This window comes from Phalangium opilio, unplaced genomic scaffold, assembly GCF_054372755.1.
Source record: "Phalangium opilio isolate 3A_F unplaced genomic scaffold, DU_Popi_V2 ptg000060l_1, whole genome shotgun sequence".
Taxonomy (NCBI): domain Eukaryota; kingdom Metazoa; phylum Arthropoda; class Arachnida; order Opiliones; family Phalangiidae; genus Phalangium; species Phalangium opilio.
Window position 1 is genome coordinate 5,761,943 of NW_028324177.1, and position 118,214 is coordinate 5,880,156.

The following is a 118,214-nucleotide window of genomic DNA, read 5'->3' on the forward strand; positions in this document are numbered from 1 at the left end:
TAAACAAGTGCCTGCCTACGTTGGAGATTATGTTACGATTTACGTTTATTCACTAATGAAAATATTCAGGAATTTTATCATGAATGCTTGCAAAAATTTAATCATGAATATTTTTGAAAATTTAATCATGAATATTTTTGAAAATTTGATCATGAACATTTTTAAGAATCTCATCATGAATATTTTCAAGAATTTAATCTTCAAAATTTAGAAAAGTCAATCATGATAACTAAGAAAAAATGGGTCATGAATATTTCGAAAAATCCATCTTGAATATTTTAAAAAAAATTCTTCAAGAATATATAGAGAAAAAATACATCTTGAATATTTTCAAATTAAAACGAATGGTTTTATAGATGTTAAGCCTAAAACTGTCTGACCTCTCCTATACGTCCTTAAGATTTAAATTGAAATTCCCAATGTAAAAAAAAAACTCGATGTCTTAGATTAGTGGTGTCTTTGAAATTTGAGTAACAAATGGTATATAGGGCATAGAACATGGGTTTTTGATTTATTGGTCTTCTAGTACTAATTTCTGTATTGGTATACTTACGACGGTTTATTTACATATGCAAAAAACGCGATATAGGATTGATTGACGTATAAACAGCTGGTAGTGTGTTCAAAACCTGTTCACTATCTCGATTTACATATTAGAACTGAAAAATAGCTCTTAGGTTTTATCGATTCACATGGGTATACGGACTAAACCTTTCCAAGACAAAGAACCCCAGGCATAATCTCCCATTACTGAAATTGTACAAAATCCTCGGTTGTTAACTCTATCCGAGAAAAGTGAAAAATCCCCCGATAATTATCCCCATCATAGAAAAAATACAATATCAATATAATCCAAAACACTTCAGCAATCCGGTAGTGCAATAGATCAGGTATTGGACTATTTCTAATTAATTCGTTGACTTTCATTCATTTCAAGGGAAAAAATAAGTTCAACCACTGAAAGAACACTTGTGGGAGTTTTAGAATTACTCATACCATTCACGGGTTCTCAGGAAACTCTTTGCCAAATTTCAACCTTCTGTTTTGGATAAAGAATGCGCGCGAGGAAATTTGTTTTCACGCTATAGGATGAGCAACTCCCCTATCTCCGACAACAGCTTATTCTGTATATACTATATTTTCAGCTTCGGTTGTTAGCACGCGCAAAGCTAGGTCTCTATGTTATGTAGGTTTGTGCGTGCTGACAAGAGACGAAGAAAAAAAAGGATTATAAATATCCGCGAGATTTTTATCTCAAATGCACGAACCTGTAGGATTTAGTTTCAAATACGTGCATAGTCGTATGTAATCAATTGGTGGGTCCTTCAAACATTATCAAGGAACGTTGTGCTATTAAAAATAGCGAAAATTATTTCTTGAGATTCCCAAAAGATTTAGAAACGTAATAAATATTTATAATACTAACTCTAACATCCTTCTCTAATAGTCTAAATTAGTATTACTTGAAATTTTAAAAGTCACTGGCTCGACTATGAAGTCGACACTCTTAAGTTCTGGTTTTTAAGAGGATCCCATTCTCAGGCTTTTTATTTTATAACACTTTATTTCTAAATTAATTAAAATCAATTCTGGTTAAATTTTAAATTAAAATTAATTCTGGTTAAATTTTAAATTAAAATTAATTCTGGTTAAATTTTAAACTAAAATTAATTCTGGTTAAATTTTAAATTAATTAAAATCAATTCTGGTTAGATACGTAACACTATTTTTTATCAGAGCTAAAAATCAATGACACATATTTAATTGCTCTCATTTCGACACAACTGCAACCGTATAGATTCATTCATTGAATAAAATTTCTCATTTCTAATTATTTAAATTAAAAGGGCTGTTTAACATCTAAAGGTGAAAACCTTTACTTCTAACCTGACTTGTCGGCTTATAAGTAAACAAATACTGGGCTGCCAGGCTGTCTCTTACACATCAAAGTTGGCCATTTTCGCTTATGAGAAATGTATATTTGTCATATGCATCTATGTGTGGCTCAGACTTGTAATAGCACCACCCGATTAAACCTCAATTACTTCACTCGTTACTCTATCATCACCGTCGACTTTCAATTCAACAGTGCATTAAAACTTCGTAATTAAAACCATCGCAATTCAGTTTGCATTGAAACTTCGTAATGAAAACCATCGCAACGTAAACCTTAAACTTTCTCGAGTGCCGATAATTTTACCTAGATATGAATTACTCTAAAGGTAATATGAAACTATTCGTACATCACTGGCAGGACATGAAACCATCTGATACGTAGCATTAATTCTAGGGTTTACTACGGGTTGATTTTTTAGGAATCCGGGCGCTTAACAATCCCTTTAAAATGTCTATACTCTTTCCAAAAGCATAACTGTGACGTCAGTCAAGTTACTGATGAATCTCTCTCTTTTTCTAATCATATTATCGCTGACCTCGTACCAGCCGTTGTCTTTTCTCACAAAGTTTACATAATGTCCCTCGGCTAACGATTCACCTTCATGAATAATCACCCCTTTAGTTTTAAAAAGCATCTTGGTCATTGTGACTTTTTGATTTTCGAAACTTGATATTTTAGTCGAAATTTTAATTGGTCGCCCATCTTTGTAATCGCCACGAAGAAGACACAAAAATACGTACTTTCCGCTGGATATCAAGCACTTCTGTTAATCGCATCCTTTTTTCTAAAGATTTCCAATCAATTGTATCTGGGTTTTCAAGCGGAAGATGGAAAATATTGCTTTGAACAATATTTTCCGAATTTTGTTCAACTTGACATTTGGGGCGTTTTGTAACGTTTCGAGACTTTGACCAAAAAAGATCTTTTAGAGCCTAAGGGCTCGTTTTCATAGGCGCGAGTTGCGTGAAAATGTCGAGAGAAAGCGGAAACGTTCGAAAAAAATACATTACCGCGCGTATTCAAGCTCGCGAAGCGTGAGCGTTTTCGAATTTTCTAGCTTCTATGAAAACGAGCCTTTAGAGTAATTGGCTTCCATTTCTTGGCTTAGTGTAATAGAAGCTACACTCAAGTAGAAGATGATTAACGGCGTTGCCATGGAGACTGGACGTTTAAATGACTCTAAACTTGCTTGCTCGATAACAGCTAGTGTGATGTGTTTGAAGTGTTGCCATGGTTTTCAAAGTAATCAAGCAGTTGGGACAATCTTTGAAGTTTTAACCACTCGAAAGAGCGTGCTAAAAATCTCAACGTCTAACACTCATTCGTTTCATTGTGTTCAGGGTTCTTAGCATGTTTTGACAGAAAGTTTATATTAATGTCAAGAAATTTTGGAAGATGTATCGAAAAAATACAACCAAGTACCTTAGTTAAATAATCGTCAGTATATTATCTTTGAGAAATTTGTTCATTATAATATTCACCAATCCTAACTTTAAAGCAAAGTGTGGTTTCAGTAGATCCCCTACAAAGAGACTTTCCCTTTGAACTCCAGTTTTGACTTGGTGAAGGCAGGAGGCATTTGTATGCGGGATTAATAAGTGCACTTATAAATCCCGCCTACTAGCTTAATAGAATGAAAAGTCAACTTCTAGGGGAATCACTGGAGCCGCGCTACGCTTTAATGAACCCTGTCCTTGCAATATGCTGCTTCATTTAAACATTCATTATTACAACTTTGCACTATTAAACGACTATATCCTAGAAAAGTGATTATTCTTACATATATATATATGTAACTCAGTAAAAGTTATGGACTATTAAGTGACTACCTAATTACTTTAATACAGTGACAGGCGCTAAAGAGAATCAATAATGGCCAAGTGATACGCCGTGGAACGTTTTCGTATTTACGACTTGAGATTAGCCTCCTCTTGGGAGAGTTTTGCTCAAATCCTTGGAGTAGGAGGTACAAATATTCTCTCGATTAAACAAACATTTTAAAATTCCATAGTATATCGGTACTAAGGGAATTGAATGTTGTAAATTGTCTACATGAAATTGAACAACGTAACTAATTTTTGATTTATTTTGATGAAAAAGACCGAAATAGAAAAAAAAATTTCGTTTTTCAAAATTTACGAGGAACTCGTTAAGAATCAACACGTATAATACTAGAATAAGCATTTCGCTACTTCGGCCCAATGTGTACTCTATACCGATTTCAAGATACGACAAAGAAATATTTAAGCGGGCCATTTGTGTTTTAAACGAACTTAAGAGAGATTTATGAGAAGATTCTTTGAGCCCGAGTATTTAATTCTGAATTTTCGAGCGACGACTCTCAAAGCCGAAATGGCCAACTAAAGGAACCGAGTGGACTCTTCTAACAAATTTCACCGCTGTATGCACCGTTGTTATTGAAAATTTTGGCCCGTTAGTGGTATCGGAGTTAAATTATTGTTATGACAGATAATTATGGTTAATGGTGCGATACATCGCACACCAGACGCCACTGCCCTGTCAATAGCTAAAGCCCCAGTACAAGAGATAGTTTTGCAGCTCGTGTCCCATTGGGCATTGAATTAAAACAACGAAAGTGACACTTACTCAATATAAACTAGCAAAATCAAATCGAATGAGTGTATATCTTTACGATTACATTCTGGTAGTTTCACATAACCTTCACTCGTGACGAGATATCCCAGCCAATTCTGAATCTAACCAAATCTAAATATGCAATACAAAATATTGGTCCATAAATTTAAAAATTGCGACAGTAGCCAATTATTTTTTAAAACGTCTGTCGATAGCGCGGATTACATATACTTTGCAACGGTTTCGTCTAGAAATCGTTGCAGACGACAGAGGGACAGGCGTATTCTCCGGAATATGTCCGCTCCTCTGTCGTCTACGTCACCTCCTTCTACTTTCACTCCCCCCCTTTCTTTATGATTTTGACTATATAAGCCCGTGCAAAACCCACATCTCTCTCTCGTTCTTCAAGTCAACTCGTCGGAAGCCGTATCCCACGTCCCGCGATAGTTTTTGTTCTCGCGCAGTCGTCCCTCGGGAAACACTTGCGAAAGTTTTCTTTTCGTAAAATTTAAAAGTTATTAAATTCATTTTTGATTCTCAACATGAGCCGAAGGTATGAATAATTTCTTTTATTAAACTCCAACGGGAGGAAGTTATTTAATTAGGCCTATCTTAGAATCCCCGTATTTTAAAACTTAACGTTCTCACAAGGTCCCCCTAAATTAAATCAGGGCTACCTAACGTCCTGTATCGGAATTCCCCTCTTCACGACCGGCCAATTTAGTTTTTCCCTGGGGCATTCCGTTACAAATGGTGCCGTGCCCGTCTTTTTGAACCCTCGGTTATTGTTTTCCCCGTCCCGTCGCTTTTCTTCTCCGTCGGGGTGGTTGGGCCCGAGTCGCGTGTTCAGTGACAGGCTAGTTCTAGTTTGAGTTGGAATTTCTTCTCGAACATGCGAGGGCGTGCTTCCCGAGTTTAAGTTTAAATCGATTTGAATCTTAGAATTTATTTATTATATTATTTATTTATTATATTATTTATTTATTATATTATTTATTTATTATATTATTTATTTATTATATTATTTATTTATTATATTATTTATTTATTATATTATTTATTTATTATATTATTTATTTATTATATTATTTATTTAGATTAGTATTATTTAATTTTCGAATAAAACCTCGTGATAAATCAAATTATTTTTCGAATAGATAGATTTTTGGATTTAATTATTTTTGACAGTTTAAATGAATAAACCCGAATCGTGCCCAAAGCAACAATTATATCGCGAACGCAAGGATTCGGATATTTCTTCGGTCTCCTCCCGTGAATCGGAAAATTCGGGATACACGTGGCCGGAAGCTAAGCCTAACCTCGTGTTCGGAAATATCTGACGTCCCTCTCGGTTAACCGAAACGAATATGGCATACGCGTCTAACCCAAATGATGAACCCTTATGGGATAGTAATTATGATTTAAGCCGATTTTTATATAACCAAGAAGAAAGGATAGAAAATCCCTCGCATAATGAAACAATTCCCAAGTCAACTGAAGACGAGATGGATAAACGCGCTAGAAACCTAGCCTTATTCAAACACGCAAGCAAAATTTACAACCCCAAGGGAACCATGAAAAATCAATCTAGATATGGAGGGAGTACCCCTGACTTAGGCAATTTAACAGAACCCCTACAAAATAGTCAACCAAACCCTCGAGGCGAAACAGTTCCAGATAGTTCATAAACTAGGGCCAAGAGATTTATGAATAATTGGGCCCCAATTAACCAAATTAATCCCCCAATAATGTCTACTATACCAATCACAGTTCCTAATACCCCTCAGTGTGGAACCATACCACATAGTAGCTCGGTAACATACACAAATGCCCCTATTAGGCAAAACATAGCTAATCCAGTATCTGTCGGACAGACACAGAGACCCACTAGACAGGTACCAAATATCCCTCAAGGAGTGTCACAAACCCCTCCTGCTCAAGGCTATAGTCAGCCCCTGGGAATATTAAACCCTCAACCCCAACAAAGCAATCCGAATAGTGGGGGTGCGCAACAGGCAGCATTTTTAGCCTCAATTTTACAGTCCTTCTCAAATATGGCCATCGCTAGTCAAGGCGGCGTAAAAGGTTTAGATCCCCCGGAAAGACTAGCTTTTTACGGCAGGCAAAACGAAAGCGTACCGGAGTTTCTTAGGCAGTTTGAAGAGTACGCGACATTCCATAAAATCAGTGAGGATGATAGAATGCATGTTATTCCCCTCCTCTTGCGAGAAAATGCTCTATATTGGTTCCGATCCCTCCCTCAAGGAATGAAATGGCCCGAGCTTAAAGGGAGACTGAAACGTCACTATAAAATCGAGGATGAGGAAGCAAAGGTTAGAATAGATTTAAATAACAGGCTACAAAAACCCCATGAGTCAGTAGACGAATTTTTCGGTTATTTTGCAAGGGTAAACAAAAATCTTCATCCCCCAATACCGGATAATGAGTTACTTGTAATGAAAAAGCGGAATTTAAGAAATGAATTAAAAGGGCTCCTTATGTTTATCCCCCTGTACACTACCGCGGATTTACAAGATGCTTGTTTAAAAATCGAACAAACCTTAGGCTTAAATAAACCCAAATCTAGTCAAACCACAAGTAAGGCAAATCCAAATGAGGAAAAAGCTCAACAAACCCCTGAGACTCAAGTTAAAACATATCAGGAACCAATAATAATCAGAGAACAACCAGTATATCAGATACAGCCTCAAGTAGTCTCACAGTCACAAGTGATACCCCAACCCCAAATATTGCCTCCACAGCCAGTTATACAGCAGGTAGCTCCCCCAACAACGGTTTATACCCCAGTAACAACTCCATCCGGGTACATCCCGCATATGGGAACATATTACACAAACACGGACACAAACTTTGAGCGGTTCATCCCTCATGGGAACACAACCCTCCCTCTTCCGGAAGGATCTCCAAATCCCTTCCCTGTCCAATATGTTCCTCAAAGCTACCCAGCTCCAAATTATAGAACTCTTTTCCCGAGACCCAGCCCCCAAACAAGGCAATCCCACCTTGAGTCAAGAAATCAGCCAAGACGACAAAACCTACAACGAGAAGAATATCCTCGCCGAACTCGAGTCTTCGAATCAAGAAATCAAACTAGTGAAACCAGGAACGAGAACCTCGGAAGCTAGCCCTTCCTCCAGTTCCAAGACGTCAACAGGACCAGACCCAGGAAGGACAAATTCCTCCGGTAGTCAACCAGGGCGCCCGACAAATAACCTGTTTCAACTGCGGTGGCTTGGGTCACTACACAACCGAGTGCCCATCCGCCAGAATGGAAAGAAATCGAGGTCAGTTTCCGGGAAACGCCAACTCGGGGGGGAATACCAGAGGACGTTTCCCTCTCGCAACTCAATAGTCCCTGAAGAAGAAGACTGAATTGTGACCACACCACTTCACTTGGCCACAATTCAAAGAAGAGGACTCCCAAAGAGGAACCCTCACTTAATAAAAATAAAATTTGAACACACAGTCCTACATACAAGAATCGATAATGGTGCTGAAGTATCCATGATAAGCCTAGACCAATGGAGGGCCATACAAAGAAAATAGACTAGAACCTAAGTCAGAAAGATCAGAATGCATAGTCATGGGGAACGGACAGTACTCTTTTACTAAAGGATCAACAGTATTAGACTTTGAAATAAAATTTGAACAAGACATCATTAGGAATTTTAGTCAAGAGTTTCATATTGTCCCTTCACTCTTATGTGACTCAATATTAGGCCAAGATTTCCTAGAAGATTGGAATACCATTTTCGATTTTGGAACTTTAACATGCTCAATAAATGGACTAACACTTAAACTCTTAGAGGTGTCGGAGGACAAATTGCCCCCGTCAACTCAAATGGTAAATAACGTCAACGAAGCAAATGATTCAACCTCTCTCTCGTACAAGCAGAAAAGAGAGTTGAAGGAACTCCTTCTCAGGTTCCCTGAACTATTCAGCGACAAGTTAGAAAGGACCAGTCTGGTCGTCCATGAAATACACACAGGTAACTCTAAGCCTATACATAAAAGAGCATACCGAGTTAGCGACGAAAAGAAGAAGATCATCGAACAAAATATCTACGACATGCTAAAAGATGGCATCATAAAACCATCCACCTCACCATGGGCTTCACCAGTCGTAATCATGGAACAAGACGACGGATCCGGAACAGGAAAAAAGAAGTACCGCTTTTGCATCGACGTTCGGGAACTGAACGCAATCACCGCAAAGGATCCTTACCCTATTCCTCGTATCGACGAAACCTTAAGTAAGTTGGGGAAACCCAAATACATCACAGCGTTGGATCTGAAATCAGGCTACTGGCAAGTCGAGATGGAACCAGGAAGTTCACCGAAGACCGCCTTCATCACTCACGCGGGAAAATACGAATTCAACGTTCTCCCTTTTGGACTTTGCAATGCGCCAAGGACCTTCCAGCGTCTGATGGATGAAGTCTTCCGGGATGGAGAAAATTTCTCTATCGTATTATACCTAGATGACATCTTGATCGCATCCGAAACATGGAAGGAGCAGAAGAACGCTCTGGAGTACGTCATGACCAAATTGAAGAACGCCGGTCTCACACTTCAACTGAAGAAATGCCGATTTGCCCAGACAGAAGCAGTAGTCCTGGGACATGTCATCAACGAAACAGGAATCTACATAGATCCGTCCAAAGTGGAAGCCATCAAGGACTTTCCCCAGCCGAAGACGCTGAAACAACTTCATCGATTCCTTGGAATGGCTGGATGGCACCACAGATTTATACCACACTACTCGAAGATAGCCACTCCTCTAAACCAGTTAAAGAAGAAAGGAGTCAAATTCGAATGGGGTCCAGCACAAGAAGAAGCATTCCAGAAAATCAAGGAAGCCATTTGCAGTTCTCAACCTCTTGCAGCATACAAACTAGATGCACCAAGCATCCTAACTACGGACGCCTCAGATGCCGGCGTGGGAGCAATGCTATCTCAAATTCAAGACGGAATTGAAGTCCCGATCGCTTACGCCAGCAGAAATCTAAGAAATGCCGAAGCAAATTACAGCACATCCGAGAAGGAATGTCTCGCGATTTATTGGGCCATAGGACATTTCCGCCCGTACCTGGAAAGCAGACCTTTCACCGTCGTAACCGACCACAAAGCTCTACAATGGCTATTCGGACTCAAGGAGCCAAATTCAAAACTCGCCAGATGGGCGATGTATCTCCAAACTTTCGACTTTAAAGTCCAACACAAGAAAGGAGTCGAAAATATTGTCGCAGACGCCCTTTCAAGAGCTCCTCTTGGACTGTTTGCCATGTCAGTCGCCTCCACCGTGGAAGAAGAAAATCAAGAAGCGTCATCCGAAGACTCGAATGTCCCATCGGATCATTCTCACCATGCATATGTTCTTCCTCCATATCCGCATGCGAACTTTCACATTTTCGACCGCGATGACATCATTACAGCCCAAGGAGAAGATCCCGTTATTCGCGAAATAATTGAACTATTACGACAAGATAATCCGCCGGAACACCTTGATTTCGAGATGGTCAACAACTTGATATACAGAAAAGCGTCTGGAACCCGTCCAGCAAGAATCTATCTACCAAAATCTCTCCGAAGGGAAACCATGAGACTACTGCACGACCATCCTCTTTCCGCACACCGAGGAAATTACAAGACAAAAGAAAAAGTTGGACATAGATATTGGTGGCCCGATCTGGACAAGGACGTCAGGCAATACGTCACAGAATGCGTCCTCTGCCAGCAATACAAGATAAGCAACAGGAGAACTCCCGGACTCATGATATCAACAGTTCCGACTGGACCCTTCTACAAGATAGGAGTGGACATCATGGGACCATTTCCCGTCAGCAGAAGAGGATATAAATATCTACTCGTATTCACAGACTACATGACCAAGTTCGTCGAATTAATCCCATTAAAGAGAATAACAGCAGATGCCTGCGCTCTAGCCTTAAAGAACTTTGTTTGCCGATGGGGAGCACCAAAACAGATCCTAAGCGATAGAGGAACTCAATTCGTTTCCTCTTTATGGCACAACACCTGCAAGCTATTCAACATCGGACCAATCCACACTTCTCCTTATCATTCTCAGTCGAACATCACAGAACGAGTAAATCGAGTTCTCGGAGAAACAATTTCAATCTGCGTGGAAAACAATCACCGAACGTGGGACGAAACCTTGAACGCTCTCGCCTTCGCGATAAATTCAGCTCCACATGAGACGACAAGAAGATCTCCATTCTATCTCAATATGGGCAGAGAGCCAAGACTCCCATGGGACATTGACATCGGTATGCCCTTGGAAGAATTTGAAGACAGATCCGAAACATTAAAGATCCTAAAAGACCAATGGAAATTGACAAACAACTTCTCGAAATTGGCTCAAGCCAAACAGAAAAAGTACTACGATTTGAGAAGAGAAGATCTCGAATTCGACGTTGGAACGATAGTCTGGAAACTAACTCATCCTCTATCAAAAGCCCATCTTGGACGAATGGGAAAACTTTGCCCGAAATGGACTGGACCTTTCAAGATCGTAGAGAAAAGAAGTCCCCTTGCTTACATCTTCGAAGACATGATCTCTGAACAGAAAACGGGTCCCATAAACATAGCTCAACTCAAACTTTACCAAACTCCAGAAGTTCCCTTGGAAGAGGATGAAGACTCGGAAACTCCGAGAGAAGAAATCGTTGAGCCAGTCGAAGCCATCCCCGAGGAGAATATCCCGGAAGGCGAAATTACTCGACCAAAAGAAATCACCTCTCCACCCAGACCAAGACCAAGAGCTCAGGCTCCAGAAAGAACACCACCACAGGATGTACCGAAAGACAGACCTCCGAGTCTTTCGAGGAAGTAGAAGAAATGATCGGCCCATTCCGATTTGTTGACAGAGTACCGAAAAAGAAAACTCTAGAGCCAGAAATACGTCAACCGGAAAAAATCCAGCCGGAATTGGAATGTCAGGACAACATTGTCTATCAAGGAGAGATGCATCCTGGAACCGAGCCATTGCCTCAAGGACCTCTAACTCCTCCAGCGACAATTCAAGTGAATCCCCTTCAACTCCGATAGTCGAAAGACCAAAAAGCGATCACCCTACAACAACGACAACAGAGGGAATCAGACCTAGAAGAAAGACGCTGCGAAAACTAAGCACATCTACTGATGAGGATAGAATGTCCGAACTGGAACCGGAAAAACGAGGTCATCCCACTACCTCTTCCGCCGCTCCTGGATCTAAAAGACGACCGGTTAGAAAATCATTAAGTAGCAGCCTCTCCAGTCCCCGATCTCCGAAAGAGAAGTCACCCTACGACCACATCTTCTTCCATAGGACGAAAGAAGAAACAATTAAGAAAATTATCAAGTTAATTATTCCAAATCCACCTATTTAAAGAAAAGAAAGACGTCCACAAGCTCAGCTACGAGATCAACTACGTTCATCCTAAGACGAATTAGACCGAGTCGCCGTTAGAGAAAAAAGGAGAAAACGAGTCAGATTTCCGACAACAGGAAGTTCTTCGGCAAGACCAAGAAAAAAAGACACAAAAATTGCATACCTTATCGACAAGTGCGGAAGGAGAACCCCCACCTTCAACAATTCCAATCATAGAATATTCAGAATCCTCGGCTAGCGAAGATGACACTAAACCTCTCATAGCTCTCACCATTCAGGATTATCGGGCAACAAATTATGAGAAACCGTTTACAAAGGGCTGGGTTCGCGAATTATGCTATCGCCACACTGTCCAACCCGGAAAAGTGAATATGGACGTATACTACTACCCACCAGGAGTAGTACATAAATGCCGATCCCAAAACAGTACAGTGGAAGGCAGGGGAGGAGTGAGGAGTGAGGAGGAGGGTGAGGAGTGAGGAGGAGGGTGAGGAGTGAGGATTGGGGGATGGGAAAACAAGATGATGGGGGAGACTTTGTACGTAAGCCTTTTGATTGACTCACCCCTCTCTCAGTCCTACAAGAGGGCGTTTTTGATTGACAGGTCAATGAAGCGTGTTCGATTCTCGGATGTAGAAGTACGTACATTGGAGTATGAAGATAGGGTGAATTATGATTTAAGAAATAAACAGTATTTTAATATGTTAATTAGATTAAAATTTGAACCATTAATTTCTCCCGTATTAATCAAATGGTTAAGGGGGTATGAAACTCCAGATGACGTTGGGGGAAAATAAAGAATCCCCGTAAAAACCCAGCTCTACCGATTATTCTAGATCATTCTAGAAAAATTAAAATACCCCGTAAAACGCAGGCTAACGTTGTTTAAGGTCATGACGTAAAATGTACAAAGTTGTAGATTGTTCTAGAATAATCTTCCCTAAAAAACCCACGGTGTAAACACCATTAATGTACAGTCAAAGCTAGGATGATGATCTTATTAAATAGTATAAATAGCCAGGACCCTGAGTTAAACCACCATCACAATCTCTCTAAAGTCCGACGAGGAAGGAAGGACCATCCAACAAGTACAATGTAAGTATAACTTTTGTGGACTTTGTGTTTTTTAAAGTTAAAGTTTGAAACGTAAATATCAGTGTTAATGGGATATTTTTTTTACCCTCACCAAGGCTTAAGAAATCCGTGGTCGTTGACTTTGATTTTCTTACCGGGCGAATTGTTGGAGTTGAACGGGAACAAATCGCGAAGGAGGTGGCCGTTACCACCGTAGAGAAAACCCCGAGGGTTGGCTCATGGTCTTTCGCGCCCCCATACAGTGAAAAAGAACTTACATACGACACTGTGCGTCAGAACAGGTGGCTTCTAAACAACCTGCATGGTCTGGAATGGGATTATGGTGTAACCTCATACGAAAAACTCGGGGAGTGCCTCCGATCTGCAGTACAAAGCTGTGACCGCGTATTTTGTAAGGGAGAGGAAAAGTGTTTATTTTTGTTGAACATTATTAGTCGGGAAGTTATAGACTTGAATGGAGTGGGATGTCCCAAAGCCAACGAAATAGACGATGATGGACCCATGATTACATGTATGCTTAACCATAAAACTGTCCGTAATAATAAGAAGTATTTGTGTGCACTCTCAAAATGTATATTATTTTCCGAGTGGATTTATAACCACCAGGAAATTGTAAGTAATCATTTAGGAGACGAATAAAACAAAATATATTCAAATTAAGTGATACATATATTTATTTAGCTTTTATTTTATTTATTTTTTTTTATTTTTATATTTGAAATGCGATTTCAAAATTCTCCAGCATGCTAGAATTTATAGCAGCGCCAACTTGCTGTATAAGCGCCCGTTCCAACTGCGAGATCATCGCGCGTTCCTCCACGTCCATTTCGGCCATGTTGCGGCAATCCCGCCTCCTCACAAACAATGAATATAACGCGTTTTGTACGCTGTTAATAAATAAGAAGAAGAAAAAAAAATAAAAAGTTTTTTAGTGAAACTATGTACATTGTATATAACGTAAGTAGGATTGAAAGGGTTAATGAATCATACCCATATCCATCACAGTTAGGGGATGGTGATCCCCCGTCCGGGGTGGGAAAAACCCCGTTTTCGTCCCTTGCCGGACTAAGCGGAGGGGTAGAAAAATATATTAATAAATAAATGAAATACTAGTAATAATTAATAATAAATCAAAATATTTTCTATATCTTCAATACACACCTGGGACGAATATACCCCGCAATTAAATTTTCCAACGCGGTTAAAAGCTCCCGCACATCTTCCGAGCCCATACTCGGCAAGAGCAGCATTCTTACGGTGTCTAACACCCTAAACGAAATTAATTAGCACTACTTATGGTAGGGTGTATAAATTTGGATGTATTTACCGGTATCCATCACAGTTTATGTTTAACACTACTTCTTCGTTAAAATCATCGAAATCGCCGAGATCGGCGCTAATTATATAGAAGCTGACTTAATTATTGATACTAAAAAACAATAATGGGGAAAAAAATTCACTTACATATCCCCGGGTTGATTTATGGGGAACGTTACCATGGAGTCACCCCCATCATCATCATCACCATCGTTTTCGACAATGAAATTAACAATTTCATCTTCTATCTCATCCTCCATTTCAATTAAAACTGGTGGATTTTGATCATCCGGTGCGCATATCCACGACATGTCCCCCATAGGGACGCGACCCAGAACCATTTTTTTTTAATTTAATTTCAAAGTTTTTAAATATAATCTCACTCGACTTGCGTCTTGGACAGAAAAAATCGTTGTGACCAAATTTTCAAAAATGGCCCATGCCCCTGGGTCCAACATGTAGTATGAAAAACTCTAACCCTTCCACGGATTTTCACCAAATCACAATAGAACTTCAAACAGTTAGTATGAATTGTAGGATTAAAAACCATACACACACATGAATCACTGGTTTCATTCGGGATTCCCCCAAAAAACCCAAAAAGCGCGAAGAAATTACTGGGTGGTCGGTTACCAGTTTGAAATATACTGATAACTCAAAAGATATAGTGTATAGAATAAGATGTATCCGACCCCTCGTTTCGAACCATCTAGAAGGCGATAACACGTGCGTCTTAACCTAACATGTCAACTTGACGTCTCGACAAACCCCTCGTGTACGAATGTACCTGCTACTATAGTTTAAGATGCCGTTTGGTTTTTTCATCATAGGAGTAAATTTCTCAGACTCGAGGGAGTCTTCAAATCAAAGCGTCATTGTTGACTTTTCAATACCTACAATATAAGCCGAATTCGGATGTACAATGAAGTGTCGATCACCTCGGACCATCTAGAATATTCTTTCCGATTCCAGAACATTCCATTGTTTCTAGAAGGTTCTTTTTGGGTCTTCCATATTGCACCTTCTTAAACCAGGCGCAATTGGATTTCTGTACGTTGATGGGGAAACCCCGGAAAATCCAAGAAAAAGACACTGTTTAAGGCTGACAATATTTTTATCCAATGGTAATCACGGGAAAGGGTGAAACAATATATACGTAGGCCTAAAAATTGAATAAAAGGGAAGGGAAATGGGTTCTATGGTCACATTCGATTTCAAGATGTACTCCTGCTCTACTTGCGCCGATGTCTTCACGAACCAGCGGAACCTCAACCGTCTTATGCGGACCAAACATGGTAATATTTCTTTTGCGTGTCCAGTTTGCGATAGGTCATTTTCGCGTAGAGATAATTTAAACCGCCATCAACGGCAAATGCATCGCGGTCACCCCGTGGAAAATAATGTTGTGGAAAACCACGTCGCGGAAAACAATACGCGTCCATTATCCCCGCAACCAGGACCATCTCACCGCGTCACCCCTCCCAATTCACCCGTTAAGAGAAAGGCGGCACCGATTCCGACAAACGGAGGAAAGAAAAGAAAAGTTGAAAATGGTAAATATTTGGATTATTGATTTCCCCTGTAAAGTGTCTTACCCGCCGCAAATTGATTTACAGGGTGTAGGTACCCACCAGGGGTTTAGTTGCGCTAGTCGTAAAACTCGACATTTGAATTGGTGTGTGAATTAATTCCTAATTTATATGTAGAAAATGCGCCAATGCCAGATGAGACGTTATCTACCCAAGATATCGAAGGACTTGATGCGTTTATAAAGATGTGGGAGGATAGACAAAATCTAGATGGGAGGGGTAGGGAATATGAAGATGGTGATGTTTTGCTCTCGCAAGATGACGTCGGGTTAAATGAATTTTTGGACAATTGGGAGGCCGAACAAAACGCGGTAGAACAACCCGGGAGTCAACAACCGGACATTGAGGTGATTAACGCGCTCGATAACGCGATTTTCTCGGCCAGAATTACCGCCCCAGAAGGTGTGACGGACCCCGTTTTGTTCATAAACAAACACCGGGAAAAACTAGAAACTTACCTCAGAAACAAACTAAGCGTGAAAAAGGGGATTAAATGGTACTTGGTGGTACAAGCGCGGTACACTCGGGAGTTGGCTAATACTGCCACTGAGGCAGAAACATTACCATTCTTTCGAGGATTTATGCATGTAACAATGACACCGGAAGTTATTCCGGGGCAAATTAACTCGAGTCGGGATAAGATCGCCGAAAGTATGAGCACTTTCGAGGCTATGGGGAGCGGCTGGGTGTTGGATCGAATTATATATTTACAAATTAATATCATCCAATATTTACCCCTCGTTGGTGGTACGTACTTCGAATTGCCGCGTGTGATTGCGAATAAACGGGCTACGGTAAACGTTAACCTAGAAGACCCTCTGGATAATAAGTGCTTCCTGTGGTCTGTTTTAGCAAACACCCAACTTTAATGAACCCAAGTTGCATAGCGCATTATAAACAATAAGAGAATGAACTCGATTTATGTGGTATTAAGTTCCCCTTTGAACTAGACGCGTTTAAATTAAAACGATTCGAGGAGAAAAACAATTTATCAATTAATACTATCGCGTACGAAAAAGGATATTTCCCGCGACATGTAAGCGGAAATAAAGTGCACCAGTCTAGGGAAGTTGACCTACTTTTGGTGTCTAATGGACAGTCAAAACATTTCGTATTAATTCGTCACCTAAGTCGACTGTTTAGTGGTTTCACCAAGCACGGTCATGAATCGTATTACTGTCGGTATTGTTTAAAAAGAAACGCGTCAATTCATACCCACGAAGAACACGTGCGTGAGTGTAACGTGCACGACCCGCAGCGAGTTATAATGCCGCACGATGAGCCTATTTTGAAATTCAAAAATTACGGGTGGAATCAAATGGAAATTTATTAACAATATAATAGTTTGTTAGAATTCTATAATAGTAACACGTTTATTTATAGGTTCCATACATCATAATTGCTGATTTTGAATCGATGTTGACAAAGGTGACAACGTGTCTCCCGGAAGCATCATTATCTTCCACAACAACTTTGGCGCTTCATACAGCATGTGGGTTCTCATACACGATTATTGGTCCTACTGGTAAGTTAAAGCCTGTGTGTACAGATATTACAGTCATCTAACGATATACAATTTTCAGGAAAACTTGTTAAACACAAGACATATAGAGGGTGCGATGGTGGGATAAAATTTCTAAAAATGCTAATGGATAAATCCAAAACTATAATGGAAAAATTTAAGGAAAACATTCCAATGCAGTTAACGGCGGAAGAGGAGGCCTCCTTCCAATCCTCAAGTCGCTGCTACGTATGCGAAGAACCATTCCTTCTAACATCGGTCAAAACTCAAAACACGTGACCATGACTGGAGCGTATAGGGGAAGCGCTTGTCAAAGCTGTAATTTGAAGCTAAAAGCGCCAAAATTCATCCCAGTTGTGATGCATAATTTAAGCAGGTAATATAGATTATTCATCATTTACCATAAGGGGAGGTGTTTACCGAACATTTTAATCAACAGATACGATGCCCATCTCATTATGCAACTATCGCTACCGTGAAAAACACGAGGATAGACTGCATAGCGTCTAATAGCGAGACATATATTTCTTTCTCGCTGGGAAATCTCCGCTTTATAGATAGCATCCGTTTTCTTCCGGCGTCACTTGAAACATTGGTTTCAAATTTGGCTAAGGGGGTGCTCAAAAATTCCCTATATTGGGCTCGGTTTTTAAACCGGAGGAAGTAAAACTACTTCTACGGAAGGGTGTATACCCATATTCATACATGGATTCCGAGGAGCGATTTAAGGAGGCGCAATTACCACCAATCGAAAGCTTCCATAATGACTTAAAGGTTGAGCGGCTGAGCTCCGACGACTATACGCATGCCCAGAATGTGTGTGACTCGTTTAAAATTCGAAATTTAGGTAAATATATATATATATATAAATAAACATATTCAAATAGGTGAAATTAATTATTCCATATATTAGGCGGGTATCACGACTTGTACGTGCTATCAGACACACTCCTCCTACGGACGTGTTTCAAAACTTCCGCAAAATGTGCATGACGTATTACCGTCTAGATCCCGCCCATGCCTATACACTACCTGGTTACGCCTGGAACGCCGCTTTGTGTATGACCAAGGTGTGCTATTCCTAGACGAGGACATGCACCTTTTTATCGAAAAGGGAATTCGGGGTGGGGTGTCGATGATTAGTCATCGATTCGCAGAGGCTAATAACAAATATCTGGAGACGTACGACAACACAAAATCAGATAGCTACATATGTTATCTAGGTATGAATTTTGAGACAATTCTGTACATCATGGTATTAACGACTAGTATCAATAGATTGCAACAACCTCTACGGCACTGTAATGTGCGACGCCCTGCCAATGAAGCAATTTCGATGGGTTGAACCAAGCCTGAACTCAGAGCGGGAAATATTGGACTGTCCCGACACTGCACCGGAGGGTTTTATAGTTTAGGTTGATTTGGAGTACCTTGAGGACCTCCATGATAACCACAACTGCTACCCACAAGCCCCGGAATCAATGACAATAAAACCGGAATTCCTCTCCGAATATTCTAAACAACAGATGACGGCTCTTAACATCCCAATCAAGGAATCACTACCCAAACTTGTCCCCAACTATTTCAAAAAGGAACGATATGTGGTGCACTGAAATATTACGTAGCAAAAGGCTTAAAAATCACCCATATTCACCGGATATTGAAATTTGAACAAGGGGCGTGGTTAAAACGGAGAAGAGAACCAAGGCGACGGACGATTTTGAAAAGGATCTCTTTAAACTGATGAACAACGCTGTATTCGGTGTGTAGTAAAATTAATCACTACTATATTAAGCTCTCTTATAATATTTCCTCTCTCTCTCTTTTCCAGGCAAAACCATGGAGAACCTTAGAAATCGTCAAGATTTCAAATTCGTAACCACTCCCGAGAAGGCAGTTAAGAAAGTCAGCTCACCCGCCTTTGAAAAATTCACAATTTTTCATAATGAACTGGTCGGTATTCATTCCGCCAAGAAGAAGTTGGTGTTAAACCGTCCAATATACACGGGGTTTGCCATCTTGGATCTGTCAAAACTACTCATGTACGAAATTCATTATGACGTCATCCGGAGACAATATGGAGATAGGGCAAAACTCCTCTTTACCGATACCGGTATGTTTTAGGTCGAAATGCAAGGCTTACGTGTACTAACCTTTTGTAAAATTATAGACAGTCTCACCTACCACATCCAGACAGAGGATCTATACGCTGACTTCGCCGCTCAAGCGGACAAATATGATTTCTCGGGGTACCCACGTGACCATCCACTTCACAGTGACATTAACAAGAAAAGACTGGGGAAGTTTAAAGATGAGCTGGACGGCACCCCAATTCAAGAGTTCTGCGGGTTGAGACCCAAAATGTACAGCATAATATCGGCCAGGGGGGAGAAAAAGACGTGCAAGGGCGTGTGCAAGCGCGTCGTGAAGAAACGCGTCCGGCACGCGCATTACCGCGAGTGTCTTTTAAATCGCGAGCTGACCACCGCGGAGATGGTCCGAATAGTCAGTGACAAGCACATCTTAAAAACTGTTAAACAAACTAAACTGTGTTTAAACCCTTGCGATGATAAGAGACATATTTTAAATGATGGTTTTACCACACTAGCCCACGGGCATAAAAATGCAAAATAAAATCAAAAATTATGACAAATTTATTGAGTAATTCTTATACATATAATCCTCAATCATACGATCATTGACATTTTTATTTTTAGAAAATCGTTTTATTATATCAAACATTTTAACTCCCCTACACCGATACAATGAAAAGTAAACGCAATAACCGCCGCAGGTTTGACTTAATTCACCCTGCAGTTGACGCGAATTAAACGTAATAGTTAGTCTGTTTCGCTCTACAAAATCATTAAATTTAAATAAATCCGGAGGATTTCCATAGCTTTCAAAGAATTCAGTGTTCTTTTTCCTCGAAATGTATATAACCGTCCAATGTTTGCCTTTCCCTTTAGACGTATCAGTGTTCACAATAAATAGCGATGGAAATGTTTTAACAGTTAGTGGTAGTTTATCCGCCGGAATTATTCCCCGGAACAAATTCCTAGTGTATGGGTCACGCCTTAATATTCTCTCAAGTTGTCGAGAGTCCATTATGAGCTTTGATCGAATAAAACGGCTCGGTTTTTGTCAATTTCAATCAAAGATTGGAATTCGGAATAGTAAACGACGGCAATTGTAGCCGATAGCGCTTCGGCAAATATTAACTCCAATCGGACACTACCGTTCTTTACAAAGTTTGAAACTTTCAGTCGAACTACCATTCAGGTCGGGGGTCAAGTCGAATACGAAAAGAGCATTACCATTGGCGAACTCGTCACGGTCAATGAAATTACCCTCATCGATATTCCATAGTCCGGTTTGAAAGTTGGGGTTTAAGGGTCTATGGGGTACGCTAACCCCATCAACGGATAAGGTGATTTGTGTCACCGCTTCATTTTTAAAATTAAAAGGCGACATTTTATAATCACCCAAAAACGCGTTCTGGTGCACAAATCCAATTACAACTTTATTCGGTTGTTGACCGATAAATAAATTGTCTTTGACTGCCATCTTACTTCCTTGAGATTTGGAAAACGTATTACATTCCGTACGTGTTATGGGGTATTTCATCGTGGCCAATTCCAGGGTTTTGGCGTGTGATATCATAATCTTGGGGGTTAGTTTAACTCTTCTTATGAATAACGAAGCGTGGGTAAATATAACTTTCGCTTTAATTCCATCCGCATGTAAGCAGAATTCGTTGGGACTTTTGATAAATTTAAAATTCACATCGACCAGATTGGGGATGAAGCGATTTTGCTGACATATATCGGCTTGTACGACACCAATCAAGTCTATAACCCCATTTTGGGCGAATTTACTCCGTTTCTCAAACCCTTCATTTTCGGAAAAGTCGTCAAAATGTCCCGCCGTATCTTTGTAGAATAGTGCCCCGGTCAAAAAACTCTTTTTCGCTGGACCACCAAATGTCAATAGCGTTTGAATCATGCTCTTGAATGCGTATTGTTGAGGACATGATGTAACTGATCTATCATTCAATGATACGTGTAGTTCACTAAAAAGACCGGAGAGTAATAGGTTTTCCGGTCCAACTTTATCCGCCTGAGTAGTTATATCACCACTCGCATCGTACACAGCGGCTTTAGGTAGAGACCCATCCGCTTTAACCACTTTTACTTGTACTTGTAGGAGCGTGTTTTTCAAGTCCATGTATGTCTCGGAGTTTCCGGTGATGGGAAATATAATAGCCTGATTTTCATCTACGTTGGAGGTAGAGTTATACTCCACCCATTGACTTCCTATTATCCCAGTTGTGTATAGGGTACGTGAAAAACATTTAGTTCCGAGCTGACGCTGTTCATAGAGTTTGGGTGTGCCAGCGACATTATGAAAATATATCCGGGTGTAAAGATGACGACCTTCTCTTCTTCTTAGTTCGAACAGAACTGATGCGTTTCCTTTTACGTCCGATTCCAGTTAGCTTGGTCACTTCTTCGACCGCCCTTCTCAATGTTTCCTTACCCGCTTTCTTTACCCCTAGTTCTCAATGATTGTTTAATGGGTACACCGCTTGTATAATCCGTCGCAATTTTCGCACCAGTGTTTAAAAACTTCCGTCCTAGGAACGTGACACCCCTTTTAAGTAATGGCATGGCTGATCTGAACGCCGAGGAGATAATACTCCCCAGACCATAACCGAGTTGCACGGCCAAACCTCTATATACTGGGCTGGATCCATGTCCAATTTGATTTAGATAATAGTCCTCATAATCCTTAACCGAAACGTGACCCGTATTATATGGAGACATCCTTACACTTTGACAATCACGTCATAAATGGGGCGGAGATTGGATTCAACGTAGTCCTTATAGCAAGTGACAAGTTCTTCTGGGTCTGAAATGTAGAGTGACGTGAACTTTCCCACGTTCGAACTTAACTGGTTAACTCATAATGTTTATTTCAATTGTCTGGAACTTGTTTTTCGCTATGGGCATATAATGAGGTTTGGCAAACTCTTTTTCCACCGTGTCTCCATCCTTCCCGTTGATACTTATAATTTTTAAGAGAGGGACGTCAGAGTCTCCTACTGATCGAGACTGAATTATATCAGAGTATACGAATAAGGAGTGCATTCCAGCATCCATATCACAACTGAATGGGGCTGTCATGGAAATGACCACGGTAACATCTTTCTTCGGTTTCCTAGTGAACCCCAATATAACGGCAATTTCGCTTGGGATATAAAGTTGGTTCGTCCCTTTTAATTCAACCATCACCCGGCGATTTGGTTTGTATGAAAACTCAACCCTAGATTTTATTTTTTCAGTAGCACCAGCATCGTCGATTGACAATATTTCTAGTAATTCCTCTACGGAACCGTAATATCCGGGAGGTATAACTATATCCCGGTTTTCATTCACTCCGTTAATTATCTCTTCGGATTCACCTAAGCCGAAACCTTCCTCTGGGAATTCATCCATTGCATCCGAAGCAACACCTTCAAACGAATTATCCCAAATGCGAGCTATGCACTCCCTTTTACACTATTCCATGTTCTGGGATAGCTTATTTCAGCCAGAACAACCTCGTGAGATCCCTCTAGTATTATAGATTCTGAACTTGCTTATAGTATTTCCTTTGAAATATTACTTTGACGAATCGGAGGTTAGTGTGATGTAGAAACTCATTTTACGTCGATTTCTTTCACACAGGAATCAAATTCGGAACTATATAACTTATGAAGATTGAGTGGTTAGCTAAAATGAGCATTAATTCCATGTACTTTGTAAAATATTAAGCAAAATTTCTTGTTTACAAGATCTAAATATTTCTAAATCGAAGAAATCTACTTTTACAAAGCGATTTGCTAATATTTATTTTTAATTCATACGGATTAGGTAACACTGCATTGAAGTTTGAACATAGAATGAGTACCCAGAATAAATTTTCTAATGTATAGTGCCTATAAAAAACGACATTAGCTAATATTTTCTTTTTAAACGCTGGCAGCGATGAAAGTATGTAATTATTGAATATATGAATACATGCAGACGTCTACTATTAAGAGGTACAATGCTTATAATTTGGAACCGTAGGTCTCAAAGACACCTAAACTAACCTAAGCCTTTCCTAACCCTAACCTAACCTGACCTATAAAACATACATTATTCTACAAAAGGCATGTGTTTATTGTTTAGAAACTTTAATAAATAAAGCCTTTATTGTTCAAGGACCTTGAAAAAAATACAGCATTTATTGAAAAAGGCCCCGGGTTTATTATTCAATGACTAAATATTAATCTCGGTTCGTACAATAAAAATAACAAATCTTATGCTATGGAATATTTGCAAATGAGCAATAATGTATTGGTAAATTTTTTAAAAATTGTGCAAACAGGCTTCAGAAAGGTTTTAAAGTGGTTCGTTGAAAAGTAAAACATGCTCTTTGTTAACACAATCTGAATCGACCAATAGAGTTATTTTGGATAATTTGAACAGCATTAACTTGTAGTCTTATTCATTCGGGTTAGATATAATCGGAAAGCCTTTAAGGTGTACATACATAACAGGAAAGGTAGTGAAGTTCCACTAAACACGACTATAATATTCATGTAAATCAGGCATTATGGTCCTGAAATAGGATGAATAGCTTGAAACAGTGGAAAATAATGGGTTTGATATGAGATGAAATGGTAAATAGTAACTTGAAATGGCGTAAATACGAACTTGAAATGAGGGTAAACAGGCACTTCAAATGGGTAAATTGGGTTTGAAAAATGATAATTAGGAGTTTGAAATTGAGCAAATAGGAAATTTAATTGGGGTAAATAAGGATTTGAAATGGAGTAAATAAGGATTTTAAATGGGTTAAATAAAGGTTTGCAATGGTGTTTATATTTGTAAACGGAGTGAACCGATGCACTATTTAAATTTCATATAACAATTGGTGGCTTCTTTCCACCTTTTATTTAATCTAATGGCATTTAAAAATACAGCTTCATTTTCAAGTTAGTTTAGCACTTTTTATTGTGGTATTCGAAGGTGTTATTTTATTTAATTTAGATTTCATTTGCCCACCTTCTAACAAATAGAGTTTTTTGAGTCATTGTTCCACCTTATATGGAAGTGTATGGTTTTTTTAAAAATTAAACACCAACGGTGTTATTTAAAGACATTTAGGTATAATTTTAGCACCTTTTATCGAATGATGTTTGTGGAACCCTTTTTTAAAAAACTCATTTTAGCTAAAGGTGTTAATAAAATATCGCTCTATTTTCACTTCATTTCAACACTCTGTCAAGGTGCACAAACAGTGAAGACTAAATTTTACACCACTACAACACCATTTTTGGTACCATAATGTTTTAGAGTGCATGTTAATTGCCATCAACAATGTGCTAGTTCCATGTTATTATAAACACAGTTAAAAGTAGGATTTATATTTTGCTCCATGAGTAAGTGCAATTACATTACCCCAGATATATGGATTGCAAAAGCTGCTGTGGCCGCTGAAACACAACGTAAAATACATTTTAGAAAGTCGGTCTCTCAATATTCCTTGTATTTTATCTTTAACATGAATGCCTTGTTTTCGAGATTTTCAAAAGCGATTTATATTTTTGCAATTATTCCCACCACGAAAAATATGCATCATAACATTGTGAAATTAAACTATATCGACCGTTGTAACACAATTTAAACTGCTTTGAGGCAAAGGACAAGCGAACGCGTTCGATATTTCCTCCATCTTACTGACAACGGACGCAAGCTCATAGTTCAGCTCTACGAAAACTTCGAAAAACTTCCTCCGTCATTAAGGTAACATGAGAAGTAGTCTATAATGCACAGTCACAGATGTTGAATTTAACGTTTATTTTTCCAATATTTTGATAAAGAGTACCGTACCGCTAATCGCGAAAGAATATTAAGCTGATTCAAAGATGTAAATGTTAGTTAAACCGTTTCAAAACATCCATTTTGACGAAGCCAAAAAATTTCGTTCGCCAATACGATAAGTTCAAACACATCTTCAACTAAAACTTACTTTATTTGTCAATAATTGAAAATCGGAACATACTTCAAAAATTGCTAAGCTTTTTTTTCTTTTGCCATACGTTATCAAACGAAAGTTTTCACAATAACTGGGGGAAAACTCTTTAAGCACTAGCGCCGCATACCTGGTATTGATAAGTGGAATGTGAATTCGTAAAATAACGGTTCTTAAATGACAACTACAGCTATATTTTTCCTTGCGTTTTCATGCTCTATTATTTCTCTTATTAGACGCTGGCTGTCATATATAGCTTTTAGTGCTGATATGAAGTTATATTCAAATAGAATGTTCTTAAATTTACATTATACAATTAATAATGTCAATTAAAGATTAATAAACTTGATAACCAATTAAAAATTAATAAACTAGATTACAGATTAACAAGTTGGGAAACCCAAAATATCTCTCCGAGTGCAAGCAACTAAATATATTACCCTATCCTTCCATTTCTAACTTGTAACAGAATTCCTTTTCAATTTCCTCTTTTCCTACATTCAGGACTTCAGAAAAGAAGTTAGAATTAGATATTCCGAATTTAAGGGCTGTTTAACTAGACGCCTCAAGGAGATAAGCCGAAAGACGGCGAGGTAGAGGAAAAGTTGAAGGAAACGTGTTTTAACAGACGACGACCGTTAACCCATTTGCATCACCCTTCTAGATTTCATCTTCACTTAAAACCAGAACGCTTTGCAAAAGCCCTTCTATTAAGTTAGAAGAGTAACTGTTTAGAAGGTTTTAGGGTCTTTCTAAAGAGGATGTAGAATAATTACCAACCCCTAAAAATAAAAATAAAATTGTAAAGAAAACGGGTCAAAGGGCGAGCAAGACAAAATTCAATCTTATCTAAATAAAAAATCACCCCTTTCTACCTTGCTCGACCTTCCCAAAAATCACCGAAAGAAAAAACTACCCATGCTGGAAAAATTTAGAATCCCAGTGACGATGGACATTGAAAAAGCCCCAAAACTTAAAAATACTCCCCTTCATTGGTCACACAAAAGGATTGAAAAATTCATAAGAAGTTTCTTGTACAATAAATCGCCTGTAAGAAGTCGCTTGCTTTTGGATCTCAGAGGAGAAAACACCCAAAACTCGTCTTAAAAATAAAATTTAAACTTTTAAATAACTTAGAAGAATTAAGTCTTCATTTTAAAAAACTTAGAAGAATTTAAAACGTAATCTAAGAATTAGCTTAGGACTTTAACAATCAAATAGAAATCGATCAACTGAAAAACAAATTCTTTAAATACTTTCAAAAACGACAGATTTTTTCAGTCGGTTTCGCGTTTATAAAAAACAAACTGCACCACTCTCCCGAAAACCGAACTATTCCGCTTTTGAGGATTAACGTCAGCAAAACTCTACGATAAAACTTTGATTCAAAAACATTCACTGATTCTATCTTTACATTTATATCCATTTTAGTACAAGTATTCCCCGCATCCTCCATTTTTCTATCACTGCCTCGGTCAAAACAAAGATGACACCCCTTTAAATTAGTTGTTTTTTTCGGAGGACAGGAGTGACCGTCACGCGCTGTGTAACAATCTAAATATCATAATGAAAATTTAAGAGCATCAATCACGCAAAATTCTCAAAAACCCTTAAAATCATTGTCGCATTTACTTTAAATTTACTTCCCTTTTATATATTTCAATATTTCCCTAGAAAATGCCCAAAGATATTTCCCAAGAAAATACCAAAGATATTTCCCAAGAAAATACCAAAGATATTTCCCTAGAAAATTCCAGAGATTATTTCCCTAGAAAATTCCCAAGATATTTCCCAAGAGAATTCCAAAAGATTTTTCCCTAGAAAATTCCAAATATGTTTCCCGGGAAAATTCCAAAGATATTTCGCGAGGAAATTCCAAAGATATTGCCACTATTGAGAGACACTAGAGTTTTGCTCAAATCCTTGCAGTAATAGCTATCCATCACAAAAATCTTTAGAACTCTTTAAAAAATTCCTTGGGAAATTGGGGAATATTGGCATCTTTTTCTTTTAAATTGCTTTGGAAATATCTTTGTAATATCCTTGTAAAATAACTTTGGAGCTTTCTTGGGAAATATATAGGGAAAATTATGGGACGAATTAATTTAGCCCTCTAGCAACGAGGGTGAGACTACTTATTAGGTCAGACATTTAATCGACTTACAAACATCCGAAAACGGCACAAAGTTTTAACCTTGAGCAAATGTATGGGGTACTAAGTGGGGTATGGAGGCTTCAATTGCCAAGCCGTAGATATAGACGTTGTTGTTAAATTTAATTATGTATTTTCACTTTGAGTTTTACGAGTACCAGATAAGTGTTTTACCTAACATAATCTACAATATTTTTTAAAAAAATATTCTGTAATTGCGCTCGAAATAAGGATAAAACATGCCACAAGGGAATAACTTTTATGTTAATCTTACTTTTCAAAAGTGAAAGTTCGTAGATGATGAAAGTTCGTATAAGCAAAAGTTTCGACTGCCAGCTTATATTCCCTGTAAATCTAAACATAACGATTTTAATTACGCATATTTTACTTTTAATCTATTTTATTCTTTGCATAAACCCCTAACGGATTATTATAGGCAAAAAAGGTAAATATAATAAACCATTTCAGCACTTGCTGAGCCCTAGCTACGGGACAAGCCTTTGTGAAACGTTTTTAATTTTTTAACCATCAAGTCAATGTCGGTGTAGGAAATCTTTAGCTAAACCATTTGGGTAAAAATATTTTAGCTAGTTATTTTTAAAGCATATAATTGCAAATATATCTGTCCTTTTGAAATTCATCTCTAGCATTCCTAACGAATTTCATTCGGAGAAATGGATGAGAAGATTCTTTTGGCCAAAATATATTTTTCAAGTAACTAATTATGTTTTTTTTTTTAGCGCCGACTCTCAAAACCGAAAAGCCGCCCAATGAGACAGAGTGGACTCCTCTAACGAATTTCACCGCTTTACGCACCGTTGCAACGAATTGGAATTGATTATTTCGTAGTATCAGAAGGTGGAAACCGGTATATTATTGTTGGGATAGATTATTATAGTAAATGGGTGGGATTCCTGGCAACACCAGACGTCATTACCCTATTGGCAGGAAAAGCCCCATTCATAAATTTTCACAAACTTTTATAGGGGTAAAAAAAAATTGAACAAGACACTTAAACTTACATCTAAGGGAGGTTTGCAATTTATAACCTCTTTAAAATGGCTCCTCAATAGGATTACCTCCTATAGCCGTTAAGATTTTAAAAATTAAATTTAGAGGGTTTGTTAGGTTTAAAGCGTGCAATTATGCACTAAAAAAATAATGTTCAAAAATAGAAATATAAGATTTTTTTAAAATGAATCAATCCGTCAACCATAATCCAAGTTCTTTAACAATAGTTTCAAGTTTTTTAATTTCTTACGCCAAGTAGCTCCTCTTCCACATTCTTCATAGGGGTTCAGGATCTTTTTTTCTTCTTCCTCGATTTAAGGGTTACCAGGATAGTGACTCAAGGTCTTGTTGCTTGGTGGTCTAAATAAGCGTAGTATTTCTCTGGTTTCTTGGAAAAAGTTTTCGTTGCTAGGTGTTTCATTTTCCACTGTGGATACTGTGGTATAGGATAGATCTAGAAAGTTCGCTGTCAATTTTGATGGGCTATTTCCTCTTTCATTGCAGTTATTTTTGGAAACCGTGAATTTCTTTTCAGTTTGTTTTAAAGGGATAGGTTTAAGTTTAAAGGGCTAATATTATCTTTATAGCGTTAATTTAAGGTATTTCGTTATTAATTAATGATTAATTGTAAAATTAATTCGATTTTTGTGTCATGATGGTTATAGCCTTAGCAACGAAACTCGCGTGTTATAGGTTTATCGTGGTTTTAGGTGTTATGTTTTGGTATTTATTTTTATTAAGTTTGATGTTATCAAATATTTAGAGTATGGCAGATAAAAATCAACACCACTGTCACTAAAAAGACCAAAAAAAATTGAAAAAACCTAAAGAAACAAGACATTTTGGAGACGTCCTTGCAAGTATAAGAAGCATTTCAGAAGAAGATTTAAGCACAAATGTAAAAGTAAAGTTGATGGTGTAAAACCTCTACAATGGAACTTGTGCAGTTTGGACTTGGCCCTGAGGGTTCTGTTTCTTTCTCAACACTAGTCATTAAATTAAGGATGCTCTTCGAAAAACATTTTAAAGATGTTGGAGATGATATAATGGTTAATGACGATGATTAACATATGCAGATGGAAAAAACTATGGTTTACTTCTCTTGGATTAATCTGCCAAGGTTTGGTGATTAATATTGACAAATCATTGTGCCAAAATGAAATTGAAGAGACCATTACTGAGATACTGAAAATGCATTGGTTAGAAGTATCTGGCACCTCAAAAAGCGATATTATCTCTATTTTCCACTCTATTGCTTATGCTACTTTTGATACTTTGATGAGAAAAGTCATTGAAATAAAAACGAGAGATATATCTTCCATATCCGCGACTTCCTATTCATAGAGCACAAGCCCATCATGTTTTAGTGACGGAGAGCAAGAAGTAAGACTGATATCGCTAGCAGGTGGATGTCTGGGCCAAATTTTCAATAGTTTTAAAGAAGTCTGGAATGGAAGAAATAAGCCAAACAATAAAATTATCAACTTCATTACATCCATCACCATGAATCAAGAGGAAAGGAAGGAACTGCAAGAGGCCCTTAGAGAAAGACATCGTGGTGGAATGTTTTTCCCAAAAAACTATTTAAATCCTTTTCTTTTTAGGTTTGAAAATGAGCTCATGAAAATAACTCAGAAAGATACTATGAAAGCGTATGGATCAAATGCAGTTAAAGTTATTTGTTCTCACATGAAAAATATTGTTAATTTACAAGAATTATTTGAAAATTACATTAAGAACATGGAAAATGAAGATCGCCGCTTATTCGAGATTGATGATAGGGAAGCATTTTACAAAATGTTAATTAGAAAAATGGTACATGCAAGAGTAGAGGCCTTTTCACATCATATAACTAATTAAAGGTAGATGCAAGGAAAGGGCTTTCAAAAGGAGGAACAATGCTTCGAGATGATATTTATAGAATTGAACTCAGCCAGAAAAAGAAATCTGAAGACGCTTAAAAAAAAAACGCTTAAAACTAATAAGAGCGGTCCAAAGCCTAACAGTTCCTATCAAAACAAAAATTCCAAGAAGAAACTAGAAAACATGGAAGATTCTAAGTCAAAAACTGTGATCAAAAGTTCAAAAACAAAACGTTTAAATCCCAAATACAAACTTAACCAAAGTAAACCATGTGATACTATGGAATTTGCTCCCTCTAGTCCCATTCGTCCTAAATGGGTTATCAAACCAAGAAAGCTTTTAAGTTTATAAAAAGTTTAATTGTATTCAAAATTGTGATAGCTAGAACATGACACAATAAAATCTCATTTTAAATTTTAATTCAATTATTTTTCTGTAAAACCATGTCTGCAACCGCTAATGGAGCTGTTCGGTAATCACCATGAGAAAAATGTTTACCATGAACGTCATTTTTTAACAAAAATGCCCGTCTTGCCGTTGCAAAGTTAATTCCCGATAGCTTTCCGGCTGCACTAAACTTAATTTGGCTGAAAAGCGTCTCAACGGCACTGCCATTTATCCTACCAGGACACAAGAAATAACCTGGATTATCTGTCAAATAATCTGTACAGAGGTTTCGGAAGCCAAAGTACATAATGCGCAACAAATCCCACGTCTAAACAGTTAAATAATTACACGATTAATTAATTTTATCATAGACATGTTAAAAAACATTTAAATACCAAATCCTCTATCTGCCACGATAAGAAATTCGACTGTTTGAAGTCAGGGTCATCTAAAATGCACATTTTAGAAATAATTTTGATTAAGATCGTGGTGAGAACTAGGCTTACCTTCAATCCAGTCAAGCCAAGAAGAAAAGTTATTTAAGCCATGATCAATTCTTTCTAAAACAGGGTGGTCTAAACGCCATAAGCTAAACCTTTGAAGGATTCCTCTTTCGAATATTTCGTTGCAAGCTTTAAGATAATCGTGTACTGCTAAAACTTCCGGAGCATCAACAGGCGCCTTGATTAATATATTCTTGCCATCTGAATCTCTTTTGCTGCTAGTTGGTTTCGCATACAACGAAAGAGCCATTATCATTTCCTCTTGCTGGAACAATTTATATATTCCAAATTTAATTATCGATTGACCAATTTTGTTTAACGTTTGAATTTGCATACCTGCATTATCTTGGCAGGTTTAACGTTTAATTTCGTCCAGGAGTCCCTCTCAACAGGACTCTTTTGTAGACCCTTGACTAGCTTTGGCAAATTCTTTTTCATCCGTTCAACCTCCCTCTTATAGTGCTTTTCAATGACATTCCAGCCGAAACACACCTCAGATGCAGTTTTAAAAGTTCGCGCTCCTTCACGATAACGATCGGCCCTCTCCTTCTCCCGAAATTCAGGCCCTTGCCTTCGCTGCACCATACTGGTACTCCCCTTTTCCCTAAACCCCCTGATAGTTTTACAAGCGTATGCTCGTTCCACTGCCACCCCAAGCTCGCTAATGTTAACGTTATGAGGAGCAACGGCCTACCAGAAGTAACGCCATTTCGCTGGGAAGAAAAGGTCTTCCTCCTCCTCTAGTAATGGCGAAAAGTCCAACGCGACTGAGAAACCGGACGGGATCGATTTGTGGGCCTCCGCCATATTGGCCCTCTCTTTCTCCCGAAATTGAGAGTCTTTCCTTCGTTCCGCCATATTGGCCCTCTCTTTCTCCCGAAATTGAGATACTTCCCATCGTTCCGAAATATTGGCCCTGTTCACGACCATGTTTTTTAACTAATGTTTTTAGCAAGCTATGTAAAAAAGGCGATTTCCTTGTAATCTAATAATAGGCTAACATGTTTTTTACTATTGAAAATTTATTGTATAAATAAGCAAACCTTTGGAAGAAAAAGTCAGTTGTTATTGTTGTTTTATCGGAATTAGACGATGTAGTAAAATACGTGAATAAAACTGTTATTATATTTAAATTATTTAGTTAGAGTACTTCGTATGTCGTATTTCGGATTGTATGCGCGTTCATTTTCTGGTCCGTCGAGCCGGATCTCGTAAACATCAGTGAGCAGCTACAACTCATCTGGGAGAACTGGCCGCAATTCATGCGTATAGAAGCAGTCTGATTGGAACATAAGTACTGAACTCAAGCACGAGTCATGGACGTCTTATAGAATAAACGTCGGGCTATCAACGGGCAAATAACCAGGTTAGAAGGTATCCGCGTCACTCATACAACTCAACCGCTTGGGGATCTTGCTGTCAAGACATAGGACGGACAAGGTCTTAACCGAATTAGAAAACGTACAAGAGGTCGTCGTAGAAATATGTACAGTGATGCAAATGAAAAGGAATACAACGACCTTATTACACGGGCGGAAGAGCTAAGCATGTTCTTCACTGGACTACTTATCGCACATCAGAGAGTAGCTCCACAACCCATAACAGCACAAACAACAGCGGACATAAAAATTCCGAAAATGGAGCTTCCAGCATTCAGTGGTAATTATACAGAGTGGTTTACATTCCATGACCTCTTTACGGCCACAGTTCACAATTCATCGTTGTCGGGAGCTCAAAAACTACAATACTTGAAATCGTCCCTCCGTGGTGAGGCAGCCGTCCTCGTTCAATCATTTTTGACAACCGATGCCAATTACAACGAAGCATGGAGCATTTTATTGGGTCGATACAACAACACCAGAGAGATCATCGATGCACAGATCAAGAGACTGTTTCACCAACCCAGTATCAAGGACGAGTCGGCAACAGCGATTCGGGGTCTACTTGACACCACGACCGAGTGCATCCGCTCTCTACGAGTACTCAATGAGCTGGTCCAACATTGGGATGTCATACTTCTTCATATAGTCAAAGAGAAACTCGACTCAGAATCAAGGAAGCAGTGGAAATTGTCTCTTACAACTACCACAAGACCAACCTTCAATGAGCTTACAATTTTTCTCGAGCAACGAGCCCGGGCACTATTGGCCTCAGCCTCTACCCCTGCGCATAAGTCCAAGGCCGTCCCAATAAGCAACCAACGGAAGAGCACAATCACACATCATGGCGCAGTTAAAGATACTTGTATCATATGCGGAGGATCACATGCCATTTATAGATGTGAGTCATTGATCAAATCGACTATCGACGACAGATGGAAAATTGTTAAGGAGCATTCGTTGTGCTACAATTGCCTGCGAAACGATCATCAGTTCCAGAATTGTAAATCCGGAAATTGTCGAAAATGCCTGATGAAACACAACACGCTCCTGCATCGAACCATTAATTCGTCACAAGAATCTGAACGACCAACAACTGAAGTTAAAAGCCACACCTCTTTTGCTAGACTATCACACCCGAATTGGAACGTCTTCCTTCTTAAATCTGAAACCCAAACGTCACCAAGAAGAGAATCTCAAATGGAGGCATTTGAGAAAAAAGGGTCAGAGAGCACTTTTCTCATTTACATGCTGTAACTAGATGTGGTTATGATAAGGCGGCGTTTAAAGTAATTACAGAGAATCAACATCTTACAAATACGTTGAGAGTTTTTAAAGAAAATATTAAGTCACAAATAGCTGGGAAACGATTTAATCCCGAACAGTGGCGATGGGTTCACTATCGCTAAAGTGAAAGACCCATTCACACCACTTTGCTTTCCTTTTTTTCAGATTTTAGGATAGTAATCTTTCAGTGACCATTTTTAAAGATGGGGTCGATAACTTGGAAATAATTATTTTTATGGTGTTTAATACGTTCATGAAAATCTTTTACTCAGTAATGAAATATTGAAAAAATTTATATATCGGTAACATATTTGCATTTCACGCAGTTATTTCCCAAGATGGCGCCCAAACTATCAGCAGCACGTCTTCAATGTTCAAGTGTGATGTTTAGACGGTCTTCAACAATAAATTTACCAATTTTCATAATTTTTGAAAAGTATTCTGTATCTAAATGACATTCCCAGCGGCCATTTTCCAACATGGCGGCCAGACTATCTTATGATATTTTACTATGAGGTTCACACAGCGTTCATTATAATATCTATAATTTTCCAACAACGTGGTGAAATAAACTATACCTAGCATTCACGGCGGCCATTTACCAATATGACGACCAAACTATCAAACAAAGAGCTGTGAAATTTTACTATGATGTTCACGTGGTAACATTCATAATATGAACCAATTTTCGTAATTTTTGAAGAAGAATGTGGAATACATTGATGCTGGCATTCCTGGCGGCCATTTTCCAAGATGGCGGCGAAAGCTCGCGCTCTACAGCAGGGGACTTTTAGTATATTTTTTGTTGGGACAAATGTTCTAGGTCAAGCCTTTTTTAGCCTATCTGTCCTGGCCTATAAAAGGAAAGCACTATTTCAGTGACTAAGCTCGCCAGCCGGCTCGCGAGTCAGAGTGGCTCGATGCCTGTCGGCTCGTCTCGACAATAAAAACGCTCGCTCGTTAATTGATCGAGCCGCCAAATTGGTGGCTCGGCTTGAACTCGGCTCGCTCGTCACGAGCCCGAGCTGGCTCAAGCTCGTGAACAGTAAGATTGAAGCAATTTTTAGTAACGTAGGCTTGCGTGCAAGAGACATTTATCTCCAATATTTTCAGAAACTTTGACTTCTTTGAGAAGCCATAGTAGCAGAACAACTGAACAGTGTGCTATTTAACATAAACCAAAATTAATATCATTTAAAAAAAATCGTGTTATAAACACCTTTAAAAAACTCAGCCTCAATTTACAATTGCTACGTAGTCAAAAATTAAGAAAACATGTTATTGATCCAATGACTAGCAATGGGTTTCATCTTTCATATGGAATTTGAATTTAAAAAATGGAAATGTAAAATGATTTTGAATGAAAGAATCTATACAGTTCTGTTCGTTATTATTTCCCTTGAAAAGTTTTCGCTAACGTTAAATCAGCGGATGTTTCATCATTAACGTGTAAAAATTATCTCTACAGCTTAATGGTATGAACCAGCTAAAGATAACAATGTAGTATTTGATTGATCTACTAGTAAGATTATAATTAATTTGATTACAGAGATAGTTTATGGAGCAAAATAGGTGGCATGACTAAAATACAGGTGTAACAGAGAAAGTTTATTGAGCAAAATAGTTGGCATGACTAAAATACAGGTGTAACAGAGATAGTTTATGGAGCAAAATAGGTGGCATGACTAAAATACAGGTGTAACAGAGAAAGTTTATGGAGCAAAATAGGTGGCATGACTAAAATACAGGTGTAACAGAGATAGTTTATTGAACAAAATAGGTGGCATGACTAAAATACAGGTGTAACAGAGATAGTTTATTGAGCAAAATAGGTGGCATGACTAAAATACAGGTGTAACAGAGATAGTTTATTGAACAAAATAGGTGGCATGACTAAAATACAGGTGTAACAGAGATAGTTTATGGAGCAAAATAGGTGGCATGACTAAAATACAGGTGTAACAGAGAAAGTTTATGGAGCAAAATAGGTGGCATGACTAAAATACAGGTGTAACAGAGAAAGTTTATTGAGCAAAATAGGTGGCATGACTAAAATACAGGTGTAACAGAGATAGTTTATTGAGCAAAATAGGTGGCATGACTAAAATACAGGTGTAACAGAGAAAGTTTATGGAGCAAAATAGGTGGCATGACTAAAATACAGGTGTAACAGAGAAAGTTTATTGAGCAAAATAGGTGGCATGACTAAAATACAGGTGTAACAGAGATAGTTTATTGAGCAAAATAGGTGGCATGACTAAAATACAGGTGTAACAGAGAACGTTTATGGAGCAAAATAGGTGGCATGACTAAAATACAGTTGTAACAGAGATAGTTTATGGAGCAATATAGGTGGCATGACTAAAATACAGGTGTAAGTTGCAGATATAGTTCATGGAGCAAAATAGGTGGCATGACTAAAATTCAGGGGTAACAGAACTTATTTGACGTTCGGTAATTAATGTTTGGACGCTTGAGAATTGGATGTTGAGAAATGCTCTGAAAATAATATTGTGGGAAGACATATAGTTCAATTCAAAGTGGATATTTATATCCGATGAGAATGGTTTGAATTATAATAATATATATATACAGGTTAAATTAATCGCAAGTTCTTATGACATGAAAATATTTTACGACGTGGATAATTTTAACGTATTTCCCTCTTTCTCGGCTTTACACTGCAATAATAATTGGATTGATATTGGGAATGTACGGAAACTTATTTCGTTTTACTTTAATGTTATAAAAACACAATATATAAATTAACTAATAATAATAAACTAAATTAACTAATAATAATAAACTAAATAAACTAATAATAATAAACTAAATAAACTAATAATAATAAACTAAATAAACTAATAATAAACTAAATAAACTAATAATAAACTAAATACTTTGTTCCACGTGTTATTATGTTCGATATGATATTGAGTCTTACAGAAACTTTGTGAAAATACACATGTACACTATGCATTACGTGATATAGGGAATATTTACAAAAAAGGATTTTTAAATTACACGGGAACTGGGGGTAAAGTTTAAATTTATACGTTAAAAGTAATATTACAAGCGAGGGTATTTTAAGATTTTGAATTCAACGTCTGTTTCACCGAATATTAGGGGACGTTTAACGGCGTGGTAAATATTTTTAAATGTTTCTTTACAAATGGTTTCCGTAAAAATAGTGAATAAGGGGGTAGTGTAACAATTGTTACACCAATTGTTACCCTTATCCAGAACGATATTGTCGTAAATATCGTCCCTGTCTATAATTGAATGATATTTCACACGGGCCACTTGATCAAAGTCTTTCTCAATATTCATATCGATATCATAATAACACGTGGAACAAAGTTTTAATATACGTTTTGAATCGTTTTCGTGACACCTTAAACAATGTGGGTTTTTTTTGGGGCATGAAAAAACATTTTCTAATTTAAAATAGTCTTTTACAACGTGATTACCGTTACACCAATCGGGAATATTGTACGGTAATTGTGAGGGGCGCGTCATAACATAATTGTATTGTAGAAATGAAAGTTTATAATGTGCTTTAACTTGAGTATCGAAAACATCTTGTGCCGAAAGATAGTTTAAAATGTTTGAATCGAGACACTGACCGGCGGTAGCGAGTGAATCTTCAAGTGCTGTAGCGATATGACTGGGCAAACAACCCGAATAAAGATCATGCCGAGAAGCGAGTTCATACTCGTATAGTATATTAAAAGTTTCGCGCGACGCTACTTTAGCCAAGGTATACAGAGAAGGTACATTCGATAAAGACATGACTATTGTTATGGCGGGGAGAATTTAATAGTTTGTAGATCTGAATACAGTAACTTATTGCTAGTAGTGAACTTGGTTATCCAGCAGATATACTTTTCGTAACGGGGGAAAGAATCATATTATATTAATAAATCCACGGTACTATAGTCATCAACCGAATATACCGTCAAGTATCATTGGTTCGCTCGTTAACGTATCTGCCTTTAAACTCGTTGTTCTATGAAGTACGAGTTCGAATCCCCTTATCGAGAGTCCTTAACAAGCGAACCAACGTTACTTTTGTAAAGGATATATTTTGCTCCTTTATAACAGTTGTTTTTATAAAACAAGGACAAGGTTGGTTGATGTCAAAGATAATTCGAAATATACGTATAACGAATAGGTTGGTTCGCTATACCTCAAGGTGAATAATATAGCGCCTATACCTAGTTGAAAAATATATTTTGCTCCTTTATAACTAACAGTTGTTTTTATAAAGCAAAGACAAGGTTGTTTGGCGTTAAATATAACAATTTGCGATAACATATTTCTATAAAAAGGTGAGTATCTTATATTTTTAAAATGGACTAAAAAATTTAGTAAAAGGGAAATAGTTATTTTATACAGCGAATCAAAGTAAGAGACACGCTCTTGTGACCGAAATGGAAGAAGAAAATATAATAGAATCTCCGAGAAAAAAAAACAAAAAATAGAAGACGTTAAAGTAACGTCTTTACAAGATACCGCTATAAAAAATTTGATGCATGTTTTTAAATAATACACTACAATGGCGGTAATGGCTGGTAATGGACTATATTTTTCTTGGTGTTGTTGACTAAATTATTGTTTTAAATGCTGTTCGTTTACAAAATATAAGGGTATGCATTGTTATAATTTAAAAAATATGCCTTTGTTTTGTGGGAAAATGAAGTCGAACTGTGCCCGAAGTCGAAAAGGATTTACACCGAGGCTTATGACGAAGAAAGTCCTCTGTAGACTGTAGTAAGTAGTAAAGAAAGATTTTATTGTTTCTGTTATTTACTTATTGTTTGGTTCTGTAAGATAAGTATCAGGCAACAGAGGCACGCTAGTAAATGATTGGAACATGAAATGAGGCACCATCCCATAGCGAAGGTATTTCGTCATTCATTGGCCATGACCAAGATAATTGGGTTTTCATACAAATATGATTGCCTAATCCTTATGGGTCATGAAAGCCTGATTCGATATGCTTATAATATATATTCCATGACTGTCACAGCCATCTTCCCTGGCACTTGGTACCATGAACTGTAACTATTTTATAATCAAAGCACCAACAGCGAAATAAATACTTCTACCTTTTAATAAGCAACTATTGCATTAATGTTCAACTGGTAAATAATGTTGCACACATGTCTAACAAATAGAAATATTCATATGCTCTTCTTTTATTATAGATTTGTGGTAATGACAATGGAGAATTATCTAGGGTGGGCACTTCCTATAAGGATATCTGCCAACATTGAAGTGTTGTAATCAACTTGCATATTAAGGTATTAACACTTTTTTTAGTTGAGCATGCTTTACTCTAAGGCATCCCTTTAAAGAAAAGGCTGGCATAGTTGTTGCAAGTATAAACTACCAACGAGTATGTGATTTGCGCCTATACAAATATGAGGTGAGCTCTTTAAAGGTTTGGATAAGATAAACAAATCAAACTTAACTAATTATTATTATGGTAATAAAGAATCAATTATAGGAAAATAAGTAATGGAGAGGAACCAATGTCGAGACTGAACGATGAGCTGTTACTAAAAACAGTTTAGCAACATTATTTAAATAAAACTTGAGTTTATTTTGACTTTATCACATAGGATTCTCGATGTAAATTAGTTTCTTATTTTCAATATCTATAAGACCATTTTATTAGACGGCCACTAAATGCACATCTATGGTATTATTATCTGATGTAGGCAAATGTATGAGTCTGTTGGAATGGTATTTGGATGAAGGAGGACTGGCATTCATGTGCTTATTTTCTTGAGCATTATTGTTTATGAATTACCATTATAAGATTGTATTAATGGAAATCATGTATCGAACCTAAAATCCTATAAAAGGGAAAAAGGCTTATTGATCATCTTTGTTGCAGTTTTAAAAGAAGATTCTCCATATTTGTATTTCCAATTGCACATTTCAGCAATTCAAGAAGCATTACTGAAACAAATGATTTAAAATGACCTTCATTTTGCATATTCTATTCTAAAAACGTACGTGTTTCAAATTAAACTTTAATTATTGATTTATTCGCTACTACCCCTTTATTGTTAATTCACAATTAAACGTAGTAAAATGTGTTATGTCCACTGCGTCATTTAACGAAGAGTCAATTAAAACATGTGCCACTATAGGAACTAGTAAGCCTATTGGTGATTCTATGGCTATTTTTTTTATCTTTATTTGAAGTGATCCGTCTTTAATGTTTCGAGCACCCCTATGTATTTAAGGGAAGATGCCACGCAAAAATGAATTAAGACAATAAAACTGTAACATTTGAGTGGGTAGGAAACAGGGAGTCAACATATTCTTGTGTTTCATTATTATTTCTCCCACAGTTCCTTAAAAGTTGGACATTTACTAACTACATATTTACATACATTGCAGGAGAATATCCGAATTCGAGTATAAGATAGCTAACAATTTATGGCATGCTGACAAATGTCCAGTTTAAAACTGGGAATAAAGGTACATTTTAGGAGTTCATGGACGTAACTGTTTCGGCCTCCAGTTTTACCGCTCACCATTGTAGACGCAGTCTTCTTTCATATATCGCCTTTCAAGATGCTCAATATCTTCTTGATCTCTTCCAACCAACAATCTTCCTCATTGACATCATTTAAACTATCTGTGTTCCCTGATGTTTTATCCAGTTATCCTTCCTCTGCTGTGTGGTGTTTTGACAGTGAATGAAGTTATTAAAGTACATTGTCCCTGTATTGCTATCTTTAATTTGCTAAAATAAACCTGTTAGTAACAGAAGAAAATGAAGAGAAATTCTTACTATAGAGGTCAAAAATAGTTCCCATTCGGGTTAATGTCAAACACGTCATTACCACAAATCTATAATAAAAGAATAGCATATGAATATTTCTATTTGTTAGACATGTGTGCAACATTATTTACCAGTTGAACATTACATGCAATAGTTGCTTTCTAAAAGGTACAAGAATTGCTTTCGCTGTTGGTGATTTGGTTATAAAATAGGTACGGTTGCCAAGTGCAAGGGAAGATGGCTGTGACAGTCATGGAATATATACTATAAGTATAACGAATCAGGCTTTCATGACCCATAAGGATTAGGCAATCATATTTGTATAAAAACACAATTATCTTGGTCAATGACGAAATACCTTCGCTATGGGATGGTGCCTCATTTCATGTTCCAATCGTTTACTAGCGTGTCTCTGTTGCTTGAGACTTATCTAACAGAACCAAACAATAAGTAAATAACAGAAACAATAAAATCTTTCTTTACTACTTACTAAAGTCTACAGAGGACTTTCTTCGTCATAAGCCTCGGTGTAAATCCTTTTCGACTTCAGGCAGAGTTAGACTTAATTTTCCCACAAAACAAAGGCATATTTTTTAAATTATAACAACGCAAACCCTTATATTTTGTAAACTAAAAGTATTTAAAACAATAATTAAGTTGTTTTTCTTTCTAAATTCAACAACACCAAGAACAATATAGTCCATTACCTGACATTACCGCCATTAGCAACGACGAAGTGTAGTCTGCTAAGTTCCGGTGGAAAAAGAAAGCGAAAAAAAACCGGTCAATTTACCGATTCATGATACTGAACGGTTTGCTGAATTCTAAAATTACTACTTTGAATTTGGTGTATATTTTGACACGTGTCAATGTCGTCTGCTCGAAAATTTCAACCTCTCACAAGTCTTAAATGAGTTTTGCCCCAAAACCGCCACCGCCAATGAAAAGCCCTAAGTTCGATCCTGACCGACCAATCAGCGAGCTTAAGTCTGGAGGAGGAGCATACTTTTTCTGCAGAATACGGCCCCAGAACGCTCTCTGAAGACACGAAATTACTATAAAATTGTTGTGAGCCCCATTGTCCACACACTTGATAAGACCTGGTTAGCGGAGCGGACGGACGAGACGGAACGGACTATGATGAGTTTTCAGCCGGAGCTGTACGGAGGAAAGGAAGACCACGAGGAGACTTACGAGCCCTGACCCTACTCCGGGAAGTAGTCCTGATACTTAGCCGAACAAGACACCTAAGCGATCGGCGTCACCGAACCAAAACCCGTCGTGCCACCTGAATACCCCTCGTCCCTCGACGCTAAAATTACCAAGTCCGGCCGTTACCAGATCCGGAGCGCCTCCCGTCCATCGGCGCCCATTATCAAGTTCGTTTGATATAAACAACGGTTGCCGCGGTATTAATTAGTAATCCGGCCGTGTTATATGTGCCCCGTTGTTGGTGCGCGTAAACTATCGCGCGCGCGTTTGAACAATCACGTTCAGCGTCCAAAACTAAAAGAAAAGGAACTGACGCGAAGAACAATAGATCCAGTTGAAAAGGACGTCTCTCTGTGACAAAGTTCGATAAGTACTTTTAAACCATTTGGTATCTACACTAAGCGTTAAATTAACGCCCTCGTATCCATTATGTTTAAGTTGCATGTTTTAAATTATTCGGCAATCTGTATAAATAGTAGTGTTTGATTATTATTAGTTTATCTAAATATTAGTAGTGTTTAAGTAACTTTAGTTAGTAGTTTACCTAACGTTAGGAGGTAGTATGAGTGTTAAATGATTAATAGAATATTATTAAATTATTTGTTTCTTGGCCAATCTCAATAACCTCTATTACTTTAAACCTACGTTCGTATAATTTTCCCCTAGACAGTATTTCGGACCTTAAGTTAAATAGTAAAATTCCCCTAGACACCTTTCGTATGTATCTCGCAACCCCCAATAGTGCACGATTAGCGAGTGCCCGGACAGTTTTAATTCTTTTGTAATGGGGATAATGGTTAACTAGTAAGAAAGTAGTGCATATCCTTATATCCATTAGCCCTAGTACCATTAGTATATTTTCCCTCTTTACAACATATTCGGCAGCCAGCTGCTAATATTTTGTTAGTGGAAAAAATGTCAAATTAACTTTAAAAAAATGAAAAACGATAGCGAAAAACGAGACTTGGCAGGAATGTAAATTTACTACTTTTTACCTCTCCGAGTGACGTATGTCACGGAGAGGTTCTAATTTCGACGTGTCTGTGTGTGTGTGTGTGTGTGTGTGGGTGGGGGTGTGTGTGTGTGTGTCTGTCTGTTGTTACACCCACGTGACCGCGTTCGCAGTTTGCAAATCGGAGCAAACGTGTTCTCAATTTCCGGAAATTTCGAAAATTGTATTACACTTACAGGCTATTACTCCATTGCCTGTCTAACATCACCAGCCTCTGGTCTTTGTCCATCCCACATGGACACCAGTCTGTACACACTGGCTTCTAATCACAATCATCTGCTGCTCTTTGTCCATCCCACATGGACACCAGTCTGTACACACTGGCTTCTAATCCCCACCCTCTTGTGGTCTTTGTCCATCCCACATGGACACCAGTCTGTACACCTGGCTTCTAACACCACCATCTTCTGGTCTTTGTTTTTGTCCATCCCACATGGACACCAGTCTGTACACATTGGTTTCTACACACCACCATCTTCTGGTCATTGTTTTTGTCCATCCCACATGGACACCAGTCTGCACACCTGGCTTCTACTCCATCATCATCGTTAAGGTTAAGACATACGCGGCGATCGGCCAGGGTTACGAGAAACGTCCGGCCTCCCTAAGGTGGGGCTTCCACCAAAGGTTCACGCAATTGCGCTGTTCTTATCCATGGCTGCGATTCGAAACCCTTATATACTACCTATTTTAGTAAGGCGAAGCAACCGGCGTATGCTTCATTTCAAACGCCAATATTAGTCAAGTCTCTCAAGAATGTTTAATTGTTCTTTTTTAAAACGATGTAACGTTCAATAAGGCGAATAACTAACGAAGAAAATATTAAATATTAATTATATTTATTTTAATATTTAAGATAATCTTGTTTCTCAATTCAAAATTAATACGGAAAGAGTTAAAAGCAGTCTATGTTTTTGTCTGTATGTGTCCGTCCGTTGTTACAGTAGTGCGCTGCGTTAGAAGTTCGTTTTGTTTTGATGTGTAAAGAAATCCAACACAACCATAATATTCCCTTTATCCTTAATATAAACTGAATATGTGGAAATATTTTTCGTAATTATGATGCATTTAGTACTTTTGTAGCTTTAAAGCTCTATTTCATTTTGATATTCCAAAGATTTTTTTTAATATTATTATTTAAAATGGATGTTTATATATTACTTAAGCTATACTACATCTGTTTATAGCATAATCCTTTCTAAAATCATAGTGAATACAAGCATAACGCTGCTATGTTGGTCAAATGACCTCTTATTTGTCAATAGGCCTAGTGAACCAAAAAGTAAAAGTTAGGGTTTGGTTTTCGTTTCTGTATGCAGAGACATTAACGGTTCAGAGTGAGCCGAAAGTTAAATACACTTTTAAATAATTAGGCTTAGATTTATAATCATGGTGGAAATCTGGGTCGCGTTCAGCAGAGCCTCGCGTTGCTGAACGCGGCCCAGGGATTTTGTTTTAGAATTTTGACGTCACGGTGCTTAGCGCTGAACTAGCGCTGTCTTCAAAGAAAATAGTCTGCTTTTTTGATAACGTGACGTAAAACGCGTAGTTCTCAGCTTGGCGAAAAAACCATGGAGGAATTAATACAAATAGCTCTATGGGACTATAGCTATTTAATTGGCGTGAAACCAGTTGATCACGCGAGAATTTTAAGAGATATGTTAGTTTCTAATTTTAATTATAAAAGTTGTTATCTATCTCTATAAATATGTTATCCTACAATTTTTGTTAAGCCTTGGTACCTTGCACGCTTTATTGCGCTAGCGTCATTTATAAAACGCCGATGACCCGTTTTTCCCCCATCGGATGATTTTAATGTGTACAAGTATATCATTATTGGATGTAAAATGTCGTCTGATTTACAGTAAATTTGCTATGCTTTGTATACTGCTTTAATATTTCATAAATTTTAACTTAAGAAACATTTCCATATCTGGGTAAATAAGTTTGTAAGTAGTCGTCTTGACTCGGAGAGGTAATATTTTGGTTTTCCCAACTTGTTCTAACTCAAGTCTACGAATAAATTAGTTTTATTTTCATTGAATAATTACCTTTAAATTAACGCTATGTCGAAAATAAAATTTACGGTTAAATATTCCCTAAAATAAACAGTTACCATGTACTTAGTTTTAAATTTTTAATATATTTAATTTTAATGGGTCCAGTAAATTTGAATGTGCCCAAAACGTAAACTTCGCATCTATGCAACATTTTGTATTCCATAACACCTTAAGCTAAAATCCTTTCGCCCGTAATAATCACATTAGTATAACATTTGGTTTTCGACGACCCCGTAATAACAAAAATTATTTACTAGTAAAATTCGCGTTTATACCCAAAGAACTCCAAAACCAAGTACCCTTGGTTTTTGTCCAATTAGACCTGAAATACCCGTACACAGTGAGAATATTCAAAAAATTATGACTTCGTCCGATCCGACCTAGTGACTACGGCAATAAAGTTACGGTCACGATGTTCTTGGCATTTGTAAATGAAACAGCTTTATTGTTATACAACTACAAAAGGGATTGATATGCCAAGGATCATATCCCATATCTTCAATTTATTAATATAAAAAGTGCCTTTGATAACAAAGCCTTGAAATCTAAATGATTAGTGGTCAAAATTGTTTGGCTGAAGTGATAAATATTCAAATTCTCAGTTTTAAAGGTATAAAAGATTTTTTATTTAAAAGCATTGCTTATATTCTTTATTCACCAAAATTTCATTTAGAAATAATATTTTCCTTATAACTTTATGCGGTTCCGTGTCCTCCCATTGAATCGAATCCCATTCGACCGAATTCCCAATCGACCGATTTTATCTGAAATATGATTTTAAATCCCGCCGTTTGTGCGGTTTCTGTCTATTGGGATTTTTATTAGGAATATTATTATTACTTATGAGGCTATATTAGTTAATTTAGTGATAGGAACTTTCGTCTCACGGTGGCGCAGTGGAAGAGTATCGGACTACCGTGCGACAGTCCTTGGATCGATTCCCCGAAAGAAAAAGTAAACTACGTAATAATAGTTTCATGCAATTGATTATTAATTTCATTTGAACTTAATTTCAGTTACGTTAGACAGTGTGGGAAACTATAAAGTAATAAAAAATACAATTGCAATAATGGCCTTTGAGTTTTTGAAATATTTTGCGTAAATTTTATTAAAATTAAGGTAATATTTTAGAGGGTTAAGGTTAGGTCAAATCAGATTAGATTGGGTTGGGTTAAGTTAGGTTGGGTTTGGTTAGGTTTGGTTTGGTTAGGTTAGGTTAGGTTAGGTTAGGTTAGGTTAGGGTTAGGGTTAGGTTGGGTTAGGTTGGTTTAGGTTGGTTTAGGTTAGGTTTGGTTAGGTTAGGATTGGAAATGGTAGTATAACCGATTTTCCATAATATTTTTATTTTCATTGAGGTCCTTGCATAATAAAAGCGTGCCTTTTCCAACAATTTATTTTTATAAAGATTCTGGAGAAATTAACGCTGCCTTTTTAAGTTCCTTGAACAATAAATATATGCCTTTTCCAAAATATTGATTGTTACCTCTCCGAGTGACGTATGTCACGGAGAGGTTCTAAAATCGACAGGCCTGTCTGTGTGTGTGTGAGGGTGGGTGTGGGGGTGTGTGTGTCTGTGTGTCTGTCCGTTGTTACACCCACGTGACCGCGTTCGCAGTTTGCGTATCGGAGCAAACGTGTTCCCAATTTCCGGACCGCATTGACAGGTCACAGAAAAATGGAAAGTTGCATTTCTCTCCGTTGGGTACTCTATACTTGAGTTCTCACACTACCATGTTTGGTCTTCGTCCATCCCACATGGACACCAGTCTGTACATACTGGCTTCTAAACACCACCATCTTTTGGTCTTCGTCCATTCCAGTTGGACACTAGTCTGTACTTACTGGCTACTAATCACCACCATCTTCTGGTCTTCGTCCATTCCACTTGGACACCAGTCTGTACATACTGGCTACTAATCACCACCATCTTCTGGTCTTAGTCCAACCCACTTGGACACCAGTCTGTACATACTGGCTCCTAAACACCACCATCCACTGGTCTTCCGTCTACTCCACATATACACCAATCTGTATCATTGGCTTCTAACACCACCATCCACTGGTCTTCCGTCTACTCCACATAGACACCAATCTGTATCATTGGCTTCTAACACCACCATCCACTGGTCTTCCGTCTATTCCACATAGACACCAATCTCTATCATTGGCTTCTACTCCATTATCATCGTTTGGTTTTAGGATATACGCGGCGATCAGCTAGGGTTACGAGAAACGTCTAGCCTCCCTAAGGTGGGATCGCCACCAAAGGTTTTCGCAATTGCGCTTTTTCCTTACTATTATAATGGAAACGAATCGTATATATACTCCAAAATTTGAAGAAAGCGGGCTAGAGGGGAACCCTTCACTTTAAACGTCAATATTTGCAAAGTTTGAGATGATAATGGGTATAACTTTATTTTAAACGATTTAACTATTATTATTGTTAATTATTGAAGATTAAAATAATGAAAAATAATTATATTTATTTAAATATTAAAGATAATCTTGTTTCTCAACTCAAAATTAATACGGAAAGAGTTAAAAAGCAGTCTATGTTTTTGTCTCTGTGTGTCCGTCCATTGTTACACTAGTGCGTCGCGTTAGCAGTTAGCTTTGTGTTGATGTGTTAAGAAATCATACAGAACCTTAATATTCCCTTTTTCCATAATATAAAGTGAATATTTGGAAGTATTTTTCGTAATTATGATGCATTTAGTACTTTTGTAGCTTTAAAGCTCTGTTTCTTTTTGATATTCCAAAGAATTTTTTTAATATTGTTATTTGAAATGGCTGTTTATATATTACTTAAGCTATACTACATCTGTATATAGAATAATCCTTGGTTTAGTGATTTCATGAAGAAAACTAAGACCTATACTCCGGCGGGTATATTAAGTAACCAGTGGCGGCGCCAGGATATTCTTTGGTGGCAATTAGCTAGCTTAATCGTCATTATAACTTTTGAGCGTCCAACCAATTTAGTTGCGAAGTACAGATTAAACTTAATTAAACAAAATAACCAATTAAAGACAATTACCAATTATAGGTAATTAAATTTTTACACGAGTCTAAACTATAACATCTGTTTGTGTACAAGTCTACGGAATCTGTTTAAGCGCAGACCTACAGGATATTTTTGTGCAAAGGGGTATAAAATCTCTTTGTGCAGAGGCCTATGCAATCTTTTTGTACACAGGCCTATGGAATGTTTTTGTGCAAATCTGCATCGAATCCTTTTGAGTATAGGAGTATGGAATCTTCTGTGCACAGATCTCTGGAATTTTTTGTTCATGGGTCTATGGTATGTTAATGTGCACAAGTTTGAAGAATCTTTATGTGCACAAGTTTGAAGAATCTTTATGTGCACAAGTTTGAAGAATCTTTATGTGCACAAGTTTGAAGAATCTTTATGTGCACAAGTCTGAAGATTCTTTATGTGCACAAGTTTGAAGAATCTTTATGTGCACACAAGTCTGAAGAATCTTTATGTGCACACAAGTCTGAAGAATCTTTATGTGCACACAAGTCTGAAGAATCTTTATGTGCACACAAGTCTGAAGAATCTTTATGTGCCCAAGTGAAAAATCTTTATTTGCACAGGTCTACGACTTCTGTTTGTGCACAGGTCTACGACTTCTGTTTGTGCACAGGCCTACGACTAATGTTTGTGCACAGGCCTTTGGAATCTGATTTGCTCATTTCTATGACATCTCTTTTTGCGCAAGTCAATAACATTTGTTTATGAACAAGTCTAAAGCATCTGTTTGTACACAAGACTAAAACATCTGTTTGTACACAAGACTAAAACATCAGTTTGTGCACAGGTCTAAAACATCTGTTTGTACACAAGACTAAAATATCTGTTTGTGCACAAGTCTAAAACATCTGTTTGTGCACAAGTCTAAATCATTTGTTTGTGCACAAGTCTAAATCATCTGTTTGTGAACAAGTCTAAATCATCTGTTTGTGAACAAGTCTATAACACGTGTTTGTGAGCTATTCTATAACACCTGTTTATTATTATTATTATTATTATTTATTTCGCAACCAAAGTTACTGGCAACCACAGAGGCAGAAGAGCCTATTTAAGGTGGTTACCCGGACGTACAATACAAATATAGAAAACAATAAATATCAAGTATACAAAAATATAAAAAAATAATGGAAAGTTTAACAATTTTTAGAGAGCCAAGTGTCCAAGAAAAATTTTGAGATATTAGTCTTAGATACGGGTAGAGAAAGGTCGTTTGCTATTTCCCTAAGACATACGGGAAGATTATTCCATAACCGTACAGACCGAAAGAAAAATGACTCCTTTAACGCGAGGCATCTGGCGTAGTGTAAGGAATACGTTAGTACGGAGTGTCTTGGATTCTCCGTCAGTATATCGTCCAATTGAAAGTATTGGCAGTCGCGCAGTCGTAATAGGGTGAGGACATCAGACACAGCTCGACGAACACAGTGCGGTTGAAACCCCAAGGCCTGTAGGCGCATATCATAGGAAATATGTCCAGCGAAATGTGGGCGAGGAGACCGTAGGTAAAACCGCGTAAACCCCCTCTGTACCGACTCCAGCAAGGCAACATCTTTGGTAAGGTTAGGGTTCCAAACTGGAGAAGCATATTCGAGAATAGGTAGACACAGAGACCGGTACAGGGTCAACGAACCACGGGTATGGTTTGTCGTACGACGAATCAAACCACAAATGCGCTTAGCCTTGTTAGTGACCGTTCGAACCTGCGAGGTCCAAGTCAGATCACACGCTAAAATGACTCCTAGGAGGCGCATAGTGTACACCCTGGTTAAAGGTGTTGCGTGTAAGTGGTAGAAGGTGTCATCAGTACCTCTACGGCGAGACAGCACCATGAAGTTGCATTTCTTGACGTTAAGGGCGATGTTGTTATTAACTCCCCATTCGAAAACCCGGGTTATGTTGGCTTGTAGTGAAGATCGATCGGAAGCAGACCGTATAGGCTGGGAGATATAGGAATCATCCGCGTATTGATATACTGAACAGTCACCAGTAATCACAGTTGGAAGGTCAGCAACGAAAATATTAAATAACAAAGGGCCCAAGATTGAACCTTGGGGTACTCCGGACCGTACCGGAAGATAACTGCTACACTCTCCACGGTAAAGAACTCGTTGGTAGCGATTTGCTAAGAAACTTTCAAGCCATAGCAGGATGGTCCCAGAAACAAGAACGCGGGCCCAATTGTTAAAGGATCGCAGAAGTTGGTGGGTGCAAGAACGGTTGCGTCGAAAACCGAATTGGGATGGCGGTATTATGTCGTTATCTTCAAAGAAAGTGGTTAGCTTCTCAGAAATGATGGACTCTAATAGTTTCCCAACAACCGAAGTAAGGGAAATTGGACGATAGTTAGATATGTCGTTCCTCTTTCCACCATTCTTGTAAATAGGTACGACGTTCGCCAGTTTCCAAGCCGACGGTACAGTCGAAGTAGAGAGCGAAATGTTGAATAGCCGAACTAAAGGACCTATTATTGCCGGCGCCATCGTCAAAAGTAATCTAGGTGTAATACCGTCTGGACCACATGCCGACCCAGGCTTTAGACGCTTCAAAGCAGCTGCTACATCCGAAGGTGTGATGGACTCCAAAACTAATTCAGGTCCAGACTTCCCCATAGTTGGTAGGGTCAAATTGGGATCAGGGAGGCTGAAGCTCTTGTAGAAGAAATCCCCAAACGTACGTGCCACTGCTAATGGATCGGATATCTCTCCAAATTCACCCTTGAACGAAGAAGGTGGCGGCAATTTACTCTTCGAACGAATGAAAGACCAGAAGCGCTTTGGATAAGTTGCGAGCGTATCATGAAGGCCCGAGACATAATCGTCGTAGGCCATACGAGTTTTACGCCGCAAAATATTGCTGAACCTCTTATAAGCGTTCCAGTCAGCTTCACGTTGCCTCTTCTTTGCCTTATTGAAGAGCGAGTGCTTTACATGACTTTGATGGACAAGGTCAGCGGTAATCCAAGGGGATCGTTTTTTGCCCTTAAGAGTCGTGTGCGGAATGTTGTCCTTAACGCAGGCCCAAAACACGTCCAAAAAGTTTTCCCAGGTACTCTCAATGTCCATAGAGAACACCATCTCCCAAGGAGCGTAGGAAACAGAGTTGAGCAGTTCTTCAACGACGATATTTCGGTAATTGAGGATAGAGCGCGCTAAACGTTGACGAAAGCTCCGTGGTAGATCCAAAGTACCATACACAGCCAAATGATCACACCCAGGAATATTATCTCGGACAGAAGTCGCACTCATGAAACGAAGATCGTTAACGAAGACCAAATCAAGATGACTCGAACCTCGAGTAGGTGACAACACAGTCTCGTGAAGCCCAAACCAGCGACGGTGTCAAAGAAAACCTGTTCTTCTGCCGATTTCCGTGACGGGTGTTGCCAATCTATAGCCATATTGAAGTCCCCCATCAATATAAAGAGATCGTGAGGAGGAAGAGTTTCATGAAGGTGACCAAGTAATTCACAAATCGTGATTGTATTTGCCAGTGAAGATCTAGGTGGTCTATAAACACAACCAACAACAGCAGAACGACTACCACACGTGAAAGATGCGAAAACAGCTTCTGTTTGAGTACCATCGGAAGATACTAGGAATTCCTCAGGGACCTCAATAGGAAGCGGACGAAGTGAATCGTGTAAAGCAAGTAGGACACCACCACCCCTTGATGGTCGGTCACGACGAAAGGTAATGTAGGCTTCAGAAAAAATTTCTGAGTCCGAAACCGAATCATCCAGCCAAGTCTCGGTGAGAGCATAAATGTCAGTTTGTGAGCAATTCTATAACACCTGCTTGTGAACAAGTCTATAAAATCTCTTTGAGCACAAGTCTAAAACATCTGTTTATTCACAAGTCTATAACCTCTGTTTGTGCACACGCGAGTGACTTCTGTCTGAGCAAGGGTCTACGGAATATTTTTGAGCACGGGTCTACGGATTATTTTTGTGCAAATGGGTATGGAATCTTTTTGAGCATAAGGGTATTGAAAATGTTTGTGCATAACTCTATGGAATCTGATGTGCAAATGTCTATAACATCTCTTTTTGCGCGAGTCCACGACATTTCTTTGTGCACAAGCCTGTGATTTCTATTTGTGCACAAGTGTACGAAATATTTTTATGCTTAGGTGTACGGAATATTTTTATGCTCAATTGTACGGAATATTTTTATGCATAGGTGTACGGAATATTTTTATGCACAATTGTACGGAATATTTTTGTGCACAGGTTTACGAACTGTTTTTGTTCACAGGCGTACGGAATATTATAGGTGAAAATGGATTTGGAATATTTTTGTGCACAGGTGTACGAACTGTTTTTGTTCACAGGCGTACGGAATATTATGGTGAAAATGGATTTGGAATATTTTTGTTCACAGGTGAACGGAATATTATGGTGAAAATGGATTTGGAATATTTTTATGCACAGATGTACGGAATACTTTCGCAAAAATGGATACCGAATATTTTTGTACACAGGTGTACGGGATATTTTTGTGCACGGGTCTAGGACATCAGTGTGTGCGTAAGTATATGACATCAGTGTGTGCGCGAGTCTATGACATCAGTGTGTGCGCAATTCTATGACATCAGTTTGTGTTCAAGTCTATGATATCAGTTTGTGTGCAAGTCTATGACATCAGTTTGTGCTCAATTCTAAGGGATCTGTTTGTGCACAAGTCTACGGGCTCTGTGTACTAAATATTTGTGAAATCGGTTGAAACGCGCGGACTTTCTTACAAAGAGAAGATTCGCTACATTTCTGGGCGCCATTTATTAAGATGGTGGCGGATTGGAAAAATCTTTCTTAGTACGCGCCTACTACTTACGAGTAACGTTCCTACAAATTTTCAGCCTTCTGGGGCCAGCGGTTTGGGCTGGGCGATGATTATCAGTCAGTCTGTCAGTCAGTCAGGACTTTGATTTATATCATGAGTGAATCATATACTAGCTCCTTATAAGTTACTCAGCCACAAAAGCCTAATGTATCCAGCGTTCTTCCCGCCAAAAAAGTGTTACCTATATGCGACCTACAGTGAGAGAAAATAACACTTCTACCGGCGCTTACGTATTTCCGGTAAAAAACCGGAAAAGGAGATCAACCAATGTGTGATTGTTTGCGAACGGTTCACAGTCGTATTCTATCTTTGAAATTATTTTAATGGGTTAGGGTTGGCGCAATAGGAAGTTTTATTTTTTTCGCATTAAAATGGCAGAATTTTGGATATTTTTTGACAAAGCCCAAATGATAGAAACTCATTTAAATTCAGACTTCAGAGCGTTGCCTACGGAATAAAAATTTTATTCCGTAGGCAACATTCAGATGCAGGAACTATTTATGGTGAGAGAACCAAACTTTATCAAAAAATAAGAGCTAAACAACAACTTAATAGCCATCTAGAAAACCTTACTATACTTTTTAATAATGCGTCTAAAGAACTAATAGAAAAACTTAAGCCTGTTAACGAAGCCTGTTGTGAAACCAAAATTATTTTTCAATAAGCAAATGAATGAATGTGACGCAAAGAAGTCAAACCTCCAAAACCGTTAATACCATTTGGAACTATCGTCACATTCAAGTTCTCGATATATTAATTTCAAAGCCCTAAGAGAGGGCGTCGTCTACTATCACTTTCACCCGCCTCCCCTCCTCTCGACTACTATTCGGAAGAAAATGCTGGATACATTAGGCCAGTGTGACTGAGTAACTTATAGGGAGATAGTATATGATTCACTCATGTTTATATAGATAAACTTAAACTTAAAACACGATCGGAATATCTGAATCACAGAAGTGTTAGCCTGTATTGTAAATCCACGGTGGCTGATTGCTAGTAGCTAGTGGAAATCGGCATTATTTTCTGTCAAAATTCTGTTTTGAGTGATATGTAACAAAACCAAAAGTGAGAGCGCGCAAAATATCTACAATTTCAAAAAATAGGAAAATATAGGAAAATTATCGAAATTATAGGAACTAATAGGAAGACATCCGAAAATCGGTCCGTGACATTTAGGCGCCGCCACTTAGGCGCTGGTTATTTAGGCGCCGCAATTTAGCCGCCAAGACATTTAGGCGCCGTGACATTTAGGCGCCGTGACATTTAGGCGCCGCGACATTTAGGCGCCGTGACATTTAGGCGCCGCGACATTTAGGCGCCGTGACATTTAGGCGCCGCGACATTTAGGCACCGTGTCATTTAGACTCCGCGACATATAGGCGTCGAGACATTTACATGCCAATAATATTTCCATTATTTCTTCTAAAAATCCGTAATGACCTCTCAATTTGGCAACCCGTGTTTTGTCCCTGTGCGTCACTGCATGTTCGCAATCTTCATTAAAGGACACGAAAACTTACTTGTTTTTACAAAACAATCCTAAAATAATAAAAAAACAAACATAACCTAACCTAACCTAACCTAAGTTGGGAAGTCAATGAAAATAAACAACAATATTTTGGAAAAGGCATATTCCTTTGGAAAGTCAACGAACATGAACAACAATATTTTGGAAAAGGTATATTATTTTAGGAAGTCAAAGAACATAAACAACAATAATTTGGAAAAGGGATATTATTTTGGGAAGTCAATGAAGATAAAATCAATATTTAGGAAAAGGCATATTATTCTGGGAAGTCAAAGAAGATAAACAATAATTTGGAAAAGGCATATTATTTTGGGAAGTCAAAGAAGATAAACAATAATTTGGAAAAGGCATATTATTTTGGAAAGCCAATGAAGATGAACAACAATATTTTGGAAAAGGCATATTATTTTGCGAAATCAATGAAGATAAACAACAATATTTTGGAAAAGGCATATTATTTTGGGAAGTCAATGAAGATAAACAACAATATTTTGGAAAAGGCATATTATTTTGCGAAATCAATGAAGATAAACAACAATATTTTGGAAAAGGCATATTATTCTGGGAAGTCTAAGAAGATAAACAATAATTTGGAAAAGGCATATTATTTTGGGAAGTCAATGAAGATAAACAACAATATCTTGGAAAAGGCATATTATTCTGGGAAGTCAATGAAGATAAACAACAATATTTTGGAAAAGGCATATTATTTTGGGAAGTCAATGAAGATAAACAACAATATTTTGGAAAAGGCATATTATTCTGGGAAGTCAAGGATGATAAACAACAATATCTTGGAAAAGGCATATAAAGAAGATAAACAATAATTTGGAAAAGGCATATTATTTTGGGAAGTCAATGAAGATAAGCAACAGTATTTTGGAGAAGGCATATTATTTTGAAAGTCAACAACATGGTTGAACTCTGATGTCAGTTGAATAAAAAGAATATAAGCCTAAAAGTACTTGTCATGTTCCTTTATTAAATATCTCAAATCTTTCGAGAAAATTTTACGGCAATGTCGCGGCGCCTAATTGTCTCGGCGCCTAAATGTCTCGGTGCCAAATTGTCGCGGGGCCTAAATGTCTCGGTGCCAAATTGTCGCGGAGCCTAAATGTCGCGGCGCCAAATTGTCGCGGAGCCTAAATGTCGCGGCGCCTAACTGTCCCGGCGCCTAAGTGGCGGTGCCTAAATGACCGGCGCCTAAATGTCGGCGCCCAAATGTCCCGATCCGTCCGAAAATAGAAAAAATTATAAAATTTAGGAAATGTGGTCACCCAGCACAGGTCTATGGAATATGTTTGTGCACAGGTGTATAGATTGTTTTTGTTCACAGGTCTACGTAATAATTCTTTAGCCTAAGTCTTCGGAATCTATTTGTATTATTGCATCCACTGTGCTTTGCACGTGAAAACGACGGGAAGGCAATTTGAGTTGGACTGGGCGTTGAAGCAATCAAGATTAATACTTCTATAATAGATGGTTAGGGCCTTGTTAGTTCAAACGCGGTAATTAATAAACGAGCAACACCACAAGACTTAAATGGAGCGCCTGCTTTGCAGTATAAGTTCTAAAATACTAGTTTCTAAACAGTTTTAATTCATATTAAGACTGAAGTGACAGATATTAATAAAAACTGTCTTTGAACACAAAGACGCATAAAGGTAAGAGATAAGTGTAGAAAATTAATTGTTTCAAGTAACAGATATTCAAATTTTCGTTTTTGAAGACGTGATTATAAAACATCAATTATTTGAGAAAATTTCTTATCTTAGTTTTTTTCACAAAAATTTCAAAGAAACTACCTTGATACTACTGTTTGAATTCTAGAAACATTTGCTTCGAGGAAGTTCCAATACTCGGATATCTGAAAAATAGAGCTAGAACAATTTATTTTTATATTTTAAAATTTAAAATATTGCGAACCGAAAACTACATTCGCCCTTTGATTGTGATGTAGTTATTAGAGTCAAAAGGACATGTAGCTTGATCGTGATCTTTTGAGAGAGATACAACACGTCAATTTTTGAAAACTCGAAAACTTTAAAATTAACGAACACGTTTTGTTAAGTTTTCATGCTTGTTTTATTTTGTCTGCTATCAAAAATTTTCTGCCCATTTTATTCTCCTTATAGGCCCGAATACTCAAACTAACTCTAAATTTTAAAAAGAAAAGAAAATGCATACGTGTTCTATTTTTACACATCGTGAACCAATGAAACTAACAACCCTTGAGTCTGTCGCCTTAGACCGCTCGGCCATCCTGAAGTGCGTTTGTGTAATTTGAACGTTTTAAAATTACATCTCATCCATTTATTTTCATAAAAAATTTCGTGTCAGAAGTGGGATTCGAACCCACGCCCTCATACGAGGACCAGAATACACAGATTCACATCGTGAACGAAGGAAGCTAAGCCCCTTGAGTCTGGCGCCTTAGACCGCTCGGCCATCCTGACGTGCTTTTGTGTAATTTGGACGTTTTAAAATTACATCTCATCCATTTATTTTCATAAAAAATATCGTGTCAGAAGTGGGATTCGAACCCACGCCCTCATACGAGGACTAGAATACACAGATTCACATCGTGAACGAAGGAAGCTAAGCCCCTTGAGTCTGGCGCCTTAGACCTCTTGGTCATTCTGACGTTGTTTTCTGTAATATGGACGTTTTAAAATTACATCTCATCCAGTTATTTTCATAAAAAATATCGTGTTCGAAGTGATATTCGATCCCGCGCCCTCAAAGGAGGACTAGAATACACTGATTCACATCGTGAACGATGAAGCAAAGCCCCTTGAGTCTAGCGCCTAAGACCGCTCGGCCATTCTGACGTGGTTTTATGTAATTTGGGCGTTTAAAATTACATCTCCTCCAGTTATTTTCATAAAACATATCGTGTCAGAAGTGGGATTCGAACCCACGCCCTCATACGAGGACCAGAATACACAGATTCACATCGTGAACGAAGGAAGCTAAGCCCCTTGAGTCTGGCGCCTTAGACTGCTCGGCCATCCTGACGTGGTTTTATGTAAGTTGGACGTTTAAAATTACATCTCCTCCAGTTATTTTCATAAAACATATCGTGTCAGAAGTGGGATTCGAACCCACGCCCTCATACGAGGACCAGAATACACAGATTCACATCGTGAACGAAGGAAGCCAAGCCCGTTCAGTCTGGCGCCTTAGACCGCTCGGCCATCCTGACGTTGTTTTTCGTAATTTGGACGTTTTAAAATTACATCTCATCCAGTTATTTTCATAAAAAATATCGTGTTCGAAGTGGGATTCGAACCCACGCCCTCATACAAGGACCAGAATAAACAGATCCACATCGTGAACGAAGGAAGCTAAGCCCCTTGAGTCTGGCGCCTTAGACCGCTCGGCCATCCTGACGTGGTTTTGTGTAATTTGGACGTTTTAAAATTACATCTCATCCAGTTATTTTCCAAAAAAATATCGTGTCAGAAGTGGGATTCGAACCCACGCCCTCATACGAGGACCAGAATACACAGATTCACTTCGTGAACGAAGGAAGCTAAGCCCGTTCAGTCTGGCGCCTTAGACCGCTCGGCCATCCTGACGTGGATTTAAGTAATTTAGACGTTTAAAATTACATCTCCTCCAGTTATTTTCATAAAAAATATCGTGTCAGAAGTGGGATTCGAACCCTCGCCCTCATACACAGATTCACATCGTGAACCAATGAAGCTAACCCCTTGAGTCTGGCGCCTTAGACCGCTCGGCCAACCTGACGTGGTTTTCAGTAATCTGGACGTTTTAAAATTACATCGCATCCAGTTATTTTCATAAAAAATATCGTGTTCGAAGTGATATTCGATCCCGCGCCCTCAAAGGAGGACTAGAATACACCGATTCACATCGTCAACGATTAAGCAAAGCCCCTTGAGTCTAGCGCCTAAGACCGCTCGGCAATCCTGACGTGGTGTTATGCAATTTGGACGTTTTAAAATTACATCTCACCCAGTTATTTTCATAAAAAATAACGTGGCAGAAGTGGGATTCGAACCCACGCCCTCATACGAGGACCAGAATACACAGATTCACATCGTGAACCAATGAAACTAACAACCCTTGAGTCTGTCGCCTTAGACCACTCGGGCAACCTGACGTGCTTTTGTGTAATTTGGACGTTTTAAAATTACATCTCATCCAGTTATTTTCGAACCCACGCCCTCATACGAGGACCAGAATACACAGATTCACATCGTGAACGAAGGAAGCTAAGCCCCTTGAGTCTGGCGCCTTAGACCGCTCGGCCATCCTGACTTGGTTTTGTGTAATTTGGACGTTTTAAAATTACATCTCATCCAGTTATTTTCCAAAATAATATCGTGTCAGAAGTGGGATTCGAACCCACGCCCTCATACGAGGACCAGAATACACAGATTCACACCGTGAACGAAGGAAGCTAAGCCCCTTGAGTCTGGCGCCTTAGACCGCTCGGCCATCCTGACGTGGTTTTCTGTAATTTGGACGATTTAAAATTACATCTCATCCAGTTATTTTTTAAAAAAATATCGTGTTAGAAGTGGGATTCGAACCCACGCCCTCATTCAAGGACCAGAATAAACAGATTCACATCGTGAACGAAGGAAGCTAAGCCCCTTGAGTGTGGCGCCTTAGACCGCTCGGCCATCCTGACGTGCTTTTGTGTAATTTGGACGTTTTAAAATTACATCTCATCCAGTTATTTTCCTAAAAAATATCGTGGCAGAAGAGGGATTCGAACCCACGCCCTCATACGAGGACCAGAATACACAGATTCACTTCGTGAACGAAGGAAGCTAAGCCTGTTCAGTCTGGCACCTTAGACTGCTCGACCAACCTGACGCGGTTTTGTGTAATTTAGACGTTTAAAATTACATCTCATCCAGTTATTTTCATAAAAAATATCGTGTCAGAAGTGGGATTCGAACCCTCGCCCTCATACACAGATTCACATCGTGAACCAATGAAGCTAACCCCTTGAGTCTGGCGCCTTAGACCGCTCGGCCAACCTGACGTGGTTTTCAGTAATCTGGACGTTTTAAAATTACATCGCATCCAGTTATTTTCATAAAAAATATCGTGTTCGAAGTGATATTCGATCCCGCGCCCTCAAAGGAGGACTAGAATACACCGATTCACATCGTCAACGATTAAGCAAAGCCCCTTGAGTCTAGCGCCTAAGACCGCTCGGCAATCCTGACGTGGTGTTATGCAATTTGGACGTTTTAAAATTACATCTCACCCAGTTATTTTCATAAAAAATAACGTGGCAGAAGTGGGATTCGAACCCACGCCCTCATACGAGGACCAGAATACACAGATTCACATCGTGAACCAATGAAACTAACAACCCTTGAGTCTGTCGCCTTAGACCACTCGGGCAACCTGACGTGCTTTTGTGTAATTTGGACGTTTTAAAATTACATCTCATCCAGTTATTTTCGAACCCACGCCCTCATACGAGGACCAGAATACACAGATTCACATCGTGAACGAAGGAAGCTAAGCCCCTTGAGTCTGGCGCCTTAGACCGCTCGGCCATCCTGACGTGCTTTTGTGTAATTTGGACGTTTTAAAATTACATCTCATCCAGTTATTTTCAAAAAAATATCTTGTCAGAAGTGGGATTCGACCCCACGCCCTCATACGAGGACCAGAATACACAGATTCACATCGTGAACGAAGGAAGCTAAGCCCCTTGAGTCTGGCGCCTTAGACCGCTCGGCCATCCTGACGTGGTTTTGTGTGATTTGGACGTTTTAAAATTACATCTCCTCCAGTTATTTTCATAAAAAATATCGTGTCAGAAGTGGGATTCGAACCCTCGCCCTCATACACAGATTCACATCGTGAACCAATGAAGCTAACCCCTTGAGTCTGGCGCCTTAGACCGCTCGGCCAACCTGACGTGGTTTTCAGTAATCTGGACGTTTTAAAATTACATCGCATCCAGTTATTTTCATAAAAAATATCGTGTTCGAAGTGATATTCGATCCCGCGCCCTCAAAGGAGGACTAGAATACACCGATTCACATCGTCAACGATTAAGCAAAGCCCCTTGAGTCTAGCGCCTAAGACCGCTCGGCAATCCTGACGTGGTGTTATGCAATTTGGACGTTTTAAAATTACATCTCACCCAGTTATTTTCATAAAAAATAACGTGGCAGAAGTGGGATTCGAACCCACGCCCTCATACGAGGACCAGAATACACAGATTCACATCGTGAACCAATGAAACTAACAACCCTTGAGTCTGTCGCCTTAGACCACTCGGGCAACCTGACGTGCTTTTGTGTAATTTGGACGTTTTAAAATTACATCTCATCCAGTTATTTTCGAACCCACGCCCTCATACGAGGACCAGAATACACAGATTCACATCGTGAACGAAGGAAGCTAAGCCCCTTGAGTCTGGCGCCTTAGACCGCTCGGCCATCCTGACGTGCTTTTGTGTAATTTGGACGTTTTAAAATTACATCTCATCCAGTTATTTTCAAAAAAATATCTTGTCAGAAGTGGGATTCGACCCCACGCCCTCATACGAGGACCAGAATACACAGATTCACATCGTGAACGAAGGAAGCTAAGCCCCTTGAGTCTGGCGCCTTAGACCGCTCGGCCATCCTGACGTGGTTTTGTGTGATTTGGACGTTTTAAAATTACATCTCCTCCAGTTATTTTCATAAAAAATATCGTGTCAGAAGTGGGATTCGAACCCTCGCCCTCATACACAGATTCACATCGTGAACCAATGAAGCTAACCCCTTGAGTCTGGCGCCTTAGACCGCTCGGCCAACCTGACGTGGTTTTCAGTAATCTGGACGTTTTAAAATTACATCGCATCCAGTTATTTTCATAAAAAATATCGTGTTCGAAGTGATATTCGATCCCGCGCCCTCAAAGGAGGACTAGAATACACCGATTCACATCGTCAACGATTAAGCAAAGCCCCTTGAGTCTAGCGCCTAAGACCGCTCGGCAATCCTGACGTGGTGTTATGCAATTTGGACGTTTTAAAATTACATCTCACCCAGTTATTTTCATAAAATATAACGTGGCAGAAGTGGGATTCGAACCCACGCCCTCATACGAGGACCAGAATACACAGATTCACATCGTGAACCAATGAAACTAACAACCCTTGAGTCTGTCGCCTTAGACCACTCGGGCAACCTGACGTGCTTTTGTGTAATTTGGACGTTTTAAAATTACATCTCATCCAGTTATTTTCGAACCCACGCCCTCATACGAGGACCAGAATACACAGATTCACATCGTGAACGAAGGAAGCTAAGCCCCTTGAGTCTGGCGCCTTAGACCGCTCGGCCATCCTGACGTGGTTTTGTGTAATTTGGACGTTTTAAAATTACATCTCATCCAGTTATTTTCCAAAATAATATCGTGTCAGAAGTGGGATTCGAACCCACGCCCTCATACGAGGACCAGAATACACAGATTCACACCGTGAACGAAGGAAGCTAAGCCCCTTGAGTCTGGCGCCTTAGACCGCTCGGCCATCCTGACGTGGTTTTCTGTAATTTGGACGATTTAAAATTACATCTCATCCAGTTATTTTTTAAAAAAATATCGTGTTAGAAGTGGGATTCGAACCCACGCCCTCATTCAAGGACCAGAATAAACAGATTCACATCGTGAACGAAGGAAGCTAAGCCCCTTGAGTCTGGCGCCTTAGACCGCTCGGCCATCCTGACGTGCTTTTGTGTAATTTGGACGTTTTAAAATTACATCTCATCCAGTTATTTTTTAAAAAAATATCGTGTTAGAAGTGGGATTCGAACCCACGCCCTCATTCAAGGACCAGAATAAACAGATTCACATCGTGAACGAAGGAAGCTAAGCCCCTTGAGTCTGGCGCCTTAGACCGCTCGGCCATCCTGACGTGGTTTTGTGTAATTTGGACGTTTTAAAATTACATCTCATCCAGTTATTTTCCAAAAAAATATCGTGTCAGAAGTGGGATTCGAACCCACGCCCTCATTCAAGGACCAGAATACACAGATTCACACCGTGAACGAAGGAGGCTAAGCCCCTTGAGTCTGGCGCCTTAGACCGCTCGGCCATCCTGACGTGGTTTTCTTTAATTTGGACGATTTAAAATTACATCTCATCCAGTTATTTTTTAAAAACATATCGTGTTAGAAGTGGGATTCGAACCCACGCCCTCATTCAAGGACCAGAATAAACAGATTCACATCGTGAACGAAGGAAGCTAAGCCCCTTGAGTCTGGCGCCTTAGACCGCTCGGCCATCCTGACGTGGTTTTGTGTAATTTGGACGTTTTAAAATTACATCTCATCCAGTTATTTTCCTAAAAAATATCGTGGCAGTAGAGGGACTCGAACCCACGCTCTCATACGAGGACCAGAATACACAGATTCACTTCGTGAACGAAGGAAGCTAAGCCTGTTCAGTCTGGCGCCTTAGACTGCTCGACCAACCTGACGCGGTTTTGTGTAATTTGGACGTTTTAAAATTACATCTCATCCAGTTATTTTCATAAAAAATATCGTGTCAGAAGTGGGATTCGAACCCACGCCCTTATACGAGGACCAGAATACACTGATTCACATCGTGAACCAATGAAACTAACAACCCTTGAGTCTGTCGCCTTAGACCGCTCGGCCATCCTGACGTGCTTTTGTGTAATTTGGACGTTTAAAAATTACATCTCATCCAGTTATTTTCAAAAAAATATCTTGTCAGAAGTGGGATTCGAACCCACGCCCTCATACGACGACCAGAATACACAGATTCACATCGTGAACGAAGGAAGCTAAGCCCCTTGAGTCTGGCGCCTTAGACCGCTCGGCCATCCTGACGAGGTTTTCTGTAATTTGGACGTTTTAAAATTACATCTCATCCAGTTATTTTAAAAAAAAATATCGTGTCAGAAGTGGGACTCGAACCCACGTCCTCATTCAAGGACCAGAATAAACAGATTCACATCGTGAACGAAGGAAGCTAAGCCCCTTGAGTCTGGCGCCTTATACCGCTCGGCCATCCTGACGTGGTTTTGTGTAATTTGGACGTTTTAAAATTACATCTCATCCAGTTATTTTCATAAAAAATATCGTGTCAGAAGTGGGATTCCAACCCACGCCCTTATACGAGGACCAGAATACACAGATTCACATCGTGAACCAATGAAACTAACAACCCTTGAGTCTGTCGCCTTAGACCGCTCGGCCATCCTAACGTGCTTTTGTGTAATTTGGACGTTTAAAAATTACATCTCATCCAGTTATTTTCAAAAAAATATCGTGTCAGAAGTGGGATTCGAACCCACGCCCTCATTCAAGGACCAGATTAAACAGATTCACATCGTGAACGAAGGAAGCTAAGCCCCTTGAGTCTGGCGCCTTAGACCGCTCGGCCATCCTGACGTGGTTTTCTGTAATTTGGACGATTTAAAATTACATCTCATCCAGTTATTTTCCAAAAAAATATCGTGTCAGAAGTGGGATTCGAACCCACGCCCTCATACGAGGACCAGAATACACAGATTCACATCGTGAACGAAGGAAGCTAAGCCCCTTGAGTCTGGCGCCTTAGACCGCTCGGCCATCCTGACGTGGTTTTCTGTAATTTGGACGATTTAAAATTACATCTCATCCAGTTATTTTCAAAAAAAAATATGGTGTCAGAAGTGGGATTCGAACCCACGCCCTCATACGAGGACCAGAATACACAGATTCACATCGTGAACGAAGGAAGCTAAGCCCCTTGAGTCTGGCGCCTTAGACCGCTCGGCCATCCTGACGTGGTTTTCTGTAATTTGGACGATTTAAAATTACATCTCATCTAGTTATTTTCTTAAAAAATATCGTGGCAGAAGTGGGATTTGAACCCTCGCCCTCATACAAGGACCAGAATAAACAGATTCACCTCTTGAACGAAGAAAGCTAAGCCCCTTGAGTCTGGCGCCTTAGACCGCTCGGCCATCCTGACGTGGTTTTGTGTAATTTGGACGTTTTAAAATTACATCTCATCCAGTTATTTTCATAAAAAATAACGTGTTCGAAGTGATATTCGATCCCGCGCCCTCAAAGGAGGACCAGATTACACAGATTTACATCGTGAACGAAGGAAGCTAAGCCCCTTGAGTCTGGCGCCTTAGACCGATCGGCCATCCTGACGTGGTTTTGTGTAATTTGGACGTTTTAAAATTACATCTCATCCAGTTATTTTCATAAAAAATATCGTGTTCGAAGTGATATTCGATCCCGCGCCCCCAAGGGAGGACTAGAATACACTGATTCACATCGTGAACGATGAAGCAAAGCCCCTTGAGTCTAGCGCCTAAGACCGCTCGGCCATTCTGACGTGGTTTTATGTAATTTGGGCGTTTAAAATTACATCTCCTCCAGTTATTTTCATAAAACATATCGTGTCAGAAGTGGGATTCGAACCCACGCCCTCATACGAGGACCAGAATACACAGATTCACATCGTGAACGAAGGAAGCTAAGCCCCTTGAGTCTGGCGCCTTAGACTGCTCGGCCATCCTGACGTGGTTTTATGTAAGTTGGACGTTTAAAATTACATCTCCTCCAGTTATTTTCATAAAACATATCGTGTCAGAAGTGGGATTCGAACCCACGCCCTCATACGAGGACCAGAATACACAGATTCACATCGTGAACGAAGGAAGCCAAGCCCGTTCAGTCTGGCGCCTTAGACCGCTCGGCCATCCTGACGTTGTTTTTCGTAATTTGGACGTTTTAAAATTACATCTCATCCAGTTATTTTCATAAAAAATATCGTGTTCGAAGTGGGATTCGAACCCACGCCCTCATACAAGGACCAGAATAAACAGATCCACATCGTGAACGAAGGAAGCTAAGCCCCTTGAGTCTGGCGCCTTAGACCGCTCGGCCATCCTGACGTGGTTTTGTGTAATTTGGACGTTTTAAAATTACATCTCATCCAGTTATTTTCCAAAAAAATATCGTGTCAGAAGTGGGATTCGAACCCACGCCCTCATACGAGGACCAGAATACACAGATTCACTTCGTGAACGAAGGAAGCTAAGCCCGTTCAGTCTGGCGCCTTAGACCGCTCGGCCATCCTGACGTGGATTTAAGTAATTTAGACGTTTAAAATTACATCTCCTCCAGTTATTTTCATAAAAAATATCGTGTCAGAAGTGGGATTCGAACCCTCGCCCTCATACACAGATTCACATCGTGAACCAATGAAGCTAACCCCTTGAGTCTGGCGCCTTAGACCGCTCGGCCAACCTGACGTGGTTTTCAGTAATCTGGACGTTTTAAAATTACATCGCATCCAGTTATTTTCATAAAAAATATCGTGTTCGAAGTGATATTCGATCCCGCGCCCTCAAAGGAGGACTAGAATACACCGATTCACATCGTCAACGATTAAGCAAAGCCCCTTGAGTCTAGCGCCTAAGACCGCTCGGCAATCCTGACGTGGTGTTATGCAATTTGGACGTTTTAAAATTACATCTCACCCAGTTATTTTCATAAAAAATAACGTGGCAGAAGTGGGATTCGAACCCACGCCCTCATACGAGGACCAGAATACACAGATTCACATCGTGAACCAATGAAACTAACAACCCTTGAGTCTGTCGCCTTAGACCACTCGGGCAACCTGACGTGCTTTTGTGTAATTTGGACGTTTTAAAATTACATCTCATCCAGTTATTTTCGAACCCACGCCCTCATACGAGGACCAGAATACACAGATTCACATCGTGAACGAAGGAAGCTAAGCCCCTTGAGTCTGGCGCCTTAGACCGCTCGGCCATCCTGACTTGGTTTTGTGTAATTTGGACGTTTTAAAATTACATCTCATCCAGTTATTTTCCAAAATAATATCGTGTCAGAAGTGGGATTCGAACCCACGCCCTCATACGATGACCAGAATACACAGATTCACACCGTGAACGAAGGAAGCTAAGCCCCTTGAGTCTGGCGCCTTAGACCGCTCGGCCATCCTGACGTGGTTTTCTGTAATTTGGACGATTTAAAATTACATCTCATCCAGTTATTTTTTAAAAAAATATCGTGTTAGAAGTGGGATTCGAACCCACGCCCTCATTCAAGGACCAGAATAAACAGATTCACATCGTGAACGAAGGAAGCTAAGCCCCTTGAGTGTGGCGCCTTAGACCGCTCGGCCATCCTGACGTGCTTTTGTGTAATTTGGACGTTTTAAAATTACATCTCATCCAGTTATTTTCCTAAAAAATATCGTGGCAGAAGAGGGATTCGAACCCACGCCCTCATACGAGGACCAGAATACACAGATTCACTTCGTGAACGAAGGAAGCTAAGCCTGTTCAGTCTGGCGCCTTAGACTGCTCGACCAACCTGACGCGGTTTTGTGTAATTTAGACGTTTAAAATTACATCTCATCCAGTTATTTTCATAAAAAATATCGTGTCAGAAGTGGGATTCGAACCCTCGCCCTCATACACAGATTCACATCGTGAACCAATGAAGCTAACCCCTTGAGTCTGGCGCCTTAGACCGCTCGGCCAACCTGACGTGGTTTTCAGTAATCTGGACGTTTTAAAATTACATCGCATCCAGTTATTTTCATAAAAAATATCGTGTTCGAAGTGATATTCGATCCCGCGCCCTCAAAGGAGGACTAGAATACACCGATTCACATCGTCAACGATTAAGCAAAGCCCCTTGAGTCTAGCGCCTAAGACCGCTCGGCAATCCTGACGTGGTGTTATGCAATTTGGACGTTTTAAAATTACATCTCACCCAGTTATTTTCATAAAAAATAACGTGGCAGAAGTGGGATTCGAACCCACGCCCTCATACGAGGACCAGAATACACAGATTCACATCGTGAACCAATGAAACTAACAACCCTTGAGTCTGTCGCCTTAGACCACTCGGGCAACCTGACGTGCTTTTGTGTAATTTGGACGTTTTAAAATTACAACTCATCCAGTTATTTTCGAACCCACGCCCTCATACGAGGACCAGAATACACAGATTCACATCGTGAACGAAGGAAGCTAAGCCCCTTGAGTCTGGCGTCTTAGACCGCTCGGCCATCCTGACGTGCTTTTGTGTAATTTGGACGTTTTAAAATTACATCTCATCCAGTTATTTTCAAAAAAATATCTTGTCAGAAGTGGGATTCGACCCCACGCCCTCATACGAGGACCAGAATACACAGATTCACATCGTGAACGAAGGAAGCTAAGCCCCTTGAGTCTGGCGCCTTAGACCGCTCGGCCATCCTGACGTGGTTTTGTGTGATTTGGACGTTTTAAAATTACATCTCCTCCAGTTATTTTCATAAAAAATATCGTGTCAGAAGTGGGATTCGAACCCTCGCCCTCATACACAGATTCACATCGTGAACCAATGAAGCTAACCCCTTGAGTCTGGCGCCTTAGACCGCTCGGCCAACCTGACGTGGTTTTCAGTAATCTGGACGTTTTAAAATTACATCGCATCCAGTTATTTTCATAAAAAATATCGTGTTCGAAGTGATATTCGATCCCGCGCCCTCAAAGGAGGACTAGAATACACCGATTCACATCGTCAACGATTAAGCAAAGCCCCTTGAGTCTAGCGCCTAAGACCGCTCGGCAATCCTGACGTGGTGTTATGCAATTTGGACGTTTTAAAATTACATCTCACCCAGTTATTTTCATAAAATATAACGTGGCAGAAGTGGGATTCGAACCCACGCCCTCATACGAGGACCAGAATACACAGATTCACATCGTGAACCAATGAAACTAACAACCCTTGAGTCTGTCGCCTTAGACCACTCGGGCAACCTGACGTGCTTTTGTGTAATTTGGACGTTTGAAAATTACATCTCATCCAGTTATTTTCGAACCCACGCCCTCATACGAGGACCAGAATACACAGATTCACATCGTGAACGAAGGAAGCTAAGCCCCTTGAGTCTGGCGCCTTAGACCGCTCGGCCATCCTGACGTGGTTTTGTGTAATTTGGACGTTTTAAAATTACATCTCATCCAGTTATTTTCCAAAATAATATCGTGTCAGAAGTGGGATTCGAACCCACGCCCTCATACGAGGACCAGAATACACAGATTCACACCGTGAACGAAGGAAGCTAAGCCCCTTGAGTCTGGCGCCTTAGACCGCTCGGCCATCCTGACGTGGTTTTCTGTAATTTGGACGATTTAAAATTACATCTCATCCAGTTATTTTTTAAAAAAATATCGTGTTAGAAGTGGGATTCGAACCCACGCCCTCATTCAAGGACCAGAATAAACAGATTCACATCGTGAACGAAGGAAGCTAAGCCCCTTGAGTCTGGCGCCTTAGACCGCTCGGCCATCCTGACGTGCTTTTGTGTAATTTGGACGTTTTAAAATTACATCTCATCCAGTTATTTTTTAAAAAAATATCGTGTTAGAAGTGGGATTCGAACCCACGCCCTCATTCAAGGACCAGAATAAACAGATTCACATCGTGAACGAAGGAAGCTAAGCCCCTTGAGTCTGGCGCCTTAGACCGCTCGGCCATCCTGACGTGGTTTTGTGTAATTTGGACGTTTTAAAATTACATCTCATCCAGTTATTTTCCAAAAAAATATCGTGTCAGAAGTGGGATTCGAACCCACGCCCTCAAACGAGGACCAGAATACACAGATTCACACCGTGAACGAAGGAGGCTAAGCCCCTTGAGTCTGGCGCCTTAGACCGCTCGGCCATCCTGACGTGGTTTTCTTTAATTTGGACGATTTAAAATTACATCTCATCCAGTTATTTTTTAAAAACATATCGTGTTAGAAGTGGGATTCGACCCCACGCCCTCATTCAAGGACCAGAATAAACAGATTCACATCGTGAACGAAGGAAGCTAAGCCCCTTGAGTCTGGCGCCTTAGACCGCTCGGCCATCCTGACGTGGTTTTGTGTAATTTGGACGTTTTAAAATTACATCTCATCCAGTTATTTTCCTAAAAAATATCGTGGCAGTAGAGGGACTCGAACCCACGCTCTCATACGAGGACCAGAATACACAGATTCACTTCGTGAACGAAGGAAGCTAAGCCTGTTCAGTCTGGCGCCTTAGACTGCTCGACCAACCTGACGCGGTTTTGTGTAATTTGGACGTTTTAAAATTACATCTCATCCAGTTATTTTCATAAAAAATATCGTGTCAGAAGTGGGATTCGAACCCACGCCCTTATACGAGGACCAGAATACACTGATTCACATCGTGAACCAATGAAACTAACAACCCTTGAGTCTGTCGCCTTAGACCGCTCGGCCATCCTGACGTGCTTTTGTGTAATTTGGACGTTTAAAAATTACATCTCATCCAGTTATTTTCAAAAAAATATCTTGTCAGAAGTGGGATTCGAACCCACGCCCTCATACGACGACCAGAATACACAGATTCACATCGTGAACGAAGGAAGCTAAGCCCCTTGAGTCTGGCGCCTTAGACCGCTCGGCCATCCTGACGAGGTTTTCTGTAATTTGGACGTTTTAAAATTACATCTCATCCAGTTATTTTAAAAAAAAATATCGTGTCAGAAGTGGGACTCGAACCCACGTCCTCATTCAAGGACCAGAATAAACAGATTCACATCGTGAACGAAGGAAGCTAAGCCCCTTGAGTCTGGCGCCTTATACCGCTCGGCCATCCTGACGTGGTTTTGTGTAATTTGGACGTTTTAAAATTACATCTCATCCAGTTATTTTCATAAAAAATATCGTGTCAGAAGTGGGATTCCAACCCACGCCCTTATACGAGGACCAGAATACACAGATTCACATCGTGAACCAATGAAACTAACAACCCTTGAGTCTGTCGCCTTAGACCGCTCGGCCATCCTAACGTGCTTTTGTGTAATTTGGACGTTTAAAAATTACATCTCATCCAGTTATTTTCAAAAAAATATCGTGTCAGAAGTGGGATTCGAACCCACGCCCTCATTCAAGGACCAGAATAAACAGATTCACATCGTGAACGAAGGAAGCTAAGCCCCTTGAGTCTGGCGCCTTAGACCGCTCGGCCATCCTGACGTGGTTTTCTGTAATTTGGACGATTTAAAATTACATCTCATCCAGTTATTTTCCAAAAAAATATCGTGTCAGAAGTGGGATTCGAACCCACGCCCTCATACGAGGACCAGAATACACAGATTCACATCGTGAACGAAGGAAGCTAAGCCCCTTGAGTCTGGCGCCTTAGACCGCTCGGCCATCCTGACGTGGTTTTCTGTAATTTGGACGATTTAAAATTACATCTCATCCAGTTATTTTCAAAAAAAAATATCGTGTCAGAAGTGGGATTCGAACCCACGCCCTCATACGAGGACCAGAATACACAGATTCACCTCTTGAACGAAGAAAGCTAAGCCCCTTGAGTCTGGCGCCTTAGACCGCTCGGCCATCCTGACGTGGTTTTGTGTAATTTGGACGTTTTAAAATTACATCTCATCCAGTTATTTTCATAAAAAATAACGTGTTCGAAGTGATATTCGATCCCGCGCCCTCAAAGGAGGACCAGATTACACAGATTTACATCGTGAACGAAGGAAGCTAAGCCCCTTGAGTCTGGCGCCTTAGACCGCTCGGCCATCCTGACGTGGTTTTGTGTAATTTGGACGTTTTAAAATTACATCTCATCCAGTTATTTTCATAAAAAATAACGTGTTCGAAGTGATATTCGATCCCACGCCGTCAAACGAGGAACAGAATACACAGATGTACATCGTAAACCAATGAAACTAACAACCCTTGAGTCTTTCGCTTTTGACCGCTCGGCCATCCTGACGTGGTTGTGTGTAATTTGGACGTTTTAAAATTACATCTCATCCAGTTATTTTCCTAAAAAATATCGTGTCAGAAGTGGGATTCGAACCCACGCCCTCATTCAAGGACCAGAATAAACAGATTCACATCGTGAACGAAGGAAGCTAAGCCCCTTGAGTCTGGCGCCTTAGACCGCTCGGCCATCCTGACGTGGTTTTGTGTAATTTGGACGTTTTAAAATTACATCTCATCCAGTTATTTTCATAAAAAATATCGTGTCAGAAGTGGGATTCCAACCCACGCCCTTATACGAGGACCAGAATACACAGATTCACATAGTCAACCAATGAAACTAACAACCCTTGAGTCTGTCGCCTTAGACCGCTCGGCCATCCTGACGTGCTTTTGTGTAATTTGGACGTTTAAAAATTACATCTCATCCAGTTATTTTCAAAAAAATATCGTGTCAGAAGTGGGATTCGAACCCACGCCCTCATACGAGGACCAGAATACACAGATTCACATCGTGAACGAAGGAAGCTAAGCCCCTTGAGTCTGGCGCCTTAGACCGCTCGGCCATCCTGACGAGGTTTTCTGTAATTTGGACGTTTTAAAATTACATCTCATCCAGTTATTTTAAAAAAAAATATCGTGTCAGAAGTGGGATTCGAACCCACGTCCTCATTCAAGGACCAGAATAAACAGATTCACATCGTGAACGAAGGAAGCTAAGCCCCTTGAGTCTGGCGCCTTAGACCGCTTGGCCATCCTGACGTGGTTTTCTGTAATTTGGACGTTTTAAAATTACATCTCATCCAGTTATTTTAAAAAAATATCGTGTCAGAAGTGGGATTCGAACCCACGCCCTCATTCAAGGACCAGAATAAACAGATTCACATCGTGAACGAAGGAAGCTAAGCCCCTTGAGTCTGGCGCCTTAGACCGCTCGGCCATCCTGACGTATTTTTCTGTAATTTGGACGATTTAAAATTACATCTCATCCAGATATTTTCCAAAAAAATATCGTGTCAGAAGTGGGATTCGAACCCTCGCCCTCATACGAGGACCAGAATACACAGATTCACGTCGTGAACGAAGGAAGCTAAGCCCCTTGAGTCTGGCGCCTTAGACCGCTCGGCTATCCTGACGTGGTTTTCTGTAATTTGGACGATTTAAAATTACATCTCATCCAGTTATTTTCAAAAAAAATATCGTGTCAGAAGTGGGATTCGAACCCACGCCCTCATACGAGGACTAGAATACACAGATTCACATCGTGAACGAAGGAAGCTAAGCCCCTTGAGTCTGGCGCCTTAGACCTCTTGGTCATTCTGACGTTGTTTTCTGTAATATGGACGTTTTAAAATTACATCTCATCCAGTTATTTTCATAAAAAATATCGTGTTCGAAGTGATATTCGATCCCGCGCCCTCAAAGGAGGACTAGAATACACTGATTCACATCGTGAACGATGAAAGCTAAGCCCCTTGAGTCTGGCGCCTTAGACCGCTCGGCCATCCTGACGTGGTTTTGTGTAATTTGGACGTTTTAAAATTACATCTCATCCAGTTATTTTCATATAAAATAACGTGTTCGAAGTGATATTCGATCCCGCGCCCTCAAAGGAGGACCAGATTACACAGATTTACATCGTGAACGAAGGAAGCTAAGCCCCTTGAGTCTGGCGCCTTAGACCGATCGGCCATCCTGACGTGGTTTTGTGTAATTTGGACGTTTTAAAATTACATCTCATCCAGTTATTTTCATAAAAAATAACGTGTTCGAAGTGATATTCGATCCCGCGCCCTCAAAGGAGGACCAGATTACACAGATTTACATCGTGAACGAAGGAAGCTAAGCCCCTTGAGTCTGGCGCCTTAGACCGATCGGCCATCCTGACGTGGTTTTGTGTAATTTGGACGTTTTAAAATTACATCTCATCCAGTTATTTTCATAAAAAATATCGTGTTCGAAGTGATATTCGATCCCGCGCCCCCAAAGGAGGACTAGAATACACTGATTCACATCGTTAACGATGAAGCAAAGCCCCTTGAGTCTAGCGCCTAAGACCGCTCGGCCATCCTGACGTGGTCTTATGTAATTTGGACGTTTAAAATTACATCTCCTCCAGTTATTGTCATAAAACATATCGTGCCAGAAGTGGGATTCGAACCCACGCCGTCAAACGAGGAACAGAATACACAGATGTACATCGTAAACCAATGAAACTAACAACCCTTGAGTCTGTCGCTTTTGACCGCTCGGCCATCCAGACGTGGTTGTGTGTAATTTGGACGTTTTAAAATTACATCTCATCCAGTTATTTTCAAAAAAATATCGTGTCAGAAGTGGGATTCGAACCCACGCCCTCATTCAAGGACCAGAATAAACAGGTTCACATCGTGAACGAAGGAAGCTAAGCCCCTTGAGTCTGGCGCCTTAGACCGCTCGGCCATCCTGACGTGGTTAAGTGTAATTTGGACGTTTCAAAATTACATCTCATCCAGTTATTTTCATAAAAAATATCGTGTCAGAAGTGGGATTCGAACCCACGCCCTCATTCAAGGACCAGAATAAACAGATTCACATCGTGAACGAAGGAAGCTAAGCCCCTTGAGTCTGGCGCCTTAGACCGCTCGGCCATCCTGACGTGGTTTTGTGTAATTTGGACGTTTTAAAATTACATCTCATCCAGTTATTTTCATAAAAAATATCGTGTCAGAAGTGGGATTCCAACCCACGCCCTTATACGAGGACCAGAATACACAGATTCACATCGTCAACCAATGAAACTAACAACCCTTGAGTCTGTCGCCTTAGACCGCTCGGCCATCCTGACGTGCTTTTGTGTAATTTGGACGTTTAAAAATTACATCTCATCCAGTTATTTTCAAAAAAATATCGTGTCAGAAGTGGGATTCGAACCCACGCCCTCATACGAGGACCAGAATACATAGATTCACATCGTGAACGAAGGAAGCTAAGCCCCTTGAGTCTGGCGCCTTAGACCGCTCGGCCATCCTGACGAGGTTTTCTGTAATTTGGACGTTTTAAAATTACATCTCATCCAGTTATTTAAAAAAAAAATATCGTGTCAGAAGTGGGATTCGAACCCACGTCCTCATTCAAGGACCAGAATAAACAGATTCACATCGTGAACGAAGGAAGCTAAGCCCCTTGAGTCTGGCGCCTTAGACCGCTTGGCCATCCTGACGTGGTTTTCTGTAATTTGGACGTTTTAAAATTACATCTCATCCAGTTATTTTAAAAAAATATCGTGTCAGAAGTGGGATTCGAACCCACGCCCTCATTCAAGGACCAGAATAAACAGATTCACATCGTGAACGAAGGAAGCTCAGCCCCTTGAGTCTGGCGCCTTAGACCGCTCGGCCATCCTGACGTGGTTTTCTGTAATTTGGACGATTTAAAATTACATCTCATCCAGATATTTTCCAAAAAAATATCGTGTCAGAAGTGGGATTCGAACCCACGCCCTCATACGAGGACCAGAATACACAGATTCACATCGTGAACGAAGGAAGCTAAGCCCCTTGAGTCTGGCGCCTTAGACCGCTGGGCCATCCTGACGTGGTGTTATGCAATTTGGACGTTTTAAAATTACATCTCATCCAGTTATTTTCATAAAAAATATCGTGTCAGAAGTGGGATTCGAACCCACACCCTCATACGAGGACCACAATTCACAGATTCACATCGTGAACGAAGGAAGCTAAGCCCCTTGCGTCTCTCGCCTTAGACCGCTCGGCCATCCTGACGCGGCTTTATGTAATTTGGACGTTTAAAATTACATCTCCTCCACCTATTTTCATAAAACATATCGTGTCAGAAGTGGGATTCGAACCCACGCCCTCAAACGAGGACCAGAATACACAGATATACATCGTGAACCAATGAAACTAACAACCCTTGAGTCTGTCGCCTTAGACCGCTCGGCCATCCTGACGTGCTTTTGTGTAATTTGGACGTTTTAAAATAACATCTCATCCAGTTATTTTCATAAAAAATATCGTGTTAGAAGTGGGATTCGAACCCACGCCCTTATGTGAAATGAGGGCGTGGGTTCGAATCCCACTTCTGACACGATATTTTTTATGAAAATAAATGGATGAGATGTTATTTTAAAACGTCCAAATTACACAAAAGCACGTCAGGATGGCCGAGCGGTCTAAAGCGCCAGACTCAAGGGGCTTAGCTTCCTTCGTTCACGAAGTGAATCCGTGTATTCTGGTCCTCTTGTGAGGGCGTGGGTTCGAATCCCACTTCTGACACGATTTTTTTTATGAAAATAACTGGATGAGATGTAATTTTAAAACGTCCAAATTGCATAACACCACGTCAGGATGGCCGAGCAGTTTTAGGCGACAGACTCAAGGGGCTTAGCTTCCTTCGTTCACGATGTGAATCTGTGTATTCCGGTCCTTGTATGAGGGCGTGGGTTCGAATCTTACTTCTGACACGCTATGTTTTATGAAAATAACTGGAGGAGATGTAATTTTAAACGTCCAAATTACATAAAACCACGTCAGGATGGCCGAGCGGTCTAAGGCGACAGACTCAAGGGTTGTTAGTTTCATTGGTTTACGATGTATATCTGTGTATTCTGGTCCTCGTATGAGGGCGTGGGTTCGAATCGCAATTCTGACACGATATTCTTTATGAAAATAACTGGATGAGATGTAATTTTAAAACGTCCAAATTACACAAAACCGCTTCAGGATGGCCGAGCGGTCTAAGGCGCCAGACTGAACGGGCTTAGCTTCCTTCGTTCACGATGTGAATCTGTGTATTCTGGTCCTCGTATGAGGGCGTGGGTTCGAATCCCACTTCTGACACGATATTTTTTATGAAAATAACTGGATGAGATGTAATTTTAAAACGTCCAAACTACACAAAACCGCTTCAGGATGGCCGAGCGGTCTAGGGCACCAGACTGAACGGGCTTAGCTTCCTTCGTTCACGATGTGAATCTGTTTATTCCGGTCCTTGTTTGAGGGCGTGGATTCGAATCCCACTCCTGATACGAAGTTTTGATGAAAGTAACTGGATGAAATGAAATTTTAAAACGTCCAAATTACACAATACCACGCCAGGATGGCCGAGCGTTCTAAGGCGCCAGACTCAAGGGGTTTAGCTTCCTTCGTTCACGATGTGAATATGTGTATTCTGGTCCTCGTTTGAGGGCGTGGGTTCGAATCCCACTTCTGACACGATATATTTTATGAAAATAACTGGATGAGATGTAATTTTAAAACGTGCAAATTGCATAACACCACGTCAGGATGGCCGAGCGGTCTTAGGCGCTAGACTCAAGGGGCTTTGCTTCATCGTTCACGATGTGGATCAGTGCATCCTAGTCCTCCTTGGAGGGCGCGGGATCGAATATAACTTCGAACACGATATTTTTTATGAAAATAACTGGATGAGATGTAATTTTAAAACGTCCAAATTGCATAACACCACGTCAGGATGGCCGAGCGGTCTTAGGCGCTAGACTCAAGGGGCTTTGCTTCATCGTTCACGATGTGGATCAGTGTATCCTAGTCCTCCTTGGAGGGCGCGGGATCGAAAATATCTTCGAACACGATATTTTTTATGAAAATAACTGGATGAGATGTAATTTTAAAACGTCCAAATTACGCAAAACCACGTCAGGATGGCCGAGCGTTCTAAGGCGCCAGACTCAAGGGGTTAAGCTTCCTTCGTTCACGATGTGGATCTGTGTATTCTGGTCCTCGTATGAGGGCGTGGGTTCGAATCCTACTTCTGTCACGATATTTTTATGAAAATAACTGCATGAGATGTAATTTTAAAACGTCCAAATTACACAAAACCATGTCAGGATGGCCGAGCGGTCTAAGGCGCCAGACTCAAGGGGCTTAGCTTCCTTCGTTCACGAAGTGAATCCGTGTATTCTGGTCCTCTTGTGAGGGCGTGGGTTCGAATCCCACTTCTGACACGATTTTTTTTATGAAAATAACTGGATGAGATGTAATTTTAAAACGTCCAAATTGCATAACACCACGTCAGGATGGCCGAGCAGTTTTAGGCGACAGACTCAAGGGGCTTAGCTTCCTTCGTTCACGATGTGAATCTGTGTATTCCGGTCCTTGTATGAGGGCGTGGGTTCGAATCTTACTTCTGACACGCTATGTTTTATGAAAATAACTGGAGGAGATGTAATTTTAAACGTCCAAATTACATAAAACCACGTCAGGATGGCCGAGCGGTCTAAGGCGACAGACTCAAGGGTTGTTAGTTTCATTGGTTTACGATGTATATCTGTGTATTCTGGTCCTCGTATGAGGGCGTGGGTTCGAATCGCAATTCTGACACGATATTCTTTATGAAAATAACTGGATGAGATGTAATTTTAAAACGTCCAAATTACACAAAACCGCTTCAGGATGGCCGAGCGGTCTAAGGCGCCAGACTGAACGGGCTTAGCTTCCTTCGTTCACGATGTGAATCTGTGTATTCTGGTCCTCGTATGAGGGCGTGGGTTCGAATCCCACTTCTGACACGATATTTTTTATGAAAATAACTGGATGAGATGTAATTTTAAAACGTCCAAACTACACAAAACCGCTTCAGGATGGCCGAGCGGTCTAGGGCACCAGACTGAACGGGCTTAGCTTCCTTCGTTCACGATGTGAATCTGTTTATTCCGGTCCTTGTTTGAGGGCGTGGATTCGAATCCCACTCCTGATACGAAGTTTTGATGAAAGTAACTGGATGAAATGAAATTTTAAAACGTCCAAATTACACAATACCACGCCAGGATGGCCGAGCGTTCTAAGGCGCCAGACTCAAGGGGTTTAGCTTCCTTCGTTCACGATGTGAATATGTGTATTCTGGTCCTCGTTTGAGGGCGTGGGTTCGAATCCCACTTCTGACACGATATATTTTATGAAAATAACTGGATGAGATGTAATTTTAAAACGTGCAAATTGCATAACACCACGTCAGGATGGCCGAGCGGTCTTAGGCGCTAGACTCAAGGGGCTTTGCTTCATCGTTCACGATGTGGATCAGTGCATCCTAGTCCTCCTTGGAGGGCGCGGGATCGAATATAACTTCGAACACGATATTTTTTATGAAAATAACTGGATGAGATGTAATTTTAAAACGTCCAAATTGCATAACACCACGTCAGGATGGCCGAGCGGTCTTAGGCGCTAGACTCAAGGGGCTTTGCTTCATCGTTCACGATGTGGATCAGTGTATCCTAGTCCTCCTTGGAGGGCGCGGGATCGAAAATATCTTCGAACACGATATTTTTTATGAAAATAACTGGATGAGATGTAATTTTAAAACGTCCAAATTACGCAAAACCACGTCAGGATGGCCGAGCGTTCTAAGGCGCCAGACTCAAGGGGTTAAGCTTCCTTCGTTCACGATGTGAATCTGTGTATTCAGGTCCTCGTATGATGGCATGGGTTCGAAACCCACTTCTGACACGATAATTTTATGATAATAACTGGATGAAATGTAATTTTAAAACGTCCAAATTGCGTAACACCACGTCAGGATGGCCGAGCGGTCTTAGGCGCTAGACTCGAGGGGCTTTGCTTCATCGTTCACGATGTGGATCTGTGTATTCTGGTCCTCGTATGAGGGCGTGGGTTCGAATCCTACTTCTGTCACGATATTTTTTATGAAAATAACTGCATGAGATGTAATTTTAAAACGTCCAAATTACACAAAACCATGTCAGGATGGCCGAGCGGTCTAAGGCGCCAGACTCAAGGGGCTTAGCTTCCTTCGTTCACGATGTGAATCTGTGTATTCTGGTCCTCGTATGAGGGCGTGGGTTCGAATCTTACTTCTGACACGATATGTTTTATGAAAATAACTGGAGAAGATGTAATTTTAAACGTCCAAATTACATAAAACCACGTCAGGATGGCCGAGCAGTTTTAGGCGCTAGACTCAAGGGGCTTTGCTTCCTCGTTCACGATGTGAATCAGTGTATTCTAGTCCTCCTTTGAGGGCGCGGGATCGAATACCACTTCGAACACGATATTTTTATGAAAATAACTGGATGAGATGTAATTTTAAAACGTCCAAATTACAGAAAACCACGTCAGGATGGCCGAGCGGTCTAAGGCGCCAGACTCAAGGGGCATAGCTTCCTTCGTTCACGATGTGAATCTGTGTATTCTGGTCCTCGTATGAGGGCGTGGGTTCGAATCTTACTTCTGACACGATATGTTTTATGAAAATAACTGGAGGAGATGTAATTTTAAACGTCCAAATTACATAAAACCACGTCAGGATGGCCGAGCGGTCTAAGGCGACAGACTCAAGGGTTGTTAGTTTCATTGGTTTACGATGTATATCTGTGTATTCTGGTCCTCGTATGAGGGCGTGGGTTCGAATCGCAATTCTGACACGATATTCTTTATGAAAATAACTGGATGAGATGTAATTTTAAAACGTCCAAATTACACAAAACCGCTTCAGGATGGCCGAGCGGTCTAAGGCGCCAGACTGAACGGGCTTAGCTTTCTTCGTTCACGATGTGAATCTGTTTATTCTGGTCCTTGTATGAGGGCGTGGATTCGAATCCCACTCCTGACACGAAATTTTGATGAAAGTAACTGGATGAGATGTAATTTTAAAACGTCCAAATTACACAATACCACGCCAGGATGGCCGAGCGTTCTAAGGCACCAGACTCAAGGGGTTTAGCTTCCTTCGTTCACGATGTGGATCTGTGTATTCTGGTCCTCGTATGAGGGCGTGGGTTCGAATCCCACTTCTGACACGATATTTTGTATGAAAATAAATGGATGAGATGTACTTTTATAACGTCCAAATTACACAAAACCGCGTCAGGATGGCCGAGCGGTCTAAGGCGCCAGACTCAAGGGGCTTAGCTTCCTTCGTTCACGATGTGAATCTGTGTATTCTGGTCCTCGTATGAGGGCGTGGGTTCGAATCCCACTTCTGACACGATATATTTTATGAAAATAACTGGATGAGATGTAATTTTAAAACGTCCAAATTGCATAACACCACGTCAGGATGGCCGAGCGGTCTTAGGCGCTAGACTCAAGGGGCTTTGCTTCATCGTTCACGATGTGGATCAGTGCATCCTAGTCCTCCTTGGAGGGCGCGGGATCGAATATAACTTCGAACACGATATTTTTTATGAAAATAACTGGATGAGATGTAATTTTAAAACGTCCAAATTGCATAACACCACGTCAGGATGGCCGAGCGGTCTTAGGCGCTAGACTCAAGGGGCTTTGCTCATCGTTCACGATGTAGATCAGTGTATCCTAGTCCTCCTTGGAGGGCGCGGGATCGAATATAACTTCGAACACGATATTTTTTATGAAAATAACTGGATGAGATGTAATTTTAAAACGTCCAAATTACACAATACCACGTCAGGATGGCCGAGCGTTCTAAGGCGCCAGACTCAAGGGGTTAAGCTTCCTTCGTTCACGATGTGAATCTGTGTATTCAGGTCCTCGTATGATGGCATGGGTTCGAATCCCACTTCTGACACGATAATTTTATGAAAATAACTGGATGAGATGTAATTTTAAAACGTCCAAATTACATAAAATCGCGTCAGGATGGTCGAGCAGTCTTAGGCGACAGACTCAAGGGGCTTAGCTTCCTTCTTTCACGATGTGAATCTGTGTATTCTGGTCCTCGTATGAGGGTGTGGGTTCGAATCCCACTTCTGCCACGATATTTTTTTAGGAAAATAACTGGATGAGATGTAATTTTAAAACGTCCAAATTACACAAAACCGCGTGAGGATGGTCGAGCAGTCTTAGGCGACAGACTCAAGGGGCTTAGCTTCCTTCGTTCACGATGTGAATCTGTGTATTCAGGTCCTCGTATGAGGGTGTGGGTTCGAATCCCACTTCTGGCACGATATTTTGTATGAAAGTAAATGGATGAGATGTAATTTTAAAACGTCCAAATTACACAAAACCACGTCAGGATGGCCGAGCGGTCTAAGGCGACAGACTCAAAGGGCTTAGCTTCATTCGTTCACGATGTGAATCTGTGAATTCTGGTCCTCGTATGAGGGCGTGGGTTCGAATCCCACTTCTGACACGATATTTTTTATGAAAATAACTGGATGAGATGTAATTTTAAAACGTCCAAATTGCATAACACCATGTCAGGATGGCCGAGCGGTCTTAGGCGCTAGACTCAAGTGGCTTTGCTTCATCGTTCACGATGTGAATCAGTGTGTTCTAGCCCTCCTTTGAGGGCGCGGGATCGAATATCACTTCGAACACGATATTTTTTATGAAAATAACTGGATGAGATGTAATTTTAAAACGTCCAAATTACACAATACCACGTCAGGATGGCCGAGCGTTCTAAGGCGCCAGACTCAAGAGGTTTAGCTTCCTTCGTTCACGATGTGAATCTGTTTATTCTGGTCCTTGTATGAGGGCGTGGGTTCGTATCCCACTTCTGACACGATATGTTTTATGAAAATAACTGGAGGAGATGTAATTTTAAACGCCTAAGAACGCTCGGCCATCCTGACGTGGTGTTATGCAATTTGGACGTTTTAATATTACATATCATCCTGTAATTTTCATCAAAATTTCGTGTCAGAAGTAGGATTCGAACCCACGCCCTCATACAAGGACCAGAATAAACAGATTCACATCGTGAACGAAGGAAGCTAAGCCCGTTCAATCTGGTGCCTTAGACCGCTTGGCCATCCTGACGTGGTTTTATGTAATTTGGACGTTTAAAATTACATCTCATCCATTTATTTTCCTAAAAAATATCGTGTCAGAAGTGGGTTTCGAACCCACGCCCTCATACGACGACCAGAATACACAGATTCACATCGTGAACGAAGGAAGCTAAGCCCGTTCAGTTTGTGGCTTAGACCGCTCGGCCATTCTTACGCCGTTCTGTGTTATTTGGACGTTTTAAAATTACATCTCATCCAGTTATTTTCATAACAAATATCGTGTCAGAAGTGGGATTCGAACCCACGCCCTCATACGAGGACCAGAATACACAGATTCACTTCGTGAACGAAGGAAGCTAAGCCCCTTGAGTCTGGCGCCTTAGACCGCTCGGCCATCCTGACGTGGTTTTGTGTAATTTGGACGTTTTAAAATTACATCTCATCCAGTTATTTTCATAAAGAATATCGTGTCAGAAGTGGGATTCGAACCCACGCCCTCATACGATGACCAGAATACACAGATCCACATCGTGAACGATGTAGCAAAGCCCCTTGAGTCTAGCGCCTAAGACCGCTCGGCCATCCTGACGTGGTGTTATGCAATTTGGACGTTTTAAAATTACATCTCATCCAGTTATTTTCATAAAAAATATCGTGTTCGAAGTGATATTCGATCCCGCGCGATCAAAGTAGGGCTAGAATACACTGATTCACATCGTGAACGATGAAGCAAAGCCCCTTGAGTCTAGCGCCTAAGACCGCTCGGCCATCCTGACGTGGTGTTATGCAATTTGGACGTTTTAAAATTACATCTCATACATTTATTTTCCAAAAAAATTTCGTGTCAGAAGTGGGTTTCGAACCCACGCCCTCATACGAGGACCAGAATACACAGATTCACTTCGTGAACGAAGGAAGCTAAGCCCCTTGAGTCTGGCGCCTTAGACCGCTCGGCCATCCTGACGTGGTGTTATGCAATTTGGACGTTTTAAAATTACATATCATCCAGTTATTTTCATAAAAAATATCGTGTCAGAAGTGGGATTCAAACCCACGCCCTCATACAAGGACCAGAATAAACAGATTCACATCGTGAACGAAGGAAGCTAAGCCCGTTCAGTCTGGTGCCTTAGACCGCTCGGTCACCCTGACGCGGTTTTGTGTAGTTTGGACGTTTTAAAATTACATCTCATCCAGTTATTTTCCTAAAAAATATCGTGGCAGGAGTGGGATTCGAACCCACGCCCTCATACGAGGACCAGAATACACAGATTCACATCGTGAACGAAGGAAGCTAAGCCCGTTCAGTTTGTGGCTTAGACCGCTCGGCCATCCTGACGTGGTTTTATGTAATTTGGACGTTTAAAATTACATCTCATCCATTTATTTTCCTAAAAAACATCGTGTCAGAAGTGGGTTTCGAACCCACGCCCTCAAACGACGACCAGAATACACAGATTCACTTCGTAAACGAAGGAAGCTAAGCCCCTTGAGTCTGGCGCCTTCGACCGCTCGGCCATCCTGACGTGGTATTGTGTAATTTGGACGTTTTAAAATTACATCTCATACATTTATTTTCCAAAAAAATATCGTTTCAGAAGTGGGTTTCGAACCCACGCCCTCATACGAGGACCAGAGTACACAGATTCACTTCGTGAAAGAAGGAAGCTAAGCCCCTTGAGTCTCGCGCCTTAGACCGCTCGGCCATCCTGACGTGGTTTTGTGTAATTTGGACGTTTTAAAATTACATCTCATCCAGTTATTTTCATAAAAAATATCGTGTCAGAAGTGGGATTCGAACCCACGCCCTCATACGAGGACCAGAATACACAGATTCACTTCGTGAACGAAGGAAGCTAAGCCCCTTGAGTCTGACGCCTTAGACCGCTCGGCCATCCTGACGTGGTTTTGTGTAATTTGGACGTTTTAAAATTACATCTCATCCAGTTATTTTCATAAAGAATATCGTGTCAAAAGTGGGATTCGAACCCACGCCCTCATACGATGACCAGAATACACAGATCCACATCGTGAACGATGTAGCAAAGCCCCTTGAGTCTAGCGCCTAAGACCGCTCGGCCATCCTGACGTGGTGTTATGCAATTTGGACGTTTTAAAATTACATCTCATACAGTTATTTTCATAAAAAATATCGTGTCAGAAGTGGGATTCGAACCCACGCCCTCATACGAGGACCAGAATACACAGATTCACATCGTGAACGAAGGAAGCTAAGCCCCTTGAGTCTCGCGCCTTAGACCGATCTTCCATCCTGACGTGGTTTTGTGTAATTTGGACGTTTTAAAATTACATCTCATCCAGTTATTTTCATAAAAAGTATCGTGTCAGAAGTGGGATTCGAACCCACGCCCTCATACGAGGACCAGAATACACAGATTCACATCGTGAACGAAGGAAGCTAAGCCCCTTGAGTCTGGCGCCTTAGACCGCTCGGCCATCCTGACGTGGTTTTGTGTAATTTGGACGTTTTAAAATTACATCTCATCCAGTTATTTTCATAAAGAATATCGTGTCAGAAGTGGGATTCGAACTCACGCCCTCATACGAGGACCAGAATACACAGATTCACATCGTGAACGAAGGAAGCTAAGCCCGTTCAGTTTGTGGCTTAGACCGCTCGGCCATCCTGACGTGGTTTTATGTAATTTGGACGTTTAAAATTACATCTCATCCATTTATTTTCCTAAAAAACATCGTGTCAGAAGTGGGTTTCGAACCCACGCCCTCATACGACGACCAGAATACACAGATTCACTTCGTAAACGAAGGAAGCTAAGCCCCTTGAGTCTGGCGCCTTAGACCGCTCGGCCATCCTGACGTGGTATTGTGTAATTTGGACGTTTTAAAATTACATCTCATACATTTATTTTCCAAAAAAACATCGTTTCAGAAGTGGGTTTCGAACCCACGCCCTCATACGAGGACCAGAATACTCAGATTCACTTCGTGAAAGAAGAAAGCTAAGCCCCTTGAGTCTCGCGCCTTAGACCGCTCGGCCATCCTGACATGGTTTTGTGTAATTTGGACGTTTTAAAATTACATCTCATCCAGTTATTTTCATAAAGAATATCGTGTCAGAAGTGGGATTCGAACCCACGCCCTCATACGATGACCAGAATACACAGATCCACATCGTGAACGATGTAGCAGAGCCCCTTGAGTCTAGCGCCTAAGACCGCTCGGTCATCCTGACGTGGTGTTATGCAATTTGGACGTTTTAAAATTACATCTCATACAGTTATTTTCATAAAAAATATCGTGTCAGAAGTGGTATTCGAACCCACGCCCTCATACGAGGACCAGAATACACAGATTCACATCGTGAACGAAGGAAGCTAAGCCCCTTGAGTCTAGCGCCTAAGACCGCTCGGCCATCCTGACGTGGTGTTATGCAATTTGGACGTTTTAAAATTACATCTCATACAGTTATTTTCATAAAAAATATCGTGTCAGAAGTGGGATTCGAACCCACGCCCTCATACGAGGACCAGAATACACAGATTCACATCGTGAACGAAGGAAGCTAAGCCCCTTGAGTCTGGCGCCTTAGACCGCTCGGCCATCCTGACGTGGTTTTCTGTAATTTGGACGTTATAAAATTACATCTCATCCAGTTATTTTCATACAAAATATCGTGTCAGAAGTGGGATTCGAACCCACGCCCTCATACAAGGACCAGAATACACAGATTCTTATCATGAACGAAGGAAGCTAAGCCCCTTGAGTCTGGCGCCTTAGACCGCTCGGCCATCCTGACGTGGTTTTGTGTAATTTGGACGTTTTAAAATTACATCTCATCCAGTTATTTTCATAAAGAATATCGTATCAGAAGTGGGATTCGAACCCACGCCCTCATACAAGGACCAGAATACACAGATCCACATCGTGAACGATGAAGCAAAGCCCCTTGAGTCTAGCGCCTAAGACCGCTCGGCCATCCTGACGTTGTGTTATGCAATTTGGACGTTTTAAAATTACATCTCATACAGTTATTTTCATAAAAAATATCGTGTCAGAAGTGGGATTCGAACCCACGCCCTCATACGAGGACCAGAATACACAGATTCACATCGGGAACGATGGAAGCTAAGCCCCTTGAGTCTGGCGCCTTAGACCGCTCGGCCATCCTGACGTGGTTTTTAGTAATTTGGACGTTTTAAAATTACATCTCATCCTTTTATTTTCATACAAAATATCGTGTCAGAAGTGGGATTCGAACCCAAGCCCTCAATTGAGGACCAGAATACACAGATTCACATGGTGGACCAATGAAACTTACAACCCTTGCGTCTCTCGCCTTAGACCGCTCGGCCATCCTGACGTGGTTTTGTGTAATTTGGACGTTTTAAAAATACATCTCATCCAGTTATTTTCATAAAAAATATCGTGTCAGAAGTGGGATTCGAACCCACGCCCTCATACGAGGACCAGAATACACAGATATACATCGTGAACCAATGAAACTAACAACCCTTGAGTCTGTCGCCTTAGACCGCTCGGCCATCCTTACGTGGTGTTATGCAATTTGGACGTTTTAAAATTACATCTCATCCAGTTATTTTCATAAAAAATATCGTGTTAGAAGTGGGATTCGAACCCACGCCATCATACAAGGACCAGAATACACAGATTCATATCGTGAACGAAGGAAGCTAAGCCCCTTGAGTCTGTCGCTTTAGACCGCTCGGCCATCCTAACGTGGTTTTGTGTAATTTGGACGTTTTAAAATTACATCTCATCCATTTATTTTCATACAAAATATCGTGTCAGAAGTTGGATTCGAACCCAAGCCCTCAATTGAGGACCAGAATACCCAGATTCACATCGTGGACCAATAACTTAGAACCCTTGCGTCTCTCGCCTTAGACTGCTCGGCCATCCTGACGTGGTTTTATGTAATTTGGACGTTTAAAGTTACATCTCCTCCACCTATTTTCATAAAACATATCGTGTTAGAAGTGGGATTCGAACCCACGCCCTCAAACGAGGACCAGAATACACAGATATACATCGTGAACCAATGAAACTAACAACCCTTGAGTCTGTCGCCTTAGACCGCTCGGCCATCCTGACGTGCTTTTGTGTAATTTGGACGTTTAAAAATTACATCTCATCCATTTATTTTCATAAAAAATATCGTGTCAGAAGTGGGATTCGAACCCACGCCCTCATACGAGGACCAGAATAAACAGATTCACATCGTGAACCAATGAAATAACAACCCTTGAGTCTGTCGCCTTAGACCTCTCGGCCATCCTGACGTGCTTTTGTGTAATTTGGACGTTTAAAAATTATATCACATCCATTTATTTTCATAAAAAATATCGTGTCGGAAGTGGAATTCGAACCCACGCCCTCATACGAGGACCAGAATACACAGATTCACAACGTGAACGAAGGAAGCTAAGCCCGTTCAGTTTGTGGCTTAGATCGCTCGGCCATCCTGACGTGGTTTTATGTAATTTGGAAGTTTAAAATTACATCTCCTCCAGTTATTTTCAAAAAACATATCGTGTCAGAAGTGAGATTCGAACCCACGCCCTCAAACGAGGACTAGAATACACAGATTCACATCGCGAACGAAGGAAGCTAAGCCCCTTGAGTCTGGCGCCTTAGACCGCTCGGCCATCCTGACGTGGTTTTAAGTAATTTAGACGTTTAAAATTACATCTCCTCCAGTTATTTTCATAAAACATATCGTGTTCGAAGTGATATTCGATCCCGCGCCCTCAAACAAGGACTAGAATTCACAGATTCACATCGTGAACGAAGGAAGTTACACCCATTGAGTCTGGCGCCTTAGAACGCTCGGCCATCCTGACGTGGTATTGTGTAATTTGGACGTTTTAAAATTACATCTCATCCATTTATTTTCATAAAAAATATCGTGTCAGAAGTGGGATTCGAACCCACGCCCTCGTACGAGGACCAGAATACACAGATTCACTTCGTAAACGAAAGAAGCTAAGCCCCTTGAGTCTGGCGCTTTAGACCGCTCGGCCATCCTGACGTAGTTTTGTGTAATTTTGACGTTTTAAAATTACATCTCATCCAGTTATTTTCATAAAGAATATCGTGTCAGAAATGGGATTGGAACCCACGCCCTCATACGAGGACCAGAATACACAGATTCACATCGTGAACGATGAAGCAAAGCCCCCTGAGTCTAGCGCCTAAGACCGCTCGGCCATCCTGACGTGGTGTTATGCAATTTGGACGTTTTAAAATTACATCTCATCCAGTTATTTTCATAAAAAATATCGAGTTAGAAGTGGGATTCGAACCCACGCCCTCATACAAGGACCAGAATACACAGATTCATATCGTGAACGAAGGAAGCTAAGCCCCTTGAGTCTGTCGCTTTAGACCGCTCGGCCATCCTAACGTGGTTTGGTGTAATTTGGACGTTTTAAAATTACATCTCATCCATTTATTTTCATACAAAATATCGTGTCAGAAGTGGGATTCGAACCCAAGCCCTAAATTGAGGACCAGAATACACAGATTCACATCGTGGACCAATAAAACTTAGAACCCTTGCGACTCTCGCCTTAGACCGCTCGTTCATCCTGACGTGGTTTTCTGTAATTTGGACGTTTTAAAATTACATCTCATCCATTTATTTTTATAAAAAATATCGTGTCAGAAGTGGGATTCGAACCCACGCCCTCACACGAGGACCAGAATACACAGATTCACATCGTGCACGAAGAAAGCTAAGCCCCTTGAGCCTGGCGCCTTAGACCGCTCGGCCATCCTGACATGGTTTTCTGTAATTTGGACGTTATAAAACTACATCTCCTCCAGTTATTTTCATAAAAAATATCGTGTCAGAAGTGGGATTCGAACCCACGCCCTCATACGAGGACCAGGATACACAGATTCACATCGTGAACGATGAAGCAAAGCCCCTTGAGTCTAGCGCCTAAGACCGCTCGGCCATCCTGACGCGGTTTTGTGTAATTTGGACGTTTTAAAATCACATCTCATCCTTTATTTTCATCAAAATTTCGTGTCAGAAGTGGGATTCGAACCTACGCCCTCATACAAGGACCCGAATAAACAGATTCACATCGTGAACGAAGGAAGCTAAGCCCCATTAATCTAGCGCCTAAGACCGCGCGGTCATCCTGACGTGGTGTTATGCAATTTGGACGTTTTAAAATTACATCTCATCCAGTTATTTTCATAAAAAATATCGTGTTCGAAGTGATATTCGATCCCGCACCCTCAAAGGAGGACTAGAATACACTGATTCACATCGTGAACGATGAAGCAAAGCCCCTTGGGTCTAGCGCCTAAGACCGCTCGGCCATCCTGACGTGGTGTTATGCAATTTGGGCGTTTTAAAATTACATCTCATCCAGTTATTTTCATCAAAATTTCGTGTCAGAAGTGGGATTCGAGCCCACGCCCTCATATAAGGACCAGAATAATTAGATTCACATCGTGAACGAAGGAAGCTGAGCCCGTTCAGTCTGGTGCCTCAGACCGCTCGGCCATCCTGACGCGGTTTTGTGCAATTTGGACGTTTTCAAATTACATCTCATCCATTTATTTTCATACAAAATGTCGTATCAGAAGTGGAATTCGAACCCACGCCCTCAAACGAGGACCAGAATACACAGGTTCACATCGTGAACCAATGAAACTTAGAACGCTTGCCTCTCTCGCCTTAGACCGCTCGGCCATCCTGACGTGGTTTAACGTAATTTGGACGTTTAAAATTACATATTGTTGAGTATTGTGGGAGGAAATACTGCAGATGTAATAACTAAAATACTGGTATTTATTACTTGGTCAATGAATAGAAGAGTACAATAAAATATAGTTTACATCGCTTCCGAGTTCGCGTTAGACTGCCCCGAGGCTTACAACGTAGATTTCTTTTATACCGTTTCGTTATCAGTGGAATAGGCCAAAAGGTTTTTTATATGTATACAACATACAACACTACCCCCTTTTTAATTTTAAAGTCCCAATCTAGAAACAGGCTTCTTAATGCGATCCGATCTTCTTGGTTGCTGGGCGACTTTCTGCTGAGTGATATTGGAATTGCTAATTGTTGTAGATTGCTGTGGTAGAGCTGCTCCAAGATTGTCTGTGATAGGAGGAACTTCATTAGGTACTTCGGTCACAGAATGGTCGACTTCGGAATTGGCATGAGCATGGGTTTTTGTTGTTCTTCGTTGACATCATGGTTAGCTGTGGGTCTCATCTGGACAGGTGCAAGGCGTCTGTGTTTTCGTATTACGGCTGGTACGTCCACTGTGGTAGTTTCAGGAACTGATGGGTAAACCAATTCATTGGATTGTGGATTGAGTGTCGGATCTGGTCTGGATACGAATCTCGATCGAAGCTGATTGTCGTGTTTTCTCATGATGCGATCAGCAACCTGTACTTCGTACATGTTATTCCCAATGCATCTGGTTACGTGGCCAGGAACCCATTTTGGTCCTCTACTGAAATTGCGAACGTGGACAGGTTTGTTGACTGCATGATGTCGTTCATGGCTCACGGCTTCTGGATACTGTTGTTTCCGATTATTCGATTTAGGATAACATAAATCGATTTCAGTCGTGATGTTATAACCCAGGTGCAATTCTGCAGGTGACTTTCCATTAGATAATGGAGTTCTTCGATACCGCATTAATATTTTGCTGATTCGTTCCTCGAGAGTGCCTACTCTGAATACGTCCAAACCCATTTCAATTATTTCAGTTTCTGAACTTGTTCTTCCCGATAGCTTCTTCAAGGAACCCTTGACGATGCGGACAGTTCTTTCGGCTTGGCCATTCGATTGAGGGTGATATGGTGCTATCTTCAGATGATTAATTCCGTAGCTTTTGATGAAAGATGAGAACTCTGAACTGGTGAAGCATGTAGCGTTATCCGACACAAGAGTATTCATTATTCCAAATCTTGCGATCATCGGTCTTAAGCTTCTGATAACAGTTTCTGTTGATGTGGAATTAACAACTTCACATTCCATCCACTTGGATTTAGCATCTACGACTATGAAAAGCATTTTATTTTCCACGGGTCCCGCAAAGTCCATATGAACTCTCTGCCAAGGACGATCAGGAACTGGCCATGGAATGAACGTCTTGATTGGATCGGACGCTACAGCTTGACATGTTGTACATTCTCGTACGATGTTTTCAATGTCCTTGTCTAGTTTAGGCCACCAAAATGTTGATCGTGCGACAGCCTTCATTTTCACCATTCCTTGATGCGTGTCGTGAAGATTTTGAAGCATGGATTTGCGTAGATTTCCTGGAATGATGATTCTTCTTCCCATCAAGAGTAGATTGCCAACTGTTGTTAGGTCCAAACGTCGTTTGTAGTATGGTTCGAATTCTCCAGTTGTATGTGATGATTTCCATCCATTTCTTAGCTGTTGTAGGACTATCGTTAAGGTGTGGTCATTCTTCATTTCGGCTTCAATTTGCTTTGAAGTGATTGGTTCGGAATCTAGTTGCTGAATGAGTAAGACTGACTCTACTGGTAGTGGAGGTTCTGCTTGTGGTACTTGTATAGGTAGTCGGCTAAGCGCATCAGCATTGGCATGAAGAAGTCCTTTCTTGTATTCGATGGTGTATCGATACGCTGATAGAGTCAAGGCCCATCTTTGAAGCCTTGCTGCAGCCATTTGAGGTATAGGCTTCTTCTCCGATAGCAGATAGATAAGAGGCTGATGGTCTGTCACCAACGTGAATCTTCGTCCAAGCAAGTAGTCCCGGAACTTCGTTACCCCGAAAACAAGAGACAAAGCTTCGCGCTCAAGTTGAGAGTAATTCGTCTCAGCAGGTGCCAATGTTCTGGAAGCAAATGCAATAGGATACTCGTTGTTTTCGACTACGTGGGATATTACTGCTCCAATTCCTCGTGGTGACGCGTCGCATGCCAATCGAATGTCTTTCTTCGGATCGAACTGCGTTAGGAAGTTTGATCTTGCTAGTAGATTCTTGGCATTAGCGAACGCTTGTTTGTGTAGTTCAGTCCATTCCCAGTTAGATGTTTTCTTCATGAGATCGTAGAGAGGAGAAAGTTCTGTGGCTTGGTTCGGAATAAATTTCGAATAGTAATTGAGAAATCCAATGAAGGAGCGCAATTCCTCGAGATTATTTGGTTCCGGCGCATCCATGGTCGCTTTCATTTTACAGGTTTGAGGATGAAGTCCATCTTTGTCCAAATGGTAACCAAGGAAATCCAAGCTTGAACACATGAATTGGCATTTGTCTCCACCAAGCTTCAGTCCGTTTGAGCGCAGCGTAGTTAATAGTTTATCAAGTTTCTCGTTATGGTCTTGACAATCGATGCCTCCCAAGAGAATGTCATTTTGATATGGTGAGACTGATTTGTGATCTGCCAGAAGGATTTCCATATGTTTCTGGAAAATAGCGGAAGCGGAAGAAACACCAAACGGGAGTCTGTTATATTCAAATAGGCCTCTCGATGTGTTAATTACTGTAAGCTTCTTGGATTCATCATCGAGCTGAAGTTGACTGTATGCATCTTTCACGCCGATTCTTGAAAAGACTGTACATCCGGACATCTTCGCAAATATATCTTCCACCTTAGGAAGCGGGTACTTGTCTGCATCTATGATCGTGTTCGTCGTTACGCTAAAGTCACCGCAAATTCTGACCTTTCCATTCGGTTTTCGTACTGGAACTATCGATGCTGCGAAACTTGCGAATGGGATCTGGGTAATTATTCCAGCGTCTTCCATCCTTTTTAGCTCTTCCTCAACTTTATCCTTGAGTGCATATGGTACTGATCTAGCTTTATGAAAAACAGGCTGAATATCAGTTTTCCGGTACAATTGAACCTTGACATCCTTGAGACATCCCAATTGGTCATTGAAGAGTTCTTCGTGTTTATCCAGAATGGCATTACATTCCGGTGTCTGCTTGACATGAGAAACTCTTGATAGTTGAGGCTGGACTCCATTTTGAAGTATCGGCAAACGTGACGATGTCCAAGTTCTTCCACACAGTGTTGGACCTTCACCGCAATAAATGACTAAAGGAAGTACATCTTCTTCATTTTTGAACGTGACTTTAGGATAAATGACTCCAGCTACGTCGACTTCGTGACCAGAGAACGACGTAAGCTTCATGTTGAGAGGTTTCAATTCATATATCTTCAAGAGATCTTGTACTTTGCTACTTGGCAGAAGTGAGTATGCAGAACCGGTATCGACCTCCATTTTGAAGTTTTGATTGTTGATTGTAACAGTAATCTGATATGGTTCTGGAAGTTTGCTATTCTGGTGCGAATCATCAAGGTGATTAATTCGTTATTCTTGTAGTACGTATTCCGGAAATACGTCATATCTCGAATCTTGACGAATGATTTCGTCTTCGGCTCTTGAAACTTGATGATTGATCTGGTTTGTATTCGATCTTCCTGGATTGGACCGGCAAGCTCTCGAAATATGACCCAGCTTCGTGCATTTGTGGCACTTTGATTCACGAAATGGACAGTCAGGTGAGGAATGTCCTGCGTCGTTACATCGGGAACATTTAAAATGCTGTCTTTCTTGTGATTTCTGAGACTGCTTCTGATAACCATTGGATTGATTCTGGTGCGATTGCTGATTAGTATTTCTTCTTTTCGACCTCTTCTTCCGGTGCAGTATTGAGATAGCATTTACACTTTCCGTTGATGGTGGTGCTACTTGACTTTTAATGTCGAGAAGGTTGCGACTCGCTGTTTCCATTGCTTGGGCAATTTGAATAGCTTTGGCTAACGTCAGGTTGTCTTCGGAAAGTAACCTCTTCTGTAGAGCATCATCACGGCATCCACAAACTAAACGGTCTCGTAACATGTCGTCTAGCGATGTTCCGTAATTACAAAATTCAGTCATTTTGCGTAGTTCGGATATGTAAATGGCTATAGTCTCCCCGGCTTGTCTTTCTCGCATGTTGAACTTGTATCGTTGTATTATCTCGGAAGGTACTGGGTTGAAGTGCGTGGCAAGGGCGTCAATCAGTTCTTTGTATGTCTTATCCTTTGGGTTCGTCGGCGAGACTATGTTTCTTAGAGTTCCATACGTCTCGGCCCCGATGAATGTCAGTAGTTGAGCTCTCTTCATCTCTTCCGTCGTGACGTTTGTGACGATGAAGAACTGGTTCAATCTCTCGGAGTATAATGACCATGACTCGACTTTGCTGTTAAAGGATCCAAAGTAGCTGAATGATTCCATAGTGTCGTGGTGGGTACGTATCTCGGCAAAATACGACTGTTGTACTTGAGATGTGTGTCCGTGCGTAACTTTGACAACCGACTTCAACTTATTTAATCTCGCGACTTTCGTAAAACCTCGCGCTTTATTTAATACCTCGCGACGTTATCTAAAATCTATCCAGTATTAAATATCTCGTCTCCGTCGCCAATTTGTTGTGTATTGTGGGAGGAAATACTGCAGATGTAATAACTAAAATACTGGTATTTATTACTTGGTCAATGAATAGAAGAGTACAATAAAATATAGTTCACATCGCTTCCGAGTTCGCGTTAGACTGCCCCGAGGCTTACAACGTAGATTTCTTTTATACCGTTTCGTTATCAGTGGAATAGGCCAAAAGGTTTTTTATATGTATACAACATACAACACATATCCTCCAGTTATTTTCATAAAACATATCGTGTCAGAAGTGGGATTCGAACCCACGCCCTCAAACGAGGACCACAATACACAGATATACATCGTAAACCAATGAAACTAACAACCCTTGTGTCTGTCGCCTTAGACCGCTCAGCCATCCTGACGTGGTTTTGTGTAATTTGGACGTTTAAAATTACATATCCTCCAGTTATTTTCATAAAGAATATCGTATCAGAAGTGGGATTCGAACCCACGCCCTCATACGAGGACCAGAATACACTGATCCACATCGTGAACGATGAAGCAAAGCCTCTTGAGTCTAGCGCCTAAGACCGCTCGGCCATCCTGACGTGGTGTTATGCAATTTGGACGTTTTAAAATTACATCTCATACAGTTATTTTCATAAAAAATATCGTGTCAGAAGTGGGTTTCGAACCCACGCCCTCATACGAGGACCAGAATACACAGATTCACTTCGTGAACGAAGGGAACTAAGCCCCTTGAGTCTGGCGCCTTAGACCGCTCGGCCATCCTGACGTGGTTTTAAGTAATTTAGACGTTTAAAATTACATCTCCTCCAGTTATTTTCATAAAACATATCGTGTTCGAAGTGATATTCGATCCCGCGCCCCCAAAGCAGAACTAGAATTCACAGATTCACATCGTGAACGAAGGAAGTTACACCCCTTGAGTCTGGCGCCTTAGAACGCTCGGCCATCCTGACGTGGTATTGTGTAATTTGGACGTTTTAAAATTACATCTCATCCATTTATTTTCCTAAAAAATATCGTGTCAGAAGTTGGTTTCGAACCCACGCCCTCATACGAGGACCAGAATACACAGATTCACTTCGTGAACGAAGGAAGCTAAGCCCCTTGAGTCTGGCGCCTTAGACCGCTCGGCCATCCTGACGTGGTTTTGTGTAATTTGGACGTTTTAAAATTACATCTCATCCAGTTATTTTCATAAAAAATATCGTGTCAGAATTGGGATTCGAACCCACGCCCTCATACGAGGACCAGAATACACAGATTCACTTCGTGAACGAAGGAAGCTAAGCCCCTTGAGTCTGGCGACTTAGACCGCTCTGCCATCCTGACGTAGTTTTGTGTAATTTGGACGTTTTAATATTACATCTCATCCAGTTATTTTCATAAAGAATATCGTATCAGAAGTGGGATTCGAACCCACGCCCTCATACGAGGACCAGAATACACAGATCCACATCGTGAACGATGAAGCTAAGCCCCTTGAGTCTAGCGCCTAGGACCGCTCGGCCATCCTGACGTGGTGTTATGCAATTTGGACGTTTTAAAATAACATCTCATACAGTTATTTTCATAAAAAATATCGTGTCAGAAGCGGGATTCGAACCCACGCCCTCATACGAGGACCAGAATACACAGATTCACATCGTGAACGAAGGAAGCTAAGCCCCTTGAGTCTAGCGCCTAAGACCGCTCGGAAATCCTGACGTGGTTTTAAGTAATTTAGACGTTTAAAATTACATCTCCTCCAGTTATTTTCATAAAACATATCGTGTTCGAAGTGATATTCGATCCCGCGCCCCCAAAGCAGAACTAGAATTCACAGATTCACATCGTGAACGAAGGAAGTTACACCCCTTGAGTCTGGCGCCTTAGAACGCTCGGCCATCCTGACGTGGTATTGTGTAATTTGGACGTTTTAAAATTACATCTCATCCATTTATTTTCCTAAAAAATATCGTGTCAGAAGTTGGTTTCGAACGAACGCCCTCATACGAGGACCAGAATACACAGATTCACTTCGTGAACGAAGGAAGCTAAGCCCCTTGAGTCTGGCGCCTTAGACCGCTCGGCCATCCTGACGTGGTTTTGTGTAATTTGGACGTTTTAAAATTACATCTCATCCAGTTATTTTCATAAAAAATATCGTGTCAGAATTGGGATTCGAACCCACGCCCTCATACGAGGACCAGAATACACAGATTCACTTCGTGAACGAAGGAAGCTAAGCCCCTTGAGTCTGGCGACTTAGACCGCTCTGCCATCCTGACGTAGTTTTGTGTAATTTGGACGTTTTAATATTACATCTCATCCAGTTATTTTCATAAAGAATATCGTATCAGAAGTGGGATTCGAACCCACGCCCTCATACGAGGACCAGAATACACAGATCCACATCGTGAACGATGAAGCTAAGCCCCTTGAGTCTAGCGCCTAGGACCGCTCGGCCATCCTGACGTGGTGTTATGCAATTTGGACGTTTTAAAATAACATCTCATACAGTTATTTTCATAAAAAATATCGTGTCAGAAGCGGGATTCGAACCCACGCCCTCATACGAGGACCAGAATACACAGATTCACATCGTGAACGAAGGAAGCTAAGCCCCTTGAGTCTAGCGCCTAAGACCGCTCGGAAATCCTGACGTGGTTTTAAGTAATTTAGACGTTTAAAATTACATCTCCTCCAGTTATTTTCATAAAACATATCGTGTTCGAAGTGATATTCGATCCCGCGCCCCCAAAGCAGAACTAGAATTCACAGATTCACATCGTGAACGAAGGAAGTTACACCCCTTGAGTCTGGCGCCTTAGAACGCTCGGCCATCCTGACGTGGTATTGTGTAATTTGGACGTTTTAAAATTACATCTCATCCATTTATTTTCCTAAAAAATATCGTGTCAGAAGTTGGTTTCGAACGAACGCCCTCATACGAGGACCAGAATACACAGATTCACTTCGTGAACGAAGGAAGCTAAGCCCCTTGAGTCTGGCGCCTTAGACCGCTCGGCCATCCTGACGTGGTTTTGTGTAATTTGGACGTTTTAAAATTACATCTCATCCAGTTATTTTCATAAAAAATATCGTGTCAGAAGTGGGATTCGAACCCACGCCCTCATACGAGGACCAGAATACACAGATTCACTTCGTGAACGAAGGAAGCTAAGCCCCTTGAGTCTGGCGACCTAGACCGCTCTGCCATCCTGACGTAGTTTTGTGTAATTTGGACGTTTTAATATTACATCTCATCCAGTTATTTTCATAAAGAATATCGTATCAGAAGTGGGATTCGAACCCACGCCCTCATGCGAGGACCAGAATACACAGATCCACATCGTGAACGATGAAGCTAAGCCCCTTGAGTCTAGCGCCTAGGACCGCTCGGCCATCCTGACGTGGTGTTATGCAATTTGGACGTTTTAAAATAACATCTCATACAGTTATTTTCATAAAAAATATCGTGTCAGAAGCGGGATTCGAACCCACGCCCTCATACGAGGACCAGAATACACAGATTCACATCGTGAACGAAGGAAGCTAAGCCCCTTGAGTCTAGCGCCTAAGACCGCTCGGCCATCCTGCCGTGGTGTTATGCAATTTGGACGTTTTAAAATTACATCTCATCCAGTTATTTTCATAAAAAATATCGTGTTAGAAGTGGGATTCGAACCCACGCCCTCATACAAGGACCAGAAAACACAGATTCACATCGTGAACGAAGGAAGCTAAGCCCCTTGAGTGTGTCGCTTTAGACCGCTCGGCCATCCTGACGTGGTTTTGTGTAATTTGGACGTTTTAAAATTACATCTCATCCATTTATTTTCATACAAAATATCGTGTCAGAAGTTTGATTCGAACCCAAGCCCTCAATTGAGGACCAGTAGCACAGATTCACATCGTGGACCAATGAAACTTAGAACCCTTGCGTCTCTCGCCTTAGACCGCTCGGCCATCCTGACGTCGTTTTGTGTAATTTGGACGTTTTAAAATTAGCTAGATCTTTTGGAAAACTCAGTTATATCACTTATATATGGTTTATTGGTTATCAAGTCCGTTTCACACGCGGAAGGTCCCAGGTTCGAGCCTTGGTAGATACATGTTTTGACCATCGTGATTGGGCATAATAATAAGCTAGATCTCTTGAAAAACTCAGAATTACTACGTGTCTATGGTGTAGTTACGTATCTATGGTGTAGTGTTTATCACGTCCGCCTAACACGCGGAAGGTCTCAGGTTCGAGGCCAGGTAGATACATGTTTTGACCAAAGTGATTGGGCATAAAAATAAGCTAGATCTCTTGAAAAACTCAGAATTACTACGTGTCTATGGTGTAGTTACGTTTCTATGGTGTAGTGGTTATCACGTCCGCTTCACACGCGGAAGGTCCCAGGTTCGAACCCTGGTAGATACAAGTTTTGACCATCGTGATTGGGCATAAAAATAAGCAAGATCTCTTGAAAACCCCAGAATTACTACGTATCTATGGTGTAGTTACGTATCTATTGTGTAGTGGTTATCAAGTCCGCCTAACACGCGGAAGGTCCCAGGTTCGAGACCTGGTAGATACATGTTTTGACCATAGTGATTGGGCATAATAATAAGCTAGATCTCTTGAAAAACCCTGAATTACAACGTATCTATTGTGTAGTGGTTATGACCTCCGCTTCACACGCGGAAGGTCCCAGGTTCGAGCCCTGGTAGATACAAGTTTTGACCCTCGTGCTTGGGCATAAAAATAAGCTAGATCTCTTGAAAAACCCAGAATTACTACGTATCTACCGTGTAGTTACGTATCGATGGTGTAGTGGTAATCACTTCCGCCTAACACGCGGTAGGTCCCAGGTTCGAGACCTGGTAGATACATGTTTTGACCATAGTGATTGGGCATAAAAATAAGCTAGATCTCTTGAAAAACTCAGTGAGAGCACTTATATATGGTGTAGTGGTTATCACGTCCGCCTAACACGCGGAACGTCCGAAGTTCGAGACCTGGAAGATACATGTTTTTACCATCGTGATTGGACAATAAAATAAGCTAGATCTCATGGAAAACTCACTATTAATATGAATCTATGGTGTAGTGGTTATCAAGTCCGCGTAACTCGCGGAAGGTCCCAGGTTCGAGGCCTGGAAGATACAGGTTTTTACAATCGTGATTGGGCATAAAAAGAAGCTATATCTCTTGAAAAACCCAGAATTACTACGTATCTATGGTGTAGTTACGTATCCATGGTGTAGTGGTTATCACGTCCGCCTAACACGCGGAAGGTCCCGAGTTCGAGCCTTGGTAGATACATGTTTTGACCATCGTGATTGGGCATAAAAATAAGCTAGATCTCTTGAAAAACTCAGAATTACTACGTATCAATGGTGTAGTTACGTATCCATGGTGTAGTGGTTATCACGTCCGCCTAACACGCGGAAGGTCCCAGGTTCGAGACCTGGTAGATACATGTTTTGACCATAGTGATTGGGCATAATAATAAGCTAGATCTCTTGAAAAACCCTGAATTACAACGTATCTATTGTGTAGTGGTTATGACCTCCGCTTCACACGCGGTAGGTCCCAGGTTCGAGACCTGGTAGATACATGTTTTGACCATAGTGATTGGGCATAAAAATAAGCTAGATCTCTTGAAAAACTCAGTGAGAGCACTTATATATGGTGTAGTGGTTATCACGTCCGCCTAACACGCGGATGGTCTCAAGTTCGAGACCTGGAAAATACATATTTTTACCATCGTGATTGGACAATAAAATAAGCTAGATCTCTTGGAAAACTCACTACTACTATGTATCTATGGTGTAGTGGTTGTCAAGTCCGCCTAACTCGCGAAAGGTCCCAGGTTCGAGGCCTGGAAGATACATGTTTTTACAATCGTGATTGGGCATAAAAAGAAGCTAGATCTTTTGGAAAACTCAGTGAGAGGCCTTATATATGGTGTAGTGGTTATCGCGTCCGCTTCACACGCGGATGGTCCAAGTTTCGAGCCCTGGTAGATACATGTTTTGACCATCGTGATTGGGCATAATAATAAGCTAGATCTCTTGAAAAACTCAGAATCTCACCAAAAACATCTCTGTAAAAATATGCCAAGTTGTTTGGCCGTAAAAAGAAGTGAGATCTAAAATACGGCCAAGTTATTATCTCCAGGTGAACCAACATTTTATTCGACTTAAAACTTCTCAAGAATGTTTTTCTGACTTGGCCATTAGCATTTCAAAGATTCGTTTAATTCCAGATATGGATCGAAATTAAAATATTAAATCAAATTGGTTAAATATTCTTGATAAGCCTTTGTGGTTAAACTTGTAACTTCCGTTCTTAACCTTCACGGGTGCAAAGAAGAAGGATGCAAGTTTGGAATGCTAATGGCCAAGTCAGAAAAACATTCTTGAGAAGTTTTAAGTCGAATAAAATGTTGGTTCACCTGGAGATAATAACTTGGCCGTATTTTAGATCTCACTTCTTTTTACGGCCAAACAACTTGGCATATTTTTACAGAGCTGTTTTTGGTGAGATTTCACTCCTTTTTGTACGTGCATGTTCTTGTAGATTTATAGAAGTAGGAATAGGAAGTGAAATAAACATTTATACTTTTAGATTTTTATTTGTTCTTTCCAAGAGTTTTACTTGGCTTTGCCTTTTTCAACTTTTTTGCATTCAACTTTCTTTTTTTCTCAGGCTGTGATAATTGTTAACCGTATTTCTATTCGAAGAACACAATATTGTGGCAAGTAACACTTTTAATCAACAGAATAGATTTAAGAAAAACTAAATGAATCAAAACACGCTTAGAACCATTTCAGACGAAATGAAAAGGAAATGAGTAAAAAATTTAATTACTAAAACATTATGTAAAAAACATAAATTTTGCAATAATACGAAAGAATCATATTAGTAAAAAATATTAATATTAAAAGACGAAAAAATTAAATTATGATGTCCTATTACGAGGGGATATAAATTATAAAACCCCCATTTCAGGGGCTAACAGGGGAAAATTCCCGCTTTTTGGACTTTTTCCTTTCTTTGTATGCTAAGTCCTACATGTATGCCAAATTTTATCATTCCCGCAACACCGGAAGTGCCCTAGAGGTTTAGATGATGACTCTTATTCTAAACCCCCATTTCAGGGGCTAAAAGGAGAAAACTCCCGCTTTTGGACTTTTTCCTTTCTTTGTATGCTAAGTCCTATTTGTATGCCAAATTTTATCATTCCCGCAACACCGGAAGTGCCCTAGAGGTTTAGATGATGACTCTAATTCTAAACCCCCATTTCAGGGGCTAAAAGGGGGAAACTCCCGTTTTTGGGACTTTTCCCTTTGCTTGTATGCTTAGTGGTACAAGTATGCCAAATTTCATCATTCTAGCACCACCGGAAATGCCCTAGAGGTTTAGATGATGACTCTAATTTTAAACCCCCATTTCAGGGGCTAAAAGGGGGAAACTCCCGCTTTTGGGACTTTTCCCTTTGCTTGTATGCTTAGTGGTACAAGTATGCCAAATTTCATCATTCTAGCACCACCGGAAATGCCCTAGAGGTTTTGATGATGTGTCAGTCAGTCAGTCAGTCTCATAATGTGTCATTTTCACATAGGATTATCACAGAAACCAAATGAGTTAGAAAGCTGGAAGTTGGAGGACTTCCTAGGATTAACACTGTGCCCTTGAAGTGCAAATATGAGTGGTGTACTATTCTCCAGTACCGAGTTAAGAGGGGGTCAAAATGAGGCTGAAATGTTTCGGGTAAAGGATTGCTGATAGTGCACGACAACTTGGCGGGTGCACTGCCGTGCACCCAGATTTGTAAAAATTGTAATATTGCTGTATTATGTATTTTTTTGTAATATTGGAAAGACTTTTAGAAAGGCGCGTGTTAAAAATAGTTCTCTAAACCATGCTTATTTTACGTTATATAACCCTACTTCTTTACTTAATATTTTTCGTGGAGATGATAGGGGTGGTACGTACGATGTCAAGGGTTGTGTAAAGAATTTCCCTCGCTCATATCTCTCTTTCATCAATGGATTACTTAGGGGGCGGGAGAGTGGTGCGAGCTGATGACCAGCATTTGGATAAACCCAGCTTGTTTTCATTCCTTTATACCTGCCAGTTAGGCCTACAAGTTGTACAAACTCAAAATAAATGTTAGCCCAATAGGGGGCAATAGATCGGGTTTCGAGGGACCAAAGCCCTCGAATAACCAGCACTTTTGCAATCCGAAAAGCGACTCGGAAGGAACAAATTCACTTGTAAAAATAAACTTAACTTTTTTACCTTTATAAAAGGATTGTTGACTCACTTTCATATAGTGTAGGGAGGGATTCTTTCTTGATTGTTCCTTTTTGGTTTTAAGGGGTTGATGTAAATATGGTGTTCAATCTCTCTTCCTGTTTTCTAGACTTTTCGACTCTTCTAAGGCTTTCATCTCTATTAATAGTATTTTCTTCGGGTGATTTTTGTATATCTTTTATATGAGTACGTTTCGTATTAATTCCGAACTCGAACTTGCATTAGATCTCGAAGATTGGGGAGGGGAACCTCTATGGGCTTCTAATGAATCTCTTTAACTCTTATTAAGGGTCTCTAGAGTTGCTTTAAACATTTGTTGTGACTCAGCATTTTGTTGTACGAGTTTTAATATCATTTCATCCTTAAGATTATGGGTCACTAAATTTGGTCTTTGGATTGAACTAACCACGTCACAAAATAATTTTTTCAAGAGTAGAATTAATTTGTCATAAGACAATATGATTATTAAAATAATCAAAACGTATATTAGGACATCTGATGTGTCAATTTGACTCATGGTTATTGCTCGATTATTTTCAATATTTTCTCAAAAATAATATTGGGGTTTTACAATTGAACCAACTTTCACTCTCTTCAAGACATGTCAAAATCCATCGTATTAAAAAGATTCCAAGGATCGTATCCTGCCGACTGCAATGTCTCCTTTTATGTTTTGAATTTAAATTTTAGGGGTATTAAGGTTAAAAAATTATATTTATGCACTAAAATAATAATGTTCAAAAATACAAAAATAAGATTTTTAAAATTGAATCAATCCGTCAACCATAATCTAAGTTATTTTACCATAGTTGCAACTTCAAGTCAGTTTATCAAAATAGTTTCAAGTTTTTAATTTCTTACGACAAGCTGCTCCTCTTCCATATTCTTTTAAAGGGTTAAGGGTTCTTTTCTCTTCTTTCTCGATTTAAGTGTTAATTATTATTTTTTTTTCTTTTAATATTTTGCGCACTCACGCTCCTTCTCTTCTTAAAATTAAGGGTTTTAAAAAAATATCTCCGAGTTTCTTTTCCGAAAAATTAAGGATTCAAATAGATTGAACATAAAGGTATCAAAATGAATAAAATAAAAGTTTCGATTTAAAATTTACTCCGTACGTCTAAGGATTTCTTAAGGATGAGCCGACAGCAGGTATCGACTGAGGGTGGGACAGGAGGGACTTCGTATATATAACTTGTAGTTTCTCCGAAGTATCTCTGGGACAATGACGTTTGTTGATTGACTTTGGTTAGGCGAATAGTGGACCAGGTTCACAGGTTTACAGGTTTATAGATGCCGTATAACAAATATACACCCTTTTGAAACAGGGCGTCTCCCAAAGGAGCTCAGCGTAAAAAAAAAGTAGCTAGTTAGTTGGGGGCATCTGAATGCAGGTTGGCCTTCCTCCATAGTTTCTTCTCCTGTTCCCAATTCCCTAAGATCCACCGGATCATATTAGGGTCCCAGTCAGCCTGCTCCTTGTTTAATCCTATTAATTCTGACACCGGGGTGCCCCACTTGTCGCCTCTCCAGTTTCTCATCTCACGCGACTCACGCTCCACAACAGGGCATTCCAATAAAATATGCTCGAGGTTTTCAATGGCATAACCGCATAGTTTACATTCCGGGGATGTTCCTAATATAGCCGCTTGTCTCTCACCCGAAAGTAGAGTGCCGGTTCGGGCTCTGAACAGAAGGCCACATCTGACCGTTCCCGTATAACACCCTTCTTTAGGCGGTGCCTCCTTCACCGCGTACATGCTAAGACTGCGTTTTTTCGTTACCGCTAGCCTCCATCTTTGCTGCTCAGCAGCCATAACTTCTCTGTCCACATATTGGGCCCAGACCTTATATGACTGCGATGTATGTCGTTCAGTTCCGATCGCGTATGTACGGTCTAGTTGGGTTATCCATCGAGACCAATTTGAGTTATAACCATTAGCACGCATAAAACTAAACATGCGCGAAACCATCCGTTCCTCAGGGATAAATTTAAGGCGCCCCAAGTAAGTTTGCTCCTTGCTTCTCTCGTAACCATAAGAGACCAACCCATTACCCCTCGTACGGCCAAATCCGCCGCGTACGGGCCAGCGCTTAACGCCGCCTTTCCAACGTCGCGTTGGGCCCGGTCCGAAAGCTCAACTGTGCGTTTCGAGTAACTGACGACCTCATTGGCATGTGTAAGAGCGGGGACAGCCACTGCTTTCCTCAGCGTCCTGCTCACAGTGTACTTAATGTAAGAGTTTTTTGCAAGGTTCTCCACTGCCCAACGAAGCTTTCTGCTCTTTCTAAGCACTAGTTCTTCCATTTTTCCCAGATAATTGTCATCAGCGCTTAGAGTAACTCCAAGATAGGTGTAGGAGTCAATCCATGTCATTGGCTGTCCTTGTAATGTGTACCCCTGCACGCGACCGGAGCCCAGAGACATACAGTTAGATTTTTTCATGCCGAAAGACAGGCCTCTGCGCGTAGCGAATGTAGAACATATATCCAGCATCCTCTGCATGTTACTTGAGGAGTTCGCCGTCAAAACAATATCATCCGCGTACTGCAGACAATCTATTCTCATTCGTGGGTGATTATGTTTACCCTTTAGGATCGCACCTAGCCCAACTTTATTAAGTTCCATAGACAGACCGTCCAGAAAGATTATAAATAATATCGGCGATAAAGGGCATCCTTGGCAGAGACCCACGTTGCTTAGTATTGGTTTTGTTACCGTCTCTCCAACACTGTATGTATAACTGCAGTGACCATACATACAACGTAAAAATAGAACTGATCTCCATCTCGGGGAGTTTCAAATTACGTAAGCAAACCCAGAGCTTCTGTCGATGTACGCTGTCATACGCATTTTTAAGGTCTAGAAATGCGATTTTCAGTGGTCTTTTCTCTTTGCGAGAGAATTCAATGAGATGCGCCAATGTAATGCGATCTCTACGGAACCCACCCTGAGCTTCACTTAGGATGTTATTTTCCTCCATGAAAGCCCCGAGCCTTTCCTTAAGCAACATTGTGTACAGCTTATAAAGGACAGAGGTAACCGCAACCGGCCTGTATGAGTTCAGGTCTGTTTCTTCCTTTGCTTTTCCTTTGTAAATTAATGATACCCTCGTCATATGGCAGCTTTCGGGACTGCGCTCTGTACGCCTTATGTCATTTAAAACCACTCTTAGACAGGACGGTGCATTAGGACCGAGGTGTTTCAAGCACTCAGCGTAAATCCCGTCATTGCCAGCCGCCTTACCAGTACGAAGTCGATGAATAGCCTGGTCCACCTCCTCCTGCGTGAAGTATTTGACCAACTTCCCATCTCCCATTGTATTCTGGATACATAGGACCCACAGCCATTAATTCACTGTTTGGCGGAGTATTAGCTCGCAATCCAAACAACTCATCTTCTACATCTAAGATATATTCGGTTATCCTATCTGCTATAGCCTGTTTATCCATGATCAATGCGCCAGTTTTTGATTTAACGCTAAGGGTATTTCGGACTAGTTCGTGTCCCTCTTTGTGGAGCTTTTTGACAAATCGCCCGAACTTTTTTCCCTTCTCCTTACCAGCTTGTTCAATGTCTTTCTCCACTTTAAAGTTTAGCTGTCGTATTTTCCGCTGTATTAACGACCTAGTTTGAGATTTAGCTTTTAGCAGGTCTAACCATAACCTCTTCACTACTTCTAAAGGTTCCTTCCTGGCCAAAGCCTGGCAATGGGCTCTACTAGCATCCCTTTCGGGCTATTATAGCTTCAGCAACCTCCTCACCCCACCACTTTTTAGGTTTCAGGCCATTAGGTAATCTTTTGGAGATCCTAAATTTCTCCAAGGTCAAGTCCATCACCCTACGAATAGCATCAGCAAACTCATCATATGTGTAAATCGCGCCCTGCACTTCCAATTCCATTTTATTTTTAAACTTCGCTAAAGCGTCATCGTAGTGGAAGTCATAGAAAACCTTTGAGGTCGACTTGCTTGGAAGTTGCGGTGGAGGCCTAATATTCTGGGGGACAAGGCAGTCAACCACTAGTGCATTATGGTCACTCCCTAGACTGATATCACCTAATTCATCAATGTGGACTGGCTGTACTGTTTCAACTAGGGGGCCGCTGAACAGAACATAATCAATAGTTGATCTCGCAGATGGGCCATGCCAAGTATAACGGCTCTGACAAACCGGCAATAAGTTACCAATCACCAAAACATTCTTGTCCGCGAATGACTTTAACAGTTTCCCATTTACGTCTTCATTCCCAAACTCGGCAAAATGGCCGTTAAAGTCCCCGAAAATTACAACTTGTCTCCCCAACTCCGTCATCTCTGCGCAGTCTCTGTCCAAACAGTCATAAATCTTGGCATTCCACGCCTCCGTGGTCTTGGTGGACCCAGTGGCACAGTAAACTACCGCAAAGCTGACTTGTGGGTAAGCAGTCAAGCTGAACCACATATGCTCCTTACACTCTTTACGGTTAATAATAACCTCGCTACTAGGTACCAGGAAGCCCAGGCCACCACCCTTCTTATCGTTCCCTTGCCGATTTAGGCCAAACCATTTCATTCCTGATGGAAGTGTGGGTTCTTCACCATCTCTAAGATGCGTCTCAGCTAGGCCAAAAAATACCAAACCCCTTTCGCACATAATTTTTGCTAATTCCTTCCATTTATGGCTTGTACGTCCACCTTGCATATTAAGGCGTGCAAACTTAAGAGATCCCGGAGTTTTATTCTTCTGACTTCTTCTTTTCCCTCGTTTACGTTTCTTATTACCTCTGAAACTCCTGCTATTCAAATTAGCCCGTGAAAGGTTATCGTCTGGTGCAGGGAAAATGCATTTATTTGAGCAATGTGGACTAGGAAATGCATTGGCATTAGTTTTGACTCGCTCTCCATTACTTATGACAGAGTTAACAACATAATGACAGTCATTGATGGAACTATTTACAAACAATTTATTTACAAAAGGGTTACCGGGGCCTGTTTGGTGTTAACCAGGCCCTAGCTATAGTTTTCCGGGGTTGTATGGTTCCCCGCGTCTCCGTGGCCTCTTCCTCTACCCTTATTAGGTCGCCCTCTTTGAGAGAACCGTCTGCGTTTGAACCACTTCACCACACGTTCTTCTACCGTGAGATCAGGAAGGATATTCATTTTTCGAACCACTTCAGAGTCACTTTTTTGTAGGTTCTTGACCTTGCCCAAAAAATAACCTTTACTTTCTAAACTATCAAAGGTAATTCTGATAGGTTTATCTTCCAGACGCTCTGCTCGGCCAAATCGTTCACAACGAGTCACTTTGAACTGGATCTCAGCTTTCAAAAGCAAATTTGTACGAAGCCACGCTTCCGCCTGTTCCGGAGATTCCATACACACCATAGCAGCCCCAAATATTATCACATTCAAATTCTCAGAAGACTTCTGAACACATGGAGCCTGCACCAGTTCTGTTTTAAGCTTCCCCACATCTGATTGCAGAGATTCTACAGCCTCCTTCAGTGAACTAGTCATCGCTCCCTGCTTCACCTGAACCTCATCTAAGCTCTTAAACCGGCCATTTGTCGCGGCTTCTCTTTTAGCCAGTTCAGCCGCTAAACTAAGCTGCATGTGTTGCAGCCCCAGCTCCAGATTCTCCTTCAATGTTGTATCCATCTGTGCTAATTGGTCCAATATGCCCATAATCTGGGTCTGTTGAGCCATTAATTGCCGGTCTATAATGCTTTCAAGGGCCATGGTAAGGTTGGCCAATGTAAGTGTTCCCTGACAATGAGCAGGTTCTATATTAGGTGGGTCCCACCTCGAAATGTCCTGGGGGCATTTTGCTGCCCACCTGTGAATAAGATATAGGAGTTAATTTCTGTACCAGTCGAGGCTGTTACCTCTCCAGAGCAAGCTGCCTCTTGATCGGGGAACATTCCCCAGCAGTGTGACTATTTGATCCTTGTTTTTTTTTGTTGGCGTGTTGCATGTAGGGCATAGGAATGAGCCTTTGACTGATTGTATCATTGAGATTTCTATTCCTACACATTCTATATGGTGCCAATCCTCACACAAAATACACCGAATCCATGAAAACAAGCCAAACACGGTTAAAAAATGCCAAACGCGGTTAAAAACAAGCCGAACGCGGTTAAAGACAAGCCAAACGCGGTTAAAAACAAGCCGAACGCGGTTAAAAACAAGCCAAATGCGGTTAAAAACAAGCCAAATGCGGTTAAAAACAACCTAGACATAATGAAATCAATTTAAATTTAAAAGTTATTAACAGAATATAAACATAAAATAGGAAGAGTGGTATGCCCCTCGGTTGTCTGGCGACATGCTCTTGAAAAGTCAGAGAAGCGAATGAGGTCTGAAAATGAAACCAGCTTTTTGGGTGAAAACCATTCATCACAGAAAGGAAATAACGGATTTTTGAAAAGAGAGGATTGAAAAATAGAACAAAAATCAAACGGGAAACGGGTTCACTTACAACACCACTCACTCTCAAAGGCAAATGCCCTTTCGAACATAAAATAATTTTTTTAAAAGTTGAAAAAAAAAATCTGATTAAAGAGATAGTAGCGTATGTTTCCAAAGTATACAAAATGTTCCAAAAAGAGGATTTTGATTTTGAGTCGAATATCTTTCATGATATCTTGCCACAAGTTACACCGTTGACTGAAGTGTTTTAAGGATGACCCCTTTAAGTAAGAAATTGAAATGCAATGCCAATATAATTTAATGGGTTATAGGTAAATTATTCCAATCGTAGCTTATCTAGGATGAAAAGTTATTTCAACAATTATTCTCGTAATAGAGTTTGGGCAAAATAATAAGTTTGACATTGTTTAATGTGAGGAGAAAATTCGATATCACTAAACCAAAACTTTCTTAGCTCGCGTGTTTCCATTAAACGTTTAAGTAAAAGTTTCCCAGCGTTTCTTTAAGTTTACTTTTTCTTTTAATGAGCGTTTCGATTACTTTTTGTGGCGCCAAGATTTCCGAGGGTAAAATTCAAACCAAAAACAACAACAGCCCAAATAGTCAACCGGAGTACTATACACGTTATTCTTCCATAAGGAAAGTTTTTACATTCTCAGCCGCCATTTTCCAAGATGGGCGTATCATAGAAGCCATCATAGAAATTATAATACAATTTCGATTCAAAGTTGATGACTTCCCATAGAACCATCCCACTCATGTACTTCGGTCCCCTTTTTGTAACACCCTGATTAACATATCAAAATCTTATGCAAGCCTAAATTAAATGCCACTGTCCCTTTATAGAAATTAGTCAAGACTTACCCCTTTATGGTCATCACCATTATAGCACTACCCACCATGACTCATTAAATTGTAAAAAAAGGGGGTGGGATTTAGCTTGGACGTTCTCTCACTTAGAAAAAGGGTTCCGAGCAGACCAAAAACCATTCGTAAAGCTACGTACGCTCTTTTCCAATTTGTCCGAACCTTTAATTCGGCGTCTAGATGACTTTTACCTCTGACCACCGGCTACAATACCCTTTTGTCATATAAAAGAGAACCAAACGATGAATAACGTCATGGCACCATTTTAAGTATGAAAGGGTTAAAAGCGTGGGTGGTCAGGGTGGCTAAATTGAAATTGCGCAGAGGGAAAGGATATAGGGGATTGATTGTTAAGTATTAGTGATCGGACACTGGTCACTCGCTTAATAGAATTAGGATGCGGTTGACCCAACAAGTAAGGCATTTATTTGTTTTAGAGCTATATGTTTAAAACATATGCATATATCATTTAAAAGAGCGTAATGAATATCTATCAATATTTTAAAGAAGATATCACTAGTTAGCCGCACATGTGAAGCAGATGACGGTATAGCATATAGGTAATTCAACTGAACACTATCTTCTTTACAGATCGGCGAGGGGTTAATCACTAATTTGATCACTGCCAATGTTGGGTTTTTTAAAGATTACACTTAATACCGTGCCCTCGTACAACACCTGACATAAATATTGTTCAGTAACATAACCTAATTGGTCGTATCTTCTATAATCAGTGGAATAGTTCTCTGGAAATTTCATTTTGAGTCGAGAAAAAATCGAGTCCTATGATTTTATGCCCTAAGGGACATCGTTTAAAAGTTACGATTGGATTGCTTTAAGAATAACCACTTAAATTTAATTAAGAAAATAAGAGACAATGCTATTTTAATTAGAGGGGTCATACATAAAAGTACTCCAAAAATAAGTCGTAAATGGTGACACTCAAGGCAAATTGTCATAGAATATCTTTAAACTCAAAACCGCCCATAGAACCCCCTGTACTTCTGCGCTGCCACATTTTTTGGAACCCCTCGAATGGTTTTGTAATACGGCCATCTTAGAAAATGGCAGATGGGAACGTAAAAACCTTTCTTATGGAATAAAGTTTCAATGGCAACCTTAAGTCATTGGTTGAATATTTGGGCTTTGCTGTTTTAGGTTTGAATTTAGCGACAGAAATCCTGGTGCTCATTAAAAGAAAAAGTAAGTTAAAACAGGCAAAAACACCGGGTACGGTTTGCTGAAACTTTTTATACAAACACGCGAGTTTGTTGGGAGATATCGAATTTTCTCCGCAAAGTTTTGTAAGAAACACTTAAAAGTATATTAAATAAAGCCAAACCTATTATTTTGCCAAGAACTCTATTACGGGAATAAGTGACCAAAGTTTAAATAACTTTGTTGAAAAACCAACCAAATGTAATGGTCTTTAGATGGCATGCAAGGCGAGCCTTTTTATAGCAGAATTCAATTTCAGAAAGGGTAAAATTTCCCGCAGAAAACGTATTCCCCATGCTTTAACCTTTCTAAGATCAACTCTTCTAATCGTGGATTTATTAAACTACAAGGAATATTGACCACCTTCTCTCGGTTTGAAACGTCGCGCATAAACAATAATGTAACTCCAATTAAATGCTAAATTGCGTCAAGCTTCAATATTTTTTAAATTGCCCCATTACGCTTTTAGCCCCAACAATTTAACAAACAGGAGAGTGGTCAACGTAAGATTAATGTGGTCGATCAAGAAGCATTACTCAATGTCCGAGTGGGGTAATTCAAAATGCTATTCAATGGCGAGTACAAAAGATTCTTATAATTCTCTTAAATTATTCTCGTTAAGCACTATTAACAATCTCGTTACTAAATAATTAACAATCAAATATTTATCAACCACATTTTATAGTCTATAAAAAAGTGGATTATAGATGCTAGAATTAGCTGGACCCCAAAATGGAACTAAATGAAATGGAATTTCTGGGAAATAATAGATATTTTAAATACAGGTATGGAATTTGTGTTTTCCAATCAAATATGTTTTTTAACTTTGATTTTGAAAAGGTGTCGACTATTTTAGGTTCGCCAATGAGACTGAAATTAACTACGCGATAACTACAGTGAGTTTCTACACATTAGTTCGGGTTGTTGCAGCGAGACAGTGTCTCGGAAATAAGATTAGTTTTCTCGATGAAAATTGCACTTTCACTTCTTGTCAGATATCGTGGTACATGGAGAGCAAATGGACCAAGCACCAAATCATGAAGGAATATTTAGAGCGATCCCTGAACATGAAGTAAATTAAATATTTCCAACTCTATTAGACGATTATTAATTAGGGATAGAGAGAATTCTCGCTCACTCGTTTGACAAAATTGATATGCGAAATCTGAAAAATTCGTTGAGTAGTGATCTTGGAAGAATACTTAAATTGTAATCTTAACTATCTCTCAAAGACAATATCAGTAATAAAATTACGTTAAGGTCATAAATTGTAATTCATTTTATCGATTCATTTACAGGGTAAAATTAGGAAAGTTTTCATTACCTGACTTAAACAAAATATATTCTGAACCTAATTATTTAAAAGTATGTGATTAAAACGCGTTAATTAGCCAGCGATTTAAGAAGTATAAATATTTAATCCTTAAGATGGTTTTAGAAATTTCATATCTTCACGTTTGACACACCACGCCCATTTTTCGATGGCCGACTGGAATATTTCTCTCCGTCATTTCCCTATGGAACGCTCAACACAATTATCCTTTCGGCCGTTCCGAAGAGAGTCACATCCACTTCCTTTTCTTTCTTAAACATGGACACTCCGGTAAATGTTTTTCAATAAACATTTCTTTCACCACCCAATTCACTCATTTCCATTCTTGGTTCAATTAGGTGGTGATTCTAATTGTGTTCACTTTGGTCGTTCTGTCACTTTTGCTCGTCCTTCATTCCGTCGTTACGAACAAATACAAGTCGTCACCCATCAAGAGAGTTGCCAAGAAAATGGCCCGAGAAACCCTGGAAAATGTTTGGGAGAACACGTCGCTCTTGTGCGGCGAATGTAAGCGATTAACGGCTCGCTAACATTTGATAACAATTCACCCTTGAGCGAGCCAGTTTCATATGAGGGATTAAATAACCAGAGATTGTGTCCCGATAATGTGATGGCTGGAGCTTTAATCAGACATAAAGACTGTTTAATTTTATTCCCTACAGCGATTCCCTCCATTTTGCCCCACATTACTTGTCGTCTGCTGGCTTCGTCGTGGCTGGTCGGAGTGACTTTCATTCTGTTTTACTTGGGTTGTTTCTTGCGGACGGAGTTCACGACGGAAAACTACAATCGCATCGACACCCTCTCGGACTTGATCAAATCGGGAATTCCACCAGGAATGCTCGAGGAAACGTACGAATTCCTCCAACTTTCGGTGAATATCCTACTGAAAGTTAATTTTCTCTATTCTCTTGACGTCATTGGCTCGTATCTACAGGACCCTGCTGTAAAGGAATGGCTAGGCGAACTCGATAAGGAGAAACTTTCTGGCAATTTAGAAGATAGCTTAAGAAAAGCTTTCTTTCCCATTGTTTCCGGACAGAAAGCTGCAATCACAACGGTCGAATTTTTGAATATTTTCTTCGAACTCTATATGAGCTCCAACACCGGTAGAAAAAAATTACACGCGATGAAAGGAGGACTTTATTTTTCGCAACAAGAAGTTGCTTCCGACTACTTACACACCATATTCAACACCTCTTGGGTGAGAAGCAGTCCCCAACTGCACGAGTCCATCCAACTGAGGTCGGTAAGAATTTTATCCTAAAATTATGAAGGGGTTTTGATGAATGTTCAATAGCAGCATGGCACCCATTTTCGAAACGAAAGTTTTCAAATATCTGGACTTTGAGCTCGACTACAGGATTGAACAGCTCAAGTGGGAGAAACCGTTGAAAAGCGTGACTGATTTGGACCTGAGTAGCGTCTGCGTTCCTTTCTACTTTCTTCTCATGCTGTTGTCAGGAACAGTAGCCGTAGTCACAACCGAAATAATCTTCTACTAATTAACTTTAAAGATGGAGATTAAATACGTCTCCAAACCAAATGGAATTTCTCGATAATACATCCAAACATATACTTCGAAATGTATAGTTCATGAACAAAATCACTGCGTGTTGCGATCTACTCTCTAACTTGTGGTCCTATTCTGAGACGTTCCTTACGCTACCGAAAAATTTCCTAACGATCGGGCTAACGAAAAGCCCGTAACGAATATTTTCTGCCACCCGAAAAAGGAGCAATTTTATCGCTTTCGTTACCTCGTCCTTCGGTGATAGAAGCATCGCGGTTTTCGGTATAGGATGATAGAAGGTTTTTTTTCCTCCTACACAAGTACCAATCATATTAAAGAAACTTTGTAGTAGACGACGTTTCCTCTTTATCTACGCAGTGATCTACGCTGCAGCGCCGCGGCTGCATTCGTGAGAGAAGTTAAGAAGAGAGCTGCGTTTAATACAATCAACATTTTTAGATTTTGAAATTGAGCTATTTTGCTAAATCTTTCGATACGAAACATTTAATTAACAAAAAAGAAAATTAGGAAATGTGGAATTATAGGATATACCCTATTTTATTAGTCTTAATTTTATCATAAGAGACTGGAAATCTTATATGCTCCGGGGCTAAAATATCAACAATAGCCTTGCTGACAGCGGCCACACACCGACTTACAGTTGACTGGCTCACAGCGAGAAAAAGATCTTGACCTATTGCTAATGGGTAAGAGCCAACTGCGACAAACCTAATGGCCGTTAAAATCTAAATGACATTAAAATGGTTAAACAGTATTTGTTAGACTAAGTAAGAGAAATCTTTACCTTAATATTTGGAGGAATGGCCAAAACGTTTTGCCCCGTAAGTATCTCGCCAAGCCTATCACAAATATGAAAACTATCTCTTTCCTAGTTCTAAATAACCTTCGAAACCTATAATCATTTAGTTCAAAAGCTTGAAGCCTATCTCTGAATATTCTTTGACGTCTTAAATCACGTCGAGGCAATTATTGCTAACCCTAAAACTTCACGTCGCAAAATATCCGCCATTTTAAAATTGTCTTTTCGAAGAAAACATCTTCGGTACAAGCCCAACGCAAGCAAATCCCTATCGTTATCGTACCGATCATTTCACGTCATTCCTACCGAACAAAATCTCTACCGAACGCCTCAGAATCGCTACTTTGCCCTCTAACGAAATTTTCGGCCGCTAACGATTTTGACAAACGTCATAAGCACTGAACAGATAGTCAAAGCAGTCAATCCAGATATAATAGATACAGGCTTATAGGGGCTAATTATTCACTTATGACACGAATCCGATTACTTTTTACTCTTTCCCTACAACTAAACCTCTACTAGACAAGTGTTTAAGATGGATTAAAGATTGTGGGAGAGTCGAGTTAACGCTCGATAAAATTAAAAAATAACACTGCATGTGAAGTGAACACGTAATATAGACGGTGTTGCTTCTAAGGCCTAAGCTATTATGAAGAACCCGCTATTTTTTGAATTGGGATTTGCATGGTCACGTGATGCGCGTAACCAAGGTAACTAGGTTCGCGTGCACGAATCTCCCATAGGAGAGACCGAAACATAACTTTAAGAAAAAGCAGTCGAAGACTCCTTCACCCCTATATCCTCCTAGATAGAACAGACTGTCATGACGACAAAAATTTCGCGGAAGTTAAAGGGTATGATCGTAATCGGGTTATGGCTTCGATGCTTTTTTTTTTAGTTACGATGAATTCCGCGAAAATGATCACATTTGAGTCAAAATATCAAGAAATGAACTAATGATTTTGACCTTGTTGGTATCATAAATAATCGGTTAAACATTAAACAATCCCAATAATTGCACAGATAATAAGTTTTTTAAAATTTGAAAAATAATGCTAACGTATTGTTATTTATCGGTAACTGGTGTTTAAAGTTTTTATTTCAAAAGCTACCCACGCGTATATTTGAAATATTTAACGCTATTTCTTCAACATTGTTTCTATTTAGTAAGGAGTGCAAAGTGTGAGAAGAGGTTTTCAACATGCCTCTCTTTTTTGATATATTCTAACGTAAATATATAAACAAATACATTGCATTTACAAGGAAATGAAAGGCCGTGATTTAACTGAAGTATATATCCAGTTCCATATCTCTGAGAGCTTGCTCTACCCTTGAATTCTTTCGCGCATACCAGATTTCGACGAAAAAGATCAATATGGACAGCATGTTCAAGGCCGCGAATAGTATGAACATGATACTGACATCATGGAAGGACGTCTTCGAGAATTGCATGCTTTGTTTTTGCTTCATATACTTTGAGCACGCATTCCCTTGCCCTAGGTAACTGTTTCGGATTTGATGTCCAGTTTCCCAATAATTCATCACTCTGCAAACAGAATTTAAACCAAAACTCCATAATGCATTAGGTACATGGGTGGAAAATGAAAAGACACGTACACAGTAAAAAATAAGGGTTTACAAATGGTTTAAAAAGGGTTTGAAACAATTTAAGACGCTCTTTAGGGTTTAAAATATACATTTCAAAGGTTTACCAATGGTTTAAGAAAATATTTAAACCAATTAGAGATTGAAACTTTTTGAGACTCTCGTTAATGGTTTCAAATGGGTATAAATAAAAACCCTTCACTGAACATGGTACCTATATAAACCCACAATGGTACAACTTTAAAATGGTATAACTTTAAACCCTAAATAGAAAATGGTACCTATATAAACCCATGATGGTATTTGTTCCTCATTTTTAAAATGGGTCTAAATACACACCTTTATTATAAAATTAAACTTATTTAGACCCATAAGGGATTTATTTAATACTTTTCATATATTCGGCGTAATTTGTTTATTTGTCTAGTCTTCCGGGAAGCTAACAAATTTAGATTTTAATGTTATAAATTTTTGATTAATATTGTACACATCTAGAAGTTCGTGGTGAAGCTCGCGTCCAGCATATATTAATTCCCATTCGTTAGCATTTTCTTCAACTTCGTAAGCATGTAAATGCTTACAGAATCTTTTCACCTCGAATTTTGTTCCAGCTAAGATCACGGAAAGATTGACATAAAAAATGTATTTAATGCTAAAGAAGCTTCTTATAACATTGAGTTCAGTCTTGTGAATGAGAACACATTCAGTCGAGTAAAAGACGTTATCGAAAGTAACTTGTTTAAATGAGTAAATTTTACTAGGAAATTCTTCGTTTAGTATAGATTTACAAAGGTAAGGGAGATGGTCCTTTTCGAGAAACTTTCCAGCTGATGAACTTTGAATGCCGTTTCGCTGCTCGCACAATAAATGGTAACATTGGAAGAATTGATGTCGATTGGCCAATGTTTTTGTTATATTTGTATTGTTATTGGACCCCGAAATAATTTTCTTAAAATAACTGTGTTTGCTTTCAAATCTTATACTTGAAATGGCTCTGAGAGGTCCATATTTTTGATAAGATTTGGCGTAGTGGCAAAGATAGTGAAACTTTGGTGTCATTGTTTCCGGACCAAATACTTCGCAACCTTGTTTCAAAAATCTTTCAATTAGTTTCTCAAGTTTTGGAAAAAACGATATATGTAAATGACTGGCATAAATGTAGTCGACAATTTCCCTTAACTTCAGATAAACACCCCATCTTGAAAACCATAAAACATTAAGGGAAACAGACGAAAAATGCAGTACATTTCACTTGCGGATCCTTTAAGATTTCCATTGCCACTATATGCCATTTTTATTTGAGTTTCTGGGCGACTTGTTTCAGATTTACCATATGCAAAGGTTGTTATTGTTGCGTTGAATTCATCAAGGTTTAGTCTCTTATTTGAAAACATATAAAATAAAACCTTTTTTAGAATTTTCGGTATGACACCCTCCTTCAAATCATGCATAGCATCAGGAGGAAGTTGTTGAGTTATGTCAAACGATTGTATTTTCATAAGTGGGCTTTCAAAATTTACTCCATAAATGGACTTTTCATTCGGGTCTTTGGCCATTCCTTCTAAATGGTATTTATAACGCGCCAACGTCCTTAATTGCAAGTCTTTTTCGTTGGTTTTTATTGGGATATTTTGTTTGCTCACCATGCAAAACCTACAGATTCTTCCAAAATTAAAACATGTATTAAATCCTGCTAGTTTATG

General features: G+C 40.2%; 1 protein-coding gene, 1 long non-coding RNA gene and 40 other non-coding genes across 43 annotated transcripts; 9 read left to right on the forward strand and 33 right to left on the reverse strand.

The window, feature by feature from the left end:
- Window positions 1-12,854: 12,854 nt before the first annotated feature.
- LOC149666783 (uncharacterized) lies at window positions 12,855-13,640 on the forward strand. The gene is made up of 2 exons (XM_089841461.1): window positions 12,855-13,001; window positions 13,097-13,640. The coding sequence occupies exons 1-2, from the start codon at window positions 12,895-12,897 to the stop codon at window positions 13,638-13,640; spliced, it is 651 nt and encodes a 216-aa protein (XP_089697587.1). The 5' UTR covers window positions 12,855-12,894.
- A 25,663-nt stretch (window positions 13,641-39,303) lies between these two features.
- Window positions 39,304-39,868, forward strand: LOC149666784 (uncharacterized). Of its 2 annotated transcripts, XR_016368248.1 has the most exons (4): window positions 39,304-39,381; window positions 39,436-39,506; window positions 39,576-39,712; window positions 39,802-39,846. It is a non-coding gene; the product is annotated as an uncharacterized LOC149666784 (long non-coding RNA). The 2 variants fall into 2 exon arrangements; XR_016368247.1 differs by having other exon boundaries at window positions 39,576-39,868.
- Window positions 39,869-56,901: 17,033 nt separating this feature from the next.
- On the reverse strand, window positions 56,902-57,023 carry TRNAL-CAA (transfer RNA leucine (anticodon CAA)). Its single transcript has 2 exons — window positions 56,986-57,023; window positions 56,902-56,947 (listed from the first exon to the last, which is right to left on the reverse strand). It is a non-coding gene; the product is annotated as a tRNA-Leu (tRNA).
- Window positions 57,024-58,920: 1,897 nt separating this feature from the next.
- Window positions 58,921-59,042, reverse strand: TRNAL-CAA (transfer RNA leucine (anticodon CAA)). Its single transcript has 2 exons — window positions 59,005-59,042; window positions 58,921-58,966 (listed from the first exon to the last, which is right to left on the reverse strand). It is a non-coding gene; the product is annotated as a tRNA-Leu (tRNA).
- Window positions 59,043-61,978: 2,936 nt separating this feature from the next.
- Window positions 61,979-62,100, reverse strand: TRNAL-CAA (transfer RNA leucine (anticodon CAA)). The gene is made up of 2 exons: window positions 62,063-62,100; window positions 61,979-62,024 (listed from the first exon to the last, which is right to left on the reverse strand). It is a non-coding gene; the product is annotated as a tRNA-Leu (tRNA).
- Window positions 62,101-62,542: 442 nt separating this feature from the next.
- TRNAL-CAA (transfer RNA leucine (anticodon CAA)) lies at window positions 62,543-62,664 on the reverse strand. The gene is made up of 2 exons: window positions 62,627-62,664; window positions 62,543-62,588 (listed from the first exon to the last, which is right to left on the reverse strand). It is a non-coding gene; the product is annotated as a tRNA-Leu (tRNA).
- An 818-nt stretch (window positions 62,665-63,482) lies between these two features.
- TRNAL-CAA (transfer RNA leucine (anticodon CAA)) lies at window positions 63,483-63,604 on the reverse strand. The gene is made up of 2 exons: window positions 63,567-63,604; window positions 63,483-63,528 (listed from the first exon to the last, which is right to left on the reverse strand). It is a non-coding gene; the product is annotated as a tRNA-Leu (tRNA).
- A 254-nt stretch (window positions 63,605-63,858) lies between these two features.
- TRNAL-CAA (transfer RNA leucine (anticodon CAA)) lies at window positions 63,859-63,980 on the reverse strand. The gene is made up of 2 exons: window positions 63,943-63,980; window positions 63,859-63,904 (listed from the first exon to the last, which is right to left on the reverse strand). It is a non-coding gene; the product is annotated as a tRNA-Leu (tRNA).
- A 66-nt stretch (window positions 63,981-64,046) lies between these two features.
- Window positions 64,047-64,168, reverse strand: TRNAL-CAA (transfer RNA leucine (anticodon CAA)). The gene is made up of 2 exons: window positions 64,131-64,168; window positions 64,047-64,092 (listed from the first exon to the last, which is right to left on the reverse strand). It is a non-coding gene; the product is annotated as a tRNA-Leu (tRNA).
- A 67-nt stretch (window positions 64,169-64,235) lies between these two features.
- TRNAL-CAA (transfer RNA leucine (anticodon CAA)) lies at window positions 64,236-64,357 on the reverse strand. Its single transcript has 2 exons — window positions 64,320-64,357; window positions 64,236-64,281 (listed from the first exon to the last, which is right to left on the reverse strand). It is a non-coding gene; the product is annotated as a tRNA-Leu (tRNA).
- A 4,249-nt stretch (window positions 64,358-68,606) lies between these two features.
- Window positions 68,607-68,728, reverse strand: TRNAL-CAA (transfer RNA leucine (anticodon CAA)). The gene is made up of 2 exons: window positions 68,691-68,728; window positions 68,607-68,652 (listed from the first exon to the last, which is right to left on the reverse strand). It is a non-coding gene; the product is annotated as a tRNA-Leu (tRNA).
- Window positions 68,729-69,170: 442 nt separating this feature from the next.
- TRNAL-CAA (transfer RNA leucine (anticodon CAA)) lies at window positions 69,171-69,292 on the reverse strand. The gene is made up of 2 exons: window positions 69,255-69,292; window positions 69,171-69,216 (listed from the first exon to the last, which is right to left on the reverse strand). It is a non-coding gene; the product is annotated as a tRNA-Leu (tRNA).
- Window positions 69,293-70,110: 818 nt separating this feature from the next.
- TRNAL-CAA (transfer RNA leucine (anticodon CAA)) lies at window positions 70,111-70,232 on the reverse strand. Its single transcript has 2 exons — window positions 70,195-70,232; window positions 70,111-70,156 (listed from the first exon to the last, which is right to left on the reverse strand). It is a non-coding gene; the product is annotated as a tRNA-Leu (tRNA).
- Window positions 70,233-70,486: 254 nt separating this feature from the next.
- Window positions 70,487-70,608, reverse strand: TRNAL-CAA (transfer RNA leucine (anticodon CAA)). Its single transcript has 2 exons — window positions 70,571-70,608; window positions 70,487-70,532 (listed from the first exon to the last, which is right to left on the reverse strand). It is a non-coding gene; the product is annotated as a tRNA-Leu (tRNA).
- A 66-nt stretch (window positions 70,609-70,674) lies between these two features.
- On the reverse strand, window positions 70,675-70,796 carry TRNAL-CAA (transfer RNA leucine (anticodon CAA)). The gene is made up of 2 exons: window positions 70,759-70,796; window positions 70,675-70,720 (listed from the first exon to the last, which is right to left on the reverse strand). It is a non-coding gene; the product is annotated as a tRNA-Leu (tRNA).
- Window positions 70,797-70,863: 67 nt separating this feature from the next.
- On the reverse strand, window positions 70,864-70,985 carry TRNAL-CAA (transfer RNA leucine (anticodon CAA)). The gene is made up of 2 exons: window positions 70,948-70,985; window positions 70,864-70,909 (listed from the first exon to the last, which is right to left on the reverse strand). It is a non-coding gene; the product is annotated as a tRNA-Leu (tRNA).
- A 443-nt stretch (window positions 70,986-71,428) lies between these two features.
- On the reverse strand, window positions 71,429-71,550 carry TRNAL-CAA (transfer RNA leucine (anticodon CAA)). The gene is made up of 2 exons: window positions 71,513-71,550; window positions 71,429-71,474 (listed from the first exon to the last, which is right to left on the reverse strand). It is a non-coding gene; the product is annotated as a tRNA-Leu (tRNA).
- A 254-nt stretch (window positions 71,551-71,804) lies between these two features.
- TRNAL-CAA (transfer RNA leucine (anticodon CAA)) lies at window positions 71,805-71,926 on the reverse strand. Its single transcript has 2 exons — window positions 71,889-71,926; window positions 71,805-71,850 (listed from the first exon to the last, which is right to left on the reverse strand). It is a non-coding gene; the product is annotated as a tRNA-Leu (tRNA).
- Window positions 71,927-72,178: 252 nt separating this feature from the next.
- On the reverse strand, window positions 72,179-72,300 carry TRNAL-CAA (transfer RNA leucine (anticodon CAA)). Its single transcript has 2 exons — window positions 72,263-72,300; window positions 72,179-72,224 (listed from the first exon to the last, which is right to left on the reverse strand). It is a non-coding gene; the product is annotated as a tRNA-Leu (tRNA).
- Window positions 72,301-73,680: 1,380 nt separating this feature from the next.
- On the reverse strand, window positions 73,681-73,802 carry TRNAL-CAA (transfer RNA leucine (anticodon CAA)). Its single transcript has 2 exons — window positions 73,765-73,802; window positions 73,681-73,726 (listed from the first exon to the last, which is right to left on the reverse strand). It is a non-coding gene; the product is annotated as a tRNA-Leu (tRNA).
- A 66-nt stretch (window positions 73,803-73,868) lies between these two features.
- Window positions 73,869-73,990, reverse strand: TRNAL-CAA (transfer RNA leucine (anticodon CAA)). The gene is made up of 2 exons: window positions 73,953-73,990; window positions 73,869-73,914 (listed from the first exon to the last, which is right to left on the reverse strand). It is a non-coding gene; the product is annotated as a tRNA-Leu (tRNA).
- Window positions 73,991-74,244: 254 nt separating this feature from the next.
- On the reverse strand, window positions 74,245-74,366 carry TRNAL-CAA (transfer RNA leucine (anticodon CAA)). The gene is made up of 2 exons: window positions 74,329-74,366; window positions 74,245-74,290 (listed from the first exon to the last, which is right to left on the reverse strand). It is a non-coding gene; the product is annotated as a tRNA-Leu (tRNA).
- A 252-nt stretch (window positions 74,367-74,618) lies between these two features.
- Window positions 74,619-74,740, reverse strand: TRNAL-CAA (transfer RNA leucine (anticodon CAA)). Its single transcript has 2 exons — window positions 74,703-74,740; window positions 74,619-74,664 (listed from the first exon to the last, which is right to left on the reverse strand). It is a non-coding gene; the product is annotated as a tRNA-Leu (tRNA).
- Window positions 74,741-74,806: 66 nt separating this feature from the next.
- On the reverse strand, window positions 74,807-74,928 carry TRNAL-CAA (transfer RNA leucine (anticodon CAA)). Its single transcript has 2 exons — window positions 74,891-74,928; window positions 74,807-74,852 (listed from the first exon to the last, which is right to left on the reverse strand). It is a non-coding gene; the product is annotated as a tRNA-Leu (tRNA).
- Window positions 74,929-75,181: 253 nt separating this feature from the next.
- TRNAL-CAA (transfer RNA leucine (anticodon CAA)) lies at window positions 75,182-75,304 on the reverse strand. Its single transcript has 2 exons — window positions 75,267-75,304; window positions 75,182-75,227 (listed from the first exon to the last, which is right to left on the reverse strand). It is a non-coding gene; the product is annotated as a tRNA-Leu (tRNA).
- Window positions 75,305-75,507: 203 nt separating this feature from the next.
- On the forward strand, window positions 75,508-75,629 carry TRNAL-CAA (transfer RNA leucine (anticodon CAA)). The gene is made up of 2 exons: window positions 75,508-75,545; window positions 75,584-75,629. It is a non-coding gene; the product is annotated as a tRNA-Leu (tRNA).
- A 1,566-nt stretch (window positions 75,630-77,195) lies between these two features.
- Window positions 77,196-77,317, forward strand: TRNAL-CAA (transfer RNA leucine (anticodon CAA)). The gene is made up of 2 exons: window positions 77,196-77,233; window positions 77,272-77,317. It is a non-coding gene; the product is annotated as a tRNA-Leu (tRNA).
- A 2,877-nt stretch (window positions 77,318-80,194) lies between these two features.
- Window positions 80,195-80,316, forward strand: TRNAL-CAA (transfer RNA leucine (anticodon CAA)). The gene is made up of 2 exons: window positions 80,195-80,232; window positions 80,271-80,316. It is a non-coding gene; the product is annotated as a tRNA-Leu (tRNA).
- Window positions 80,317-81,319: 1,003 nt separating this feature from the next.
- Window positions 81,320-81,441, forward strand: TRNAL-CAA (transfer RNA leucine (anticodon CAA)). Its single transcript has 2 exons — window positions 81,320-81,357; window positions 81,396-81,441. It is a non-coding gene; the product is annotated as a tRNA-Leu (tRNA).
- An 884-nt stretch (window positions 81,442-82,325) lies between these two features.
- Window positions 82,326-82,447, reverse strand: TRNAL-CAA (transfer RNA leucine (anticodon CAA)). The gene is made up of 2 exons: window positions 82,410-82,447; window positions 82,326-82,371 (listed from the first exon to the last, which is right to left on the reverse strand). It is a non-coding gene; the product is annotated as a tRNA-Leu (tRNA).
- A 440-nt stretch (window positions 82,448-82,887) lies between these two features.
- Window positions 82,888-83,009, reverse strand: TRNAL-CAA (transfer RNA leucine (anticodon CAA)). The gene is made up of 2 exons: window positions 82,972-83,009; window positions 82,888-82,933 (listed from the first exon to the last, which is right to left on the reverse strand). It is a non-coding gene; the product is annotated as a tRNA-Leu (tRNA).
- Window positions 83,010-83,825: 816 nt separating this feature from the next.
- On the reverse strand, window positions 83,826-83,947 carry TRNAL-CAA (transfer RNA leucine (anticodon CAA)). Its single transcript has 2 exons — window positions 83,910-83,947; window positions 83,826-83,871 (listed from the first exon to the last, which is right to left on the reverse strand). It is a non-coding gene; the product is annotated as a tRNA-Leu (tRNA).
- Window positions 83,948-84,388: 441 nt separating this feature from the next.
- TRNAL-CAA (transfer RNA leucine (anticodon CAA)) lies at window positions 84,389-84,510 on the reverse strand. The gene is made up of 2 exons: window positions 84,473-84,510; window positions 84,389-84,434 (listed from the first exon to the last, which is right to left on the reverse strand). It is a non-coding gene; the product is annotated as a tRNA-Leu (tRNA).
- Window positions 84,511-85,513: 1,003 nt separating this feature from the next.
- On the reverse strand, window positions 85,514-85,635 carry TRNAL-CAA (transfer RNA leucine (anticodon CAA)). The gene is made up of 2 exons: window positions 85,598-85,635; window positions 85,514-85,559 (listed from the first exon to the last, which is right to left on the reverse strand). It is a non-coding gene; the product is annotated as a tRNA-Leu (tRNA).
- Window positions 85,636-85,701: 66 nt separating this feature from the next.
- On the reverse strand, window positions 85,702-85,823 carry TRNAL-CAA (transfer RNA leucine (anticodon CAA)). The gene is made up of 2 exons: window positions 85,786-85,823; window positions 85,702-85,747 (listed from the first exon to the last, which is right to left on the reverse strand). It is a non-coding gene; the product is annotated as a tRNA-Leu (tRNA).
- Window positions 85,824-86,076: 253 nt separating this feature from the next.
- TRNAL-CAA (transfer RNA leucine (anticodon CAA)) lies at window positions 86,077-86,198 on the reverse strand. Its single transcript has 2 exons — window positions 86,161-86,198; window positions 86,077-86,122 (listed from the first exon to the last, which is right to left on the reverse strand). It is a non-coding gene; the product is annotated as a tRNA-Leu (tRNA).
- A 1,756-nt stretch (window positions 86,199-87,954) lies between these two features.
- Window positions 87,955-88,076, reverse strand: TRNAL-CAA (transfer RNA leucine (anticodon CAA)). The gene is made up of 2 exons: window positions 88,039-88,076; window positions 87,955-88,000 (listed from the first exon to the last, which is right to left on the reverse strand). It is a non-coding gene; the product is annotated as a tRNA-Leu (tRNA).
- A 630-nt stretch (window positions 88,077-88,706) lies between these two features.
- TRNAL-CAA (transfer RNA leucine (anticodon CAA)) lies at window positions 88,707-88,828 on the reverse strand. The gene is made up of 2 exons: window positions 88,791-88,828; window positions 88,707-88,752 (listed from the first exon to the last, which is right to left on the reverse strand). It is a non-coding gene; the product is annotated as a tRNA-Leu (tRNA).
- A 6,270-nt stretch (window positions 88,829-95,098) lies between these two features.
- TRNAL-CAA (transfer RNA leucine (anticodon CAA)) lies at window positions 95,099-95,220 on the reverse strand. The gene is made up of 2 exons: window positions 95,183-95,220; window positions 95,099-95,144 (listed from the first exon to the last, which is right to left on the reverse strand). It is a non-coding gene; the product is annotated as a tRNA-Leu (tRNA).
- A 3,569-nt stretch (window positions 95,221-98,789) lies between these two features.
- Window positions 98,790-98,862, forward strand: TRNAV-CAC (transfer RNA valine (anticodon CAC)). The gene has a single exon. It is a non-coding gene; the product is annotated as a tRNA-Val (tRNA).
- Window positions 98,863-99,084: 222 nt separating this feature from the next.
- TRNAV-CAC (transfer RNA valine (anticodon CAC)) lies at window positions 99,085-99,157 on the forward strand. The gene has a single exon. It is a non-coding gene; the product is annotated as a tRNA-Val (tRNA).
- Window positions 99,158-99,831: 674 nt separating this feature from the next.
- Window positions 99,832-99,904, forward strand: TRNAV-AAC (transfer RNA valine (anticodon AAC)). The gene has a single exon. It is a non-coding gene; the product is annotated as a tRNA-Val (tRNA).
- Window positions 99,905-118,214: the final 18,310 nt, after the last annotated feature.

What these genes read in the sequence shown, in the direction of transcription:
- LOC149666783 (XM_089841461.1), top strand. Translation starts at nt 12,895, where the DNA reads ATGATGATCTTATTAAATAGTATAAATAGCCAGGACCCTGAGTTAAAC. An exon ending in GACCATCCAACAAGTACAAT is followed by an intron (nt 13,002 to 13,096) that starts GTAAGTATAACT and finishes ACCCTCACCAAG; the next exon opens with GCTTAAGAAATCCGTGGTCG.